This window comes from Hirundo rustica, chromosome 2 (genome assembly GCF_015227805.2).
Source record: "Hirundo rustica isolate bHirRus1 chromosome 2, bHirRus1.pri.v3, whole genome shotgun sequence".
NCBI lineage: Eukaryota > Metazoa > Chordata > Aves > Passeriformes > Hirundinidae > Hirundo > Hirundo rustica.
The window spans coordinates 53,060,293-53,188,004 of NC_053451.1; the positions used below are offsets into that span (position 1 = coordinate 53,060,293).

At 42.4% G+C, this 127,712-nt stretch overlaps 1 protein-coding gene across 1 annotated transcript; it reads right to left on the reverse strand.

The window, feature by feature from the left end:
- Nucleotides 1-57,946: 57,946 nt before the first annotated feature.
- On the reverse strand, nucleotides 57,947-119,072 carry FOXO1 (forkhead box O1). The gene is made up of 3 exons (XM_040055853.2): nucleotides 118,411-119,072; nucleotides 61,970-63,326; nucleotides 57,947-61,569 (listed from the first exon to the last, which is right to left on the reverse strand). Exons 1-2 carry the CDS (start codon nucleotides 119,008-119,010, stop codon nucleotides 61,983-61,985), a joined length of 1,944 nt encoding a protein of 647 aa, XP_039911787.1. The 5' UTR covers nucleotides 119,011-119,072; the 3' UTR covers nucleotides 57,947-61,569; nucleotides 61,970-61,982.
- Nucleotides 119,073-127,712: the final 8,640 nt, after the last annotated feature.

The following is a 127,712-nucleotide window of genomic DNA, read 5'->3' on the forward strand; positions in this document are numbered from 1 at the left end:
AGGCTCTCTAAAAGCCAGACAGGGTACTGCTTGAAGGGTCCCATTCAGAGAAAGTAGAATTTTAGCTAAGTTTGTATCTAGAATCATTAAAGCCTGTCAGGAACTTATAGAACCTTTTCAGAGGAATTTAGGGACTTTACTCAAGGTACCGAGTGCCATCTTGCTACATTGTTGGTGTAGATTCAGAAGTCAAACAGTTTGTATGAGATAACGACAATTTCTCATTAATTAAACTATGTTCTTTACATCCAAAAGTACATGAAACCTGACTCCAATCCCAGCTTTCTGCTTTCACAATCAACAAGTACAAAATTGTGGTTCTTCACTCTTCCACCAAGACTTACTGCATTTCCTTTTGGAACTTGTTAAAAATAAGAACAGCAACAGAAATATCAACCTTATTATAAGGTTGGTTTACACACATTACTTTAGCAAAAACTGGAAGGAACACAGGCAAAAATAGAGAAGATTTTCAGTGCTGTCTCTCACTTGCAATTGGATGTCTGGCTCCCAAAATTGATGCAATGTCACATGGTTTGTCCTGGAATCATTATTTTTCCCAGTTCTCCCCTCAAAATTGCCATGAGGTATAACATTACCCCACCCTAAAAGTGAAAAGGAAGAGACATAGAAGGACACTGACACTTTTGGGTGATGAGCGGACAACCAGTAGCATCAGTTCACAAGCAGCAGAGCTGCAGGGTAGACAGGAATAGAGAAGGCTGCCCAGGCAAGAGGAGATAGATGGTCCCTGCAGAGAGGAGGCTTTGGGTAGCAGTGCAGGAGGAAGAGCACTGTAATTGGCTGAGCTTTTTCATTTCATAAGTAGCAACTCCTATGCTATGTGATGCTTCACTAACCACGCAGCCCCTGCCTCTGACATGAGTGATTTCTGCAAGCAGAAAATATGCAGGTGTGCACCGCTTTGCCTGAGCTCATGTCAGGCAGCTGCTCTGCACAAACCCCACACTACACCAGGACCCTGGGCCCTTGCTTACAGCTTACCTACAGGGGTTCACATCCCAAGGAAATCAGGAAGTCTGAGTAGCATAGGAATCCAGGTGTGGTGGGAAACCTTACAGTCTCAAGTGAAGGGGAGGATGGATTATTTTTAAATTCACTTCTTGTTTTCTCCACTGTAAACAGTGCTGCCATTTCCTTTCCAAGATTCTATCAAAAGTTCCCATGTCTTGATAACTGGACAAGATCAAGAGAGAGTAATTGAAAGTGTGTAGCAAAATAAGAAGGACACCTGGGAATAAAAGAATTACAAAAAATGCATGAGTCTGGAGAAAGAGATGGGAAAAGTTCCTGATATCCCATGACTGTCTGTGAGAGAGATGGCTGAGGGAAAGGCAATGGACAACCTGACAAAGAGCTATGTTTACATGTGAACTGAGCAGATTCATACTGTACAAAATTTTGATATTAGACAAGCTGCCCCAGAAGGAGTTTGGCACATGGCATCTGGAGAGAAGACCAGTAGCACAAGAGAAGATGGGGAGTGTCAAAAGGGAAGAACTCCTCAGCAAAGAGAAATGGATGACAAAATGAAAGTGATGCAATGCCAAGTGGGAAGCCTAGAATCATAGAATAGGTTGGGTTGGAAGGGACTTTAAAAACAATCTAGTTCCAGCCCCTCTGCCAGAAATAGGGATACCTTCCACTAGACCAGGTTAGTTCCAGTCAAAACCAACAGGGGAATTTGCATAGGGACATCATTAGAGCACCTGCTGAATGAGGAAGTGGGAATTTGACACAGAAGAGCTTACAATGAGGAAAGGAAGCTGGCTGGTCATGGAGAAAAAAATTGGAACAAGCCGCCAGATTTGGCACAGGATGAGGCAGAGGGATGTGTTGATCCTATACACTGAAGTAAGCAGTGCTTCTGAGCCCTTCATCAGGAAATTGAAGACTGTGCCAGGAAATAGACATAGAAAACTATTATTAAATTTAAAATCCAGAAGGAGCCTTCACACTTGGCCTAATTTGGAAGAGCTGAATTTTGCAGCCTTGGAGTTCTTGTAACATGCTTCCTGCATGTATGTGTTTGCACTTCAGAGCACAGGAGGGGCTCAGTCAATTCCATGCCAGAAGCCAAGAGTGCAAAACCAGGACTTTCCTTCTTTTTGATTTACAGCCTCTGAGTCTTCAGCTGGAAAAGTTCATTGGTCTGTCTTGTTTGTGCTCCACATTACAGAACCTAATCTCACATCTGATCAGTTGTCAGACAAGGTTCATCAGAGCTGTCTCATCTCCATTACCTGCCCCCATCCCAGTTTTTCAAGATTACTAACCCACTGGTTTCTCATTTCTGTGGGAGGAGACCTTGCATCACCTCTACAGGACTGGCTTATTTTTACCTGCATTGAATTTCATTGTGCTGTGTTTTCCACATGTTTAAACACTGATATATCTCTTGCTTACTGTTTTTCTTCACTCAGTGGCACTCAGATAATCACTTTAACTTCCTTGGGACATGTCGCCGTCATTCATGAGTCACGGTTCAGCAGAGTCCTTAGCAGGCCACTCCTTGGGGGTGCAGCTCTGGGAGGCCACCAGACTGCCAGGTGCTGCTGAAGTGGCAGGAGAACAGACCCGACAGCAGTGCTAAGAGGAGAGCAACAGCACATACAGCTTTCAGTCCTGCTTCACAAACAAGACCAAGCTTCTTGCGCAGCAGACAGGGGTGTGAAGACACCTCCCAGCCTAAGCGGAGCACTTTCCCTGGGGCTCCAAGAAATTCTGCAAGGCTTAGTAGCAGCCAAGAAGACCTGTTGTTAACACCAAAAAGCTCATGGCATAGCAGCCTTTTCCTCTCTCTTGCCTGTTCTGGTGGAAGCCCTCTTCTTACCCTGCTTCAAAACCCAGCTCCCTAGGCCGAGTCCCCAGCCCATATGTAACAGGATTTCCGGTTCTCTTATTTCCCAATCCCATACTGCTTCACACACAGCCTCAGTGCCTAAATTTCTGCTTTCCAGCTCTTCCTACAATTACTTCACTCACAGCTGACTTCTTTCACAGCCCCTTTCTCTTACTTTCTGAGCCCATCCCTCTCCACATCTTCATCTGAAAACATTAACTCCAACATTCTCTAAATTCCTCACTGAAGTGCTCCAGGGTTGGCCATAGAAGAGATATCAGAGCCAAACTCGCTGTGTTACACAAGCCCAAGTTGCCACCTGTGAGTTGATTCCTGCTCAACCATAACAGCTCCTTTGCTCACCCACATCATTGCTGTCCAAGGTCTTCTTCTCTATCCCTACCTTAGTGTTCCTTAAGTCCATGCAGTCCTAAGAGATTAGGCAGGAGCAGCTGATATCTTCCAGCTATCTCAAAACTAAGACATATGGAGAGAATTGCTGATGAATTTTGAGATGTATTATGTGACAGGTGCTTTTGGCTCTGGTTATCTGAAATGAGGGGGAAGAGGTGGAAAGGGTCTCAGATGGAGAGTTTTCTAGTGGAGGTTTAAATGTGCCTAGCCATGAATCATTCTTGTCTATGCTGACCACAGAGCATCACATCTGTTGTTTTTATGGTCAAGAAAAATAAAATAAGAAAGTGACTAATACATCCTTATATAGACAAGCCACTTGAGTCAAGCCTAAAGCAGAGTCTGTTAATTGGACAAAACTATGGCTCATAATAGCATCTTAACATTTCTCCTGCTTACTGTTTGTCTTTTGGTTAGTTACTGAAGGGTGTTAACCTAGAAGTGGTCAGCATGAGGGTTTGAAGTTACAGTAACACCCCATTAAGCACTACATGGCAAATTTACTTCACACCTGGCTTCTCAGTGGTAGCATTTCACACTCTCAAGGCTGCCAGCCAAGCCAAACAGCAGCACAGGCATCCATGCAGTGTCTGGCAGTTTTACAGACAGGAAAGCAGGCAACATTGTTCCATCTCTTGAAAAAAGCATAGGGTGTTTCAGTCACAGACTGTGAATCAGTCAAATCCATATCTGCACCTCTGTGTCTTCTCTGCACTCATTGTACAGAAATACATACATGTGTGCTCCATGGTGGGCAAATCTACCCAGTGCATGGGATAGGAAGAGCATCTGCAGACATGGTCTGAAGCTCAGCACATAGAATCATACCCCAATGGGGATAAAAACACTTGATAAAAGCACACAGAACACTGGAGCTGTGGAAATAAATCAAGTGACCCTCACCTTCGTTTGCTGTCATGAGGCTGGAGCCTATGAGGTTTCAGTTGTGCCCTGAGTAATACTTCTGTGCACTCCAGAGCAATATTCATGGCTGGGTCTGTAGCTTTCAGTCCTCTTTGCCCTTATTCCCTACTGATACACTTAACAGATTACACCACTGTGGCCTCAAATCTCCTCTGTTACCATTAGACCAGTAAAAATACAGCAAGGGGAAAAAATATTTCTGTATTCCTGCAGATCCCCAGTCTCAGTTCCCAAACATCTTCTGAAATTATGCCAGCTGCTTTACATAGGTGTTATTCATGTTTTTATTTATGCATGAAAATGTATTTAACCTACAGGGTGGGGTTTGCTTCTTGTCCACCGAACAGTGCTGTCTTCAAACATGCAAATTTGATCTGTTTGCAGCATCCAAAATAGAAACATTGCACTAACAGTAATTAGATCAGAGTTTAAAAGGATCAGATCCTCATTAAGGTTTTTCCTCAAAGATTTTACAAGCTTAGAGCTTGAATCTAATCCTCAGTGTCAGCTGAAAGGGAGGCCAGGGGGGTTGATAGAGGGGAACAACAACCATATCTGGCATTGGTTGCTGTCAGTGAAAAGAAACAAGGGGTTAGTGCTGAAAATAGTTAAATCCATAAGATCTTTGACGGACAGCCACATCCTGGGGGCTCTCCTAACAATCCCTGCATTCAACAAGATTTTGGTGTATTGTAAAGAAAAAAGCTGAAGTGTTGAGTGCCTTGACTTTCTCACCCTTCCTCTCCCTCCAAAGCAGATGTCACTGCAGGCAGCCACATTGAGTATGTGGAACACCTTTGGAGAAAAAATTAAAAATGAGGGTGTTGAACCAGCCAGATTTACTCTGGCCTGTCTTAATTCAGTCTTCCCAGAGCTTCATTCTCTCCATTTTTTCCTCTCTGTTTAATCTTGGTTGTTTCTTCCCTTCTTCCTGCCATGCTGGTGTGCTTTCTTCTATACCTTGTTTCTAAATAGCACAAATGGGTCAAAAACAAAACAACAACAAAAAAAACCTGGTGAATTTGCAATGGTTTTATCATCTATGTTTTACAGATAGAAAAGTGAGAGACAGAAATATTATGTACCTGACTGAGTCTGTTCTAAGAACTGTGTGTGTTCCCAAGCCACAAATCCACCTTTCCTGTCTCCATCCATTCATTCGCATACAACATTTGCACAATGTGTTTCTTGTTTACTGTCCTTGCAACAAACTTTCTTTTCTTGCCTCCAGTTGAAATCTTCAGTTTTATTACCCCTCTGCTCTTTAACGTTCTTATTTACTCCTTGATATTTTGCTACCATCCTCATTTCCATAGGTCTTTATCGGTGCCCCAAAACATCCTCTTAGCAGAGTTCAGTAGATTGTGTCAAAGCTTTGCACACCCCAGAAAAGCTTTACATTTAAAACATATGAAAGGCAGCAAGAGCTTAATAGACAGTGGCAGATTTATTTCAAACTACAGGAATGGGTTTAAGGTACAACTGATTCTTAGAGCCTAGGATTTAATACAGAAGATGAGATGGGATAAATAATCCAATTGATCTAAGTCTTAGATATTGCGCAGGTCTGCTTGTAAATTAAAAGCAATAATTATGCATTACCTGATTTCATTTTAATGGCCTTTGTAAATTGCATTACTAGATCATTTGTTTACAAAAGTAACAGACTAAAAACATATATTATCCTTCTTATCATATTGATTGCATCAAGTTGTATAAGGCATAAAAGTGAGTGAAAATACATCCACATATTTGAGAATTATGAGCTTCAAATTTCCCTCACATAGGAGGAATACACTTCCTCTTCTAAAACCCAAGATCTTTCTGGTCTAAATATTACAGTTTTTAGAATTGTATTTGTATCAGATGAATGATGTAAAAATGCTGGTACACAAACGAACGGATTGTAAAGATTTGTGATGCAAACTGCAGTCTAGAGCCAGAGGAAGAAGAAGGATCAGAAGAAGCCAGGATCAGAAGAAGCCAGGATTAGAAGACTGTTCTCATGAGCCACTGAGTATGTGTGATATTACCCATTGTCTTACCTCTTGACACTCCTCAAATAAGAAGGAAGAATCTTAAATATTTTTTCAGTGTTGTGACAGTGCTTCTTCTGCATTACATTTCGTTTCTATTTATTAAGATGTATTGTACACTTCATGCTAAACCCTGACATCCTTTTTAGTCACTAATTAGCTAAATTCCCATCAGACCTGCTGCTACACAGTTCTGAGATTTGTGTAATCAGTTAGGCCTGGCCTAATCAGAGTGGTTTCATTGTACAATCAGACCTCAGAGGTATAAAAGTACATGAAAGGATAAGAAAGAGAAAACAGAGTGTTACCTCATATTGATTTCAGTGAGTCAATGGGAAGTCTGAATAAAGACTGGGTAAGAGCCAAGGGAAGAACCTGATAAAATATTTCTTTAAAGTGTTGGTGGCCCTCTTTTCATTTACTGGAGTAGCATATCTATAAGTTGACAGTGTCATCAGTATTGTGCTAATTTAAATGCCATCAACTTGAAGAGAAGCAACAAATAAAAAGATTAGGTATTCAGTGCAGAATACCAAGGATCTTAGCTGTCAAAGCAAAAGAAACCCAGTGAAGAATTCTCTCATTCAGGGGTCTTCATAATGGAAAAGGAGGGAATAAAGAGCAGACTAACAAGACTTCACCCCTCACCCTTTTTTCCCTCTCTCTAACAGCCCCTTGAGGATCAGTCATAGAACCACAGAATATCATGAGCTGGAAGGGACCCACAAGGATCACTGAAGTCCATCCCCTGGCTCCACACAGGACCATCCCCACGAGTCACACCATGTGCCTGAGAGCATTGTCCAAACACTTCTTGAGCCCTCTTAGGGCTGGTGCTGAGACCGCTTCTCTGTGGAGTCTGTTCCAGTGCCCGACAACGGTCTGGGTGAAAAATCTTTTCTTGATATCAAACTTGAGCTTCCCCTGACACAACTTCAGACCGTTGCTGAAGGTCCTGTCACTGGCCACCAGAGAGAAGAGAACAGTGCTCGTCCCTCCTCTTCCCCTCGTGAGGAAGTTGTAACTGCAATGAGCTCTCCCCTCAGTCTCCTCTCTCCAGTCTGAACAAACCAAGTGACTCAGCCACTCCTCATGTGGCTTCCCCTCAAGGCCCTTCACCATCCTCATTGCCCTTCTTTGGACACTCTCTAAGTGGTGCACAACACAGCACTGGAGGTGAGGCTGCCCCAGGTCAGAGCAGAGCAGGACAATCCCCTCCCTTGCCCGGCTGGCCGTGCTGTGCCTGGTGCACCCCAGGACAGGGTTGGCCCTCCTGGCTGCCAGGGCACTGCTGGCTCATGTTCAACTTGTCACTGACCAGGACTCCAAGGTCCGTTTCCTCAGTGTTGCTCTCTGGCCTCTCAATCCCCAGCCTGTCTGTACATGCAGGGTTGTCCCGTCCTATGTGCAGAATATGGCACTTTTCCTGTTAAAATTCATATGATTGGTGATTTCCCAGCCCTCTAAATTGTCAGGGTCTCTCTGTAGGGCCTTCCTGTCTTTGAGGGAGTCAACAGCTCTTCCCAGTTAATTGCCATTAGGATTAGCTGAGCCTTGGGGAGCTAGAAGCAAGTACAGTGTGGATGCTGCATCCAGACCATGTATAAGTCCAATCTCCCACCTTTCTGTGGGATCTGGGGCCAGGCCCACTTAGGGATTTGCTAGGATCACTGCAGCAGGAGAAGGCAGTGCGTACAGACACTACTCACCACTGTACTCAGAGAAAGGTAGAAAGTTTGGAGGAGGAGTTAGTGAGACAGAATAGAGGTTATGTCTCTGGGAAGATGGGGTCTGGAGGCGGGTGAGAGAAAGGAAGACAAATCGTTGAAATGGAAATAATTATCCAATTAAACTATTAGTGAATTTAAATAAATTTGGAGTTGTTTCTTTTTTGCAGTTGAAAGCTATGGAGAGGAGAAAGAAAAACCTGACTGAGAATTGCTGTCCTGCTTTACAGAAGTGGCATTACACCTGCTGAATGAAACGAAAAGTAAAAGGACCACCACCTTATTTAAGATTAAAAATTCACCTGCTAAGTGAAACAAATGTCTTGTTCACACAGGCCAGCCAGGGCTCTGGGCCCAGATCCAACCAATAACAGAAATATTAACTTCATTTTTTGCTTCTAATTCTTATTTAATTTTTAAATTATAAATAAAGGTTTATACCTTTAGTTTGGTCATTAATCTGAGCTCTTTAAATTAGGCCTTTTAGAAGAAAAAAAAATCTGATATTTATACAAAAAAAAAGAAAGTAATGATATGAAAAAGAATAAAGAATCTAGGCAGTGAGACACTGTAATCTCATAAATGCTAAAAGAGAGATTTCTGTCCATGCTCCTATCTGAACTAGGACCAGGTACTTTGTTCAAATATTTTCTGCTTGTCAGAAGGAAAAAAAAAAAAAAAAAGTCAACAGCAGTGAGGATAAAAGAGGTAGAGAAGCCTCATGGGCCAATATCTGCTTTCTAAAACAAGCAATGGCTCATCTGGACTTCCATCAGACTCCTAAGGAATGTCTTAGCTCAGGCTGTGGCTGCAAGTGAGAAGACACTGTACCCAACATAAGTATATCATACAGTCAGAATGAGAAAGAAATATTTCTGCATGTCAAAACATATTTAGTAACTAAACAGAAACACACAGGTATCATGGATACCTTGTATTAACCATGCAGATTGCCTCAGTGAGCACGAGAAGATATTTGAAGGCAGTCAGGTTTTGCCTTTCCTCGGTTTGCTTGGGTGCAGCCACCCTGTCACCCATACATCTGTTCAGCATTCTACTGCTGTGGTCGTTACACAAAATGAGCAACTGCACCAGCTACCTAAAACTAAAACCTGAACAAAATCTCCTTCTGAACTGTGAAGACACGTGTATTACACACACAACACAAACTGTGGTGTTTAATAAATGACTGTCCTTCACTTTGTCTTGTCTTTACATTGTTTGTACCCATATGTCCCAACCCTGATGCCAGATTACTTCAACTCCCACATAAACAATTTCTGCTCTATTACTTCAAGATCACACTTTGGTGCCCTTAAGCTGTCAGAGCCTGCTGGGATGCAATAAAATGTTTTGTTTCTCGCACATATTTTGAATAAGGAACTCCTGTATAGGAGGGTGCGAGATAAATTTCTGTCTCCATCATGCTCTGTCTTAAATTATGAGTCTAAGGCTCTGGAACACAAAGTCCTCTATTTTTGTAAGGTCTTGGTAAGAGGTGAAGGGCAGGTATCCCTGTGTAACTTAGAAATACTTCAACAGACTATCTAAAAACACCTTCTCCAATTACATATCTCTCCCTTTAGCCCTATAAATGAAATCCCTAGACAGTAATTGGACTTTCTCTAGATGTTTTTTTTGATTGCTCCTTCTGGAATGAGGATCCTCCACATTCACACCTAACTTCCTGGGTTTGTATCTTCGTAGATGTCTCTCTAATGATTCAGGTTTGTTTTTTTTAATGAAACGTCCTATACAAACTGTGCTTTTTTTTTTTTCTATTTGTCCTTTTAATCCTTACACAAAAAAATATTGGTTCCAATTCCCTGGTTGTAATTTCTTGTTGATTGATTCATTGTTCAGCTATAAGCCCAGTGATCAAAATATTTAGAGGGCTTTCAGTAGGTCATCTAGTAGTGCCCAAAGGCAGAATTGACTATACATCAACTGTTCTTGGCAGCTGCTTGTCTAACCGGTTCTTAAAAACCTCCAGTGATGGAGATTTCATCTTTTCCCTAGGCAACCTGTGCCAGAGCATAACTACCCTTATCATTAGAAGGTTTTTCTTCCCAGAAAGTAGGATCATCTACTGGAAGACATATCAGTCATTGAGAAATGCTTTGAGATAACGCTGTGCTGTCATCCAAATCCACCAGGTGCTTACTCAGGCTTAACATTTGGTAAGGAGTATGCCATCCTTGAAAGATACAGAAATGTTTTTGAACCACTCCCAAGACATTAACTGATAGCAACTGATTCAGATTCAATTAGCCATTGGCTCCTTAGTAGCAATAAATATCTCAGTGGCTGCTCCTGGATATCTTCCACATAATGAGTAAGAATGAACTGGGAACTACACTTCTCCAAAATATTTAATTCTTAAAGAATAGACATTAAGGGAGGAAAAAATTGCCTGGATCAAATACTGAAAGCATCCAGCCTGTGATGAGATCCAGATGCCTTTGTGAAAGATGAGATTAGGCTGGATTAGGCCAAATATATATTCCATGTTGTTTTGCCAATGAGCAAAAAGAAGCTTCCAAGAAGGCCTTCTGAGTTTGCAATTTAAACTGGCACTCCCTGCAACATAATCAAACCACTTTAGTGACAGGCAGCCTCATGAATGTATGCTTATTTCATGCATGGCTGTTCTAAAGCAAAAAGAGAGCAGTTGTTTAATGACACAAGAGAAAGGGCATTTTCAATGGTGTTGTGGCTAGGAGCTCTTATTTGCTCTTCACATTTCAAGAAGGAAAATGGAGGCCAGGAGAAACCAATCCATTTTGGATAGTTCAATTTTCCACGCCTGAGATTCTTGACTTTATAAAGAAAGAGTCAGATAAATCTTATTTCTTCATTAATTTTTTTAAGAAAAATATTGAAGACGTTCTCCTGCTCTATTGAAAACGCTTTCCATGGTAACCAGATAATGAGAGTTGAAAAAGAAAAAGAAATACAAAAAAAGCCAAGCAGAATTTCCAAGTCACAATCACAAACCCTCTATTAAAATTTTATTCTATTCAGTTCCTATCATTCACTTGTTCTCCATCCAAATGATGGCTGAACCACCTCCTTTTTTACTTCCATTATCCGGCAAGAATATCTGCAGCCTCTGTGCTTGTGTGGAGGCTCAAACATGCAGAGGCTATGGTGTAAAAGTAAATCCTACAAACCCTAGGAATGAACCAGATGGCACACAAAACACTACAGATGTGAGAGCAGTTGAACACTGGAGCGGTTTCCAGTGGTCTCATTCTGGACTTCCAGGGGGCTTGTACATGAATTCACTCCCTCTGACTCAGGCATGTAATTGAAGAGCCTCTTCACCCTTGGTCACCTCCTTAGTAAGTGGAAGGAGACAAATATTTCCAGTCCACTCAGGCCCTGTGTTGCTCTCAGAGAACCCATTCTTCCACCATTGCTGATGGCAAAAATTTAGAGCACCCAGATTCTTATATTAGATATTTCCTTTATGAGGCAAAAATGAAATAAAAACATAAGTGGAGCTTACAGTTTGGTGAAATGCCAACAGGGCATCTTACCTTGGCAACTTCATGCCTCGTGCAATGTGTGCAGGCATCTCAGGGACATGTGAACCTATGAAAGAGCAAGGAGGCCTGTAAGTTTTTCTAAGAAATAACCTCTGAGAAAGTTTAGACCTTGATCCTAGAGTGCAAAAAGGGGTTTTCATCCCTTTTAGATTCTCCATGACATGGACAACACGGGAATCCTGTCTCCTCTAAACTCAGCTGAAAAAAAGGCAGTGCAAGAAACCAGAGTATTCCCTGTGGACACTAGAACCCCACGGCAACCCCTTCTCTCATCTGAGGTGTTTCAGACCACTTCACCTACAGGACAGCTGTAATCACAAAGGCATGGAACATCCAGAACTCTGTCTGATTCTGGTCATATAGTTCCCATCTTGGCAGGCCAAGTAATCAGTTCATTTCTGTAGCTGTGATTAAAATATGTCAACAGGGTAGGTCCTAGAGCAAAACCGAATACACCAAGCTGAAGGACTACTTTCTACATAGGCATGTCTGCATGTGACTTTCCCTGTGGATTCCTCACAAAGAACCAAAAAAAAAAAAACAGAAGCTGAAATCAGGACTGTCCCAAAATAGTGCATCCCAGGTTTTAAATCAAGCCTCTCATTTTGTGGCAGTAGGAACTTAGTCAGTATATTGTTAGTGTTCGCACATTGCAGACATGATCATTTGAAAAGGCTTAGGGTTGTCTGCAGCCCAGACTCCCCTCTAGACCTCTTCATTCTGCAGCACTGAGGCCGTGTCCTAGAAAGGCTGTACCCCTAATCCTTTAAATGCAGCCCTTCCAGACTACCAACAACAAGCAGGGTCGATTATGGTTCCGCCTGTGGCTTTTCAGTTGCATGTTGGGCTGCCTCTTTTGCACTGTCCCCAGCCTGAGGCTGATATTTTCGGCTGCAGCGTCTCTGGTGTTTACCTCACGGAGGGGCAGCCAGAAGGGCAGCTGCCTCCTGCCCTGGGGCAGTGTGGACTGCAAGGAAGCAGGAGATCCGCTTGCTCCTACAGCCCTGAAGGATCTGCCCCTGCCTGGCTCTGGAGCAAACACCTGACTGAGCCAAGGGGCTTTCCTTGCTCAGGCTCCTAGGTCTGGGAGCACCCTACCTGTCACCTCCAGCCTTTATCCCACAACAGACACCTCTCCAAAGCATAAAAATAGTAGAAGCAAGATGTGAATATAGGGAAAGCAGAGTATCCTCACCTCTCCCAAAGTATTAAGTTTGTATTTGCCCAAATTAGGAAGTCTGTAAGAAATAAAAAATATTATAAGAATTCTTTTATCTTACTTTGGCATGACTACTAATTAATCTAAGTGTTGTATTACCAATATGTACAGTGTCATGAGACTCGGTTTCTCAGTGATGAGCAATACTAGAAATTATGCTTTGACAGACATATTTAATTTTATTGATTCAAAAATCTAGCCAAGTATAACATAACTAATATATAGCTATCAATTAGTCTGTTTTCCATGTAAAAGCAAAAATTGCCCTGGTACTACCTGGCAAAAGAAGAAGAAGAATTATTCAAGTTGTCTGTCTCTCTTTTCCCTTCCCACTGTGAGGTCATGCAGAGCCATGCATTATCCTAATACGGACTACTTAATAAATCAATTTCGAAAGAATAACACAACACTTTCATGTTGTGCCATGATTACTTGCTAATGATAAAAAATAAATCTGATCAGCCAGGAACTTTGAAGGGTTCAAAGTGACCAAAAAAAGTAATAATTTCCCAAAAGTCTATGTTGAACAATTAACATTAAGTTATTTTCCTAAATTCTTGGTGAAAACCAGCCCACCTGCAAGTCTGACACTTTGAGGTAGGTCAGAGCTCTGTGGTCCCTTATGGGTTAAGATATATCCAGATTACAAAAAGTACATCCAAAGGGAAGCCAGACAAGTGGGAACTCAAAGATTAATTCATGAGTCTGGTAACTCAGCCTCCAGAGATACCCAACCCGTACAAAGTAAAATACACTTCAGTATTCCATTCCCCCTTGTCTTCTCAATGAAAGCAGGTCAGATAAGCCTGTTCCATGTGAGAGTGCTTTGCTGTTTGATGTAAGGGGCTTATTTTGGTACCCTGGATCAGGGATTCCTATTAAGCACTCATTGCCATCGCAATCTCAACCAAAACTGCAGGGGTAGTTTTTCTTTACCATTACAATTACAAAGGGAGGTGGCTTTATCCTTCTTTTCAGAAGATCCTTTTCAGGATCTATCAGCAATGAAATACAAAAAAAATCCCAAACTTTTGGTGTCTCAGGATCTTCCACCATTCTCTGCTAAGAACTTTAAAAGGGCAGTAGGTTCCTGACAAAACGATATTCAAGCTAAGATTAGCTTTCAGGTAATATAAAAATTTTTACTCTTCAGTGATCAAACTGTTGTGATTGGCTGGAATTTGTGTGTTTCCAAAATAAATGACTGACTGCAGGGGATGGTCTAATGGGTGGAGGCTGGTATCCAGTCACAAAGGAGTATCCATTTTTAAATAAAATTATATACTTGCAATTGCATTTTAGTTCCCATTCACAATGGACCAAACCACAATAATTCTCAGCAAGACAGTCAACCATCAACTACTGAGCCCCAAACAACTCAGACTGAGTTTGTCCTGAAGGATAAAGGTCAGGAAATCACTTCTGCTAAGATGTGATGTTTTGAAAATGTTTCAAAATACAAGCACTGGGACATAAGGTCAGCTTTGGGGCAATCTGCCAAGCAGGCTTTGCTTTCAAAGCCTTGCTTCCCACTCACCAAGCCAGGAAGGTCTGATTTGGTCTAGATGTCACAGTTTATGCAATATCACCCAGCAGAAAACCAAAACGCACGTGTCCCACACTGAATCAGCAGAACAGGACCACAAGGATGTGGTCTGGTGAGGGGGGATCACGCAAAAGCTCAGGTCACTGGTTCCCCTTTCATGGCCCTTCTCCTCCTAGGCAAACAGCCCACAAGCTGGCAGCCCCTCAGGATATTCTGTAGCCCACAGACAAGGCAGCGCAGCAGATTTGGGAGCACCCAGTCACTACTGACCCAAAGTGCACCTGTGGATATGGGCTCAACAGCCCGGACACTAGAGACCTCTTTGTGAGCCCAGGGGTGCTGATGCATGGGAATCATATCATCCTCCTTCCCTCTTTCTGGGTTACTCCCTCCCTCCCGCAAATCCACTGTCCCTTTGCCTTTCCCCTGTACCCTGCTCCCACCAGACCCACATCACGAGAGGCATTTCTTAATCCTTTCATAGCCCCACTTCCTGCATCTCCCAGCTATGAGCTGTAATGTGTGAACACCAACTTCAACTTTTCTGGTTTGTCACAGATTCATGCTCCTCTCTTCTTGAACTGAAAACTCAGCTGGTGGGAACAGCTGTCCTCTCTTTTTCCTTTTCAGTTACTTCCTGAGGGGCTACCCTTCACATCTGACTCACCACCTCACAGGCAGACCCAGGAGTTAACTTCCTTGTCACCCTCCTTTGAGGTTTCCTGCTTTGATACTGCAAAGAATGAAAAAGAAAAGGCAGAAAGGGGAAAGCCCCTCTTGTTGTAACACCTGGTCACGATCTGCTTGCATGAATAAAAATTATGCTCCTCTTTCTCTTGAGCTGAGGGTGATCAGAACTATTTTCCTGCAACTGGAACTAAGTAAGCATCCAGCCAGACTGAGTGGGGAGTGAGGAGCTGCAGCAGTTCAGTGTTTGACATACAGGCTGCTATTGGCTTCAGCAGCTCTGCCTGTACACTGCAGGTGTGGGATGTACAAACCAGCACACACTCACAGTACTTTGGGATTATCCCTTGATGGCAGAGGGGCTCTATTATACAGCACATGGCCCTGGATCTGTTCCACTGCGGTCCCCTATAACATTATCAGACTCACAGGATCATAGAGTATTTTAACTCGGAAAGGACTCATAAGGGATTAACTCCTTGATGATCACAGGACTGCCTAAAAGTAAACCATATGACTAAAAGTATGTTTTGGATGGTCCTTGAACTCTTGACAGGCTTGGTGCCATGATGGCTTCCCTGGGGAGCCTGCTCCAGTGATTGAGTATTATTAATTTTCATAAATTCCTTAAATTAAAATTTCTGAAGCAATGAGGATTTGAACCATACCTAGCCCAAGGTATGGTTCTATGGCACTACAAGAGGACCCATGTTGCATACTCCTGGGGTGACAAGGGGTGTGTCTGAGGACACACAGCCCTCTGAGAGCACAGAGTGACTGTGCAGGGCAAAGGCATGCACACCTGCTGCCCTCCTGGGGGACAACAGGAGCTGTTCCCAGGACTCTGCTGGGACTCTGTGTTGGACTCAGCTCACTGACAGATTTCAAAAGAGGGCCAGGCAATGAGCCAAGCTGAAGAGTCAGTCACGGCTCCAGTGCCCACAGTACTTTCCTGGCCTTTTCTCTTTAACACTATGGACATATCCTGAGGGGCCGAGGGCATGGAGTGCCATGTGGCCACACAGCCTTTCTGGGAACATCCACAGTTGCCTGCCTGCAAGGCTCTTGTCACTGAGAAACAGGAACCAGCAAGGATGCCGGATCCATTTGAACCAAATGAGCTGATCCATGGCAGCTAGGTATGAATCTGTTTTCTGTCTGTAGCAAACACAAAGAGGGCCTGTCTAAACCACAGTAATAGGGGGCTAAGCTGTCCAGATTTCCTCCCATGTGCCAGAGGACAGGAGCATGCACTCAGTCACTGTGTTCCAGCTGATGCTCAATGTATTTATTGTGCTACAATATGCTGATCATATGTCTGAGCCTCGAGAAATGATTAACATTTCTGGTTTGATTAAGTGAAGGTCCCTTTTGAAGCTGCAAATGATGCCGCTACAATCTATCAAGCAAATATGTATTTATGAATATTTAAAAATGCTAGTTATGCAAATGTGCACTTAGGGAATTTAAAAATACATGTAATTAATCTCTTTGGGGTTGCTGTGATCTGTTGAGTGAATACATATCCAAGGAGAATAATCAAGTCAATAAGCCAGCAATGACTATTGCAGAAGGATGGTTGTGTCTCTCTTCTCCACAGATGATGGTAACACACAGTGGTTCTAGAGTAGACTGTCATCTTGTTCTTGTCATTTCTCTGTTGGGTTGCAATAGCTCAGGCTGGCTGACAAAGCAATCCCTGCCACAGTCATGCTTAATGTTAAGACTCATAACAAAATCATTGCTGAAAAAAAGAGAGTATGCCGCATCTTTTCTAGATTAAATATCTGTGTTTAGATCCTTCATTCCACTATTCACTTCAGACAAAGTCCTCAAAGACACTCGATTCTTATTTTTGTAATGTCTGACCCCACAGCACCCCACTCCATGGTGGAATCCTCATCCCCAAGTGCATGCAATTCCCAGGGAGAATGGATTAAGAAAGAGATCCTGGAAACCAGCCAGCCTGGGATTCTCTTAAGCTAGCAAAGACACAAAAGAAAGAGATGGTGCTTAAAATACATAAGGGTTGTTTTCATTATCTAATAGCTCTGCTTCCATGCTTACTCTGCATCTTGGTCCTCTTACACCCACACTGCATTTATACTTCTTCACATCTGGGATCTCTTTTGTAGAATTCAACAAGATAAAACATCAACACAGTAACAGCAGGACAGACATAGCCTAAAAGGCTGAACGGATCAGCAGCATGTGTATCCTGGCCACTTAGCATTCCCACACTCTAGCTGCCCAGTTGCTCTCTCATGACTTCCACTAAGCCTGTCTGTCCTTGTGGAGCAAACAAGCAGCTCTAGGAGCCACACATCCTCTCCAGGCTACACAGTGTAAAGGAGCATCGGAGAAATCTGACATCTTTGAGATTCCTTTCCATTTTATTAATTTGATTGAAATTAGATGAAGGATTTAAAATTTATTGGGGATTTGGGTGAGGAAAAACACAGCAAAAACATGCATGCATGCAGAATATATTCTCATCAGACTTTTGCATAATTTTTGCAGAAGACAGTATTTTAGAAACTATATTTTCACATTAATCTCTGTGGTGACTTACCTGGTGACTAAGTAAGAATCTGGAGACTGTTCTACCTGATTCATCTCCTCTTAAGCTTTCAGATATTCTGGGGGGCGCTTTTGGCTAAAGCTATTTAATTTCTTCTTCCCTTATCCATGTCAACTGGTAATTTGCTTCACAATCTGCTCAACAGGTTTTTCATCTGAAATACAAGAGACTGAGGATCAGATCCTCCTCATAACTTATTTGTGCAGCCTTCAAAAACTGAGATTAAGAAAGCCTCACACCATAATTCTCCATAGGTGACAGTTCACCCTGCTAGCAATGAGAAGGATTTGAACCTGATGGAGGAAGCTTTTGACTGTCAGGGTTCCATTCCTTCTGCAGAGGACTCAGTCTGCAGCAAGACCCCTATCTTTGGGGGTCACTGACATCTACTGCTGGCCTGTCCATGAAGCCATTAGCCTCTACTGCCCACATGCTCCAGCACCTATGCTCCAACAAAAGCACCCAAGAAACTGTACAACTATTTAGTCCTTACACTCAGGATAACACTGAGCCCCAACCATTGCACACACAGCTCTGTATAAGCAGCATAGCTAATTTTTTATTTATTTCTCATATCAACTAAGACAAGCAGTCAATTTCCATCTTCAGACTTGCCAGAGTAAAACAGAGAGCATTAAAAAAAAAAAAAAAAAAAAAAAAAAAAAAAAAAAAAAAGAAGTTAAAATTTCAGTGACAAAATGAGACTGCAGTACAGATATTTAAAAATAATTGCTTTAAAATCACGGGAGCTGGGTCCATTATTTCTGGAAGTGAAAAGTATATCAGGATTTTCAAAAAGCACTGAACACACTAGAGAGCTGGGATAGAGGGAGAGCAAGGGCAATGTTGACTCTCTGGAGATGCCTACAGTAAATTTGGGCCGTGTTGGAGCTCACAGTCCACACAGACCTGAGTACTCTCCATCACACACGTTGTAACACAATCACTCTGCACGTAGGGCAGCCACCCCACCCAGGAACAGTGCTGGTCCCACAGCAGGCTGGGGAAGTGTAAGGGCAACTGGGTACCTGTGCAGTGCAGCAGATGAGAGCGGGGATGGTTACATTCACTTAGCAATTCCTTTCCAAAAGCACGTAAATGCAGCATAGTCTTTCACAAAACTGATGGTGAAATCTAGACCCAGGGGCAGGCTTGTGCAAAGAGGTGAAGCTCAGGCTTTAGGGAACCGTGTTAGCTTCACAGATAGCTTTACTAGTTACATCTGAATCCATCACTACCACACTTGTGGCCACAGGAACAGCATGTGTACCTCTAAACCCCTCTTGGGAATCTGATCGGTGTGAACAGGACCAATGAACTGCAGCACAGTTCAGCAGAACTGAATAAAGTTTAAGAAATGGCAGCCTGTTTCTCATTTCAGACATCTGTGAGAAAAGGCAAAATCAAGAGCAACATGTTCAGCAGTGCACTGACTGATATTTTCATATGCTAAGTTTCAGTAACAAAACCACATCTCTAGTGGAAATATTGGCACAAATACAAACAGTGGCACTAAATACTTTTAGAAAAGCATTTTATTTCTGAGCTTAGGACTTACCGTTTCAAGCGGCCACAACCAGTAGCTCTCATAAGTAAATTAGGTCCAATTATCTCATGTCTAAATTAGAATCCTCTCCCTCCTTAGCTCCATTTGCAGCAATTTTTAGCACAAGAGCAATAACAGTTAAACACACTTACCTAATTATAGATAATGATCTTTATAAAGAGCTGCTAGAATATGCTAAGCATCTTAGCATAAATACACTCATTCATTCCTACAGCAAGATTATGGTAAAGCTTAGTGATCATGGCAAATAGTACCCCTGTGGAAGCAACCTGCTCAGTACAAGGCACAATGTTAGTCTAATGACCTACCTCCCCCCTTTCTTCCACCCCATCAGCTGCAGGTGTTCACTCCCAGCTCAAAGAGACCTCAGCCCATCCCTCACATCAGCACTTCTGTGGAAAGCATCCTTTATTGCCTCCAGTTCGTGATGCTGTCTCTTGCTGCTGCCATGAGGCAGGCCAGTTTGAAGACTCATTTTGTCCCAGACCCCGCAATGCTCACACTGTTAGATAAAAAATAATGACCAAATTCTTCTGCCAGGGCAGATTAAAGTCACCACTTTTCACAAAAGGGACAGATTTCCCCAGTATGATTGGGACAGTCAACATAGTAGAACTCGAGATCTGCTCAGTCCTCCTCCTTCCCTTCCTGGCATTGCATCCTAGGAGCTTAGGAGTAAATGCTGCTGGTTCCCAAAAGTGCCACACTTTCCACCCTTCCCTGCTTGACAAGACCAGTTTCATCTCACAGCAGGAAGTTACTGGAAAGACAAGCTCTCCTCCTGTGACCATGAACTCCCATTGACATGTCTCTGACAAACACCTATGCTGCTAAGAGAGAGCTATTAGGAGCTGAAGCACAGTCCTTGCACAGCAGAAGCCGCTGTCAAGGCCCTGGGGTGATCCTTTGGCCAGTTTTGGAGAACCCTGATTCTAATGTGCCATCTGGAGCACACACACACTTCTATGTCTGAGAAGCAGGTCTGCAAGCTCTGGGGAAGCAGCAGGCAGAGCATTTCCTCCCTTGCTGCCAGCAAACCTGAAAAACCACAAACTGTGGGGCTGGGAGGGACTGTGGGAGCAACCTCTGCACTGCAGACTGGTCTGGCACCTGCACTTGACACAAGAGCCTCCTGAGAGAGACTGTGCTATCCAAAAATTTCCTCCAGAGTGGTCTGTTCTCTTGCAGTTTTGATAGCACTGGGATCTTCTGAGGATTTTATCTCTGCTTTGTATCCCTGTGAAACAAGAGAGGAAACCTAGTGCAGACCCTGGACTGCAGTTCTGTGTTCCTGCCCACCAAAATGCCAGCAGCCACCTCACCATTTTAGGCAAATGGCATTGGCCTGCTGTAGCAAATTTTACTATCCTGGCCAGAGCAGAAACAGAAATTCCTTTGCAGAACATTGTGAGAAGCATCATACAGGACACTTAAAAGATGTGTTGTCATGAGTTGTTGAGGGTATGTATCTCTTGAGACTACAAATAAGCCACTTCTGTTAGGGGAAATACACAAAGGAAGCACCTTTGTTTCTGTCAGGAACAGAAGAAGATGCAGCAATAAGAGAAAATTAGAAAATGGCCCCATTAAGGCATCAGCTGTTTGGTGCTGCTAAATTACAAAGTCTAGTCAGAGAACAGCATGGTACTGAAATAAAACTGCTTTGAGAAGCCAAACCCAAGCTTGGGAAAAGCGGTAGAGATGAGCTGGTTACAAAAGAAGTGTGTCTGGTGAAGGACCTGCTTTTACATGTGGTATATTATCTGTGTATCAGCACATCTGATGCCAGCTCCTATGACAAGTTACTGTGCAAAACCTTTCGTAACCTAGAGGTTGCAAGACCGCTAAGAACACCATCACAAACCTCAATACTGCAGGCAAGCTTATCTCATGGCCGCTGCTTGCAGCCTACAGCAGACCCTCCCCATGTCTCCGCACTAAACCATCATAAAAATGGTTTTGGGAAAGTCACAGTAACAGTGTGCAGAACAGATGAGTGTATAGATGGTGTGCTGGGTTCTGAGGGCTTCCTGCCTCTTACCCAGGAAGGGCAGGGTCTGCAGGTGTCATCTGAGGTGAAAAATAAAGTGCAGCTCCCAGTGACGTATTTCTAGTTACTGCTTTGGCTTTCAAGGTCTGCGTTAGTGAGAGAAAGTGAACTGCATTTATGTGGAAAAACAAAGGTCTTTAGAACACATAGAATAGTGATAACAGAAAAAAGAAGTACCATATTATTTTGGAGAGGTAGAGTGCAACTGCAGCTGCATGCACACAAAACTCCACTCTTTGCAGTGACAGAAGAATGGACAGGCCTGTTTCCAACACCTGAAGATGTGTCTGCAGCGCCTTTGCATGACCGACCAGAAAGCAGGGACCCCAGGGTTGAGAGAGATTTTTCCACCCTAGCCATCTGCATGCCATGGAAGCTTTGTGAGAATCACCCAAGAACAGCCTCAGCTGGGTGGATTTAACTGACAAGAAAACAGGCATTTCCTGCTAGTATGAGCAACAGCACTGACTCTTTCCTGCACAAAAATTTATTCATCCCATTTTACTCTTAAGAAACAAAGAAACAGAAAAGGGCTAGTTCACCTGACCTGGAGTTTAGATGGCCTAGGACTCATCTGAACTGGTGAAGAGCTTACACCATCTGTTCCTGTGATTCAAAGCTTTCTCTTCAAGGGAACACACCAGAAGAATCAATATTAATAGCATCAGCCAGGAGCTACTCTCTTTCAGTGCCTGAAACTGCTGATTTTCTGCTAAATGAGCTCTGATAAGTGATCTGAAATACTCCATCAAATACAATCTTGAATAGATGAACTTTTCCATAAAATACTGCCTCTGCATAACTAGGAAATGTGAAGGGCATGTTCTCGTCTGCATACACAGGCCTCTTGCTGCATAGGTCCAACAGGCATTAACAATCCTAGCGCTGACAACTACTTGCCATAGACCTAATCTGGAGCAACAATTCTTGCAACTTCCTTGAATAGTATCAAATTATTCATTACAAAGGTCATTCTTGACTTTCAATTGCTAATCTTTTTTTGCCCAGCTAATCCTATACTTTGCAGAAAAGATGGTGTGGCTAATTTGTGTTACTACCGCAGGAATTTATTAAAATGGAGCTTTAATGGGATCAAGGCACAGTGGGTCAGGTTCCCACCTCCAAGGCCAGAGCTGTAGAGCACAATAATGTCTGTTTTATTATGCAAAATCTAAACTAGCAAGATGCTTTGGCAGCATTGGGAATGGGCATGAGTTGCTTTCTTTCTCTTATCCTGCTTTTTCAAAAGAAAATCAAACACAGCATGTTCTCCTAACTAGCTGAAAGAATAAGGAAGTTGTTCCATAGTGGGACACATCAATTGGCACCATATTTCACCCAGGGACAGATGAGAATTTGGCTTTTTTTACCACACTATCAGAGGAGAGGATTAAATCCTTTTACCTACTTCTAAGCACAGTTTTCCTCTAGTTTAGACAATTAGATTAAATGGATATAAAGGAGCAGAACCCACAGTGATTTGCAGACTGATGATGATATCACATGTGATTGTTCAGAGCAAGAAGACATCCCTGGCTGCGCTGTACTTTCCTGTTACAATGGCATCAGCATCCTCCAGGCCTCACTCCCTGGCAATGACCTATTTACCCAGTCTCTGGAGATTCCTCAGCCAGGGAGTAAGGAACAAAGTGACTATTTCCATTGCTACACCAAGTGGAAAAGTTTGCAAACACTGATTTCTTTTTCGGTGCTCCCTGGTCACATCTGCCCTCACACAGGCGTGTCCAAGAGAGAGGCAGAACCAAAAAAGACCACGCAGAGCTGTGCAGCATATGGCACACTGCTGCAGGAGTATCTTGTAGCCCTGGAACCCCACATCTTCAGGCCTGCGCAGAGTAACTTTTGCACAAGCAAGACAGGGATGGTGGTGGAGCTATGTGATGAATGTCGTGGCATATTTTAGCCCGGAGAGGAGAGGAGAGGAGAGGAGAGGAGAGGAGAGGAGAGGAGAGGAGAGGAGAGGAGAGGAGAGGAGAGGAGAGGAGAGGAGAGGAGAGGAGAGACCTTAATCAGGGCAGTTCATGTGTGGCCATTGTTTCTATGATTATGGCTCAAACATTTTGAGAGACTACATCTGTTCCTCAAGTTCTCAATTTATTTCCTAATCATCTTGAAGTGTAAGCCTTATGTATTACCTTAGGTGTAAGATTTACTTTTGTACCTACTTGCAAATCTTGTTTCCCTGAGATGTTGCTTCCCTCTGAGGTGCTGATCTTCATCCACTCTAATCCACTTAGGAGTTGAGCCGCAATTCACAATAAGCTGGAGGTGATGGTAACTGCATAAATATCAGGAAGAGTGTGTTTTCTTTCCAGTACAAATCACTTCACTTGGCTGGGTCTCTGTCAGCCTCATTTAGAGGTGAAAATATTTAGCCTCTTTCAAAATCTACAAACACAAAAGCATGAGATAAGTGCTAAGTATTAGCTGAGGGATTGTAACACTTCAAAGAGACATTGCCACCATGATGGAATTTCCTTAGCAATGAGGAAAAGACATTGCTTAGAGTAGAGGAAGAAAATATAATTCCTTCTTGTTCACTCACTGAAAGCATAATTGTAAATCAGGCTTTACCAGGTGAGATGAGAGCTTGAAATGCTGTTTCCAAAGTTGCTTAGAAATCAGTGTCACTAGAAGTGACTGCCCCAAACAGTTGTTTTTAAACTGGGGACAGTAAAATTACAGTTCCTGTCATGCACACCAGCAGTGACAGATAATGTAACTAAACAGCTTCTATTCTGCAAATTAAATGCAAAATTAAATTCAAGTGCTCTCAGAGGGATGGGTTTATGTTCATTCAGTGAACAGCCACCGGCAATTGATTACCGAGTGTATGCATTAGAAAAATTCCCTTTCTCTGCAAGCAGGTGGTTTCAACTATAGATGCAGTACTGCTACTAGAAGGTGCATATCCTAGGACCTGTGGTGTTCTGCCCGTTTATGCCAATGGGAAGTCTATCCAATTACATATCCAATGTGCTAAACTGGGTTCGAGTCTCTGTAGAACACACACACACACACACCACGGGCTGGAGGGAATTTACGAGCGAGCCATCACAATGATGAAGTAACCGAGTAACCTCTTGATAAGTTCCAAGTAATTTAGTTTCCCCTGGAGCCTCACTGTTGAGTCCATAGAGAGACCAGTGCCAGCAAGACAGTGTGGGTCTTGCTGGGAGGGAAGCCATCCAGCAGCTCTGCTCGTGCATGCAAACGGAGTTTCTGGAACATTCGCCTCCTTAATCGCGCGTCTACTGAGCTCACTTTTTAAAGCTACAATTATGTTACACGCTCCTGCCAAAAAAGCAGCTGACAGATGATGAAATTTTAAAGAATTCTATTTCCTCTCTGACTACAGTACTTATCCTGCCCCACATTATTTTTCTTGGTAACTTCATAGTAAATCGTTCATTTCCTGTAAATAAAGATTTAGGGAGTGAGCACCTGGATGGGAGATTCCAGGTCTGCCAACTTTCTTCTTTTAGAATGCTGATTTTCAAGAAACAGGGAACACTCTTCTGAGACAGAGATGCTGACAGACTTCTTTATATTAAAACTACTCTGTAGTCCAGTCTTGGTGATTAAGAAACCAAGTCTTAAAGATGGATCGCAATTTAGCTAGGAGCAACCCTGCAGGAAAGGAACATGAATATGAGCTTCCAGAAAAACCTGCCTTAGCATCTGGAAGTATCTACAGTGCTATGTTCCTCTGACACAAACCCATAAAGTTCCAGTGCCCAAGTAGCACTACTCCATATGCACAAAACTAACTGCACAGGACATACACTCAGACTTCTTAGGCAACTTCAAATGTCTCTCACCACACAAAGAAGTACCCAAAAAGTTGGAAGGAAGGAAATGGGTATCAAAGCACAGGAGGGGCTCCCTGCTCAGTGAAATCAGGTCCTTGGAAACATCATCTCCAGTATTCAAGTGCACCTTCAGGTACCAGATACTTTTGCAACTCTGATCCTAAACAAATTTCAGTTGCTGGGGAATGACATCTTCACAAACGTTGTCCTTATCTTCATCTGCAAAATAATCAGAATCTGGTCACCTTTTTTTGAGGGCCAGATGTTCTGCTTTTAAACTCCTCCTAACTTGCAGGAATATAGCAGCATCCCTGTAACTTCACATTATATGGAACCGCAGTAATGAGAGAGCGAAACTTTCTGGTTTTAACCACAGCCCATCAGTTAATGTTACATAGGTAAACATAGTTCAGAGGCAAATGAAGTTTTAATCAAAGGTGATGAGTGTCACTGTGTCATTTTTCTAAATGGGAGAGAAGCAAACGCCAAAATCCTAACCTAATGCAATTTTCCATGTTTTTCATGAAAGAAAAAAAATATTTGACTGTAAAAGTAGATCTATTCTTTCAAAAAAATGATGTGACTGGCATTTTTTTGTGGTGTTATGCTGGCCCATCACCACCGTCACTGAATTCGAAGGCATGGGGAGACAGCAGCTGATTTCAGTAGAGCAAGGTTAAACCCGTGCTGCCTGCCTTTAATAACCCAGACTCTGCCCCGAGGGTCCTCCACGTGCAAAGGCTTGGCAAAATCAGGGCCCAAACAGAAGAACTTCAAGCAGGAAGGAAGTAGGTGAAGAAGAGACTGCAGTGAGTTTTGATGAAAGAGGAGCTATCAGACTGTGGAGAAGTTATCAATAGAAATACTCAGGGAGCAGCCCTGGGTCTGTCTTCTTTAATGTTTTTGCAAGTGACCTTGATATGCAAAGCAATTGTGCTGCTGGTATTTGCTCATAGCATAAAGGAGACAGGCCCCATTTTTCTAGGAGAGGCTTACAAAGCCAAGAACTGGAGGAGAAGGTGACAGGAGACACTAAAATGGGATGAAATTCAAAGCTACTCAACACAAGATCATATATTTGTGGAGTAATAGTGAGAACTGCCACCATAAACCGAGAGCTCATTAACTGGAGATGACTGAGGGGAAGAACCAGAGAGCATTAGTTAATTATAGGATGACTTAAGCTACCAGGTGATGCAACTATGAGAAAAAGCAAATGCGATCCTAGGTTATGTCAGCCAAGATATTTCCAGAGAAGACAGGTAGTGGTTGTCATGACTTAAAGCAGTGGTGCAACAAGGAATGGTAATCACATAAAAATGGCTGTACTAGCTTAGGCCAAAGCTTCTCCTAGCCCATTACCATTTCTTCAACTGTGGCCAGAGTAAGAACAGGAAGAATAAGAATAGGACAAGCACATCTAAGACTTCCTTCTGACACTCTCACAGCCTTGAAACATTTTCAGCTAAGGGGATTTCCTTTGATAATTGTCACTTGACTGTTAAGCAACCCACAATGGATTTTTCTTCTAAATGATTTTCAATCTACTCATGAGCCAGTGTAAATTTCTTAAATCCACTTTGTCCTTCTGCAAGGACTTCCTTACATTTACGGCCTTTCACATGAATAATCACTCCCTTTTTTTAACGTTTTGAGCCTTCTTTCAAATAATTTCATAATGTTTCCCTTAATTCTTCTGCAGGATGGAAGACAGAGTAGCCAATCCCCATCAACCTTTTCCCAAATTTTGTAATCTTCTGTCATAAGTTCCCAAGAGATCTTTTTTTCAGACCAAACAAGTCCCACGTATTCAGTCAGTTGTACCCCCGGACATTCCTGCTGCCCTGCTTTCAGATTAAATAGACCCTTTCTAAACCAAGGAGAACAGGACAACTTTCATGGTTGGTTAAGTCACACGTTGTGTCATGAAGATGTGTCCTCTTTCTGCTCCTAATAGTTCCTGTATTTGATGTGGATAGGGATTTTTATTTTGCTTTCTGACAGGTATAAGTCTAGTGTTTGTATGTCTAATTCAGTCACCCATGCCCAAGATATATTAGCTTCCTCTTCCTTGAAGAGTACTGAAGTACAAAATCAAATTAAGACAATGAGTGACACGAAGAGTTGAATTTAAAAGAAAAGTTATGATTATTCTCTGTGCAAAGCACTGAAAGTACCAGGAAAAGAGCAGAGTTATCAAGAATGAAAGGCAGTGTTGGGACAAAGATGTAAATTTGATTTGGACGTAAATGAGGCTTGGATGTAATCAGACTGTTGATTAGGACAAAGCCTGGAGACTCTGAAACAGTCTCTCAACGCAAAAGAGGGTAAAAAATGAAATTCGTTTCAGGATGGGCCAGAGTCATTTTGTGAAATGTTGGTTACCTGCAGTACTGGGAGATTCATAGCACAGGAAGGCCCCACCTAGGTATGCATTTAATAACAAATGAGGTGCTTCACACCAGCTCCCTCTGCGGCTGTATTTAGGCCTTCCCAAGGGCTTGCTTTCCCTTTAGGACAGAGTACAGTTCTTTGCACATAGGCATCCAGAGATCTACCAAAAATATTCACAGAGGAGTAAAGGCAGAGAAAGCAAGAAAGGCTGTAAAGCTTGCTGCTGTTTAGGGTTACAAGCCACCATGAGATGGAGAATTAGCTTGAGCAGACATATGGTAGTAAGAAGCCCACATTAATCCTGCTGCAGAGCAATGTGGTGGGAAGAGCAGGCTACCATTTAAATAATTCTATACGTATGAAATAGTTGGATCATTTAAGCAATTATTTATCCCTCTCTTTTATTGTTCTAATCCCTCTCTTTTATTGTTCCTTGTATAGACAATCTTGGAGTAAACATTACTGCAAATACTGGACCTTGTAATAGGTCAGATAACAGAAGTGTGTAACTAGGCACCAGTTTTAAGATAAATAAATAAATAAATAAATAAATAAATAAATAAATAAATAAATAAATTTGGTTTGGAATAGTGGGCTTTTTGGCAGTTTTTTGGCTTTTTTTTTTTTCTTTTTTTTTTTTTTCCACCAAGCTCAGCATTTATAAAGCCTCAGACTACCACCACACTAAAGGGAGGAAAAAAGAAAAAAAACTAAGACAGAGCTGCCAGAAGTCTTCAGGAACACTGTCTTACTTATGACTGTATTTACAACTAAAACACTAGAGGATAGATGCTGGAATGCTAACTAGCCAAAGGTATAATGGTATACACTGGCATTACACAGACACATTTCAGAGAAGTGTAAAGCAACTTCAAGGCATTTCTCTTGGGAAATCAGGAAACTGGGAGGATCACTTCCATATGCTCAAAGAGGTCCAGGGAAGGTAAAAGTGTTCTTTAGTAAATTTCCAGTAGAGCTGGCATCCCTAATTCAAAAGAATAAGACTAGTGCAGAGAAACTTTCTTTATCTCAGCTCCCAAAGAGCTGCCAGGCTCTTTGACATTGGTTCTAATGCTGTGTTTTAGTGCCAAAGTCACCCAGGCAAAACCTATTATCCAGAAGATCAAAGATTAGAAGATGACTACTGGTAGATCTCAGTATATAATCTTACAACATGAAAATATAAAATATGAAAAAATATTGTCCGCTTTCTATCAGGTGTGTGGGAAAACTCACATAAAGATGGTTTACAATTATTTTTACTCTGGTGCATGTAGGTAATGTATAAATCATTCTTTTCTCAACAAACATATACTTTTCCCATCACAGAAGCACACAAATGTGGGTCTGATAATCACTCTATAAGTTTCCTTGAAGGCTAGAGGGGGGAGATGTACCCCAAAGTCAGCTGCAGAGTTGCAGAGGTAAAGTTTTACTCCACCCACTTATAAACTCCTCCCAAATGCACCAGCAGAGCACAAAGTAACTTCTCTAAAACACAGTCTCAATAAATTAAATTCTTGAAATCTCGTTTGGAAAAAAAACCAAAAAAACAAATAACAACAACAATAACAACAACAAAAACCCCCTCACGATTTCTCTTCTGTTCTCATTGGGGCTGTGCCATCTCAGCATCAAGAATAACAATAAAATCAATTCATTACATTCCATTGAAGGCAGCCTCAGGAGAGAGATCAAAGAATAAGAGGAAATGAAAGCTGATCGACTTTATCACCTTTGGAGTCAGTCCCAAAAATCTCAAATTAATTTAGATTGGTGGGGCAGTGCATAAAAGCTGGCAAGTTCTTCTGCCAGTGCACAGCCTCTATATAAACCAGTGAAGTGCTGTTGTCTCTGGGGGCTTTTCACTAAGCCAAACGTTTTTGTGAGTGCTAAGTACTTTTTCCTTTGGACATTTCAAGTTCATTATCATATACGGGAGGAATATTTTCATGTTTTCCTCTTGAATTCTGCAGGGAGCCATCTGTCTCTCCTGAAAGACCCAGCTGTGACATTTCTGCAGGAAAACTCTTCCCCCATGGGAAGCTGCCTGCCGTCAGCCCTTTCTGCTCCCAGCAGCAGCCCTGACTGGTCTGCCACCCTGGAACACCATCCCAAGCGGACAATGGTGCCTGCAGGAGCTGAGAGCTGCCCACAGCAAACCTTCCTCTCTTCTCAAGAGAATAAAGCAATTCCTCAAAGCTGCAAGTCAGAGGGAACTTGCCAAGGTTGCTGCAGTGCAGAAACTCTCTGGAAAGGGGCTGTGACCAGAGGGGGCTGCTCATGGGGAGCGTGGATCCCCCTTCCACTGATTACAGAGGGCAGCACAAAACCTCACTCTCTTCCCTCATCCACAACAGGTCACGGAGATTCCTCATCCTGCCATTTATTTTTGTCTCTTTCTTGTGAATTTGATTTCATATGTTTGAGAACAGCCTTCTAGTTTTCCCTCTGAACTTTTCTTGCCGTGCCTTATTGTATTTCATTTTCAAACCAGATCACTATTTCCTTTTCGGCCTTTGTTTTAACACCCAGGCTCTAGACAACCAGACATGTGACTGGCTATATGCAACTTCTGTCTTATCTCAGGCCAAATTTCACAGCACCTGTGGCACCACATGCCGGAGAGAGAGAAAGAGACATTCTGATAGACACCTTCCCTTCCCTTCTGTCACTTCCTTGGCCAATAGCTGCCTCTTGGAAACACCCAGTTAGTCAGTGGATCCCATTAGCCCCGGTGATTCAAAGCTGTGTAATCTGCAGCTGCAGACAGGCACTGCCTTTTTCCTTTCCACTGCGTGCAACTCTCCAAGTGGCATGAAGGTTTTTAGCATCTCTGACCTGATTTCTTAACAGCCAGCATTGTGGAGACTAAGAAAACAAGGCTGCAGCATCTCCTTTGACAGGAGGTGTGCTTGATACCTTAAAACCTCCTGCATGAGCTGTAGAATGCTTTGATCTGTGTGTTTTAGAGAGGCCCCCAGGTACCTAGGCATTCCTCACTGTGTGATCAAGCCCCACCACCAGAAGTAGGGCCCTATGAAAGGACTTTCTTTTCAGCTACTCTCCAAACATAAAAAAAAAAAAAAAAAAAAAAAAAAAAAAAAAGTAAATCCTTCATTCACTCTCAGTTCTACATTCAGTAAGAGGTAAAATCTCATTAAAAACTGTATTTTATGGAATAGTTGCTGATCTTCCAATTTTACTTCTGAGCTTATCACCTGAGAACTCCCACAAGGGAATCCCACAATATAAAGTTTACATATCCTACTATATAAGCCAATTTTGAAAGCTCAGCTATGAGAAAAGTTGTTCTAAAGAGCAAAGAACAGATGGATTTACTGCCATTGGAAATCTATACTCTTCACAACCAGTTTGAAAACCAACACTTTCTTTCTTTCTTTTGCTAAACCCCCACTGGAGAGCAGCTAATATTTTGGTGGTTCTCCTTGCCTGTTACTTAACATGGTGGGAACACATCATGAATAAGCTTCAGCACAAACTGTGTGATCCAAAAAGAGAAACTCTGTCCTGAGTCCATCTATTCATCCACAAGCATTCAAACTTGTAAACAAATGAAAAATTTAAAAAGCTGGGATTTTTTTTTTAACTGTTTGACCAGCTGTTCCTGGAATTGAATGCGAGGAGTCATTTGTCCCAGTGTAGCTCCTGATGGATAGATCCACATGATCAAAACCACTTTCAAAAGCAAAGTGTAGTGAGGCTGCTGGCAAGCTTGGAGAACAGAAGGAAAGAGACATAGAAGGACTTTTCAGCTGCTTTTCCTGGTGGTCAGTTCAGCTGAGTGTCAAAGTACAGCAATAGTTTAAAGCAGAGATGCTGTCACAGGAGCATGTCAGCCCTGCCTGTAAATAAATAAAAGGCATCATTTTCCTCTGCTATGAACCTGGCACTTTTCACCAACACTAAACTGATTTAAAACCTTCCAGAGGAAAAGCCTCAATGTTTAATTTCTCTGGCTAGCCTTAGATTCTTGGCCCTACTTTTATTTTCCATAGCATCCAGTTTACTCCTTTTGACGTTTGTTATCCTTCAAAAATGCTATTGAATTAGATCATGACACTCTACAACTATCTCCAAACTTAAATATTCCTTTTCCTTTAAGAAGCTTTATGTGTAAATTTCATGAAGTTTTGAACAATGTTTTCTTGAAAGTACACTGTGTTCAGAGCCAGAGTGAAAGGAAAATAAACCCATAGAAAATGAAAAGCAATTCAAACTTCTACACCAAAACTCAAATTAAACTCTTTTGATCCTCCAGAATATCTTACTTGATTTATTTATTTTCCCATTCTTCTTTGCTTCCTCTGTTCAGACTGGGAAGGAAGCACTGAAATACTTCATTAAAAAAAAGTGCTCCTTTTTACTGTATTTTCAGCTCAGCAAGGACTGGAAAAATAAAGAGAAAGCAACGTGTCCTGAAAGTAATCTCTGTTCATTCACCTCAGAAAAGTTGTCTGACTAAGGGCTGTTATGTAATAAATTATCTGAAATATGGATCTGTCTGTTTCAAACTGGTGTGATTCCACAGACTCAGCCTAAGGTCACTGGCACTGCCAACCTCATTGGTCCCCAAATTACTTTGAGTTCAGCCTCACATAGCTCACCATCAAGTAGTTCTCTCTTCTCTTTTTTCCAAAGTGGCTGTGGCCTAAACCAGAAGACTGTTTTCTTTTCCCAATGAAACTCATCTGCTGAGGAAACCTCTCCAAAAAGCAAGCAAACTAAATAGCAGTTGGCTTTTAAACATGAAAGGTTCATGCCCAGCCTTTGCTTATCCCCAAGCGGATGCGACTGCTTCAGAGTTTGGTTGGAACCTCTCTAACTGCTGGCTACCAGCCTTGAGGGCCCCTTTCCACAAGAGCATCCAGGGATTCATCCATACATTTCCCTCCAAGTTTATGTATGGGCCAGAAGCAGGTGCAGGCCTTGACCTGACAAGGCTTCATGAGCAAACGCATAAACACACCTTCAAGATGCTGAATTCAAGAGCAAATGATTGCCAGGGGAGGAATTTCTGAGCTGCTCTCAAGCAAGCCCAAGGAAAGAAGCAGGGAAAAAAAAAATGCAAGAAAAAATATTAGAACCAGATCCAATAATGTTCACACTGCCTTTGTATACTAATGGCACAAAATTTCTGCAAACCAGTGATCCCACCAAAACAGGGCAGTGTTATTACAGAGATCCTAAACAGCAAGACAAGTGACTGAGTCCCAGAGGTGGTTCCTTTTACCATAGTCACATCATGGGGTTCAACCACAATCACACGGACTGCCTGACCTACCTGATCCTGCTGCTACACAATACCCTGCTGTGCTGGATATGACTCAGATTTTATGTTCCTCTTATGGGAATATAATCTCCACCTAATCTGCTCAAAGTGGCATGTAAATCACACTTGCCTTGCTGGCTTGATTTCCTTGAAGTTTCTGACTACACTCAGGCTTCCAGCTCTCTCATCCCCATCTCAACCACCCCATCTAATAACAAAGCATCAAAAGTCAGCATTTCTAGATGCTAAAAGGACACCAAGCATGTTTTTTAACATGCTGAGGAGAGAAGAGACCTCTTTTTTACCACTGATGTACTCAACATTTCGGAGCCCAAACCAAGATCCTGGGACTTTTAAAACTGCAGAGAGTTCAAGGCTCTTGGTTTTATGATCAATTGCCAGACATCTTATTAATGTGGCAAATTTTTTTGTATTGACTGGTAGATTTCAAAGCAGAGGGAAATGACACATATTTTGTAAGTGAAAAGCAGCTTTCTTGGGCCTGCCTGTGAATTTGTCCCTCCCATTTGAAAGCTGACTGCCTTTAACATCCAGTCACTGGGGCTCCTTGCCCAAACCATCAGCTGTTCCTCTGAAGTTGCTTCTTCTGCTTGGTCCCAGCATTCCCCCAGTCCAGCAGACATGTTCTGGAGAGTAGCCCTGCAATGAAAAGTTTATGAAAGCCCTGGAGGACTCACAGGATCCACACAAATGCACCCAATCTCCCCACAGTGAAATACCTACATCATCCCAGCGCTCCATACTGTGATCTCCAGCAGCTCTCATGCAACAGCCTTGGTTTTAGACATGCTACTTAGTGTTTATGCTCATGTTTCTTAAACAAGTGGGAAATGTTGATTCAGCCTGTCCTTAATGTAAAATTTCTTGGAGTATTAAAAAAAGAAATCCTCAAGCAAGTCATCTAATCATTAAGAAAACGATTTCCAGCAATTTGGGTGTCCCTTTCTTTGAGATTGGGGTTTTCCCACAGGGCCAGTTGGCTTCAGAAATGAAGGATCAATTCAGGATCTTTAGGATAAAGCTGTAACTGAAATCCACAGGCATTTTTTTCTGAAGGGTCAAAAGGAGTGACCATTATAAGGCTCTTCTGAAAGTCTCCTGTTTAAAACCTTCTTTTCTTAATCCAGTCTAGTCTCTAGAAGCAAACACATGGAAATATCATTAATACCCTTTTCTGCCAAACAGATTTCCTTCCTATGCTGATATCCAGTACAACTCACAGCTTCAATTCAGCACTAGAAGGAAAGGCTGTAAATGAGCAGGAGTTCCAGAGGTTTCAGCTCCTCTCACCTTTTAGAGCACTGGACTAATCCTCAAAACACGGTTCCACACCTCTCAGTTCGAGTGTCCATTAGAGGGAATCTGGCCTCATCTTGTACTTTTCCTCTCCTGCAAAAAACCAGTTCATACTGGGAGGAAATTCATCCAGGCTTAATTACCCCAGTATAAAACATTTTGGGTGTTCTATGAACAGATCAGAGGGACTGACTGTGTGCTTTGTACAATTCAACTAAATGCAATTCAGGTTTGAAAAAAGTGTGACAACAATAGAAGTGCAAAGTTCCTGGGAATGAAACCAACCTCTTTCTTCTACTGTTGAGGGAATTAAAGGGGGTGTTCTTTCCAATTAACGGCGGTAGCACAGTCAGTATGTCCCAGGGTCAAAATGCTCCTCCAGTTTCCGCAAGTACAGGATGGAAAGAATTTCATGAGACATTATCAGAAAGAATTCACAGTGAGATAAACACTTACTTCTTCCATTTGTTTTCATTCAGGCTTGACTTGTCACTAGTAATTATGACAGAGGATGTGATAAATGTCCGTCCAACATTTGTAAGAACAATATACTTTACCTAAACATGAGAACACACAGGAAAAAAGTCTAATCATAAGCTAATTACTTCTTTCACTAATTGTTACTGCTCTGAGTCACTGTTTCTACACATTGCCTCACATTTTTTTTTCAGGAGTGAAGCAAAGGGACATTTCAACCTTGTCATGTTTCTTACCTCGCATCTTTTTCTTTCAATGTTATTTATTTTATTTCTCCTTGACAAAAGTTTGTTGACGTCCCAAAATCTACACTTGAATTTTCTCCATTCTGAATTTTCTCCATTCAGCCATTCTCCATTCTTTTCTTACTTCATAAATCTATTTAATGGCAAAGAAGAGATAAAATACCAAAATTCTGTGTTTTCTTTCAACAAAAATGTCCATCCTGGGGAGCCACACTCTTTTCATAGAACTGGAAGGAGCTTGAATGATAATTTAGACCTTTAATTTAAATGTTTTATTCCTCCTTCACCTTCTACTTTTCTAGGGGGGGAAGAGCTCTTCTGACACAGAGATAAGACCTGTTCTGTTTTGCTTTCATGCCTTAGCAATGGGTGAAACATCTTGACCAGGTCACCTTCTTACCGTTCCGGAAGGAAAAATAAATATGATAGCTCCAATGTTCCTGCCGCCAGGAGAATAACAATCACACCAACAGCCCTGGTGAGCAGGTGTCATAGGTAGGTGGTGAGGAAAATGACACAGGCTCTGTTGGAAAACTACAACTGATGAACCAGATACATTTAGAAAAGCTGACATTTCACTGAGTTGAACATTTCCATCATGAGCTCTTGTGGTTCTTTCATCAAAATGTCCGTGTAAAATAGCAAAATGGAACAAACATTTTGGAGTCTCATAATTACCAAGGGAGTTTTACAGACACAGATACTTTTGCTGCTTCCGGGTACATTCTGTAGAGCCATGTGGATTCTCAAACCCACCATCACACAGTCCAGAAATGGATCCATGCTGGACGTCTTCAGTGGTTTATGCTGCTAAGTAGGGTTTCTACTCATTATTTCATCTTAAATGACAAAGTCTAGATTCTGCAAATAACTGTGTAACTCCTGTGGTACTTAGCGCTCTCCCATTCTCTTGGCATCCTAAAAAGTGCAGGATTCTCAGTGTTTTGTGATAGATTCTCAGCAACCTGCTGGATTTACCCCTTGATAAAAATGTACTATTTCTTAAGTGGGAAGCTCAGGTCTGTCATTTACTTAACATTTGAGAAATGTGAGTAGTTCTGTATATCCCACAAACTCTGGGGAAAGAAAGAAAAACACCTACCAACTACCAACAAATGAGCAGGGATAAAATAAACAAATTGCTCTTTAGAAGCTGCACAGTCTAATAGTTACACAGCAATTTGGAGTTATTGTCACCACCCCATCACCTTGGAGACTGGCTGATGCTGCAGAGAAATATTAGATGGGAAATTAAGGTTAACAAATGGTTTCCTACTGTTGTTCCTAGTAATATAAGCACTTTACACATCAGTTCTAATTCTGCTGAAATCGGAAAAAGGAAATGGGAGAAGAAAATTTAAACAGGGACCACCCATTAAAATTAGAGGTACCTTGTTCTCAATAAACTCACTTTCCCACCAGAAAATCACTGTTCCAGCCTTACTTCACCTTGGCTGACTTGTTTGAAACAATTTTTTTATTGCAGCTGCTTTAAAGTTCCATGATCTTGCCATTAGCCCAAGTTCAGTAGCTGTTCTTCAGCAAGGTCTTGCTTCTGTTCAGGTAGAAACATGACATGGCAAGGCCCTCGAAGACAGGACAAATTGTTCATCCAAAATCTGTCTCAGGCCTGATGCCGGGAGGCAGCGTGCAAGCCTGACAAGCAGTGCCATTGATGCAGTGCTGTCTCAGCACTGCTCACCCCCATACTCACCAAATGTTCCAACTGAATATGAACACAAGACTCTGGGGAACAGCTGTGTTGTGCTTTGCTTTCCAGCAAGACTCTGACGTGAATCAAGTGAAAGACAAAAATTCCCAATTCTCTTACACAGATGCATCAGCAGTAATGAAAATATTTCAAGAGGTCTAGAAATTCATTTCCAGTCAAATACTGCCTTTTCTGCTCTTTTCCCTAAGTACTGTAATGCTGCCATCTTGCACTGAGAAACCCTCAGGCATTCAGAGATCATACTGCCAAATCCACCTTAATATGAGTGGTTATAGTTCTCCATGTTCCCACATGCTTGGGAAAAAGAAGTTGGTTACACTGAAGTAGCAACAGCCCAATATGCCTGCTTAGGGCATCTTTCATCAGGACCCGGAGAAGGACCAAACATTTCCCAGGTCAGGATCCTGTCTGAAGAGAAAAGCCTCTCACCCTTCTCATTCATGTGGAGGAGAACATACCCAGCCTTGGACACTGGACTTCGCTGATTACAGTTTTCCCTGTTCAGTCAGTCCCAGCCTCTCCTTCTCTTCAGCCACAGAGCTGACTCTAGCCGTCTTCCCACACACCTCCCTCTTTGCTAAATTCTTCATCCACTTAAACTAAACTTCCCAGCCTCCATGCCACTCCCCTCTTGTCACCTTGACCTGCTGAACCCCATATAAATCTCCCTGTATTTGATGACAGCTTTCTCCTCCATACTACTGTGGCATCAGGAAAAGATCATGCACAGGAGAGCTGTTCTCCATTCTGTTCTCACTTCCAGCAGCTGTCCAGAGCAGTTCAAGACACCATCACTGCAGATGCTTTCCAGCCCACCACCAACACAGATGCTCTGCAGGGATGGAGTCTGCACATGAGGACATTGCCAGGGCTGGAAGTGAGCCAGTCAGGAAGGTGTCTTCAGGAGATTTGAATTTTAAAAAGACCTGCAAGTTTCTACCGTGCAAATTTGTGCAACATGCATATTTCACATTACTTATAACTTGAATAAACTTGAAAAGATTTTCAGAGGGATGGAAAAGAGCCATTTTTTATGGAAAAGCAACAATTTCCTACAGTATTTTGAATCTCTCCTAAAATGCAGAGGGAAGAATGGAAATTAGAGCATTAAAAAATCACTAGAGTGATAATAAATTTTAATTTGTTTTTAATTCTACCTTGGACTCTTCTTTGGGAGGAAAAAAAAAGCCTTTCTGGCCTCATTTGCCTGTTACCTTACAGCAGCACACTGCATTGAAAATTTCAGCCTGCCTGGTTGAGCCCTGAGAACGTGAGTGATAATTAAAAACATTATATTGAGCTGCCACGTATCACATGACTTTAATGATAACCAAAACTAGCAGCTCCACCTAAAATCACATCTTTAAAAAAACAGAAATGGACCAGCCATTTCTGACCTTTTTATGTTCATTATTAGTATGCCTTTATTTTTTTCCCACCTGCTAGTCATCTCCAGCTCCTCCCATCCCAGCCTGAGTACAATGTGAAAAGACCAGTCACAGTCTGAGGGCTATGATTGTTTACTAGGACATATACACAGAAGATTTCACTACATCTGGCCATTTAGTGCTATAACACATTGCACAGTAACATCATCATATTTTCAAGCAGCTGTGTAATGCTCTATTCTTTCTGAATCAGTCAAGAGTTTCATTATCTAAATCCATGTGAGAACATAGGAAGCTGTGTTTCCCCAACTCCTGAAATATCTGCCTCAGGAAGGAAGGTATATTGTCTTTTTGATGCCCCTGTTTTGCTTGTGAGGTGGTTCTGTGTGCCTGTTTTGCAACAGCACTATGAAAGCAAACTAATTCAAATCTTCTATGGAAATGCCATGTTTGCTAGACACAGTTTGCATCCTTTTAACTCAAGGGTGACTAGATCTTGAGCATATCTCTAACGTTATCAAAATCTCTATGATCTGAGGAGCTCCAAAGTAGGATTGTTGCAGTGTGAGCTGCAGTAGGAAATTAAAAATATGAAAATGATACCCTGCATTTCAATCACCCCATGTTTTTGTTTTAAGAAAGGGAAATATACTTCCTGAAAATCTTTGGCTAAGTCCAGGACAGGAAAAAACAAAACAAAATAAAAACAACCAAAACCAAACAACCCACCATAGAACCCTAGTTCAGTCCTTCCTCTTAGTGTGTGAAAAATAATATCTGTAGTAAGGGATGATTTTTATGACCTCTAAAGGTCATGAAAGCAGAGCTGAAATAATGATGATTATCCAGACTTCAAACTTCCTTACTCTTTGGCTACACAAATCCTACTCCAGGCACCAGGATTTTGATCTAACTAATAAAAACTAAAGATTCAGTTAGGAAAGAAATACTAAGCAAGTGCAAGTTGCTGACATGATAAATCTCAATTCGCAAGTGTAAATCATCATATTTCTGTGAAGTTCAATTTCTTGGACTTAAAAGGAGGCTAGCTTTATAAAGCTTCAAAATAGTTTTTGGAAATTATGCTCTTTTTTCTACTCTCTGCTCTTCCTTCCCTACCAACAAGAGACACAGTCCAGAGAAGCACTTACACATACATGTACAAGACACCATCAAGTCCCACTATCAAGCCCCACTAGTGTCAGCTGGGAGCTGCATTTGAATTTACACCACCCCAAACAACCCCTTTGACTGGGTTTAGACATGGAAAAGCATCACCAGCCAGGCAAGGGAGGGGATTGTCCTGCTCTGCTCTCACCTGGGGTGGACTCCTCCAGTGCTGGGGGCAGTTCTGGGTGCCACAATGTAAGAAAGACATTAAACTATTAGAAGGAGTCCAAAGGAAGGCTAGAAGAATGCTTAAGGTCCTTTAGAGGAAGACATGTGAGGAGCAGCTGAGGTCACTTGGTCTGTTCAGCCTGGAGAAAAGGAGGCTGAGGGGAGAGCTCATTGCAGTCTGCAGCTTCCTCATGAGGGGAAGTGAAGGGGCAGGCACTGATCTCTTCACTCTCACAACCAGTGACAGGACCTGAGGGAGTGGCCTGAGGTTGTGTCAGGAGAGATTTAGGTTGGATATCAGGAAAAAGTTCTTCACCTAGGGAGTGGCTGGGCGCTGGAACAGCTCCCCAGGGCAGTGGTCACAGCACCCACCCGACAGAGTTGAAACAGTGTTTGAACAATAGTCTCAGGCACATAGTGTGACTCTTGGGGTGGTGCTGTGGCTGGATTTGATGATCCCTGTGGGTCCCTTCTAACTCAGAATATTCTGTGATTTGGTGATGTTATTAATTACCATGAGTGCAGGCAGAAACAAGCAAGCTTTGGGAGAGTTGTCAGCAGCTCCCCTTCTGAGAGTGGTTTTGTTCACTAGAGAGTAGCAAGGAGGATAGAAAAGTGACCAAGAAGCTGTGCAAAACAGGTAACTAAGACCACCAAGGAGACACCTCCCTTGACAAAGAGGGATGTGGTCAGAAAAAGTCAATAGTCAGGAAGAGTCTCTATACAAGGAAAAGGAGCACTGGGGATCCAGAGCCCTGCTGCAGCCTGCCACGCAGATTGGTACTTATTCCTGTGGTGAGAACACAAGACAGCTGTAAGCAACAGCTTAGCCTAGTGCTCACCAGTAATTCAGGAAATTTTATACTTACCACATCCACTGCCCTCATATTTACTGGTGTGGGAGAGCTGGCATATTCCAGCAAAGCTAGAGGAAAGGGATAATTCTTGAAAAAGGTGAAAAGGGGGATTTTCTTCTTGGGCTCATAAATAAACATTTTTTTAAAGGCAAGATTTTACTTAAGTTTATAGGATAACTTCTCCCCCTACTACTCATTAGACTGGATAAACATTTTGCAGCAACAAAATAAAGTCTAGAAATTGCCCCATGGCGCTCTGGTAGTCTATACCACTTGCCATTATTTCTCTCTCAGCTTAAAAAGACAACTTGATTATTATTAAACTTTCACATATCCATCTTTATACACAGTCAGCATTGGTCTATTGGTATAAAATAGGAAACAAAAACCCTGAAATGTTAAATATAGTGCTATTGGTCCATGTATATGACCAAGTCAGAAATCCCCAGCACAAATCTATGGTAAGCAACGAAGAAAAAAAACACACAAAAGGCTGCTGAATAAGATAGAACAGTTGTTCGGGACTCCTGAATATATTCTCCCATGGATATATTTATACTTTATAATTCAGTTTCTCCACTATCTAATTATCTACAGACAATGTAGTCTTGGGTGGATTATAATAGGTTCTGCTTCAGTTCAGCCAAGACAGAATCATAGATGGTTGATACAAGGCCAGCAGCAAAGAAGTGGAAGGTTGCTGAACTATTTTCAGGGTCTCTTCTTATTCTAACCTTCCTACAGTGTGTCCAAGCATAAAGCTATCTTACCTTTTTATGTTCAGCACATATCCAGGTCTGAGGTACAAGTTTTTACTTTCCTGCTTAATTCAAACATCTTTTTGATGTGAATAATCACCAACTCACCACTTGTGCAGGGTCCAGATACAGCCTGCCTTCCCACTCTCTGTCCTTCTTATAGCACTGGTTCTGTCGTTTTTTCAAGGTCAGATTCTACAGACAGCGCTTTCTGCTGACCAACTTATCTGATGTACACAAGCATAAGAGCTTGGTTTTCACTACTTTGTTTCAACCTCTTTACTTAGGAGGACTGGAACTTGGGGGAAAATTCTCTTTAGGTGCTTTTGAAAATGACAAGTCTACACTCCACAGTTCAACCAGTGTGATACTGCTTGTGCCTGGGAATATACTGAAAGAGGGATAAACTGAATGCTAGGAGACCTCCATTATTACAGTGCATTAATACCACAGATATTAACTTCTCTGTAATTCTTACACACAGCTTCCTGTAAAGCTATAAAGTCCCTATTGTCTTGAACAGAACAGAGTCTGGTACTTTCCTACTTTTTATAACATACTTGACATTTGTAATACCATCAAAAGCTTTGAGGTTTTCTGACAGAAGCTCTCAAAGTCTTGCTTCCTGTTCTGATCTACAGGCAGACATAAAATTCACAGCAGAGCAATATGCACACCAACAAGCTCTCAGTTTCAAAAGTGTTCCTGTGTTTTAGGGTTGTATTTTTCTCATTTTGCCTCTCCCAACATTGCACTATTGGCTGGTACTCTGTTTGAAAATCAGCATCAAGGTGGTCTTAAGCTCCTCTTTGGGCAAAGGTAAACTTTCAAAGTATTACCTGCAAGACACCAACACACACTTCAAGGAAGATTCTTGGAGGCCCTGTATGACCTTTCCATTGCCTGGTTTGCTTTTTCCATCACCTCTTCACCAGAGCTAAAATCTGCTTTAGGGTGTCGATGTGGCAACCAACATTTTACATTGTGAGCTGGAAGAGACCCAGGTGGTGCAAATTCTCACTCTAAACACAAAGTCTCTCCCTGATCCCTCAATCTTTCTGCCAAACCATGGGACGAGTCTACCTGATTCACGTATACAACGCAAGTCCAACTGCAGTGGCTTCACTCCAGACTTGGAGTCCCTGGCTGGCAAGAACATCCTGCTGTGTAGGTGTTCAGGGTGACATGAGCTTTAGCTCCTGCCAGCAGAGACACGCCTGGATCCTCCCACAGAGAGCACCCAAGCTGTTCACAAACAACTATCCTGGAGAGCAAATGTTCCATTCCCTCTACAGGTTTCTCGACATTTTTGAATTTCCTATTGTTCCCAGAGAAGTAATTCCTGGATTATAGCCCTGCTTGGTGGAGCACCTTTCCCTAGAGCTAGGAATATGTTGATTATGTGAATAATAGAAGGACCTTGGAAACGGCTTCCACCGGATAATATCCATTTCCTCCCACTAAACAACTCCATTTCCATCAAAAAATATCCTTAGGAGGATATTTTTCTCTTAGTTGTGCTGTCTCCAGAATCAACCAGTCAGACAGGTCTATAGGTTTATTCTTTTCTGTATTTTTTTTTTTAGTCAGATATATCCTTATAACCCAAAGGCACAACTAAAAAGCCAATACCCTCAACATCATTAAATCCCTCGCAAAAGATTTAAATTCTAGACAATAAACTAATGTAGTCAATGGGCTAACATAAGCTAGGCTGGCTTTCACTATCCAGCTTCTGGCAGAGACTCTGTCAAATTTATTTGGACTGTTTACATTGTAGATGCCCCCTTAATTACCTCTACAAAAATCTAGCAGCACATCTTGGTCCACACCCTTTTTCTACAGCAAACAGCAATGCCTTTCAATGCCTCTGAGTGACTGTTCTGCAATAATTAAGCCTGTTTTGCAGGACTCTCTGGGCTGCAAACAGCTAAGGACACTCAACCATTCCAGTTCATCCACAGGTCCTGAGGCAACCAAGCAAACCTAGGTCCCTGGATATCTTTTTTCCATGAACTATTTCAGAGTAATGAGGAGTGTAGCAGCAGAGTCCATCATATCTGATGGTCTGAGAAATATTTCAGAGAAGAAATTAGTATGCTGGGATCCTGTTCACAAGGGGAGATTGTGGTCAGAGGTTGAAGAAAGTGAACTACTCCCAGCTGACAGAAGTGAAGAGCTCACATTGCAAGTGGCAAACCTGATGTGCCAGTGAAATACAAAGGGTACTTACCATGGACTCAGAGATCATTAAGATCCACAAGCTGCAATTTTAGAATCACCAGTTGAGGCTTTAATAATACAGACAGTCCATATATGACTTAAAAATTTTTGTCTAAACTTCTAATTTTTATGGATCTGCAGACAAACAACAGCTTTTCCCACAATCACTTCTCACATTCTAAAGCCAGGTTTCCAAGCTTCCCACCCAGCATTTTCAGGTTAGCAAAGGAAGAAAACCTCTAACACTATGGCTCATAAGCAATAAAAATATTTTTCAAGTAGGATAATCAAGACAGTCCAAATACTTATATTCCTGATTCATTTGTACCATAACTTCTGTGTGACTCCATTCAGGACATTAGTGCTGCGCTAGGCAAGGTACTAGGCAAGCTAAAGATTGACATGCATCAGGGCTTCAAAAACCCTCAGCAGTCAAGGGTGAAAGAAAACAGGAAAAGAGGAAGAGTATGGACAAATTGTAATGTCAAATTAGTACCCCAGGAGAATGGATAAATAACTAGGTTAATCCCATTCTATCAGTCTGACACTGACCCTTGTAAAATATAAACACAATTGATAAAATAATTGAGAACTATATAGAACTATATATAGATTATGATAATTAACATATATTTATGGAAAATAACTGCTATCAAATAAATTGATATCTTATCATGACAGTTTTTCATAGCAGCAATAGGGGTGGTAGAACAGCTTAAGTACATATAAAGGATTTTGATGGGCACCAACATTTGCACTGGAAAGACAGAAGATGAAGAAATCAATAAAGAGAGTGGTAAGTTTAATCAAAACCATATTGTCAAAATGTCAATGGCAGTGGGCATCAAGCAACAGTCTTAAGGGATGCTCCATAGGAAGAGAATCCGCTCAGGCATCTATGGCTCTGACCAGTCACGGGTCATGATTTGATAACAAACTTGCAGTGCTGCACTTTGGCCAAAACACAAATGCAAACTTTGGATCTTTGAACAGATCTGTACTAAATCCTTTGTGGGAATCAGAGGACTAATGCTGCTTCAGTGCACCTACTTCTGATGTTGAGGAGAACACTGGAAATGAGACAGAACCACAAAGAATGGCCAAGGGGTTTTAAAGATGTGCCTTATGAAGATTACAACCCATCACTGAATTTTTTCCTCAAAAAGATAAAGAAAGAAAACTACCAAGGTGCAGAAATTCATCCAGTCTATCAGAAAATACGAGGACAAGATTCACAGGCTGAAGGCAGAGGCAACAAGATGCAGCACCTCCAGCAGGGTTGGTTACTTTGGACTTCCTTGATAGCCCACAGACAAAAACAGGTTCTTGTAAGATGCAGTTCATCTTCACCCACTTTAGATAGCTAACTTTGGATGAGATTAATCACAGACCATAATTGCCCATGGCTCTTTGCTTTCCACAGAGAGAATCTGGGGTGGAGGAGAACAAGCTTGAATACCCCTCACACAGACAACTGAAGCTGGGAGGGAGGTGAACCACCCAGCCTAATTGGAGGTCAGATCCACTTTTGACAGCACTAGGACAACATATCAAGAGTCAGAGTAGATTTCCTTCAGCAAAGGCATCTAAATCAGGGGCAGAGGGTGCATTGCTCTTGTGACAAGTCCCACGGCTGGCATCATCCAGGGAGTCAGGCAGTGCTGCTGCAGTACTTCCTTCTGAATTTCCATCAATCTATGCTTGCCTAAATTTCTTGCAAGGTGGCTTGAATTCTTCGCATGAGCAGTCCTGTTTGTTTAAACCATCAGTCTCGTTTCACTGACTGCTGTCATGTAAGAATGCCTACACTATGCAGGCTTAAATAAACATTGTATGTGTGCTTGTGTACACATATGTAAATGTATAACATGTGAATCTATACAGAGTTCTTACATTTATGACTGGATCTTGATCCAGAAATGAGCAAGCACTGTTCACTACACTGTACTTGGATCGAGGCTACTGGTGACTTTCTGATGCTTTCTTTGGTGACCAGCAGATCAAAGGTGGTGATTCTACCCCACTGCCCCACTCTAGTGAGAACCCATCTGGAGTGCTACATCCAGCTCTGGGGGCATCAACAAAAGAATATGGGCCTGCTGGAGTGAGTCCAGAAGAGAGCCATGAAGATGATCAGTCAGAGGGATGGAGGGAAGAACTACAAGTGTGGACTAATTAGCGTGAGAAGTGACAGACAGAGCTACAAATAGGGGAGGTGAGTAGTAATTATTAAAAAAAAAAAAAAAAATGTAAACTGTAACCAAGGAATGCTGATGCATTCGTTAAAATTTATAAATAGCATGAATTTTTGATGACTGGGGAGCCAACCCATTGCGGGTTACCACCCAGCTCCCGAATAGAAAAAACTAGAAATTGCACAAACTAGAACAGGAAATAGAAATATCTTGCCTTGGTGTGTGAATTGGTGCCATGCATCAGGTAACAAACACCCATGTTTGAGACCCTTTGGACTGCTCAGCCTGGAAAAAACTCAAGGGAGATCTTGTAGAGCGGCTAGAAGAAAGTTGGAGTGGGATTTTTGACAAAGGCATGCAATGACAGAACAAGGGAGAATGGCATTAAACTGTGAGAGGGTAGGTTTAGGTTAGATATTAGGAAGAAATTCTTGTGGGGGTGGTGAGACGCTGACACAAGTTGGCCAGGAAAGTTGTGGATGCCTCATCCCTGAAATTGTTCAAGGGCAGACTGGATGAGGCTCTGAGAAACCTGGTCTAGTGGAAGGTATCCCTGCCCATGTCAGTGGGGTTGGAACCTGATGATCTTTAAAGTCCTTTCCAACCCAAACCATTTGGTAATTTGGTGATTCTATGATTCACCAAGCAGACCCTTGCTTTAGCACAGCAGTTTACATCTAGACACTGAGAATGGTGAAGAGTCACCAGTTTGTTGACATAGTATTAAAAAAAACGGCAAAGATAGTTGATAATGTTTATTGATCCCCTGTGAAGCAGTGACACTCTTCCTCAACCCAGAGAGATGGGAGCAACTGCAGAAACATATCCAAAAAGACCATTTAAATTGTTTTGTTCAGTAACTAGTCATAAGGTCTTGCCAGCAGTTCTTGGTTTGTCCATGCCCTGGGCAAAAATGGAGATTTTTTAAGAAGATACCTACAAATGCTGGCCTAGCATCTCTAATAAAAACATTCACACCTGTTGCTTGTTTTTGTATTCTTCACGTTCCATCTTGGTGAGAAGCAGAGGCCAAATGAAAGCCAGGAGTTACCAGGGCCAGTTCACATTGTGTTGCAACTTTGTGGGAAGGAACGCTTGCATTTGCTATTGTAAATTAGGGAGAATAATTCCCTCATTTCTGTCTGGGGTGGAGCTGCCACTGAATTGCACACCTTTGGTTTCTGAAATCCAGCCAAGGGCTATTACAGTCCCATATGTGACCAAGAAGCAGACAATCAGCTTAACCTGTCCATGCTAGTTTGGTTCTGGTACTCTCACTGTCCTGACACCTCTAGGAACAAAGATAATAGAGCGATGGGTAAAGAAATAGAAAGTGACATGGGTATTTTCAGACTATCAAGTGAAATGTGTTCTTCAGTTCAGCAGAAAACCCTGATTTTTTTGGGTCATTGTTAAATTAAACCAAATAAGAACAGCTGCCTAACAAGAATCCAATCCACTGACAAATGGTCGAGTTGGCATATGGAGAGAGGATAGTGTTACGAAGAAAGGTTGCTCAGAGTAGAGGATGTCTGGTCACTTCCTGTAGTGCCAGGTGACAAAAGAAAATAAAAGAAAACAAAACCAAAACAAAACAAAATTTGCAAGATTAGGAGTTTTTTAGGCACTTTCTAAACCCTGTATTTACTCTGAGTCAAAAACTCCAAATTAGCTTAAGCACCTGTTGTGTTTACCAGCCCAGTTCCTCAAAAATATCAGGGGATGGCCAAAAGGCTTCTCCAGTTTTGCTGTGCATGGCTTTTGTACACACAGACCTCCACTTTATGGTGTGCACAAAGGTGAGAGGGAAGCTCTAGCCTAAGTAAACAGCCTCTGTAGGAACAACATTTACGTATTCCTATGTATTTTCATCTGAAGAACTGAAAATATTTATAAACTGCCATTAATTAACCTCCCAACATTTCCTACAAAGTACATGTGTAACCTCATAGGTTTGGGGATATGGTATAGAAGCTCTGGAGTAATATATATATATATATATATATATATTTTTTTTTTTTTTTTTTTTTTTTAAACCAGCCCATTTCTTTTAAATGTGAGATGGCCGGAAGCTAAACAAATGCTGAAGCTGAGATCTTAAAACTGCAACACATTTCTGGATTTAGCAGCTTAAATTTTCCAGCAAATGCAGTTTTATAGCCTGAAGTCTCCAAAGCTGAACATCTCAGACTTAAAGACATCAGGCTTAACCTATGCTTAAAGGTCCCTCAGCACCTGATAGTCCTTGCAGCTGCTGAGTTTTATTGCTAGAACCAGACAGTTCAAACTGGGGACATCAGCCAGTTTAATAAAAGCACAGTAAAATATCTCAACTGTGACCTATTTCAAGTATCATGTGTTATGGGCATGCTCATGCCTTATCACAAAGCCATGAAAGCCAAAGTTTGGACAAGATGTTGGACTGGAAACAGCAGCTTGCTACACCTGGTTGTGGAGCACTTGTCCATTACAAGGAGAAGCCCAACTCTCTGACAGTAAAATCCACAGTTACACCAACTTCGGACTCAAAAAATTCTAACAACACTGCACAAACCAAAACCAAAGAAAAATAATGGGAGAAGGAAAAAATCTCAGCCTTCTCCTCCAAACAGACTTTTTTCTTCAAAATTATTACTAGGAGCTAAGAGTAAATTTGAGCATTGGGCTATGGTACAGACAGTTTACTTTGCACAAATCCATCCATGTCTAAAAGTAAAGGGCCTCCTAGAAATCTTTCTGTAATGCAAATAAGGCATATGTTGGTTTCTGCTAGTTTTTGTAGGGGCCTAAACTGCAGAGCAGAGCTACCAGAGGGTGGGAAAGTGAGTAGAGAGGATACATCAGTTGTCATGAACTCTCTCAATTAAAAGGGAATGTGGTGCCTAGCATCATAAATGGAGCTAGACCTCTCAGACCAGAATTGAAAAAAGAAGCACTAGGGACTTTCCACATCAGGAATAAGTTTAGACCCCAAGTCAGACATCCTTACTGCCCTTGTTGGAAAATTTAGAGTGCTAAATCCACGGCCATGTTCCAGTTTTAAAATTTTTTCTTCAACATTTGCTTAGCTGCAGCCAGGTCACTCTCAAATGAAATAGGTTGGCAAACAGGATAAAGATATGAAATTATTCCACTGTTTCTAGACTGGAAGCACAGTTTGCAGTTCTGTAAATCAAATTACCTGGCTTTGCAGAGAAAAAAAATTGAACAGACATGGATGAAATTATATTTAAAGCATGATCCTTCACAACTTTCACAAAAGTGAAAGCTTTCTTGCTGGGCCAGTGCTCACTCTCACTTGTGGGTTCACAGGCACAGTCAGTGGTGTAGGTCTCTTCACCTGCCTTTTAGGCTGGATAGTAATGCCTGGGTTTCCCTATGCCCTATGAAGAAGTGCTGACCTAGCACAGCTCCATCTCTTAGCCACAGCTGCTAACTCCGTAATTTCCAAGCCCTCTTTTCTGGCATGTTATGTTTTGGCTGAATCAGCTCCCTGAGCCGGTTCCTGAGCAGCTCCCCTGCATGGTCAGCAAAAAGGTCAGGACAAGTAACCAGCGTCTCTGAGGCTCTGTAGGCACCAGAGTGTGGAGCCACAGACAATGTTGGGTTTGGCTGGAGCTGAAAGGTGTGTCCTAGGTGTTTGTTTTTGCAGGTGACTGCTGGTTAGCAGACAACTAACAGCCTCATCCCAAAACTCAGCACCTGTCTAGATGAAGCCCGTTTCCAGTTTCCCGAAAGAAAACCAGCCTTGAAAACAAGTCTCTGACGTGTACATGCACCCACCATTTTCTTGAGACTGTCTACCTACACACCACAAATTCATCTGCTTCACCTCAAGCCCATGAGCAAACAGGTGATAGATGGAGAGGCTGATACAGCAAGAAAAGATGTATTTAGCAGAAAATGAAAACAGATCTGATGTCTTGGAAACAAAGCCCAAGGCATGTCCTTGCTTGTAGCCCTAGGGATTCAGGAAACACTTTGTCTTTTGAAGACTGCTTTTGGTTCCGAAAAACCTCCATTTCCATTGCCATCTGCATTTCAATTCCACTGCCTCCAAGTTTGCACTGACTGCATCTCCACCTGATGTCAGACTCTCCCAGTGACTGAAAATGTGCTCACATTTACACTTCACATCTGATCAGCTACAAAAATTCCATTAATGACTTCTCAAGGAGCTGTTTCCCAGCAGCCTGGTGGCCAAATACTCTCCATACGTAGTCCAGACAATTCATTTTATACAAGACTTTAAATACACTCCATAATATGACAGTTATTCATTTAGATATGAATATCTCCACCAAGCTCATTGCTTTGGCTTGCTTTATGAGCTTTGGCAGAAAGACCACACGTTGTCACATTGTACAAACGGGCTGAGAAGCTGCTTTGCCTGGATGTCTGACTGAGGAGATGCTCTCACAGCAATTTTGGCTGCGTCTCTGCACTACAGCAACTCCCAGACCAGGTACATCTTGCCCAGCCACTGGTTCAAATGACTGACAACTCTCCCTGTCTCTCTGTTCTGTACTGACCAGCAACTCTGTCCTTTGCCATTTCTTTCTCCACCTGGCCTTCACCTCTCCTCTCCCAATCTCTTTCACTTACCTTCCTTCCTTTCTGCAACTCCTTTGGTTTTCCTTCCCCTTAGCGTCTTTCTTCCTAAACCCATCAAAAACAAATGTGAAAGACTTGGATCGTAACACTGATTGCCAGCATGTTATTCCATCCATTTATTTCCCGTTTTCCCAGTCTGTTTCCCTTTTCGCAATAAAGACCATAGAGACTGCAAAGCAGAAATTACTTCCTGGAGGTTTTTCCAGAACTCAGGCAAGTGGGACCCCATTTTGCCACATACAATGCTGATAAGCAGGAGTATAAAACTCTTTGAAGAGTGGAGGACCATAGGAATGTAACAAAAACAGGTACTCAGAAGCCCAGCCCTCCTTGATTTCCATCATCTTGCAAAAAGTACGTTTATAGCTATGCTCCACAACATTAGATTTCTTTTGTACTGTGTCATATTAAAAGCAAGTTGATTATTTCTCCACACAAACCTAGGAACTAAGATGTGCCTTGTTCACATGTATAGATAAAATGTATTTTCGAGTTTTCTATAAGCTAAAAGAGCATGAAGGAACAGAGATTTTTTAAAAATTTAAATTCACTGATCAGAGCTGTATTTTTGCCTTGCCTTGGAAAAAAAGTCAAAATAAGTCATTAAATACGTTCATATTGGTATATCAAAATCCTTTCTCAAGTGAAAAATAAGCAAATAATTTTCAAATATGGTTAAATATATCTTGACCTTAAAAGAAATCACTTATGAATTTTTAAAACACTACTGCTGTAAAAAACACAAGAGTCCCCTAGAGAACTGGATCATCTTTTCAACAGATAGAGAACACCCCTAGTAAACACAGATGCTGTTTAACTATGCGTTTCAGTGCCACTGAAGTTAGAGATTGCTTTTGCAGCTGGTGAGTACAATTTATTATGTCTGCTCCACTAAAGCCTCTAAGAACTTGAACATGCAGAATCAGAGATCATCTTCCCTACATCCTCCCTTTTATGAGTATTTTCCAACTGGGTAAACCAAACCCTTAAAAAACCCCATAAAACCAGTGCCACTCTGAGCTGCACATGCAGCCCTCAGCAGGGAGGGCTCATGGCTCTCCGTGGGCAGCTCACAGGTGCTTGTGGAACAGCAGTGACTTACCTAAAGCACAGCAGCCTCTGGAGCTGGGGGCAGTCACGGTTTGGCAAAGGGATAGGCAAGGCTTGGCTGGCCGGAGCTCATGTTCTCCCCTTGCACCGTGGGTAGGAGTCACATTCCAGCAATTAGCACAGAAGCCCCAGGAACGCAGAGTGTGCAGGGCTGGCTGACTGAGACCCTGTGCCAGCAGATCTGCCAGCTGGATTTCATCCCCCTGGCTGCCAGAAACAGCTTTGTATCATCACTCAGTTAACTAATGCACAAAAGGCAACTGTGATGTTGGTATGCAATTGCCTCTTAAATTATGGAATTATGAAGCCTTCCTCAGTCAAACTATGAGGATGCATAGTAAGAGTGAATAAGGGAGCGGTCACAGTCAGCTGTGTTCTGAGTTCCCTTTACCCTGCCAAAGGTGCAAAAAGTCATAACTTCTCCACAAAGCTGCAGTAACTGACTGAGTAAATACCAGCAGATCATTGCACATGAGTGAAAAAAAAGCAAATAAAAATAAAATTTAAAAATAAATAGTTAATACACATCACTTCCAAATTAACATTATTCAGAGGGAGTAGGCTCACATGTTTCACTTTGTGTTTGCAATAGCCTCAGAGTATCTGAGCAGCTTCTGGAGTGGGTGGCAGAGAACTCCCTGAAGTTCTCATACTGACCTCAACACGTCTTAACATTGCTAATGGCTAATGCAGTCAAAACAGGATTCAGGACAAACTAGAAAAATTTTAGGAGAGACATAGGAGCTTTTAGAACCGGTCATACAAAACAATTTCTTAGTACAAATTGTCAGTTGCAAGCTTCTTCAGAAACAGGAGTATTTTCATCCTGCTTGGAAAGTGCTCCACACCTTGTGAACACTGCTAATCAAAGCAGACAAAAGAAGAGCTGCTAAATAATAACAGATGCCAATACAAACAGAAGGAATTCTGGGTGCCCAGATTCAGGTGTCCCTAAATCATTGCCAAACCTATCACCAAGGAGAAGGTGGGGGAGAAAAGACAGGGAAGAGAGAATGGATCTGCTTGATCGGTAAAGTCTAACAGTACTTTACAAAATGCATGTTTCTCTGTTATTCAATTTGAAAGACACTAAAAAGTCCAGATTTCAGTCAGTCGAGGTACCAAATATTAAGTTAATTTAAACACCTTACAGTTTGCTTTAATGGAGGTTTAGGTATCTCCCTTTTCTTTTATACGTGGAAATTTAGAGAAAATAACCACTCAGTCTTGAAGAGAAACATACAGAGGTGACAGCTTTCTTAAAAATTCTTTTTGAATATTTTGAGAACAGTCAGCATTGATCAGACTTCACATTTCAAAGCTTCACAGAGGAAGCAGCTTTGGACACAGATCTAAGGAAAGAAAGCTACGTTTGCTATGCATATGGTAGTCCATTAGCATTATATTTTCAACACTTGAGTGAAGTCTGTGATTTCCTGCATGTTGACTGGTGAGCTACAGCATAAATTCACTCTCACACAGTATTTATAGCTGCTGGCATTCAAGACTCAGTTGCAATGTCTACTCAGTGTCTCTTCACGTGAAGTCCTATAATGGGCTGGTTTAGCTTCAGGCAGGGTAAGACTTTCCTTCATCTTTAGCTCAGCATTTCTTAATCACTTCCTGCGAGTTAACAAGCCCGGTGTCCTTCTGTTAACATCCAAAGGAAAGAGCTCAAACTATGGATCTGGCAAGAAAATGCTGTTCTGTCCTCCAATGGAACTCCATTCTACATCATTAAGACCTTTAAAAAGCAGTAAAAGTGCACATTTCACACACATTTCTCATTACAGCTATCAGCTCAGAGAAGTTCCTGCTACAGACACACCACTACTTCTGGACCAGTACTGCTAGGCTCGCTGTCCAGCATCACTGCTGAGTATCTTTGAAAGGCTTTCCAAATGCCCACATGAATGACTTTAACTCCTTACTGGCCAACAAAGTAGTGCTTTAGTCATGATGGATTTGTAACACGGTCTTACTGGCCAATAAAAGTAGTGCTTTAGTCATGATGGATTTGTAACACGGTCTTATCCCTGTCTTTAGCACAACCTCCACAGAGCTGCTAGGAAAGAGCTGCTTGGGATGAACAGAGATTTTGTTTCTCCCTGCTCTGTCTTCCTCTTGACAAGTATCTGTGCATTTTTTTTCCTGCCCTAAAAGTTTAAAAATCCAACGAGTATTTTGTGTTACATCACAGCTTACTACGCTGAGAGCATAATCTCTGTTGATGTCTCCCAGTATCAAGCAAGACACCCAACACCATGTCCACAATTGACAGAGAACTGCAAAGGGACTTGTGAAGGTTTGAAACCTCCTCACAGATGGGTGCCAGTCATCTGTTTATGGCAGTACTTATTCTCAGCATAATTTACACTCTGAAGACAACCCTTGCTCTTGGTAAGATCAAAAGGTCACTTATGACAATGTCCAGTCAGTGATAGTGGCCAGCAGCAGATGCAGAAGAGAAAGCAGTGTAAGGGACAGGCCACAGACTGAGTAATCCCTTCCCTGGTACATGCTCCAAGCTTCCAGCACTGGCCATTTAGAGACTTCCTGAGCTAAAGGCCGCATCCGGACCATTGTATTTAGTAGCCACTGAGGGACATATCTTCTTTTAATTTGTATAATCTTTTTTTGAATCCATTTATACTTTTGGCCTCCACCACATCCTGTGGCAATGAGATCTAAATTTTAATAATATAGTGCGTGAAGTACTTCCTCTTGTTTTAAACCTGCTGCCTGATAATTTCATTGGGTGCCTCCAATTGTGTCACAAGAAATACTAATTAATCACTTCCTATTCACCTTCTCCACTGCACCTGGTCTTTACAAACCCCTATCACCTCACTATACTCACCCTCACTCATCCTTTCTGCCATTTAATCTCTGCTATGGACTCTGCCAGTCCTACTATTATTTCTCCTGTGGGTTTGTTTGTTTGTTTGTTTGTTTGTTCTGTCTACAGTTAATTGTGAGAAAGAAATCCTTTCAATGATTCTAAGATGCTTCTCACGGTGGTAACACCTCATCCACAGTTCATAATGTAACCATATGTGCTAGACTCACTTTCCCCTTCTCCCTGTGCATTATTCCGCATTTATCAACAATCATATCTGCTGGTTAATCAGTTAGTCACAAAATAATGATGAAACCTCTTGCAAAGACCAGTATCATCACTTTTTAAACTTAACATACCTGGACCTATTTAAGCAACAGGACTCCAGCAGCTGGAGACCAGCATATTCCATATAATTAGTCACTACTAGCCCTACCTGACCGGCTTCCTTCTCAGTCACCAGCAGGCTCTTGCCTTTCTGTACCTACACCAGGACCATGGAGATGGAGACAGCTGCTCAAGGATTCTGTAGGAAAGAGTGCTCTATTCCTTATTTTATGCTGAAAATAAACTTCCAAACAGATGTGCTCATACCAGAAGGGTTTGCCCATGGCAGAACAAGATATGGAAACCCTACTCAGAAAGCCCTCTTATGAAAGCCTTGCTGTGCAGAACAACAGGGTTACAGGATGCTGAGGGTGGATGAGACAGAGAACAGTGGAACAGATAAATGGCTCCAAGACAAGCCTCCTTCCTAAGGACTGTCATCCCCAGGTTATCTTCAATTTAGAAGCCCCGCAGCAGGAGAGCCACAAGCAAACAAAACTTGCCACCTCAAAGGGGTCCTGGAGTCATCCAGGAATGGATGAAGGTTCCTGGGAATGAACTTTGGCTTTGGGGGTCATTTGGGAGTTAAATGGAGAGATCTGTTTCATGGGCTGAGAAAAGAGGAGGAAAATATCTTCCTTAGCACAGCTCGGCCACCACTGTGGGGAATGAAACAAGGACACTGAATCTTACCTAGTCCAGCTTCTCTGAGTGGTGTGAATAAAAAAAAAAACCAAACAGGAACCCCCCCGCTCAACTGCTGCAAATTGGTGGGGGAGAAAGAGGAAGAAAGGGAGGAGCAGGAAGTGGTAACTTACTTGGACTCCTGAAATGAAACTCCAGTACTCACAGGGTTTCACAGTTCACCACTTGTTTTCACCTGGTCAAAAAAACTAAAGCAACAATTCAGGCCAGGATTTTGTGCTGTCTGTGGTTGCTCCTGGACACAACTTCAAAATTCGACAAAAAGAAAGCTCTTTTACTTGCAACACTAGCCCTTTCCCGAGAGAAAATCTAGTCTTCTTTGGCCTTTAAAGAAACCACTTACCACAGTTCCTCATCCCAGAATCTCTCATCTCTCCCCCCTTTCCAATGCATATACATTTTTATAATGGGTTTTTCCATGAACTCTGCTGACTTGACTGAAGTTGATTGAATATTTCAGAAACAATTTAGACATTTCCTGCCAAACATAGTTCCCTGGAAACCCAGCAAGGCTCTTGTGGAAGGTCTGGGTTGTTGCCTGCTCAGGTGGTGTCACTCTAGGGTACTGGGAAAGAAGCAAAACCATAGAATCATAGAATCATTTAGGTTGGAAAAGAGCTTTAAGATACTCAAGCCCAGCCATTAACTCAGCACTGCCAAGTCCACCACTAAACCATGTCCCTAAGTGACTCATCTACATGGCTTTTTAAATACCTCCAGGGATGGTGATTCAACCACTTCCCTTGACAGTCTGTTCCAATGCTTTACAACCATATGGTGAAGAAGTTTTTCCTAATATCCAAACTAAATCTCCCCTGGGGCAACTTGAGGCCATTTCCTCTTTTTTCTTGTTATTTCAGAGGAGAGACCAACACTCAACTTACCTTTCTTGGAAAAGCCTCTTCATTTAAGGATGGCTTGAGCAACTGTAGATGAGCAGACAGGAAGGATATAAAATGTTGAGGTTCCAAGTTATGAATGAGTTCTTTGTCTGATTCTTACCTCCACAGCCCTATTATACCCATCAGAAGTTTCCTGCAATGCTCTTCCAGTTGTACTGCACGAAGCCCTCATTCCTTTTCCCATCATCTCAGTGATAAACACCCCCACAAGAAGTTTGCTTGCAAAAAATAGATGCAAAATTTCTGCATGCCCCAGGGTCCAACAGCAAGCAGAAGAACATAAAATGAGATGAGGCGCTGTCCCTGCCTCCTCATTTTAGCTATCATTTTGGCACATGCCAGAACATCACCCCAAGCAAAACACAATCAGGTAATGAACAGGGATTTGCATGCAATTCCTGCAGCGGGCATGACCACAGGCACTGATCACTGCAAGTTATTCCTTCCAAGGATCTTCACAAACCCAATCTTTGCAAACAAGCTGCACAATGAATGGCTGCAAGACCTAATGTCATTTGTAGTTTTAACTGGATTATCAACTGAGGTGACATAGATGACGTTTCTGCACAAAAACATGTTTATTACAATGATGTAGAACTGACTCAGAGCACAAAGATGCTTTGAGGTTTTCCTGCTTGATCAGCAGATTCAAATCCCTTGTTGCCAGATTGGCATAAATTTCTAGCCAGTCCCTTCCCAAGAGACAAGCTTTGACTATCTCTCCTGACAACAGTCATGTACCAATTAGATGTGCATCCTTTCCAAAAACAGCGTCATGAACACCCAAATAGAGTATCTTTGGATCTTACAATCCTCTCATTCCAGAAATCAGGCTTCTGAAAATGTCAGGGAAGATATCCTCAGCTTCCCCTAACATGCAAAAACCCTCCCAAAATGTACGCTGAAGAAAAGAGGGCAAAGCTAAAATAAAGATGGAACTGCAAGGTATAAGCAGGCATTATTTTTTAGCTATCTTTAAATATTTCTATTTTTACATGCAATTAGTTCTTTCATGTTCTTTAGGTCTGCCTCTGCTCACTTTAAGATCAAACTGCCTTCTTCTTGCCAGCAATTCATTTAGAGCCTGCTCTTTGCCACCCCTTCCCTCCCCACCTGCAGGCAAGCAGGGATCTGGGCCTCACAAGACAACTGTGGCGTGGGTGTTATTGGCTGTCTGTTTTGGCAGCCTCTCATCCTTTCTTCCAGTTCTGTTTTGAAACAATCTAAATTTAAAAAAAAAAAAAAAAAAAAAAAAAAAAAATTTAGACATTCCTGCTCTCCCTACTCACTCGCATCAGCAGCGCGCCCATCACCACAGCCTAAAGCATGGCTGCAAAAGGAGCAGCACCAGGAAGGCTGGCTAATGTTCCTCAAGGAAAAAACTTACTCTGAGAAAGGGTACAGACTTTGGGAGGGGCAGAGGCAAAAAACAGGGGAAAGAGGACCAAGAGGGTTTGGGCCCTCTCTCTTCCACATTTAATAGCATTAGGTTCCAACATGTAATTTGGACTAAAAGACTAATTCTTTCCTGTGGTTTTATGGATGTTAACATCCCCTTTTTTATTATTCTTTAATAATGTATTACATAACATTCTGATACACTAATTACCATCTCATGTCATAGCAATTTTATTAAGAGCTTATACTTACAAATACCCATTCTTGAAACGATTTCAGGACTTTTTGCCATTTTCTCTGAACTACGCTTGTTGAAGCACTGGCAAAATGGTCTGATGCCGCTTTGTGCATCTTCCAGTAACAACACAACTCTACACAAAAATGTCTCTTGAGCCCTGGGAGTCAGGCATGGATTCTTCTTGCGTTTAGTCTCAAAGACTTGTAAACAAGTTACTTTTAGCACACTAGGTTGTGATTAAACACTGGTAACACAGCCCTATTAGGTTCCTGTACCTGCTACGGTTCCAAATCCAGAAGCAATGCCAAGAGAGAAAAATTCATTTATACCAAGTAATGGAAAATTTGTTAAGTATTCTGCAGTTAGTGTTTGCTCATTAATATGTTATCATCTCGCCAGGCAAGACTTGGTACCATGAGGTATTTTTCTGTATAAAATTGCTAATGCCATCAGGATTGTCCAAACAGGATCATCATCATTAAAAAGATTACACGGCGAGGAAAGTGATTACGACAACATCTCAGTAGAAGGATTAATAATCACAAGTAGAATCCTGGTACAAATCTCATTCTCTGTATACAAGAAAGGACACAAAGTGTTTTTAACATAATTTATATACATTTATGGCTTTATACAACAAACTGTCAGGGATTGTTCTCATGTGTCTGTAGAAGTACATCAGGCACTTTTTCTGAAAATATCCACGTATGAATTTTAATTTTGCAATGTGACTAAGAGCAGTGAAGCATTGAAGAGCTGTCACACCACTCACAAAATAGAACTAGCAGTATGTACATGCCAATCTCTCAGATATTGCTGGTTTGTGGAACACCTTCAAAAAAGAGGCCAGTTTTCATGTTGAATAATTTGCTTTTTGCTTGCATAAACCATGCTGCATCTTACGATTACCAAAATAATAATAATAACAATAATAATAATGAGAATACCTTATTTAAAATCAGTCATAAATTAAGAATCCTAGCAATTTCATAATGAAAATAGGAATTTCAAATCAGTAAAAAAATAAAAAAGTACTAACATACATCCAGTGGTTTAACAAGTGCAAATTTTATACTGTTTTATAATTGGTCCAATTTTAACTTCTCAGGGATGCTCCGTTGACTTAAGCCAAAAAATAAGCAATATGACTTTTGCTTATAAGTGTAGGCAAACTGTCAGTTTATCAAAGCAGAGCTTTCCAATTAATGCATCTACTACCTAAACATACATCATATAGCTATATTATGGAAACAATACATCTTTATATTTAAAATATCTGAACAGCTCTATAATACAATAAACTTTTAATAACAGTACAAACCAGAGAAAAGTCAAAAACAAGGCTGCATAGGTAAGATCATCTGCACAATTCACAAACCAATCATTTACAACAATTCTGACAAACTAAGTTACTCCAGAAACTTGGTACTTTTACTGAAAAAGGATTTATAATTAGAGGTCACATAATGTTTGTTTTCAAGGCAGACAACACGTTCCTTCACCAACTTCACAGTATTCCAGAATTACAATTGCAAAACATTAGAATGACACTACAAAAAACAAAAAACAAAAAAACAAACGAACAAACAAAAAAAAACCACCGCAAGTAAATGAAAAAAACAACCCCCCCAAACTTACTAAAAAACCCAAACCCCCCAAAATTCCAAAAATCTCTGATTACCTACAACCGTTTTCTCACAATAATTAAAAGGGCGTTCTACAGACTGTTGTAATTAAGGAAAGGCTACATTTATGTTATTCATAGGTATAAAAGGAAATTAATAAAATATCTGTTTACAGGAAGTTACACAGTAGCAGTAAATAATAAACAGGAGGTATATTGTTAAATGCAGCATGTTCAGCTGCATCCCCACGGAGTATAGCATTGATTACTGCTTTCTTTGCATGCAGAGGTGGATTTTATGACTACTTTGGCCTATGTGTATCAGTGCCTATTTGGGAGCAAATTTTCTGCACGTGCAACAGACAGAATGATCTTCAGAAAACCCTTGTATGAGCCCTCCACTTGCTACACTGCCAGGATTTACTATCACGTTTCAGAGACTAGGCATTTGATGGTGAAGATGCTACTGGAGATACTCGCCTGTAAAAGCAGGTGGGTTTATTGAGACTTTGGCACTAAGAATATTTGATTTTGCTCAAAACAAGTTCAAAGACCAGTTCCATACTGGGGGAGACCCTGTATCACATCAGCCTCTGGAACTGCCTGACAACTGTAATAGCATATCTAAAAAAGTAGGACCAGCTGTAATTAGCAGTGATTTAAACCCAAGAGGAAGCTAAATGCTACCACATCAATAAATACATCGCAGAGCCTTAGGAAAGTCATAACGGGATCATTAAATATATGGCTTGTTGCTAAATTTCATTTACTCGGCACGTCCTGTTTCCTTCTCCACCATACACCATCACTACAGGGAAGATGAATTTCAATTAGGACATTTTCTAGTTGTGAGCTATTTAGACAAAAGAAAAATCGGTGTAAAAATATTTGTTTCTCCCCTTCTTCATAACAGCCAACGCTAGCAAAAAAAGCTGTTAATTCTTTCAGTGCATAAAAAAAGCTTCAAGGATTTCTGTAACACAAATGTTGTGTATCAACCAGTGAAAAGAGAGGTGAGGCCTGTTATTCACACATCCATGAAAACTGCATCATGCAATTACAAAAAAAATCAGGAATCACTTATTCCAAGGCCCACTCCTGAAAATGCTCAGGTAGTTGTCAGTGTGCTTACTCCAGCAAGACCACATTTTTCCACAGAAACAAGATCTTTGTTATTAATGCTCTCCCCCTACCCTAAAACCTCATGCATTTGTATAACTTTGCCACTTACTTTATCTTTCTTTTTGAAAAAAAGTAATGTTTTGTCCGGCAAAAAGGTCAAAGTTTTAGTCTCCCACTCGAAAATAGCATTTTTGCCTCTTGAAATCTACTGCTTTACAACAGAAACACTGATGAACCCTAAAACTAGTGCTAATTAAGACAAATGACAATTTTAATTTTACTACAATTACAATTTTTCTGCAAAAGTCCTGCTCTTGAATGCACAAACATTATGAGACCTCCATGAAATAAATATAAATGTGAAGCATTGTACAAGCATCATAACAATGAATACTTAACACTTTGTGGTAGTTAAAATGATAATAGAAGCAGATGACATTTCTAAAAATGCATATATAAAACTGATTAAATATTTCTAAACATAAAGTTGTCTATATCTATACATCACACAACAAAAAAAAAGGGACAGAAATGTTTTGTATTCAAGATCCTTATTAAGCTTTTCCTTTATTAGCACTCCCAAGTGCTAGGGAAATTTATAAAAACATGTACTTAATCCAGTTAAAATACTGTACAAAATGAAGAGGTTATGAATGCTGCCAGATGTCAGATTTATTTTTTTTAAAGTCGCCTATGTAACAAAAGTAGATTTTAATTATAAGAAAAATAGCTTGGAAAGTATTCCAAAAATTATCTTAAGCCCAACAATAAAGTGATTAATCTGACAATGAAATCCAGATATATTCTTGCATAAATTTACACAAATACAGGTAACTTATCAAATGGCATTTAACCTACTGTTTGCTTTGAATAGTCAGTGAGTTAAGTAGGATCATATTTAACAGGCTATTCTATTCCCATATGAAATGTGTGGCAATTTTGAGTAAAATAACTCAGTTCGTACTACTGCAAGGCAAGTCCACAATTATCTCAATTCATCAAAACACAGGTAACATCAACGAAGGTTAAACTTACTTAGGGCATGAGATCATCACAGTATTCTTACAAAAGTTTATAAACTTTTCTTGGACCAAAACAGATAGTCTTAAAAAACAATTCTTCTACAGATCATACTGTACAAAACCGAAAGCACAACATGATGTAAGTAAGAGTCTTTGCTGTGATTATATGGTGTAGTGAATTTGGCACTTCAGAGTAATGAAATTTCCAATGGCACAGTTCTTATCTACAGCAGCACATAACCTGCAAACCTTGGGCAAACATCCTGTACAGGAAAATATTCTCTCTGCTGCCAACTCTGACGAAAGGAAGAAAAAAGGAAAAAAAAAGACCCCAAAAGAGTTAGTGCATGCGCACAGCTTTGTCAAGAAAATTAAAAAGAAAGGTGAAGGATATCTTTGTACTGTTTTTCTCAGTTCCTGCTGTCAGACAAGTCTGAAGGATTTGACCATAGCCTAGGAAGAAAGAAAAAAAACAACAAAAAGAACAAATTAACATTAACAACAGATGAATAATTCTATTAAAATACGCTCAAGCTAGCTTTAAGATACTTTAAATGGGAGGCGGGGGGGGGGGAAGTATTAATTACTGGCTAGTAACCAACAAGTTTTTTCTTTAAAACATCAATAACAAAACATTAATGCCTCACATGAAGTAAGAGAAGTCGGTACTTGACAGTCCTTATGCACCAATGCAAACCTGATTCTCAAAAGAACAAAGGACTGGAAAGTGACTGACTGTTACCAAGGGAGTTCACATGCCGACACAGAAGAACTCCCAGATTTTAAGCATCTTGACATTTCTTTCTTTTCCCTTTAGTTGTTTTGCAGATTTATTATAAAAAGCACAGCTTACCTCCTACTACATCCTAGCCTGACACCCAACTGTGTGTGGTTGTCTTTACGCTGTGCTGAAAACTTTGGTTAGGCAATACACTGTCAAAGTTAAAATCTAATGTTTCGCCATCCATGAGGTCATTACGGATAATCGACTCCATGTCACAGTCCAACCGTTCAATTAACATGTCATCTAAGTCACTGGGAAGCTTCTCCTGGTGGAGGGAAACAATTCCCACCCTCCCATAGCCATTGCAACTGTTGACAGGGGCATACGGATTCATGGCATTCATCTGCATTGGGTGACTCATAGGCACTTGTAACGAAGTCTTCACTGTCGACAGGCGATTTAGCCCTGATGTGTGTGACATGGTGTTCACTGTGTGTGACAAGGCACGGCCATTGACTGCAGGCGCTGGTTGGTTATGTCCCTGGTGAGGGCGGGCGTTGGGGTTCATCATTTTGTTGTGGGGTGGCTGGCTGCCGTAGTTCGGCACCACCGAGTTGGCAACCATCAGCACACTTTGGCCCAGCGCCCTGCCACCAGCCTGGGAAACACCAGTGTCCACTGATGCCAAGATATCATTGTGTGGAGGAGAATCGGAAGTCAGTAACTCCTTCAGAAGTCCTGCAGGACAGTTGTATTGGCTCATCGGTCCGTAGCTTGATTTACTGTCTTGGAGAGTCTGCATAGGAATCTGGGACAAAGAGTTCATGCCAGCTTGAGCATAAGTGAATTTCCTGTAGTCAGGATTTGGTGAACCTATACTTGTGGTCGAAGACGCAAATGAGTAACCTGGTGTTTGCTGCATCAGGGTGGCAGATGAAGACTGGGTTGACACAGTCATTGATGTGTTAGGTGACAAGAGATTGAGATTATCTAAAAGATTTTCCATGTTCTCAGAATTACTCATCTCTGAAAGGCTCGGTAGAGTAGAAGTCATTTTGGTAGTTGATGGCGGATATACCATGGAGTGCACATCCCCATCTCCAAGGTCATCTTGCTCTGGCAAAATAGGAGAAAGTCTTCCACTAATTGTGCTAGCATTAGAACTCGTTCTAGGTCGAAATGTACTCCAGCTATCAAAGTCATCGTTACTGTGAGAGCTGGGACTTGCAGGCCACTTTGAGAACTGTGATCCAGGGCTGTCACCATTTCCCTCTTGACCAGACTGAAGGGCTGTTTTTTTCTTGGCAGCTCTGCCTCTACTTTTGGCAAACTTGCTGTTGTTATCCATGGACGCTGCTCGCCTCCTAGGAGATTTGCCGCTCTTCCCTCCTTCAGGATTGAGCATCCACCAGGAACTCTTCCCTGTTCCTTCATTCTGCACTCTGATGAACTTGCTGTGCAGAGACAGGTTGTGACGGATTGAATTCTGAAAAACAGAATAGCATGTAAGAAATGGAGATGACATGCATCTTTTATGGCGTACCAACACCTGCTTTTGTGAGCATACTCACATTTTGCTAAAAAACACAGGGGTAATCATTAAAAAAGAAAACACGCCAGCCTGGAAACATCTTTTATAGGCTCACTGCTCTGAACTAGCTGAAACAAACTTGCAAAGAGTTGCCATGTCAATTTGTCTGTCATCTGAATCCATGACATCTGACATTATAAAAAGTTAAATAAAACTGCAGGAACTGTTCTGAAATAAAAATTCCACATAAAGGAGACAAAAAAAAAAGCCAGAAGATCAAGAAGATGACTGATGTGAGTTGTCTAATGAATGAACCTGACTGTATTTATGGGGGGGGGGGGGTTAATTATTATTTTACACAAAGTTCAGGAATGCTAGATCCTGCTCTATGGTCCTTATAATGGATTGTCTTCCTGCACATCTCTACAGACACGTGACACACAAACTGTCACTACTGCCACTGAGCATTAGTGAGGTTTATATTGCTACATGAGATACATGAGAAAATACATATAGAAAACCAGTTGAGGATTAAGTTCTAATTTTTAAAAGTAATAAACATCATAAATTGCCTAAGAAATTACAGAAGATAAAGGAATGTAAATTACAAGCTTGTAATGAAACCCCCAGTCTTAAAACTATCTTTCTCTTTCAAAATCAACATTTTAATATGCAAAATTGACTCTTCAAATGGCTGAGGGCACCAGATACCTTGAGCCAAGAATGACCAGAGCTTTTTTTTTTACCTCCTCAGGCATGAGTAATATTTCATGTTTTGTTCTTAAATTCAGACACAGAATAAAAAAAATTTAAAAAAATCCAAAATGGAGGGCCATAGGCTGACCTGTTAACAAGAGACTAATCTTTGCATTACCAAACTCTAAATAGACCTATTTTTGCTCATATAATTTTCTGCTGAGCACATGTAAAAAAAATTGTATCCAGAGAAAAGTTTTCCTGTATCTTGACACTATTGCTAACAAAAGGCCACAAGTTCAAAGAGTGCTGAAACAGGAAGCCATTGATGTTAATAGAAGAGTGAGACAGTACCAAGGTCTGTGCTGGGACTGGAGTTCATGCAGAACAAGGAGGAGGGAACCACAAAACAACACATTAAATAAATGTGTAAAACCAGAAATTAGATCTCAATGGCAGAGAAATCAGTAATTCACTACCTGTCTTCAACTCACAGTAATTTTTAGCAACTTGCCTAAAGATCTTAAGAAGGTATGCCATGCACAAAATGTCATCTCATGTCTTAAACCAGACACAACAGGCTCAAATTCCCTGTAAGAGAAATGATGTATTTTGGACCATGGAAAGCCAAACAAAGCAGGACTGGCCATCTGCAGAGCTCAACAAAAGTGGTTACTCTGGGATCAAAGAGGAGGTGAGTAGATGAGGGCAGCAAGGAGGTATTACAGCCTTGCAATACCCTACAGGTGTTACTGACTTGAGATTATGCCCCCAGAAGTGCAGCTTCACCCCAAACAGAAGCATAAGACACTCCCTAACACCAGAGGATGGCAGAGCATGGCCTCAAGGCCAACTGTTTAACCAGCACTAAACTTAGAAGCCTTTCCAACCTCTCCTCCACAGAACCATCTTTACAAGTTATCCCAGTTAAACGGACACCCTCAAAAATTCCCCATCCCTGGCAGCATTCAAGGCCAGGCTGGATGGGGCTTGGAGCCACCTGGTCGAGTGGAAGGTATCCCTGCCCACAGCAAGAGTAATTGGAACTAGGTGATCTTTAAGGTCCCTTTCAACCCAAAGCATTCTATGACTCTATGATTTGAGTGTTTCCTTACTCAATTTCAAAAGGAAATTCTCTTAAAAACTGTAAAGTGGGACTGTATCTCTTCAGGTAACCTTACAATCAAAATACCATCTTTGATCTAGCAACAGGGTGCTAGGGAAGGCCTTGGAACTTTATTTGCACCAGGTACAGCTAACACATAGGGAGGGTAAGCCTGGAAATCCATCTTTGGACTTGCCTGCAGCCCCAGGGGCTGGCCAAGAAGACTTGTGAGGCCGGCCCTGGCGCAGCCCATTGTTTTCACTCAAGGGCCACAGACAAATCTGTGGCTGACACAAGTCCAGCTCCACAAATGTCGCAAGAAAGTTACTCTGTGTGACTGTTGATTAAAAAACCTCCTGCGCCAGTTCATTCTTTTACTGTATTTTGTAAACATACCCGGTTGGCTCAGGATCACTGTTTAGTATCAAAATAACCATATCAAACACACAAAACATTGGTCAGGGAAAACACCGTGTTGAGGCTCAGATCCCTCTTCTCTGCTACACAAGTGTTAAATATTTAAGAAATCACTGCTATTCCTTAGTCATCAAAAATGTTATAATCTGGTATTATTGTACCGAGGACATTTGAGGTCGCTCTTTGAGTAACAGAGCTGTCTCCTAACTCTGCCAGCAATGAAAAAAAAAATTTTCCTAACAGGAAAAGGTTTGTGGCCCAGAGCTTGTTACATAAATTCCTGTTTTTCACGCAGCCAGCAGGACATTAAAGAAGCTATGATTTACTAACTTGGAAAAAGTGTTGAAGAGGTAAATCTTGTGAAAATATGCACTGCTGTTAATGATGTTGTGTCTACAAATCCTTGCCAGATGCAAACATGACCTGATAAAAAAGTATAGTTTCAGCAGTGGATCTTGGCAGCTGGAGGAATGGTGCAGCTGTTAGTGGCTGGGGCATGCGGCGGCACCACCAGCCCCAGAGCGCTGCCGAGATGCCTTCAGCCATGGGGTTCACCTGGACTTCGAAGCAAAGCCTCCCAAAATCTGGCCTGAATGACTCCAAAAGTCAGCATTTTGAAGTGGGTCTTCGCACAGCAGCAGTTAATGCCAGGTTGCACTGAACGTAACTGCACTGGAATTTTATCAAAATCTGGGTCAGGATAGCAGCAGAGCTGCTGCCACCTGTGGAGTGCTTCCTGGGATTGAGTTTTTGCCTCTGAGATAAAGTAAACTTATTTCAGCATTCAGACCAGGAGCTGTGGATATGCTTATTGCTACTTTCTGATTTAAGACTCAAAATATGCAAAACCGGTATCAGCTACATGCAAAGTGAAGACCACATCCTGGCAAATAAAACTCATGAAGCCAAGATGATTATTCCTTTGAGTCTACATATTTACATCATTCAGCTGTACTTCTGACATTTCCAACAGCTCTACCAATATCCAATACTGCATTTAAACCCAAGATATAAATAGCAAAAAACGCAACTTAAGTTGAACTTGACTAATTCATGAGAAAAATTATATCGCTGTCCCAACTGAAGTTGAAATATTTAATTACTTTTTTAGTAAATTGGGTTGGTGTTTTACTAAACACCTGAAAACTCAGTTGCTCTGTTAGACTTGACAACATTGTACTTCATGAAGTGAGACCGTACAGTGACACCAGTCTTTCTTCTATCCCAGACCTTGGAGAACCAAAAGCAGAGGGAAGAAGAGCTCCTCTTTAACCCAACTGCAAACCTCTCCAAGCAGGACCTAGCTCTTGAATTGTGACTATCTGGGGAGCTGCAAGACCTGCAAGCTGCAATTTTGTAAAAGCACCTACAAGTGCTCATGGTCTCTCCCGCCCTCATACTTTCATCCATGGGCATGGGCAGCACTCATCCCACCAGCGTGCCATGACAGCCAGCAAAAGGGGGAGTGAGGAATGGATGTGACAGTCAATACACTTCACAAAAACAAGTTATTTGCTATCAAGGTGCATATGCTGACAGCATTGCAGTAAAGCATGCCATGGCATCTCAGGGCGATTGACAAGGAACTAGTAACAAAGGTAGGAAGGAGTTGGCCTCTGGAAGCAGATGCAGTCATAACAAACTGGGAGGCCAAAGGAGCAACACTGCTTCCATAACACACAGCTCAAGAATTTCCATTAAAATTAACAGTCTAATGACTGCCCATTAAGTTTTCATTCAGACGACATCCCAGGAGTCCACTGCCTTCTACACCTCTTCCAAAGGGATCGTCTACACAAGTTGCCAGGTTGTTCTACCATCAGCTGTAGTAGCACATCCTGTTACTTACAGCAGGTTTCTGATCCAGCACAATCTCCTTGTGGTGACAACACCAAAGTAAAAGTTTTGCAGCAGAGAAGTGAAGACTGCATGCCCCCAGGATTTCCATATGCTCCTACAGAAGATATTCAACCTGTCTCTCTAGGTCTTCGTATAGGAACTCTACAGCAGGTCCAGATGTTCACATCATCCTCCTCTTGGAGCCTCAGCAGCAAGCACCACTCTCAAAAAAGTCATTAACACTCCTAGGAAAGTGTGCAGAGGCCAGGAAGCTCTCCAGCACACTGGCTCACAGTTCAATCAGCATTAACAGCTGGACAGCAGCAGCACGGGCTATCCATGGCAAGTGGCACCATGTGGCATCTATCCAAGGCGAAGTAAGATCATGCCTGGCAAAACAGGCAGGTTTGCCTGCAATAGCTACATCGCCTGCACCGTTTTGCTGTGGTTTCCAACCGCGCTGCCAAGTTTACGGGACTTGGATGAAGAGGCTGAGGAGGAAAGAAAACATTGGTAACTCCAGACCTACCAGAATTTCCTTTGGTACAACAGTCTGGTGTAAGGCAATCCTGTTTGTCCTACCTAGTAACTACGAAATACAGAAAGTTCAAATGCCGATGTTGCACATGGAGCCTGGGTTTGCCTCAGGTCTAGGGCAGGACATTCACAAGCACTTGGTCTACAGACAGCATGCATTTCTCTCTCAGAAAGTTTCCTGACGTGACAATGTTCACCAATACAACCACAGTGCAGTGTCAGAGGCCGCAAACACTTAATGAAACAGCTAATTTTGCCACCCAGTTGTGGCAATTTTTTATTACAGCTCGGAAAACTCCTCTGTTGTCCAATAAGACTATGGACAAAAAGCATGTCACTTAGCCTCAGGTCAAAGACTCATATTTAGAAGGTGCTGGAAATTTGCCACCTGCAGCTGCATGAAGGTGGAAGGGCAGGATTTCCTCCCAAACAGGTCATGCTTTTTTGGGTCCTTTGTTCTTGGGGAGGTGCTTTTGTTTGACTTCATTTTTCTCCTGCACTGTTAAACAGTTAAGAAGTATCAGCTGGAAAAAGTGAATAAATACTTTTCTGAGGAGGACCTTGCACTGATTCTCTGTGCTTTCCATTACCTGTGGTAGCATGGCGAGTCTTTCCCAGACCACCACCAATGAAACACCACCTCCAAACACAGAGACACTTCCATAAGCTGTTCCATGTGGTTAAGATTTCAGCAATGCATCCCTTTTTCCATGCAAGAGTGTACAAGAACAGGATGGAGCGTGTGCGATTGCTATATGGTTTCTCTACATGCCTCCTGAACACAGAAGGGCTTCCTGTGGCAGTACGTCAGCGGCATTAATCTAAATCCTGTACATTCTGCATTCAAGCTCACAGATTTATACTATCCTGTGACTCCTCATAGCTGAAGGTGCTTGGGTGCTTGGCCATCCTCTAGGTTGCATCCTACTGCCACCAGGGACTGGGGGGGATTTCTCAAACAGGAGTTTTCTTCTCTGGATCATGGTAACATGTAGGAACAGAAAATACCCATACCCAGCTTCAGACATGGATGTTTCAGACTTGGCTATGCATGCCTACATGTCAGAGCTGGCAACTCCGTTAACATGTATTTGAGTATTCCCCAATTGCTATCCCTACAACCTCTTCCTCATCCTAGGTAGACTCCTTGAAAGCACTTTTCCATACTGGCAGTTTGGACACTTCTAACGAGATGATAACACTGCCTACTCTCCCTACACAGGCATTTAGGAAGAGCAAAAATAAAAAGCGTGAACAAGGTTCACAGTATGTCAAGTGTGCACACAGGGCAAGCACAGACCTGGACTTTGTTCCACATAAGGATGACCCCAACTGAAACTTAACCACTCTTACATTTTCTCTACCACCAAGAGAGAGACAGGGCCACAGCCAGGTTAACCATCACCTACATCAGTGTGAATAGTGTGTTTTATAACTACATTTACTACTGTGAGCACAATACAGGCATGGTGTATCATCAACACAGTGTACACCAAATATATAGACATTTCCTAGGATTTCAAAGCCAAGGAAACTACGTGACACTGGCTACGAAAAACAAGGAACAAAAATGCACATGAAAAACATGAGATTTTTAAATTAAGTTTGTTGAACGGACCTTCGTTTTACCTCTGGTAATATCATCTGGGGAATCAAGACAGTCAACAAGTTTGTCTATCCATTTTCAAAGGTGAAAGAAAGGCAACAATAAGAAGACACCACAGTGTCATTTGAAAAAAAAGCAAAGAGCCATCAGATAAATGATGGCTTAATTTATTAACTGCATTTATCACAGCATTAGAAGTTGTGAAGTGTAGAGAAAAAGGGAAGAAATAAATGTCAGATAAAAAAAATTCAAAGATAGCAGGGATAACTATTTTTTGGTGACCCAGACAAATTCTAATACTGTCTTTACAAAAATGATGCTGCAAGCTTTCTATTCCAACAGATGGAAAAGAAGTGTTTGACAAATATAAAGGTTCCACATTTGTAAATAAACATTTCTGTTTTCCACAAATATGAAACATACGTATGTGTATGCATATATACAGGTCATGATAAAGCGAGTTCACCAGTGACACAGGAGGCCAACAAGGAGACCTCACTGAAGAGGAATATTTCAAAGTCAGGATGTCCTTCAAACTAGGGCTTCTCCTCTGCTCTCCTTAAGCACTCACACCTCTGGCCTTCACAAAGAGCCCGTGCAATTACATCAGTAACACAAAACCAGCAAAGCAGGGGGGCTTGTGAAAAACCTGAGTGACCAGGTGCTATCACAGAAAAGCTGGCACAGGATTCAATTAATAAAACATCATTGTTTTATTAAAGAGGTCAGGGAAATAATCAGTCTTTCAAACCAGTTCCACAAAATATTGCCATTGCACATACAAAAGCCTGCATCTTTTGCTCAGGAAAGGTGAGGCAACACCTGCATTATGCCAACGCCAGACTGAATGAATGACATGCAGTTGAGGTAAGTACCATGCACCACTGCTAAGGTGTGACCATTAAAGGGGTTAAAAGCACTGGAATCATCTGTAGTCCATCAAGCCCTGAGGAAGGCTGCTGTGATTTGTGGTGGGCACCATTAGAGCCCTTTTACAATTATTCACTGTGGGCTCTAATGCAGTGACCAGGAATGTGACTCTGCAGGGATGCAGGCACCACACAGCCATAATGGTCTGAGGAAAAGCTGTCCTCAAATGCAGAGCAAAAGCAGGTTATTGCAAGGAAAACATGAATCACAATTATAGGCAAAGTTCAGTAAACTGGAAAAAAAAAAATAAATTAATAAAGTAGCAGTTCATCCATACTGCTACATACAATGCCAGAATGACTAATAGCTCAAAATTTTATTCTGCAGTTATAGTAAAGAGAGACTAAGCAGTGTTTATTTTTTTTTTCAGCCAGTGGGAATAATTATGATCAGTAGGACAAAAAATGTTAATCACTCGTTTCCTGTTTAACAGACAGCCTGCTTCACCTCTGCCACTCTCCACTGTTACACCCAATTCATCACAAAGACTACAACACTGTTTACAGAAATTTTTCCCCCACATCTCTCTTTCTTTCTAAAACTAAGCTGCTTTTTATTGACATTCGTTGGCTCTAATGAAGAGGTACAAATGTGTATACATGCTAAATATATCAACGCTAATTAGACAAGCAGATCATCTTAAAAGGAACACTGGAAATATGTTCTTACCAATTAGAAGCAATAAGGTCAGAAGTAGGCCAAGGTCTTAAGTGCAAATTACAGAGGTGAAAACACATTGTAGTAGAAAATAAGGTTGATTTTTTTGCATTGGCCTTTGAGCGCACACGGAGATCTTCCAAGAAAAAAACAAACTCAAAAACCCCAGATATGTTTTCTCAAGCTTTAACTGGTTAAGTGAAACAATTGTTAAGATTCCTGCCTGAGAAGCAGGCAGAAGAAGAACATAAGTTTTGCAGACTAAAATCCCTGCATAATGACCAAAGCAGACCTCTACCACTAGTCTAGGTAAAGGCGCAAGCAAACCTAGACCTGTATGTTTGGTTTCAGATGGATACTTTGCGAAAGAGCTGCACATCCTCATTTTGATGAATTCAAGCCTATTTGCTTTCACAAAACCACTGATAACCTAAAGGGTTCGAATGATTGACAGGACCTGATGGATTTACAAGCAATATGCTGCCCACAACAGTTAAAACTAAGGCAGATAAAGCAAAGCAGGATGGGCTGGAGACACGGGCTAAGTTCATGGCACTTGCCCCATCCACTGTGCTGCCCACACCTGGAGAAACTCGAGGGCTGTCCATATTTCTGACCTTGAGAAGCAACATACCGAAGGGGATGTATAGATCCAACAGTATAAAAAGTTCTCTTGACTAAGCCTTTGCGTAGAATACAAAAAAAAAAAAAAATCTCCTTATTACACTTGTATTAGCATAGCAGAGGCAGTCTTTTCATTTAGCAAGCAAAGCACTACAGGACTTAAATTCTGTGGTCATGGATGTCACTAAATACCAGTTTTTCAGAAACAAAGAGTCAATGAAAGCAGCAAGCTTCCTCTGCAGCAGGGTTAGCTGTGCCCCACAGGAAATCCCTGGCTTGAGGAAGCTGCAAGACTTGTGAAAAGAAGGGCAAAGCCTTTTATTTACAGGCTGAACAATATCTTAGGCTACATTTCACTATGTGCTTAACGTTATTTTGACTACAGCAAGTGCAAGGATATACTAGCAAAATTTTAATGTAGTCCCAAATACTACAAAAAGAAAACTAAAACAAAGTTAAGTGGAATTTTATGTTTGGTTTAGGGCATCTTTAGAAACTATTTAGTGCATCTAATGGTTAAGATGCTGTAGATTTCATATTTTTAAGGGGACAGTGTCAGCTTAAAAATAACAATCACCCCATGAATTTCACCTAGAGTTGCAAATATCTGATGTTGATGTAGTAAATAAGAGAAACTGAGGAAACTGAGGAAAGAAGAAAGGGACATTTCTCATTCCCTTAGTTTCTTTTGCATCTGAACATACTTCAGTACATAGTGACTGTTTTACTATTTATGTTTCCTCTAGCCAATTCATCCTTTATTGTCTCATACATGAAAATAAAATAAAATATAATTTTCCTGTTAACAAAGTAGGAGCAGAAAAGTATTGATTTCTTATGTTTTTATTAAAATTGCTTAAATAGGATGGTATTAAAGTTCTCTTTAAACTCTTGTATATCTGCAAATATGTAAAGGATATTGCTTTACGCAGTCATTATTTGTTCATTTCTCTTAGTGTTTTTATACCCCAAATTCACAAGAAGCAATTGTATATTTTCAATTACTCCTCTTTGTACATCCCAAAGAGGCACCACATGAACTAGGTATTATGTTTCTCCCCAGCTTCTTAGAACACAGTTTGCCTTGGTACTTATTTTCCCCCACCACAGAAGCAGGTCAGACCACCAGCACACTCTCTTCAAGAGAGCTCTTACCAATTCAAGTTTGCTCCCACAGCCTAGCAGATTTTATGTAACACAATTTACTACTCCAAAGCCAGCAAAAAACTCTCATCCAAATTTCAATACAGCCTTTGGCTATACTCCAGCATGCCGGATAGTGGAGAGGAGTAGCCTCTCCACTGTCCGGCGACTTGCAGCCACCCTCTTTCAAAAGGTGATGTTTAAACTTAGAAGGTATTTTAGTTGATTTCCTTGTGACTCTGTTGAGTGGTTGCACTGTTCATGCCAGCATCTTCCTCTTGGATGCTGCTTTCTGTGATGTTCTTCAGGCTGCAGTTCAAGAATCGCTGGCACTCATCACTGGGTTTTATGACATCTGCTCAATATTATAAAGCCAGAGTCGTCCAATCTTGCAAAACATGTAACACTAACTCTGAACAGTTACCCCCCCCCAACATGCTCACGATTTTCAGCAGGCTACAGGAGGCAGAGCACTATTTCTCAGAGCAAGACAGGCACCCAGAGGAGGGAAATCTAAAGGGCAATTTCTTCCCTCACATCCATTTTGGAAGCATTCCTAGTCCCTCACTACTGTAGGCTGTGCTCTGTACTTAAGAGACCCTTATTAAATCAAAGAACTATTTACAATCTACATACTGGCAAGTCCACATTCCCATAGAATGTCATCTGGCAACAGTGCCTTAAATACCAGCTCTGTATTTATTTGCTTTCCTCCTTCACAAACAAGAAAAGTAAAAAGGACAAGAAAAAGCCACGTTTTTAATGACAAGAATGGACTTGACAGAGTAAAGCCTAAGAGCTCTGATGCACCAGCACTCATCGCAATATCCAAACATCATCTTTTTTTTTAAGCAATAGAATATTACAATGAGAATAATGAAAAGGAAGATTAGCAGCACCTTTGTGGCTTGAGATCTTTTACATACACACCTGCTGCTGGAGCTGCAGAATCCCACTGGATACAAAACAGGACAGCTTCCAGAGCGGGACACTTGTGCAAAAACGAGCTTTGTTAGACATTTTGGGTGCTACATTTCTCCTGACAACTAGATCTAATTAATTACCCCTCATTACTATCTCTTTCCATTTGATATACACAAGGAAACTGGCCTTACCACAGCTGTTCAGAGATCAGACCTCATTCATTCTCCCATTCCCCAGGACAGAGCCCGACAAGAGGAAGCTCTGGACACAAGGTGCCTTTTACCAACTGGAATAGGAGGTATCCCAGAGAGAATACTGTATCACTCTTAACAGTTCAGAAAAGAAAACATTGTTTCTGAAAAGCCTCCCCTCCTCTACGCTAATCCCTCTAACCCAAAAAGCTCTTACCAACTTCCAGATTAGGCTACCTCCTTCTGGACGTCAGAATCTTCACGTGGTGCGAGCTTCACCATCATCACCTCAATCCCCCTCCATGACAAGCCCATGCGTCACCGGGCAGCCTGAGCCTGCCAGCCTCAGTATTCAGATTTAAGGACTGCAACAGTCAGATTCCCCATCACAAAGCCTGCCTGGGGCCGTCCCATCCTTTTGCCCAAAGATGAAGAAGGCAGTGGAGTTTCCCTCCAGCTTTCCCCAGATATGCATTAAAGCATATTAAGGCACAAGCACAGCTGACACCGGGAGCTAAGGCACCCTAAATCAATTCAGAGGGGTGCAACAAGGAAGTCTTTAAGTTATTCTACAGGGACTTGCTCAATATTTGACTCCTGAGAGCTTCTGCTTCTTTCAAGTACTGCAGTTTAGTAGACAGAGAGAAAACCAACACAGCCTCCTGTGCAGCTCCAAAGGTGTGCCAACGCGTAAACTGAGCTGGTCAGAATGGGGCACTCTTCTCAAAAAATTTTTTAAAAAAATAAATAAAATTGACAGGACATTAACTTATGTCAGATTAAAAATAGCCGGAATGTCAGCAGTAGGAGCTGTCATTTGCAATAGCTATCAAGAGACAGGAAGCTATTTATTCTGGGGGTCACATAAAGCCCTCTTTAAAAACAAGGATGAAACAAAAAAAAAGGAAGTATGTTTACTGAAGCCTGTTTTCCAATATTATCTAGCCAATTTTGTTTATGAAATATTATAATAATTTGTCATTGATATATATTTGGGGTTATGTCCACAGATCTGTTAAAACTGCTGGCCACTGCAAGAAACACTGAAGCCCTTGCTGCTCATGCTTACTTTTTGGATTCTTTTCTGTTGTGAAAATATTGTGGAGAATTTTCACACATTTTCCTTTGTTTTAAAAAAGAAATTAAAGTCTTGCCCCAGAAAGTCAGGTGTTTTCAAGTATTTTGTTTGTTGATTATTCATGTAATCGTAAATTACGCAGAATATTTGGCAGGCCATGCCTGTCTCTGTTAAAACACTCGTTTTTACTTTTTCAGTTATTGTTTAGATCCTAGTCATAACATGCTCCAGGTTGTTTTGAACAGCAAAAAGGAAATAAGCAATATTTTAACTTATATCACACTGTAACAACATTAAATGCCTACACAGCAATATGCTGCCTATTGAGTATTTTCCACTTTCTTCCTGTCCGCTGCTGGCTTACAACAGCAAGATAATTCACAATTTTACAGTTTCGCAACCTGTAAAACACAGGCTCACAAGCATGCTCAGAACAAAACACAAAAAGGAGCAAGAAATGGGATGTCAAAAAGAAAAAAAGAAAAAAAGAGGGGCAGAATATAAAGTAAACATATTTGCTGAAGGCTGGTTTTGAAATCATAGGAAAGCCAACAAAGCTCTTCTGAAGTCAGCTCACACGCACCCAGGCATTGCAGGTGACACAGCTGGACGAAGCAGAGCCCCAGCAAAGCATTGTTTGCCTACATTCACCCTGACACCACGGCAGAGAGTTAGGAAAGAGACTTTGAACTACGTGCCATCACTGCTGATCAGCAGGATCACAGTCTGCAGTGGATGTGATTACTAAACCCATCGTGACCTCTGGAAAATGCCCTATGGATTGGAAAAAAGAGAGGCATCATTCCAAACACCACATAATTCACACAAAACAGTCTCTGTGACAAAGCAGAAATTACAGAACTACATTTCAAAAATTTCTCAAGGATTTTTTTTTCTACAGGTTTAAGTTGAACATTGTATTTCAAGCACTCAGTTATCATGGAGAAGGATTTCTATCTCTCCTCTGTTAACAAAGTCTTAAGAATTTGACATTTACCTAAGAAGGAGAGGGAGCTGAAGAAAAGAACATTTCTTCCAAGACTAGCTTTGTAAAAAATACTTTGAAACTTAGCTTTGAAGCAAAGAGTGAAGGATCTGGACCTAGTACCTTGAAGATATCCATATACCAATTGCAATTTTAAGAAAGTTTAGTAGCTCTTAGACACTCCTTTAAATAAAATTCTCAAGGCAACAGAGAAGTTTAGGACCTACCACTTTAAAACACATTCCTCAAATAATGGAAACTGGCAAAGCAGCCATGGGCCTAATCCTCCTTTTTCCTCCTCTGTCAATTATTCAAGGACCCCACATTCACTCATCCACTGCTGTCTGCTTCCTTCAATGCCAAGCATTTCTGGGGCATCTGATAAGGAAGTGCAGCATTATCTTGCTCAAAGTTTTCATAACAACAGCAGCTTTCCTACGCACACACATGTATATATATTCAACACATTTGACTGATTTTCCAAGGAGAGCAGTAGCTGAGTAATTTTTACAAGAAAAAATACAAATCTCTGTGTTCCACAGCTCTTTTTAAAAATGAAGTCATATTTTAAACTTGAGAGACTAAGTTTTTTTCCAATTCTCACTTATTTCTGTCTATTTTTGTGTTATGTTTTAAAACATGAAAACATTCACGACTAAGCACAATCAACCAAAATATTAAAATACATATTCATCTCTAAGGAGAATTGAAGAGAAGCCTATGATTTGTACAAATCCCCTGGTTTCAACGATTTCTGTGCAGTGTAGTTGGCTAACAAACACCACAGAAAACTGTTTAAAACAGATTTAAAGGCCTTTTTACCTTAAGAAAGAACTTGCCAGAGAGCAGCAGTGACAAGGCACTTGCTTCCTGGAGCAGATAAAGGCACACCACAACTTTTGCATCAGCTTACTTGACTCCTCTACACTGCCACAGAGGCTACCCGCATCTCAAATAGCCCTAACCACGTGGATTTCTAATTTTTTTAAACAAGTCTATTGACAAACTCACATCTTTTCTATTGTAGCTGTTCTCAGCTTGTAGCCCACGTACTCCTCAGGGCTCCAAAATATTTCTAAAATCCCTCAGAAGGCAGCCAGGGGAGGTAGTGGCAGTCAAATGTCCTCTGTCTGTTTGGACTGGGCTTTTCCTGTAATCCTGGCTTAAACACGCGTGCACCACAGGAAGAAAACAGACAATTTTAAGTTGCTGACTCTAGAAAAAGAGCAAGAACCATCTAAGATTAAACCTGGCCCCCAGACTTTGTCAAAAGGCTGACTTAAAGGATAAGGCCAAAGAAGATTAACTCAAGTACGATGTCAAAGTACACTCAAACACTCAAACAGCAACAGCTCCTTGACAAACACTGAGGGGTTGTAAAAAGAACATTTAAGAGGAGGATTCATAACCCTTCAGTCTGTGCCTCAAGGAAAGCTCTCCCAGCCCAGGTTCTGGCACCTGATAAACTCCAACAAATGGTTCTGGTTGTAACGATGAAGCACAACTCAGTGAGCCCATAACCAGATATGCAGACAACCCAGGTAACTTTGAGTAAAAAAAAAATCCTCCAAGAGACACACTGTCCAATGGAGAAGGTGACATTGCCATTCTTCCATACACTACGGGACCGGCCAGTTTTCCTCTCATCTCACAGCAGTCAGGGAGAGACAGGGAAGCGAAGAAGTGCACAGTTCATGCATCAGCAGTGTTAGCAAGATAAAGGGAAAGAGAGAGATGCTTTGGCCGCCTCCTCTCATTCCTTCTATGAGGGGCAAAAGGCTTTTGGAATTACTTCTACGAAAAGCCTATCAGCTCCTCATACTGAAGGACTAAACAAGAACAGGTCACAGGTCAAGAAGCTCTACCAGTTTGTGGTTGTCTTCCCAAGAGAGTGAAAAGACATGATGAAAATAATCCCCACTAATTGTCAACAGAGAAGACCATAGCTTTAAAGACCGTGGCTTGAACTGTATAGCAGTTTCACCACAGCTACTTGACAAGCCACAGTAGATACCATTCACTCTTGGTGGGAAGGAGTATTGTCTGCCAAAGCAGGAAAAGCTTTCCTGGGAACTCTGGGCTGTCCAGCTCCTCTGAGGAAGTCATAGGCTTACAGGGTGTTAGGAGCACCTACCTATGGGAGGGGGTCTGTCACACTGCTTCAAATGAAATGAGGAACTTGCAACCTCAGCAGCAGCTTGAAAATAGGAAAGCTGCAGCTTCAAGCAGATGACCAGAGAGTAGCCCATGAGAGTTTCAGCTGAACACAACCCTGAATCCCAAACACCACCCACTAAGAAACTCAGCCAATGCAAGGACGGTTTCCCATACAGAAGGCTCCACACCTCAGGGGCCATCCCCTGAATCTGAACGCTACTGCACTCGAGCCCATCACTGACCAAAATTTTCCTCCTCTTTCTCCTCCTGCCCACACCATATTTAGCTTATTTCTGCTGGAATGATGACATCCCCAACACGAAGACTGAACACTGGCACCTTCCTCAGTGAAAGAACAAATTTTCCCACACCAAAAAGCTACTAGTAAACAGGTCTCAATGACTCAATATACAGACAAAATTTACCTGACTCAAGTCAACAGAAACTTAACATTTCTCTATGTTCAACACACATTTTTCTATTGATGGCATTAAAATACTAAAATTAACACTGCTAGTTCGAAAAGGCTCCAGGGAGGCCTCACTGCAGCCTTTCAGTACTGAAAGGGAGCTTTCAAAAAAGGTGGAGAGTGACATTTTACACAAGCAGATAGTGGTAAAACAAGGGGGAACAGTTTTAAACTAAGAGGAGAAATTTAGATTAGATGTTAGGAAGAAATTTTTTTACCCAGAGGGTGGTAAGGCCACAGAACAGGCTGCTCAGGAAAATTGTGGATGCCCATCCCTGACATGTTCAAGGCCAAAGTGGATGGTGCCCTGGGCAACCTGATCTAGTGAGAAGCATCTCCATTGATGGCAGGGGTGGTTGGAACTACAGGATCATTAAGGTCCCTGCTAACCCTCCTATGATAGCTCTTCCATACAAAGATCTGCTCTGCTTTGGTGCAATTTTTGCTTAGCCTACATTATGTTTAAATCTAGTAGTTTAGGTTTTTTTCCCTGAAGATTAGTTTATTATCCGTTCTACCACCCCCAAGATAAGGGAACAGGCAGTAAAGGAGTACCTGCTTGGATTAAAGACCATAATGACAATGGGAAGTCACACATACAGAGGAGGCTGACACTCTCACTGGTGTTTTGGTTTCCCTCCCAGATGCATCTCTCTCCAGGATGAGTTGAGACAAAGTAAGCTGCCCTCCCTTACCTACAGCACCATTAGAAACAGGCATTCCCCCCAGCCTGGTGCCTGCTGGAGGGTGGAAACCTGGAAGGAGAAGAGGAGGGAGACAAAGAGGTGCCTGGCACCTTTGTTCGAGGTTCGGAAAACACCGTTTTCTCTCAGACAGAGAAGGAAGCAAACAGCAAGCGCCATCCCCCAGCCATGGCAGCACGCACGCACATGCACACGCATTTCCTGCGGCTTCGCAAAAACAATGAAGCGTGGGGAGCCTGACTCTCTTATGAGGCACACACCGGCTATATATAAAATAAGGAAAGCAGCTGCTTCAAAAGCTCAGTCACACTTTTATCAACAGGGCTTTAATTAGTACCCATCTGCTTCCTGTTTTATACTACAGAGCTGACTTTCACCTGTTTCAGCAAAACACCCCCTCCCCCAAATGGAAGTGAGCGCGCGCGCACACGAACAAGCACAAAAAGTTCATAAACACCTTATACTTAAGTAATTAACATCTGAAATCCTTGCTCTGAGTGTGTGGGCTGTATAATTGCTTTTAAAAAAAAAAAAAAAATTGGGCTTTGCCAGAGCGATCAGATTTCACAGCCAACACCTTTAAATCACACACCTTATAAGTCTCACCATTTATTTTAACTCATTGGCATCTGGGGACCCAAAGAACACTGGAGCCCTGTTGTACTGGCACTGCACTACAGAGAGGCTGCCCAGAGGGTTCCTGGTGGAAGTGTGGGCTTTTCCTGAGGTCCGTCACACACATGAAAGGATTTAAATAAACAATGGCAAGGCTGATAGTTTGAAATCCATTCTTAACTCACCCCATTGTTTGAAGAGAAGAAACAACACGTAGAAGAAAAATATTACTGAGGGAGGAAATAGCTTCACCTTTGAATTTCCTGACATTTTTCCTCCCACGCTTTTCCCCTTCACACATCAATTATTTATTTATTTTGCAGGGAGAAGACAAGTGAAAGTTAAGTACACTAGCACAGCTACGTGCTGTCAGACCTGCCCACCTCTCCTGCACAATGGAGCTACAAGCACTTGAAAGCTCGCCAGGAGCAAGATATCCAGAGAGCAAAACAAGAGGAAGCAAAGCACTAGGAGAATGAATTTCTTGCCAGTGACTGAGCAAGGAGCACCACTTGCCTGCTCCTACCCACAGCTATAGGAATGGGAAGAGGGGCAAGTGCCAAAAGGAGCTGTATTCATAAGGTGTCTCTGTGAATTTTTTGGGGTATGCAAAGCCTTCTCAAACTCAAAGTTGCTCATCACAGAAAAAGAACTTTTCTTAGCACACCTTTAGCATCAGCCACCACCTACAATGCTTATTTTGCCAAAATAAACGTGGCAACCACACGACTTATGCTCCAGTTTTGGAGTGGGAGGAGATTATTCTCTCTTTCTAGTTAGGAACCTCATCTGCAACAGCTTTCCCAGAGGCACAAAGCTGCCTTAACTCAATTAGTGTTTCCTTACATAGCATCTTGGAGCTGCTTCCTGAGTTTTTGGATCTGTCTGTCTGCAGAGTTCATGAGATTCACCAAAAATGGAAAAGTAAGGAAAAAAAAATCATTCCAGTAAACAGAATTACAGCAGTTACCCCTACGATGTAGTTAGTAGTGGTGGTGGTAGCAAGAGCAACCAGCCTACAACATCCTCCTGTGCTCCCTGTATCATCACCCAAGGGGAGATCACAGTGCTGGCAATACCAGAAGGGGCAACACTAACACCAAACACTTGAATGTAAGACTCAGTATTCATGGGAGACTACAAAAAAGATGGGGAGAGATGATTTACAAGGCTATCCAGGTGACAGGACAAAAGAGAACAGCTTCAAAGTGACTGGAAGTACATTTGGATTAGAAATTACGAAGAAATTCTTTACTGTGAGGGTGGTGTGGCACTGGAGCAGGTTGCTCAAAGTAGTTGTGGATGCCTCATCCCCGGCAGTGTTCAAGGCCAGGCTGGATGGGGCTCTGAGCAACCAGGTCTTGTGGAACATGTCCCTGACTATGTCTGGGGATTTGGAACTAGACAATCTTTATGGTCCCTTCCAACCCAAACCATTCTATGATTCTGAATGGGTACCCTAAGAAATATATTTGAAGCAAACTGCCATTTGTTATTGACACAGCACACCAAAGTACCATCTTTCTCCGTACACATGAAAAAGATTTGTGCAGCATCACAGAAATCTGATAAAGAATAAGAGCTGCCATTCAAAAGTAAACATCAAACTTTGTTTTTAAATCTTCAACTTCTAATAGTTCTCAGCAACTCTTCTGCTACCTCTCTGTCTACCAAAAGCAGGATTTTGCATACACACTAAGGGAGGTATTAGTGAAGGGAATGAGCTCTGTCGATAGAGGGAAAAATACAAATGAAAACACACAGGCGTCCAAGCACAATTAATGCTCTGAGCATATGAAATAGGTGAGAAGGGATGGAGCAAAATGAGCAGCAAATGTGAAAACTCCAAATATTTCTCGGAAGAGTAAAGGTGGCTCACTTCTAACTCAATTGCTTCAAGGACAGAAAAAAACAGATGCACTAATCTCTTGGGTTGTTTTGTTGTTTAATTTATAGACTTTATTAATTGATAAACCTGAATAATCATTTTTTTCTTTAAAAAAGGAAAAAAAATCTTAACCTTGTGTTTTCACCTAGAAGATTACACCACCACTTAGATATTTTTCCATGATAGCTCAAGCAACATATTACAAAACTTCATCCAGGACTGAAACAACAGATTGTCTCAAGAGCAAATGACAAAATATTTGTACCAGAAATCCTGGCAACATTGCATGCACATGGGTTTCTGAAAAATGGGGTTCCAAGAATAAGTCACCCACGGTTCCAAAAATAAGAGTTAAATTCAAACAAAAGCTGAATGTTCATTTTGCAGGGTACTGCAGGCCCTCTCCAGGGTCCCACCTTTGCCACACACAAGACACTCGCTAACCACAAGCCTCTGAAGTCTGAGCTTCAGCTAAACACATGAGGCTGGGGAAATGCAACCAAGGTCAACGTCCTGGATGCATAACCCAGAAATTACATGCCATGGGGTGGTGGTCAGCCACCCCACTGCAGATGGAGTTTGACTTGAGCATCAGGGCAGCCCCGAAATCCACGACCACCATCTATAAGGGTCTGAGCTACGGAAGTAGAGAGATCATCCTATCATGCAGGGCCAGGAACATCTCTGCCTGCAGCTAGAATGTGGGCATGCTGGTCGGGTCCCTCAGCCTGCCAAGGCACAGCTCAGCCGGTCTCCAAAACAGTGACCCTCCCCGAAGCACCAGGGGAGCACATGTGTGCGGAGGCACAGAGACGCATCACGCTTCAGCGGGGGGCACCGGAGCATGACGGCACCACAGCAGAAACAGATGTCTGAGACTGCTCTCATCAACGGGGATGGAGAAACCTAAAACCTGCACGTTATTGCTCCACCTCGCCTTTCATAAGGGGAATCAAATGCAAAGTTCACTGGATGGTTGTGACCTTTTCTAAGTGATGCCTGGGCTTTGGGACACACTGCTTCCACACTGCCTTTTTTTGTTTGTTTTGATAAACTTAATCAGCCAGCCAACCAAATATTTTTTTGTTGTTTTTACGGTCAATACATACTGACCTGATAGGGAATCCCAGGATATTCTGCACTGAGAGGTAGAAAATAGATCCTTGATTTAAAAGACGTATTTAGTCAATATATTTCAGATCCGTGCAATCTAGGGCCTTCAACAAACTTTCCACCATAGCTTGTCTTCCTTAGCAATGGCCAACTTCATATAGATAAATACGGTTCATAAAGGCTATGGAAAACTAGCGGTGTTTGGCAGAAGACAGGCACACATTAACAGTTCTAGCCTAAAACAAAATAGCTAATATAATTTTTTTGAAATTCGGCAGCCATCCAAGACCAAACTTTTCCGTTAGGATGACTAAACGACTGGTTTGAAGTGATTTGCATAAAAGACTTAAAAAATGTAATATGGATATAGGGGAAGGAGAAGTGAAACAAGAATGGGACAATGACATTTCATGATAACAGAGAGCATTACAGTCTGGTTCACATAAGAAAACAGTGACCCTCCTTTCCTTTCTTCCCCTCCACATTTCTCTCTATGTATAAAATTAACAAAACCTTTTTTTCAAGGATAAAAATCAGCGCTTCAACTTAAAGCTCAGTCATACACAACAGTCCAAAGGAATATGGTAAGGGGAACAGAAAACAAACTCAGAACCTCATAACATCAGCAGATACAGTACACATATATATTTTTGGTTATAATAATTACAAAGCCACACACTGAAGTTTGTTCATCCTTTGACACAGCATAAACTTCCAACTTGCATTCTTGAGTGTTCAAGAAAAATCAAAGCTGTTGGTGTTACCAGAGCAGCCATGTAAGAGAATATACAATTCTCAACATACAATTAGTACAAATGGCAATTACACCAAAACTTACTTTCTGAACCCCAAAAAGCAAACAAGTCAACAAGCTGATGACTTTAGAAATCCAACCACTTTCCACCATTTAACTGGCTCTCCATTATATTCATCTTACTTCAACCAAATACATTTACTTGTTTTGGGACAGTCACGTGCTCTTTTTGTTGCCTCAACACATTTAAGACTTTTTTAAGCCATGATGCAAATGTATCTTAAAAAAAGACACACAAAAGAAGACTTGAATTAATGCTCATCCAATATATATTTGTTTTGAGCAGGGCAAATCACGGGGCATCTGGGCATTATAATAAGAATAAAAAATTAACAAGAACAAATAGAGTTCTTAGAAATTTCAGCTTTTAAAAAATACTAAACATATTAAAATTAGAATTTCAGAGCCATCAGTGTGACAGCGATCTCTGTCATGAAACACCACTAATCCTCCATTCAGTTATTTCATAATGGAGAGCACCCCTTGAAAAAGGGCTCAGATATCCAAAGCCAGCATTTAACTGTTGCTGTGTCACTACGACTGCTAATGTATCCCAAAGTTTGATTTACTGCTAGTAAAACTCTTAAGTACAGCTGTGATGAGACAACTTTCTGCATCCAATTATAAAGATAATTTTATTTTTAAATGGATTTTTTTTAACTTCAGTGTCATTTACTTCTGTGCTCTCTCAATCATGGAAAGCACATGCTTCTGCTTTAGGCCACAGACAGATGTCACATTTTAAGAATGAAAAATAATTCTCTGTATTAATGCATCAAGACCTCTCACTTTTTTTTTTTTTTTTTTTTTTTTTTTTTTTACATATAGTGATGTTACCTATATAACACCTCTCAACAGGGGGAAAAAGCATGTTCTTGAAACTTTATAACAGCAGTCACTGGACTCACAGCCACCTATTCTTGCCAGCTGGTGGCTGCTTTGTATTACAAACACAACCACAGACAGGACAGGTTAACACCAGTGGTGCCCAGATTAGGCTGGTCATGTCACCAAAGCCAACAGGACCACACCAACCCACCAACAACTAGATCACTTCTCCCTACCTCCAACCCAACCACCAGCTTCTTGCCACCACAAGCACAAGGATGATTTGGGCAGTGCATTACCCAAAAACCAGGGATGGAGTACACTGGAGTTGAGACACAGGGAGTTAAGCCAAAATTCCCAGTAACCTAACTTGTTCCAGTTTATTTTCTGTGGGCTTCATCTGGTTGATCTTTCTCGACAACCCTGCCTAAACTGATGCAGAGCAGCTTTGCAAAAAGACAAATCACCCCACAACTGTTATCCCCACACGCAAACCAAGCCCAGATTATTTAAGAGTTCAGAGATTTTCATCTAGCAAAGCTCAGTTTACAAGACTACTAAGGATTTTTCTGTTGCCTTCCTTTATAGGTTTTCACTTAAGTACTTAAAACTGATTGCACCCTTTGGACCATGGGGCTCCCTGTACAAGGGAGCTGTTCATCAAAGTTCACCTACATAACAAATCAGATCTCAACTCACAGATCCACCATAATTTTCTTGTGTTGTGGATTATCCTGTCAACCCAGGGACTGCATCCCATTCTAGAAGGCCTTCTGCACAGGAGGGAAACCAGCAGCCTCTCAGTCAAAATGACATAGAAGAATGCAGGAACAGACAACCAGTGATACGGGAGCAATACGACATTGAATCAATGAGGAAACACCTATCTGCAAGTGAGTAGCTTGAGCACACAAGTAGCCCAGCCCCTCACCAAGGTCTTTGAAAACACACTAAAAAGAGCTGAAATAGGCTTTTAAATGAGGAAGATGAAGCAGTTTTGTACAAGGCTTCTCTCTAACAGGAGACCACTGAAATAGGTTTTATACAGGTGCATCAAGTAGGCAATGAAAACAGATACTGCAGGCACACTAGAGCCTGGTGTGAACATCACAGGAGTGAGTAAAAGTGGAAAGATAAACAACAGTAGCTTTAATGCGGCCCTGAAAGTGAATATGAGCCATTCAGATCAGATGTGACAGACAGGGGAGGGTGGAGGAGGTGGTTAGGAAGGATGCGGCGTGGCCCAGTTAGGGATATGGGGTGTTAACTCTGCAACCGCACTGCGAATGGATACAAGCATGGTGCTTTTCTCATGGTTAGAGGCAGAGCTCAAACAAAAAGCAGCTTCTTACTTCTCAACAGTGTTCTCCAATTTGTTTGAAATGTGCTTCATACCCTTTAGCAAAATAGAGAGCAGTCATCTGCTTTCATAACAGCACCACACCGTGTCTCCAGCACTATCTCCACTTTTTCCTAGGGGATCACCCTACGTTTTAAGAAAAGAAACACCTTCACTGTGATCGTGGTCAAGCAGTGGCAGAAGTTGCTCAGAGAGGCTGTGGAGCCTCCACCCTTGGAGATAATCAGAACCCAGCTGGATCTGGTTCTGAGCATAGCTTCAGCAGATCCAGCTGTGGGCAGGGGCCTGAACTAGACCATCTCCCAGAGGTACCTTCCTGCCTCCATTACCCTTTAATTCTGTGGTGCCTCTCTTAGCCTCTCTCCACTGCTGGTTGTCTTATACAGTCTGGAGGACCTACACTGCCACAGGGGGGATGGCCATTTACCCTGCCTTAAACGTCACTTTGACCCACACTGCCGTTCTGCTCTTTTGACAACTTGGCCCACAGCAATTCCAAAGGAATTACACTCTCTGTATTTTATGAAAAGCATAAAACATTTTTGAATATTAAATGGAAGATTACAAGCAGCCTCATGTTCCCAAACCACCTTGGACACTGACTCATCACTGTTGGAGCTTTCCAAAACCATGTCACTGCTGCTCCAATGTACTCTATCCACCCCTTGAAACAGAGCTGGCACAGCAAAACTTTGGTTTACACTGCTCTGGAGCAGGTTTTGGTGAGACAGTGGAATCTCCCTGTAGAATACAGTATAGAAATAATGACTTCTCTCTAAGAAACATGATGGATTGAAGAACAGATGGGTTTAGGAGATAGTACTGTTTCTCTGCTTCGGAAAACAAAAGTTCAGACAGAGTCACTGCAAGCTGTATTTCAACTACTGTATGTTTAAATCACCCTTAACAGGCCCAGAGCATGCATCTGAGGAGCTGTGCTCAAAACAGCAACAAGCCTCTCCTCTCTCTCTCTGTGCCCCCAGAGACATCCATCAGCCATAAGGCTACTCTGAAAGGATCTGTGGTGTCCAACTCTTCCAGCTTCAACCTGCTAGAATGGTGTTGGGAGGCATCCAGAGGCTGGGTGGCAATGCTCGTGATACTCTGGAGCTGCAGGACAGCGTTATGGTCAGAGGCTCTCATTCTGAGAAAAAAAAAAAAAAAAAAACTGCAGAGAAATGAAAACACAGGTCAAAAAGATAATTAAGTCACTGGCAAAGCAACTAGTGCTTTGAGTAAGGGAAGGTCACCTAAAACTGTATCAAAGATTGCAAGTATTAATAATCTTGATGTTGATACTTTTAAACTTTTATTGGCCTGCGATATTCCCTCTCCTGAAGAAATTACACAGGCAGAACAAACACAATTATTACAACGTAATATCCATCAATAAAGACAGCTAGGCAGTTTCCTTGAAATTAATTTGCATTAAGCATTCTGAATTCCATTTATTTTTCTGAAGAAAATGTTCAGTATAAATTCTAATTCTTTTTCAGCTCATTACCTCCTGATGCATTCAAACGCCATTGACAAAGACAAGAAAGAAGTATCATCTCCTTTTTCTCTCATTTATCATTATGGAAGTTTGGTACAAAGTCTGTCCTTACAGGAAAAAAAAAAAAAAAAAAAAGGAGAGGGGAAGAAAAAAGGAAGGGGAATCAAACACCACAAGCTGTAGCAGTCCCCCAGAACATAGCACAATTTTTAATGAAAAGAATGCAAACAGCTGTCCTTAGTAGACAGCTTTCATAATGGACTAATTTATTAATTTATTTTTAAAACAAGAGTATAGGAGAGGAAAAAAATTCAGCAGTGAAATGAATCTATTTATCTTTTTGATGAACCACAGTTAAGACTGTGAAGTATTGCTACAGATTTCTGAAAGAAAATTCCAAGCATGTACACAAAAATCAGACTATTTTGATTTTTTGCCAAACAGGCTACCTTCCAAGAATAAAAGTGTGGGAAAAAAATGCTAGTACAGTGACAGAAGAACATCCTTACTTCTCACTCCTAAAAAAGAGACAATCTGAAGATAAAAATGAAAAGGTTGACAACTATTTTGTGGATCTTAGGCTGAAGTATTCCAAGAACCAAGGTGCGATAATAAGTGATGTCATTTGGAGAAAGGGGATGAAAAGATGATAAAGAGTGCCTAAAAAAGCACCAGGATTTTCCTGAGTGTTTATCAGTGGCAAATACTAGAGGCAGTCAAATTTACTGCTAAAGATATTTTTCTGTTAATTACTCAGAGAGAAAAAGTACTGACAAACTATAAACCATTGTTTCATTGCTATGCATTTATTTTTTCTTGTGGGGAGAGTCTGGTAAATTTACTTCTCCCATATTGTTTTTTTTCCCGTCATCAATGCAGAGACATCTTTAATACGCAAACTATGTAAGTTCCACCAACCTACACTAAACATTTTTAAGTGTAATCAAATTAACATGGGCTCAAGCATATCAAGTCCATAAATTTTGAATCAGCTATAAAGCAAGAGGCACTTAATGCAAGTTTCTGTTTGTAAGGAACCGGGCAGTACTCGATGGTGTAAACACAGCCACCTGTCTCTCTCTAGAGCCTTCACGTACTGCACGAGAGCCAGTGTGAACATTTGTTCGCCTAAAACGCTCGGCATATGGTTGAACTGACAATTTAATAATATCTTGATAAGGATGCTGCCAGATTTTTGGCGGGAGATAAGCATGTTTTATCGTTAAATATTTGTACTGCAGTAGCACCCAGAGACCTTGAGCAGAAAGGGCCTCATTGTGCCAGGAGCAGAGGGTAACCGAGTCAGTGACCCACAGAGCTGACAACCCAGGACAACCAGGCTACAAAAAAAAAAAAAGAAAGACTGAGTAGTGCATGTACTACACTGGAAACAAGTCTTTCTCCCAATTCACCTACACCTATCTGTTAAGGCTTCTCCTACAAGTAATTGATCCTCCTTGAACTGGGAAGATCTACCCTGCAGCAACTTCCTACCACGCTGGGAAACCACGGTGACATTCATGGGGGAGAAAACTTGTTTATCTCTGAAAAACAGGATTTTGAGTCAAAATCCAAGTGTGCCTTAGTTTTCTGGACATAACAGCTAAAGGCTTCATTAACAGCACCGCACATTCAAGTTTTGCTCCCCACACAGTTTCCTTTGAAGAGCTGCATGTAAACATTGCTCTCCCATTTGCAGATTATTCCATCTGCCAAATTTCTAGTTTACTCTTACCCGTGATCCAGCAAAAATCCCTCTTCCTACTTAGGATCCATGAATGCTTTTTCAGTTGTTTCCAGACTACCTTCTATCGTTAACAGCCAAGTGAAAAGTGAATAGAGGAAACGGATTACGCGCCAAATCAGGTCTTGGGGTACCTTCGCTCCATTCGCACTGCTAACACCGAGTTAGTTATGTAGACATTACCAGAAGCTGTTTCCCCAGGGTGCACATTAAACCTAGTGGCAACCCCACAAAAACAGAGAACAATCCCCTGTATGCCACAGCTGTCTAAATCTTATCCTTCAACCAATATTTTCTATTCAGTTTCTTCCTATAATAAATGGCCTTTATTAAACCATGCGCTTGGAGAATCAAAATAATTATGACCCGTGGTACAGAGAAAATGAGAGAAACAGAAGTTTCTATTTAGAAAGAAACTGTATATATAGAAACTAAGCAGTAAGACTACAACAATGGAAGACCTCATTACAAGCAGAAATGTCTCACGTCTGATTCACCTTAATCTTTGGACAATGGCACAACACATTTGCTTCAGCTTTAAAACCACATCATGAAAATAACTGCCACAGAAATAGGATTTAAGCACATAGGTGCATCTGGCTTTGCAGTAGCACCATTATTTGTGTTTTGGCCATTTTTCACGGTTCTGGTTTTTTAAACATAGACACACCATACACAAATTAGCAACAAAAACACTACTTTTTCAATATTTAATTTTATAGGTAGGTATAATATATATATCTATTTCCTTATATATGTTTGTATATTTATAATCCTTACATGTTAAGATGAGACATCCCCCATGTTAATGTAATGTAAGATGAGGCAGTCTTAAGTCGCACAACAGCTGGTAACACCTCCTTTTCCATAGCTCCACTCCCAAAGGAATAAGCAGAAGCAGGCTCGCATAACTTACTTTCATCCAAGGCTCATACCAACACACAAATTCTTGAATATTTTTGCCTGGCATGTGTTTTCAATTGCTTTTTGTGTATCACATTTGCCTCGACTTCATATTTAACCAGAGGTTTAACTTAAATAACCCCTAGTATTTTTATGTGCCTTTACAAGCCCCATTCACAGCTGACAGTGAACTCTGTCCTTTGCTATTTGCAGACATGTCTGCACATGCAAGGTAGCTTCACTCTGCCTTCTTATTTCTCGGACTTGTGATAGTATGCAAAAGACATCATTTCCAAGAAGGCTTGCAATGATTTTAGTGAAAGTCATTCTACAAGACCAGAGAGCCTTATTGCACCTTTTCAGGGTAGTCAATGGGATTCACATTTTTATTTAATAACTTTTTTTTCTGCCTCTTAGCTAGAAATATGACCAAAAACAGCTGCAGCAAGTACATTCTTGGTGACGATCCTCAGCTTGCAAAATTTAACACGTGTTTTATGCACACAAATAACAGTAATACTACATCATATTTTAGGAGCCCAATGTGACAGCAGTAGCATTATTTCTTATTAATTTAATTTAACATGACCAAAAAAAAAAAAAAAAAAAAAAAAGAAAACGTAGTATTTATGAAGATATATGCACAACTTGAAAATTCAGTGTTCCAATTATCCATCTACTTTAAGTCAAAGGTACATGCTTTCAGCAAAATAAATTCAAAACCCTTGCTTGAGTGGGATGGATGCACGCCTTCATCTTGAACTTTAATTAGAACAGATCCCAGGCAGAAAAAAGACTGGAGCAGAAGGATCTTAGGCCTTATTCCCAAAAGACCACTTCTATATTCTGAAATTCATTTCTAAAACATCATTTGACTGCGGTAGGGTAATGAAAAGAGCCTGCAAGCAGTGCAAAGTACATTCATATTAATTGGTTTTAATCCTGACATTAGGCCTGACAGGTCAAGTATTCCCTGTTCTTGCCAGCTACATCTCATGGATCCCCTGCCATGGGGTACTGCCTGCCTCCTCCCGGCACATCCTCCTTCTCAGAGGCTAAGAACGCACAGCTTTCCCTGGACAGAATGCAATACTAAGGGGGGAGAAATCCTTTTACAACTGGAGCTCCTCCCCACTCCTTCCTCCCTGCCTTCACTATCATTGTGCTGTAAAACAAACTGGAAGGGAGATGTCTGGATAACAATCACAGGAAGAGGGTTTGTGACAGCCTGGCCACAGAGTTACGGTGCCCTGAGATGGGAGGGCAAAGGTTCATGCAGGAAACGATGCTGAGACCAGGACCCTGCCTCGCTGGCAACAGGCCTCTCAGGGCTACAGGGCTTGGAAGCAGGAAATGTATTTTGCTTGTTACCATTTTAAAGAGCCACCGTACAGTACAGGCTGCAGGATGTTTGCATTTACAAAAGATCTCAAGGATTTGCACTTAGGGAAGCCCGCTGTGCATGGCTCTGCACTGCAGCACAGCTCGCAGCACACTCTGAAGCATTTGAGCGCCACACAAGGAATTCTAGCATCTCTCTCACTCGAGTTGGGAAAAATTTCAGCACCTCCTCCCAGAGAACGACTTCTCTGGATCCCAAGATGCCTTCCAACAGTGGCAACAAATTAGCCTGTTAAAGAAAAGCATCTGCCAAACCAAAACACAGACTTGTGGCTTCCAAGGGACTTGGGTGCATTTGAGAGCTGGTGCAGCTTCCAACCCCACTAAACACTGACTACAACAGAAATCACACACTAAGGAACTCAGAAGCGTCTTTGAAAAAATAAGTATGTTTATTTTAGACGATTCAGAGTACTGCGTGCTCTAAGCTAAAAAACGCCCTGTGAAAGGATTTCAGATTACACTAAACCAAGTTATACTCCCTTCTTCCTAGCGACTCCCCCCTCACCTTCTGCTGGAGGAGAAACAACAACATCACATGCTGAGCTGCAGGTCTGTGACAGGATAGATGTTCGTAAACACTCGGTCATGTGTCTATCCTGTTTTCCGTGTTTGTAAGTTCATGCCATTTATTTATATGTTTTGAAATTCCAATATAAACATAAGTTTAAGATTCCCTAAAAGCTGCCCATTCCGGCAATAGCAGATTTTAATTTGTTTACCTAGATATATATACACTGAATAAAAATACAACTTTCGCTTGTGTTTTTCTACCCCATTTCAGTCAAAATTCCCACTTGGCCATTCACAGCAGAAACACTGGGCTTTGGCTGTGCATATTCTCATACAGCTTCTCTTATATTTCACAGCCCCACTAGCGTGTTACTGCAGCCGGTGACTCCAAGGCTGTTTTTTGAACTCAGCCTCCCCACATAAATGCCTCTTTTAGAAGCTCTAGCCTGGCACCAATTTCATGCTGATGCATGTGATAGAGGCCAAAGTCTCAAAGCTATAAAACCCGGCAAGTTCAATCACCCACAGAAGCATGAGGCACAGCATTCTGCCCACACACTGCTGTGGAAAAAAGCATACCCAGACGTCCTGATCCGATTAGCAATTCTGGCACCAAATCCTCACCCAGACAAAATACGTGTGACTGATACTTGCCTAGGACCAACTCAAGGCTTTTGAACAGCGTAGGCAAAACTGAATCTGGTAGCATTACCAGGTTCATAAGTGGGAGGCTGAGAACAACCCCAAAAAGTTGTTTCCCACTCCCTGCAGCATGACCTCCATCCATCCATCTACCTCATACACACTCCCACTGCAGCACACGCATCCTCTATCTTCTCAAACCCAGACTCAACTAACCAGATCCATCCAAGCCTCCTTCCTTCTACAAAAGCTGTTAATCCTCCACCTTGTTGTGCTGCAATCCTTAATCATGGTCAGGCAAATTTCAGGCTGCTGCAAAAGGGAAGAAACCAGACAGGGGGTTTCTTCACCTTGGGGAAAGAAGGCAGTGGAATGGGGCAAAAGGACACAGACTGAGGGTCAGGCTTTCTTCTTTCACCACAATCCTACAAGGCTAGAGTGATGACTGATGCTGCTGAAGAGGGCTTCCCTCCCACAAAAATGTGGACTACTCCTCCCAGTGCAACAGAGAACCGTGTAAAGGGGAAGTAAAATAAGCTATCTAGGCACCACATCAGTTCTTGCAGCCTCTGGTCCAAGCAGCACTGGCAGTCGTCACCCTGCCAGCTTCACACATGCCATAACATTCCCTGATACCCTGACGTGACACAAAGGCTGGAGTTCAAGGATGCAGGGAGGTGTCTTTGCCCCAGCTCTGCAGAAACCATCATTAGAAGGTCCGTTCCCCAGAGGTGTAAAGAAAAAGCCACTGGATGCCATGCAGAACGTCTTTCTGGGAGCAGCTATTTTGTAACAGAGGGAAGGCAAAAGGAATACTGTAAAAAGGAAGAATAAACCATTTTAAAATTTAAAAAACAAAAGGGATGGGACCCAGTTGTACAAAGCAATGGAGAGCAAGAAAAACTACGTGTACAGGTAATGCACTTTAAAAAACAGGATTGTTTCCATCTCTCAGAAAGGAAGAACACTCAAACCCGCACCTAAATACTTCCAACAATGCAACAGCTTAAAACTTCTTTGCTGCCTTCTCTGATTTTCCATGGTTATTACTTTGGGACGCAGGGGCTTCGCTGCCAAATACTAAGTGATAGGTTCACAAAGGAAGCGATGGCTCAAAAAGACAAGAAGAGGGGAGACCCAAAGGCAGTAAGGATCACACCATGGCTTCTAGCATGCTATGGAATGGGTTTTCTCTGCGCTGTGAGCTTACTATCATCTTTTATATGAAATAGCATGCTTCCTAGAAAGACCCTTGCTGTTAAATATTTGGGATAACTACCACAAATAGGCTTTAGCAGAATACTTTTCACGGATGTTTTTTAGTGTCTGTGTATGTAGAGCAAATTTAGAAGTCGTCCAATTATAAATACTTGTTCTTCAAGCAAAAAATCGAATTTTTACTAGTGCACGTTCTCAATTTTTTCTCATAAATTCAGAATAAAATATACACATACATTCAGCTGGAGTTTTTCAACAAAAATTCTTATCGTAAAGCAAATGACAAGGGAAGCACACATACTTGAGCTTAATACAAATCCAGCTTGATAAATTGATAGAAATATGAGGTTAGTAGGATTTAATTCATTCTTAGCCTTAAACCAGTCTTTGACAATGTGTGAAGCTAATAATACTAAATAACTGTAGTAGAAAGATGCTTGCCATGTGTAGAGTTTATCACCTGTACATTCCTGGTTTATGATTACAAAGATGTTCATTATCCAGCGTTGTGCATCTGAGGGGACACGTAACCACTATATGTTTCTTTACTAACCTCAATATAAGTACCTAGAATTTAGTCCTGCAACTCTCATTTTTATTTCATCACTTTTTCTCCCATGTACAGTTACCTCTTTTCTATTTCAAAAATAATTATTTGCCTGAGTCTTTTTAAGTTTAAAGGAAAGTATGAAGCAGAAAACCCTCTCAGCTGGAGACTTGGCTTGCCTGGGAAAAGGCTTAACACTTAATGCAGCGCTATCAGCAGACCAAGTAACAACAGCAGAGAAGATACATAGTACTTTGTCAACACAAAAATCTCGCTTAAAAAAGCTACCTTGTAACTCCCAAGGAACAGATACTTATACCTTCCCCGTTCATAGACATACAAAGGTAATTTCTACTTTAAATTATCAGGCAGCTCTTCCTACTTACACAGTCACATGGTCCCAATGAAAGCACCAATTGACTACAATCCTATCTCCAAACCTGCTACCCATCTCTCCACAGGAGCTCCAGGGCCATTCACATGTTAAGTGCATTCTGGGAGAAGCTCTCTGGCTCTGCAAGCAACACAATCAAAGTCTGTTCAAAACCTAGACCTTCCAGTTTTCCTTTGAACACAAGTTCAGGCCAGATTGAAAAGAAAAACAAAAACAAAACAAAAAACAGTCATTAAAGGAATATGGTCTATACGATAAGTAAGGGATTCATAATATAAACTTACCCTTGAACTGACATTGTCTTTCAACTTCTGTATTTTTCACAGCATCTTTACTTACTGCTACTTTTCAGATTCGTCAAGTCTGTATTTTAGCCTAGAATCTTGTATTTCCTCTGCATCTTGGAAGACCTGTGCAAACCCACGAGAGCTGACAAGCCTACAGAAAACCAGGTACAATTTTGAATACTTGGATGCTTTAAGGAGAACTACACTGGTTGAATACTTTTGTTTTTTCTAAATGCGAATATGCAAAGATTTATGAAGATGCAGTTTAACATATGTTAAGAAGTTATGAAGCCTGGCATTACCATTTACTTATTAAAAAAACTGCATGTTCACCATCAGATTTTTTCTCACAGGTCATCTATGTCTTCAGCCATCATACATTCTTTACACACCCTGGAGCTTCAGCACAGCTAGTGAAATTCCTGGGCTCCTACAATGAACTGCTTGTAAGCCTGATTTTGCCATTTCCAAGGAGCCTGAAGCCATGAGACTCTCTCTACTAAGTTCTAAACTGTGTGCTTTCTTACATCCTGATTATGACGACACATTAAGTAACACACACTCCCTAAAGGTGATCTAAAAACAAAAGCAAAGTTTGCTATGCAAACGGTTTTTAGAAGCAGTTTTTGTGATCCCCTGCTCAAATCACTGCACAGTTAAGTGGCAACCTGCACTGATAAAGAAACCAATTATTCTGACTCTCATCAAGAATCAGATTTTGAATAGATACAATATTGCAAGACATAAATGCCACAACAGTGGTGTACTTTCTGAGCAACCAGGGAGGGAAAAGACAAAACAATAAAATATTTTGAACAGAGGAGCAGGCTTCCAGAAGACAATGATGAGTAGTCCCCTTAGTAAGAAGAGATGGGTATATGAATCTAAAGGGCAGTTTAAGAGTGGATCATGCAAAGCCTAACTCCTTTGGGAGAATAAATGGCAAAAAATTAGCTCTTAGATATATAGGAAGAGTCATGGAATCTTGATTTAGTACTTGTACTTAAACACGTACTCAGTATCTGGCAACAAAAAAAAGTATATATATTATACAAAAGATTAACTCAACAGCAAACTCAACAGCAAACCTTGGCATAAGCTTAACTCTGAGCTTAACTTCTCCATCTTCCTCATAAAAAAGCAACTCAGCTCTAATGCACCCCACAGAAAATCAAGAGGCCAAGATCTTCAGCTTCTGCCCGCAGTTTGTCTCTTTCAAGTAACTTTTGCTTGTGTTGAATGTTGAAGGGCACATCTGAGTCACACTCCATTTGCCACCCTGTGACAAAAATCAAGCCAACACGAGGGTCTATCAACAATGTAGCTCAGAGAACATTCAGACAGATTTCAGATTAAACCAAATCACCAGCATAAACCATCCTACAGAATCACCAGTGACCTCCACTCTCAGGAGCACAAGACCTCAAGTCTCTGCTGTTGGAGGAAAGAGCAATGAAATATTGGCAGAGCTCCTGTGTGTGGAAGGAGCTGCAGTACTCACCTGCAAGCAGGACTGGACCCTCTCACTGAGTAAGCCGGCTTTTCTCCCAGTGTGGGGAGATGAGGCTGTCTGAACACCAGTGCTCAGGGAGCAGGGCACTGGCTATGCTCTTTTTTTTGAAGACTGTCAAAGCAGACATGATTTCCTGACCTAGCTTCCTCCTTTCTCTGATTTACTCTGCCTATGGGTTTGAGGAGACTAGAGACATCCAACCATGGATTGCCTCCTGTGCTGCTTATCAAAGAGCAAGAGACCAACCATTGTGCTTAACTAGCTGCATGGAAGGAGTCTTAGCTCATCCACTAAAGAGAATCTCAATACTCCCTTACAAGTCATCTTTCAACACCTAGGTATCTTGCATGGCCCTGAATTTCACAGATGCCCTCATTTATCAGTAAATGCAATAAATAGGCTCTTACTGAAAAAGTAGAGTACAAGATGATGTCACACATCATAGTAAAAGGAGTATTTTAGGAGTTGGCTTGGCCAATCAAACCCAAATTCAGGTGATTTTTATTCCCGGGACATACACAAGCATCAAAGATGATGGAACAGATACTTTTACAAATGCAAAGAATGAAAGCCAGGACTTCCCACCCAAAAATGAACGCAAGCATTTCTCAGGCTACGCACAAGTGCAAAGTTAAAGCCAATGGCAAAATACAGTCACCCCTAAGGTGCCAAGAAGAAGCGACTTCGCTTCAACACCACAGGATTGTTTACAAGAAGGGAAATGAAGCTCAGCTTCTCCAGAAGAAGCTTCAACTTCTCTGTAGAGGAATTCAAGGCAGCCAGAAAGTAATTATTCAGCTGGAGTTAGGCCAGGTTACTGGAGTCAGCACTGCTGTTCTCAAAGACTGTGTCAGGGAACAATGCAGTGACCACCAGCACTGTCTGTTGTCATCAACGCTGCTTCCCACAGAACCCAGGTTCTCCCTGGAAAGCTCCCATTTCTGGATTGAGCAAGCCCTGCCCCAGTCAGTTTGGGAACAATGCAGGACAAGGAGGAAGGGTGAGAAGTAGAACTATTAGTGTCACTTTCAAGAGCAGTAAATTTTACATGGATTAAAGGGATGAAATCTTTATATATAGCAAAAAGGATAATTATAATGAAGGCATCTGTCTAGCTGGCACCACCTACAGCAAGACCTGCAAGCAGTAATTGTACAATAACAACGTGATGTTTAGTGTGAGGTTTAGGACATTCTGCCAGAAAACCTAAAGTATCCAGGTTGTAAAACAGTGTAATAAGTAGGTAATCCCCAGCCTGGCGTCCAAGTTACTGCCCTAACCTGTTCCTTATGATTATAAAATGTCTCGGTGTCAGCAGGTTCACTCTGAGTCAGAGCTGAAATAATAAATGGCTTATTCTCCATCCTGATGGAGGAAATACATCACGGCTCATTGTGGCTCACTTACTGAGGCTTTTTTTTCCAAACAGGAAAATGTAAAAATAACCAACTCATTCTGCCTTATTGCACCTATTTTTGATTAACAAGGCCTTTATTACAATCAAATTAGAAAAGAAAAACAGCATGTTTTCAATATGGCCTGCAAAAACAATACCTTAGGAAAAAATACCAAAGAAAAATACTGCACAAACAGCTGAAGAACACAAAATTTGACAGTCTCTTTGCCAAAGCGATTCCAAAACTCAGCTCCTGTAAACAACAGGTTGCCTGAGCTGAGGTAAAGGTCTAGGCTGTAACCTTGAGGCACTTCTGCTCCCAAAAAGCTGTCTTTAGTCAGGTCCCCGTGTTCACAACACAATGACAACTCAAGTGGTGTGTTTGCACACTCAGGACATCTAGCTGTGAACTCCAGAAGAAAGGCGCTATCTCTTACTTTGCACATTGCTGGCAAGCAAACAGTACCCTACTTCTGTCAGGTCTGCCCCAACACTCCACGTAAACCACACAAAATGTCCCCCTTGAAAGCTCTTAAAGAGACCTAATTCAAAAAAACCCTCATCCTTTACTTAGCAAAGAAATATATAACAGCGGGAGTATTGTAAGCAAGCTGCAATCAATCCTTTACACTTTTTGCACACTGAAAGAACAGTAACAAGTGGAAGAAAATATGCATCATTATTTTATGGACCTAGACAAAAAGTACAGATATATCTAAGATGATTATTTCAAGCTCAAATTTGGAGCACGCGTATTTTAACACACACACACAGAGTAGCCTACATACGTAGAATACTTAAAACAACAGAATAATATATAAAAATTAGAACAATATAGAAAAATCTATAAGCAAATTATTAAATTTTTAAGTAACACCCATTCCCAAAAAAGAAATTAAAGTACCCAAATTAGTAGAAAATACAAATAGAGAGCATTTTTCACAAACTATTAAGGAAAAAAATGGGAGTGAATATCACAAAGACAGCCCTATTTGTTTTCAGAGAAAGCGACTGACATTAGACGTACAAAGAATACAAAACTTTGAATTAAAATAACACGCACTGAGAAATATTGTTCCCAATATTTTATTGTAGGGGAAAAAAATCCTCACATTTTTCTGCATTATATGTAGAATAACAAATTATAAATTATTAATTTAGACTGGAGTAGGAAAAAAAAAAATCTTCATTCCTAGAGTACTACTGCTAATAAACTGGTAATCAATAACTAAGTTATTTATGACCAATACTATACCAAAAATGCAGATTAAAGTATAAAATGAATGTCAGAGTGACGTCTCTTGACTGAAAGTTTTTTTAAATGTACAGTTTAAATGTACAAATGAACTATTTCCATTTCTTGCATATCCTTTCTGCAGCATCTTACGCACCCTTTGGTAACTCGATTTTATGATGACCTTTAAAACATCAACATCCTGTGGGCAGCAGTGGCCAGGACTCAGAGCTACAACTGCAGCGGGGCAGGCATTTTCATCCCGCGCACGTATCGCCACGCCAGAGTTTGCCCGTGAGACACTGCGGTGCCGCTTCCCACCCCGTGCTGCTTCCGAGCTGCAAACCCCGAATGATTTGAGTTCTGTTCTGGTGCTATCCATCAGCCCTAATTCTTGGCAGCTACTTGAAAGGGCTAATGATCTTGCGATGGAGTCATGGGACTTTGACTCATGGTCCCAGCTTCAGCTCCAGGTTCCACCACCAGCCCCGCACGGCTCCAGGCCCGCGCTCCTCCTCCCACCAGTGCCCCACCACCCCCAGCGAGGACGCCGGAACCCCGCTCCTCCTGGGCCTGTCTCTAGGCTGCACATCCAAGGCTGTCCCCCTTGCACCCTCTCCTCTCCACTGCCCTCAACAGAAATGCATGCCAAAGCGAAAATATTGGCCTGTGAAAGGTGGATACACGGAAGCTACAGATACAACAAACCATGTCATGCTTTCCTGCAGATTAACCCACACCCATCACCCCCCCCCACACACACACACCACATACCCCACAGCTTCCCATGGGCATAACCTTAATCCCACCATCTGCACCACCCCTCCAACTTCCCTACTTTCACTCCTTTATCTTTAGCAGCCCCCAAATACCGCGAGCCCCAAGTGAAAGGCCTCCCAACTCCAGCATCCTTCAGCTCCTCCTAAAGAACATTCCTTGGAGCATCCACCAGAGCCCTAAAACAGCTCGGACTGGCCAGCAAGCTGCTACCCACCAGGAAGAAAACAGGCAATCCCAAGCATGGTTACTTAACTCTTGAACTGAACTTTTTTTTTTTTTTTAAGGATGTTTTTTGACATCCATAATAATGAATATTCCACTGATGAGTACAGAATCTGGATTCATTACTGCCTTGTGACTCATTAAGGGTTTTTTCCCTAAACTGAGCAAAGTTTCCATATTTTTTGGGCCACATCTCACATCAGAGCTCCACTTCAAGGAATTGTTACAAATCAAAATAATTTTGATGACAACACTACAAAGAACAAAACACTCAGCATTTGGAATGGCAAGAAATTGGGATTTATAAATATCCCCCAGATACATTTAGAATTTTTAATTCCTTTCACACTTGGACTTCAACCCTCAAAAATGCAGGGGGAAAAATGGTTCATTTTAAGCTTCTGGACTTTTTTTTTAAAATTTCATTTCCGTTTTGGCTTGTGATGTGAACAGATCTGTTCAGTGACACTACACAGCACTGCTTCTGAAAGCAAAAGCCTGCTCTTTTCTATTCTACACCAGTAAGAGAAAAAAATTTCCTCCTTCTGACCCAAAGATCACAGATATATTTGTCTAAAGACAAGATTTGCAGACAGTTGTCATACCTCGCACTGAATGACAAAGTTGGACAAAGCACACAAGCTTTGAATTAAACAAGCTTTTCCTTTAACTCTTTTTTAATTTTCAGAATGGATATATTTATTTCCTTAAATACAACTCATAGCACTTTATCTTCCTCATTAATTGCAGCTTCTTTTTGATACTCATTTAATTCTGTATCTTTTTCTTTCATTCTCATCTGCATTTACAATGTTAATGTAGAGTTTGTGCTTCCAGGTAAAGATTGTTTTTTTGAACTGATAGGAAATCCTATAAGGTCTTAAGGTAGTTTTTCTCCATAACAAACCCTTCCATTACGTTGTAGATTACATACCTTGAAAATATTCCTTTTCTTTGTGACACATATTGTCTTCTCTTTAGAAAGTAAAACTTTCCTAACTAAGCCTCAATGACAGAAAGCAGGATTTAACAGAGAAAAAAAACAGAAAAACACAACTCATGGCACTTGTGATTTAACTCACATTTCAAAGCCTCTCTCATTTCCTCTCTAGCCTTTTCTTACAAACACCACAACCAAAACACATTTGTTTGCTTTGATTTTCAAAACTCCACTACTCCTTAAGACAAGAAAACTTCTCTGCAACCGACTGAGGTCACCAGCATGTTACAGCTCTTGTTCCTATATGAAGACCATCCAGCCTTTGCAGACTTTCTAGAAAGCACATAACTCTCAGTTTAAATACGCCCTACATCTGTCCTAGGAGGGGGCAAGCCCAAGACTGATGGACATCACATTCTTTGAGCCAGAGATGGCCATATTTCATCATATGCAACTGGGACACATCACACCTGTGCACCCCTGGTCTTGCTTTCAAAAGTAAAAAGGGTGACAACCATCTCAGACTGCATATGCATGGAAGTTAGCTATTTATCTGAAAAAAAAAAAAAAGACCACCTCTGCTGTATGTAAATTGGGTGGCTGTGCTCACTGCTTAGGAGACCAGAGTTAAGACTTCCCAGCGCTGGCAAGCAGGGAGTTTGGTGTGGGTTAAACCCCACGTATGGCTGTCACCTTTCTACCTCCTTGGAGGACTGTTACTATCACAAGTGGAATCTGTGATTTCTCTACAGACTAGAAGATACTTGCTTTTTTTCACTCCTTCTTACAGAACCTTTTTTCCAGTCCTTTAGTGGCCAGTACACCTGTAGTGGGCATGAAATCAGTATGGACAAGAAGATACTCAGATCTTGGTTTCCAAATCACCTTGCCAAACTATAGCCTGTACAGAAAAAACCCCAGAAGTTCCTAAACTCTGTGTCTGGACAACATGGCAAATGGGGCCAGTCTCTTGTGGAGTCAAAATGCAGTCTTCACATGATGAGGAAACAACACGGTCCAAGATTACCATCTTAGTTCCATGCACTTGGAGCTGCAGACGTGAATTTGATGAGGTTATTTTGTCCTTAAACTAATGGTGTCTCATAATTTGAGTCTAAAAAGACCTCCATGGACGGTCCCAAGGGCTGCCTCCTTTCTCAGGAATTACTGTGCTTGATGAAGTTCTTCCTTGTGAACACTTAGAATAGAAACCTACTCCCCTACACCGACTACCAATTCCATACAGATCAGCCTTCTAAGCTAAAAGCAGACTACATAACCCTCTTCACATCTAACTATCTTCTTTCCCTTCTACAGCCACCCAAGGGCTTTCCCTGCAGTACCAACAGGTACTTTGAATCACAAAAGTCAACAAATGGATAAGAACCACTAGGCTTGAACAAAGGTTCCTCTGAACTAGGAAGGAACCTGCAAGAAACCTCACACATTGCTCAGAAGAGGACTGTGCTGTCCACACCAGCTAATCGGCCAGGGAAGCTTTGCTCCTGCAGAGGAACTTCAGAACCTTACTGGGCTCTCCCACAACTGCTTTGCATCAGCAGTTACACACATGACCTTTAGGTTACCAGTACAAGATTAAGTCAAACCTTACACAGTAAGCAAGACCTATTTTTCTTATTGGTGTTGCCTACGTGAACATTAACACATGATTTACACGGCAGAGGAAAACAGGTATTAATGAGGAGAGGGAATATTCAGTGACATTCAGAGATATTCTTTGCTCCTCTATTGTTATTCCTTATGCAATAAAATTTAGTGTAAGTGGTACTCAAGCACATAATTAGCATCAGCAATAAACCTGGTCAGAAGTTTCTGACTATAAAAGCATTTCAGCCTCTGGGTTTTTTCCTTAAATTTGGAAGGAGGTCTAGTATTTCAGTATAATTCAGTCCATGTTAAAGACATTTCTAGGAAAAGGCACATATCCTACAGCAAAGCTCATTTAACAGTCACTTACCAGCAACAAACATAAAGCCTTTATTGGCAACTTCAACTTCTGCTCTGCATGATTCATTTATCCCTGGGATAGGTCTGAGCAAGGGATTCCCCCAGCAAAAGACAGACCCATCAAATTATTTCAAGTCAGTCACGTATTCGCTCTATGCCATCCGGCCCCAATAGCAAAATCGCTTGTAATAGCAGATCTCTCAACGTTTGAGGAAAAAATATTTTCACAGGCTAAACCCTGGCTTAATCAGAGCCAAGAGACAAAGCTTCTACAGTCAGAAACACATAAATGTTACCACTGTCTCATTCTCACTCCTAACCTTTCACGCTGCACTGGGAAGTGGCTTCTATACATATACATAAAGGTCTTTTCCAGGCTGAACAATTCTGTGTTTCTATGACACGCACCCTCATTTCAGACACGCACTAGACAGAACACGAAATTACCCTCACAAACAAGGCAGCACTGCTACATTGCATCCCAGTGGCTGGCACGGAGAAGACAGATTTTTGCAAGATGCTGAAAGATCCCAGCACTAAGCAACAAACTTGAAAAGGCTTGAGGCTCTCCATCCCTCTTTCTGGAGGAGCTGTATGCCATGCATCCATCATGTGCTGGTACTTTTACACATCATGCCTAGCTACAGACGCCTAACCTGGGAAACGATTTTTGGTGTCAGTTATTTCTTACCTCTGTCTCAGCCTGGATGTTAACGTGATAATTAAGAGGTTTGGTGCACTTCCACTCCAGCCTGGTTACTAAAGGACAGGCTGCAGTACCAGTTTACTCGCTGGGCACCTGCCTGGCACAGCACAGCAGCTAGCTGGCAATGGAAGTACAGGAAATACCAGCTCTTGTCCCAGGAGTAGACAGGAAACATGGGTAAAAGATAAGCAATAATACCAGTAACTATGCAGGTTTTTCTTTTCCTCTGCTTCTACCAACCTCTCTAAATTCCAACAGCTTTCATCCCTCTCACTTAGGAGAGCTATTTATTCAGGATTCCACCTCCCCTGGTGCCCCTTCCCTACACCTGCCATTGACATTCTTGCTGTCACCATCTTTGAAAATGGAAATGTTTTGATGTTGACAGCTTTAATTTCACACAGGAAGAACTTCCTGCACACCTGAAAGTTTGCCAGCCTTTTTCCCATGGCACCCTTGACTCTAAGAAAAGGCACTGCATTTAAGTGCCTTTAAGAGCATCATCATGCCACCACCACTGCTATTCCCTGTGTTCTCAAATCCAATGCTGTCACATGCTCCTGTTCATACATCCCATAACACAAGGCTGCTATTTATCAATAAATGCCTTGAGGCACAAAGCAAAGCCCAAGCTAATAAAAATCTGCTGGGATTATCTGCTGGTGTTTTACATCAGCAACAGCAGTGGCCAGGGAAAACTGAAGGGGAATTAAGGATGTGGCAGAGAGTATACAAAGAGTAAAGAGCCAAAAAAAGGAGATGTTGCAGGTATGTGAAGAAAGGCAACAGAGGTAGAGGCCCAACTTTTTTTCTTTTCTTTTTTTATTTCAAACTTGAATCCAAGGCATTAAAGAATAACTTAGATATACACTGGCAAACAGATATCGGCTATGTTTTTCTCAATAAATAACTAACCATTGGAACCCATGCCTGCAGGATAACTGCTGGAAAAATGACTTGCAGTGATTAAAAAAGGATTAAATGGGTTTTATAAGCAACAGTATCTGTTGTTAAACATGCTAAAATAAAATTACAAGAGTTAATAATCTGTTTGCTTCAGGGCATAAACTAATCCTCATCTAAGGGTAGCAGAGATCTGCTTGCATGTCAGCTCGATATCTGGTGCAACAACAACTCTCCACTGGCAAGCCATCCTTGCTTCTGATTCCTGGCATTTAAAAATTGTCTTTCTTGCCTGAAAAAGAGAGCATGCTATTGCTCAAGCCTCCAACTGACCTCCCATAATTAAGTGGAGTTTACTAGACATATCATTCCCTTGAGGGGCGGGGGTGAAATGCTTGAAAACTGAAGAAAACAGTTTAATTGCTCCACATTTCAATATTCTGCTCTCAGTTTCTTTAAATACAGTTGTCAGGGCACTAATACCAAGCACATGAGCTGAAACTGTTGGAAAAAGCTTAAATACATGAACAAAGCACACAATCTATTCATACCTTACAGTGCAAATGGTTCATCAGCCAAATCATATTATGAAAAAATAAGATCTTTGGGACAGCCAGGGAAGATTTTTAATACATTAGAACAGAAGAAATTTACCCTGCCTAGTAAGCTAAAGCATTATCTAATATTACAGCCTCGTTCTCAAAGATGGAATAGGTTTGACTGTATATACAAACTCCTCAAGATTATGATCCCAGCCCACTCCAAACCCAAACCCAAGAACCTTATTAACAGATTGGCTACTCTCCCAAATAATTGCTTCTGGACAAAACACAACACTGAATGTGACACATGCAGTGCGGTTATGAACTTTCAGTTTCAAGCACCAGTTTGAACGTTCTCACAGGTAGGATGGCTGCATGCTTGGACACTCCTCCCCTGGCTCAGGACAGATCCTAGATGAACAAATCCTGAATATAAGCCACACAGAGCTCACTCCACAAGCAACCTTTCCTTCCAAACTCTCAGGCTAAGCCCCCCAGTTCTACTGCTCTACAAATTTTTATTATTATCTTTTAATTGTAGGGGGGTGCAAATTCTAGCTGGTCCAGTTTGACAACCCAAATGCTCAACATTTGAACAGTGGTTTGAGAAAAGGACTTTGAAATAGTTCACATTAAGTCACTAGCAATTCAGATCACGTCCAGAGTGCTTCTGCAAAGTTTGGCAGTGACCACCCAACAGATCAGTATCAATGCTGGAGCCCCATGTTAAACTCATAGCCAAAGCAAGAAATATAAAATACCCGGTAGGGAAAAAAAAAAAAAAAAAAAAAAAAATCCGAACAAATTATAATAATAAAAAAGAAACAAAACAAGAAAAACCTCTGAAACTTAAATTAGTTTTACAGAGAATACAAACATACTGTTTCAAACCACTGTATGTATATATTCCCTTTCCTCCCCTACTGCTGAAACAGCAAATCATGCATGGCAGATGGCATGATTCATCTGAAAATTACTCTAGCAGCACTCTATTAGCCTCTAAGGAGTAAACTAGGATAAAAATATTCTGAATGTTAACTAAAAGTAGGCAGTTGTCATGAAGAGTCGTCAGGTCAGTCTACTTGCTTAGTTCGCAGAATTTTCCTTTCAATCAGCAACAAGCACTAGCATCAAGGTAACATCACTTACTTTTTCTACCTAGCAGAAATTATTGCAGAAGGGAAGCAACTGGGGCACAAAAAGGTTTCTTTTCCCACACCTAAGTAAAAACATCCCAGTCACAGTCAGGCCAAGAGCTACAGGACATCACGTTAACAACGGCCTCAGCCGTTTCGGGTAAGATGGGAGAGATTCAGTTTCTACAGGCTGCACATCTGACCTAGGAGGACAACTTTCCACATGCCCAGTAGCTGAATGCAAATCTGCTCAGTAGAAAACACGGAAGACGGGACCTCAGGAAGTCTGTCCTTGCCCCAAGGTATCAGTAATTACACCCATCAGCACACATGGCACACAGAGTAACTTGCCAGGGAAGTGACAAAACTAACGCCTGCATCACATTCAGCGTTAGGGCAGCCTTACCAGGCAGCCTGACTCAAAAATGCAGTAAAAGGACCATGCCATGAGTCCCCCTGATTCATGCAAAAGACAGGAGTCAGCAGTGCTGCATGTCCTCTTCCAGAGAAACTAAAAAGTATAGGAAGCAAAGGAATTGGGCTGCCAGATGCAAGGAATGCTAAGCACTCACTCAGTGACCTATTGGAATAGCACAGGATGCCTCCAACTGAAATGCCATCACTCATTTGAAAATAAGAAACAAACCACATTCTTAGGTGGTTCAGATTATGCTGACAATAAAAAAACTCACTACAGTGCAGGCCACTGCCCCAGGACTGAGTAGTCTAATTGCCTGGGCTCTGGGCCCCGAGCTAAAAAACTCCTTCCCAAATAACCAGTCCCCAAGAACAGATTTATTTTTCTGCTCCATCAAGAATAATCCTCAGTAAACAGAAGCAGAGTATTTGGTGTGCTTTAATATGCAGGTTAACCAGGTGAAGCCAGTAATGCAGTTGCCCTCATCTTTGGGGAGAAGGTGGTGAAACTACGCTTAATGTCACCTCTTCAAAAAGGCGTTTTCTACATATGTATACGCCACCACGTCAGCCTTGTTGCATAACTGGGTTGTGCAATCATTGCAAATTCATTTTCATCTCCTGTTCCAGAGCTCCAGAAATGGAAAGGAGAGATCGCTGTCAAGGGACGTTGTGGATTTTGCAGGAGTGGTCTCCTTGGCCACAGAAGGATGGTCTGAAGAGAGATCGAAGGCAGTGGGGAGGGCACCAGGACTCCAGCCCTAATGCCTGTACTGCTCACCCAGAGCAGACGTTTGGAACAGAGTTTTAGTTAGAAACCTCAAAGCAAAGAATGACTTCATAGCATCAGGGGATGACTAGTGCTGGCTTGGGCTGCAAGCAGAGAAGATTATGGTTTCTCCTTTTAATGCTTATGACTATGTCATTGCCACAGAACTGCAAAGAAGAAATAGGCAAGAGTGCAGTATCAGGTTTTCATAGACTGTACAAACTGGATTATTCAAGAGTGACTCAAGTTCCTAACAAGCATGGAGAAGTCTGCATTAAGATAGCATCTCTGATTTTTCCCAAAATCAATTGCAACAGGCTGCACTTTAAAATGATTCTTTAAACTCCCATCCTCGTTTGTATTTCAAGGCAGCATTCAGTGGATTTACTACACGTGTGCATAAGGAGGACGCAAAACACAAACAGTGCCAGGGACCAAACCTTAGATCAGTATTAAAACCCCACCAGCTACAATATACACTCACACAATGTCAGGAGAGATGCTCTTGCCTCATTTACTCAGAGGCTGCACATATTCATCAAGGTAAAAGGAGAAAAAGGCAATAAAATTAATCCCCCAATTTAAGCCAAAAGAAAAAGCTCCTGGTTCAGTCCTCTTCACCCATCTCTGAGGTTTCCAAGCATTTAAAACACTGAACTGCCTTCCAGCTCTGCCTTACTATCATCCCAATGATGGCAGGGCCAAGATACCATAAAAACTATGAAAAATTAAAGCTGCTGTACGTTAAACATGTAGCCACACTCTGAGTTTTCACATGAAAAAAGTGGTTGTTTATTTCTTATATCTTCTTCCACTATAGATTTCTAGATAGTAATCAAAATCTAACTATATCTAGCTAGATAGAAATGTGTAGAGCATTTTTATTTATTTTTAATTTATGCAATAAAATTTGATAATATCACACATAGGGCCGCACTCTCATCCTGAATTTCAAATAGCTTCTGGTTTGAGCTGCAGACCCATCAGCTCATCTCAAAGTAGCAGAGGTGAAGCAGGACAAGCGTAGCAGCAACTGCAAACATCTAACCTTCCTTAACGGCATATCATTTTAAAAAGTTAGTAGCAGTAACAATCAGTCTAAAAAAATTATTTGTAGTAATAATGAATCTAATCAATAAACATTATTTACTTTGAAACAACATTTCATAGAATCATAAAATGCTTTGGGTTGGAAGGGACCTTAAGAATAATCTTGTTCCAACCCCATCCCTACAGGCAGGGACACTTTCCACTAGAGCAGGTTGCTCAAAGTCCCAGGCCTTGAACACTTCCAGGGATGGGACATCCACAGCTTCTCTTGGCAAACTATGCCAACGCCTCACCACCCTCACAATAAAAAATTTCTTCTCAATATCTGATCTAAATGTATTCTCTTTCAATTTACATCTTCCAAGTTACCCCAAGCATTGCTTTCCTCACCTGAATCTCCAGAGACATTGAAAGATCTTACTGAGGAGCAAAGGCAGCAGCGTGGTATCCTCTGGAGAGGCCGAGGGATGTACCTTAACTGATCTAAGTAGTGAGAAATCTGTTCAGTGAATCACTACAAACTTCGCTGGTAACTGCAAAGAGGAAATACGATTACTTTCCCTGACCTCCTCTCCACACCTGAGCAGTAAGCACAGAGTACCCACAAAGGGACCAGGCAGACGGAAGCATTTTGGCAGGACTCCGCTGGCAGGCTCTGCTCCTGCGCCAGGCAGCCGCCAGGTGATGGCTCAAACCCTCCCCAGAATCTGCCCAGCAGCACCCTGCCAGCACTGGGGCAGAAGCAGGCTCCAGGCTTCCCCACGCAGCCTTGTGCTCACATCTCCCCACACCTTCCAACGCTGGTACCCACGAGGCTGGTGGTGAGGGACACCGGGAGCAGCCCTCAGCCCCACAGCGCTTGGATGCTGGAGCCTCCCAGGGCAGTCCTGCAGGGGAATGGTGCCAAAGGGCAAGGAAAGAGAGGGTCTAACCAGTTAAGAATTACATCTGCTTACCGCACTTTCCCAGGTGTAGACAACAACAGCACATATAAGCTCTTTCGCCTCAGAGCACTACCAGCATGCCTTCAGAAAGCCAGGTTTTCCGGTAGAAGGGGTTGGGGGGGCAAATAATTACATTTAATTTGGAGGTTCAGATTTGAAGAGCTTATTTTTGGAAAGATAAATCAACACGTTTAATAGTGAGCAAGAGCACAGAGCACGTAATCCTTTCACATCCTGAACTGCGGAGGCCTGCTATGAGGCATGTCTGAATAACAGCATCTTCATTTTTTTGAATATCTAATTAGGAGTTTCTATATATTGCAAAGCATTGCTATAAGATATAACTTAGTTGGCAAACACTAAAGATCTCAGTCTCTAAGTATGCTTTTGGCAATCAAAATTCAAATCTGGATATATATCCAAGATATGTATGGCACCGGTACCTTTTTTTTTTTTATTCTAACAATTACAATCAAATTAGCAGATTAACTCGTATCAGTTTTAAGCAAATGAAAGCTACAAGCAAATAAGTCTACACCACCACTACAGTGTATTTTTGGATTGTTAGTATCCTTACTCCCATTAGCGACTTTGCATATATTTAACACATGTTAAAGGGCAGTAAAAATCTGAGAAGGCTGCGGATGCCAGAACTTAGCACCGACTTAAAACTCACATATGCAAAAAAACCATTTGCAACTGGGCTAATTCCCACTGTGGGAACTGAGAGGTAGATTCACATAACACAACGGGCAACAAATCCAGTCCTTGAATTTCAGTTGCCAAATTTTAACTAATTTCCATCCAGGCAAACACCAAGCATTTCTGCTGATCTTGCAGGATGTAAGCTCATTTGCACAATAAATGTGGTTTAACAAGTCACCACATTTATAGCAAGTTGCTTCAGTCTTATCTAACTGCACAGTTTGAAAAGTCAGTGATGGGTAAGTGAAACCCCACCCACGTCACAGTTTCTGGAGTTAAGCACAAGAAAACTGAAGAAGTTGCTACCTTGCCATTGCAAGTGACACAGCCAACAGTAAATTGACAGTTTTGAGAGTCCACATTCTGAATTATGTGTGTACCCCTTACTCAGGAAGGGAAAAAAGCACTTCACACTTTTGGGTTTCTCCTACAAAAATTAATGGCCGTATTCCAATGCTCCAGAGCTCCCCTTCCGAAAAAAGCAAAAACAAAAACAAAAGCGAAGACCCTTCTCTGCTGCATAAATTTGAGCAGGTCACATATAAACAAGTCCTGTCTCTGCTGGGGGGCACAAAGCACTGCAGCACTAAAGCAGAGACCATCAGCAGGGGGTGGTTCTGCCAGAAGAACGTCCAAGAGGGGCTGCCCAGGAGCTGCTGCCCATCCACACAGGGCTAGCTCCAGCATGGAAATTTACGACCAGCTCCAAATGACCAGGAGTGGTGTAGAGCTCTCACAGGTACAGCACTTTTGCTCATGTGCCACCCTCCTCCTCTGCAGCATCAACAGCGCAATGAGAGCGGTGCCAACACCGCTTGGCTATGGAGTTGCAGGTCAGCCTCACCAGCAAGCGGCAGCCTCTGCATCTCCTGCCTCACGCACTTTCAACTTTCCACAAAGGCTGCTCACACGTATCACTCCTGCATGTATACACACCCCTCATTTCATTAAGAAAAGGTTTTAATTTTCTGATTTCTGCGTGTGATGAAAATTTCATTCTGGTAGCAACTAAATTAAAGGAGGGGCATTTCGAACATTTCCTAAGAGAGACACCAACACGCAAGAAGCAGAGCCCAGCCAACTTCATCATTTCACATCCTGGTGCAGAAGCAACATGGAGGCCTGGCACTAAGTGGCCTCTGAGAAAGAGATACCAAAAAAAATTAAGATGCTAATAAAATGAGAATTCTTGCATATTACAGAGCACAGCTAGAAGATATAATTCAGTTTGCAAATATTATGGTTAAGGGCACCTCTGCTTGCAAGCACATTTCTGGTAATCAGTCTGTCAAATTTAAATCTGAATATGTACTATTTCAGAGACCGTGTCTCCAGTGCCAGGCCCATGGACCTACATAGCAATAGCCTCCACAAAGCCAAAAAGGAGTCCCATGCTCACACCAACATGAGCCTACATTGCACACACCAGTAAAGCACATGGAGAAACATGGGCTACTTAGAAATGCAACCACAGCCACTCCCGGCGTGCTGCCTTGAAGAAGCAACAGGACTGAATGGACTTCCAGATGCATTCCCAGAAACTAGGTTTCTAAGAGTAGAACAAGAGAAGACGTGTACCTTTAAATTTTCAAACAGAACTATAACATCATTGATACTGTGCAGTGATGCAAGATACCTTTAACAACTCAGTAAGTCACCTGAGCAAACTGAGCACTGCCCTCCACTCCTCCAGCAATTCCTAATCTCTGTCTGATGCAGCAGCTGTCCGAGTCCCAAGAGGTTCCGAGTGACTACATTTTTAGAGCTAGAACCACTTCTGGTCCCATCTACCACGAACCAAAGCATTGCTAAGCCTTTACCATTCAAAACTTAACACATGTGCCTCTTTAGGTATCATTTTAAGCAATCTAGTAAAGACCAGTGTCCATTATTGAAATCTAGAACAAGCATGAGGCTTAACGAAGATCTTAGAAGTTAATAACCAATCCAGTAAAAGCATCTTAGTTCTTTTTATTCCTTCTCCATTAGGAATGGAGACCTACCAGGAAACCTCATGATGCTGCACTGCTCTTAAAACATCTGCATATCACAAATGACAGCACAGAAATGATGTATACCTTTGTTTGATGAATACACATGATTAATGTTTACTAAGTAGATTTAAAAATAATACTTAAATGTGAACAGCACTTATCTTCATAGATGAATTCAATTCATGCTGAAGCTCTCTATGGAGCAGCGGAGATGATGATCTTCAAAATGAGACTCTTTCCAATGCACTTAATTTCTGAAGCACAACCTATCATCACCAAGAGTAGTGTTTCCCCAATATTTTAAACCCATTTCAGCAACCAGACTGACAAACAAAATGCTAAAAAAATCATTAAAATATTAGTATGCACTACCATATGCTTAACTATAACTATCTGCAGCCAGCATCAGTGAATTAGAAGTTCCTTTCTCACAGGAGTTGACAATTAAGTAAATATATCCATTATAAAAGAGGAAAACAATAAACTACACTTCAGGTTATCTTGACTATGTCTTAGTTTATTATTCATTACTAAAGGTTTTTAAATAATTTCCATCAGAAATGCTTGCTTCATATACGAACTTCTTCCCAAAACAGAAGGGGCATGAGGGTTGATATTCTGTAGCCACAGCCCTACAATATTTCACAAATCTGTGGCTGCAAAGTATATCTGCATTTTTATTCCAGAAGCAAAGCACATATTTTACAAAATGATTCACCAGTTGAGTAAACAGAGACGCACGTATTTAGGCAGCATCATGCTTTGGAAACTGAAAAGATACGAGCACACATCTCAAGACTACACAATTTCTGGCGCCTTACTGAAAAACCCAAACCACCAAAAGTATTGCCTATTTTACTGTATTAAAAAGAAAGAAGGAAAACGAGAAAAAGAAAACAACTTCACATACCTCACCTAAACATCTTTATCTCCTCGCACCACGCTGCTTCCCCTTTTCATCACAGACAGCAAAGGCTCCAGTTCCCCAAACAACCAACTTCACCAACTACTTGTAAAACCATGTGATACAAAACTAATGATAATAAGGAAGCAGCTGAGTGTGCCATAAAAAATATGGCGGCAGAGAGCAGTTACCTCACCTTTGTATTGAAGTTCTTTAAAGTCAGGCACTTCACAAAAACTTAGTTCATTATGTCAGTGTACAAAGCCACTCACACATTTCATTCTGGTGTTTAGTCTTACCTATCATCATACATGTAACTGAACAGATACCACAGCAAATAGAAAATGAGCAAAGAAGGTTAAGAGAAAATTAAAACATTATTCAAGGCCCCGATGGGAAGCTCCAAACCACTGATGAAGCTCAGCTGTGAGTTATTCAGACACAGGTGAGAAGAGCATCTTGCACTGACAAAGATTAAGCTGAACTTTACCTGAAACTAGGTAAAATGCAGGCTGGTGACTCACAGACAAAAACAGGCTGCTACAAGAGACATTTTGGTGGCAGTGAGCAGGCATGCAAGACAACAAATCATTTTCTCACAACAGGGTGGGCTAAGGCCAGGTATCATGGCAGAGCAGACTCAGCTGCCAGCTCTTTAGGCTATTTGCCACATGTGAAAAAGTATGATTGTATAGCATTGACCTTGACAGAATCCACAAACAGAAAGCCACACCTCTACCTGCATATGCATGTGTACGCTGTATAAATGTATAATACAACACATGATGCTGGGAGGTCCACAAATCACCTGGGGAAGCATCCTAAGGGACAGAGGTAAATGCCCACAGGTATGTAACCAGTACTGAGGGAATACCCAGGCTGAGTTAAAGACAATATTCAATTGTGATTTTTCCCACCTAAAAAAAAGAATTCATAATAAAAACCTCACAAAAACTATCTTTAAGGTCCCTTCCAATCCAAACTATTCCATGACTCTGTGATTCTATGTACTCATTTAAATTTAAATAAACCATCTAAATTTCCACAATTTAAACTGTTTGCTGATCTAGATTCAAAAGGTTTGAAAAAATTCAGTGAAAATTATTTCCCGGTCTTTCTCGTATTTTTTACTCCCTGTAATTTTCAAACCATATACAACAGAACCAGAACAACCCAGGATTCATTTTGCATGGAGGCCAATTCACTACAAAAGAGTGCTGACCACGGAGGCCTCTTACGACAAGGCCACCCAAAGCACCTGTCCCATGCCTGTTTTACCCTCAGGCTTTCAGGCTTACAACCATTCATCCCTCTTCTGCTAGGTATCTATTCGCATTCCTTCAGCAACGGCAGCAAATGAATTTAGGTGAACAAGCTTCCTTGGGACTAGGAGTCAAGGAGGTATATGTGCCCATGAGACCTTAACACTTGCCACTAAGAAAATCAACAACACATCCACCTCCAGATGAGTGACACCAAAACTCCATGCTTCCTGTTCAAAAAGTTTCAGGATTTTATTTGAATCCATTTCCAAAAGCAGACTGAAAGGATGAGACCGTTCAAGGAAGCTTAACTGTGACAGCTCCCTTACAATAAATCTCAACACTTGCCATAAAGCAAAGACATCATGAAATATGCACATCACAAAGATGTTTTATATTTTATATATGATGATTAGCCAAAAAGCTATCACAATTGTGTCAAAAAATAGTTATCTACAGCTGCAGTGGAATTCTTGCCTCTTCTGTTTTAAGCCTTGTGTCTCCCACTATCACAGGTAAGGCAAAATGTTGCTTTTACTTGAGTACTATGTACCAGAAAAGTCTCATTCTTCCATGCAACTTTCACAACAATTTCTTTGTTATCTCTGCAGCAGATCTTATTCTTGGTTCAGCTTTCTCTGAGCAACACAGGTCACTATCAGCATTCATTCACAACCAACAATGCAGCAAGTCTGGCAGAGCACATCCCAAGTGCTTCATTCAAGGCAGCCACCCCATACGGAGTCATGGGGACTTTGCTCCCTTAGAGCTCAACAGGGGATTTGTTCATAAAGCAGAGTTTGTGACAAGAAAATCTGGAATAAACTACTGTTTATGTATAACTGAGAACGATTTACCTACTTAAATAATTTTATGTTACTGATAATTTTATGTTAATACCTTTGGCTTATACCCTTATTTTAAAAGCCATTTTTATTTTAATGTTTTTATTCGGAAGGGCTTGGATGCTGTTTCGAGATCCTACCAGATAACGCCGACACCTCTGAACTTTCTCCAGTGAAAAATAAAAAAGAAGCTCGACATAATGTATTAAATCAGGCCAGTACATATTCACAAGCATTAGAGCAGTTAGCTCTCAACTTCTGCCGGAGAAACACCACCCTGCCACCATGCAGAGAATGCACATTCTTCTTCGGTTCTTGTGTGCTTCATATGTTTTGTGAAGAATTTGAACCGTGCCTCATTGCGCTAGTAATCATGCAAAGCCCAACAAAACAAAGTGTCTCAAAGTTTTACTCAAGGAAAAAAAAAAAAAAAAAAAATACCCCCCGTTTCCCAGCCTGCGTCAGCAGCGCACAATGTACTCCCAGCCCGAAGTCAGTGCCAGGCTCTGAGGCGAACCCGCGCTCCCTCTGTCAGCAGAAAAGTCAGTCACTAATCTGCGCTCATCTCTGCAGCGACGTTCCTCCTCTGCGGGGCCCTGGGCTGACTCAGGTTTCGCTCCCAGCCCTACGCTCGCACCTACAGCAGGTCCCCAGACCACGGGCAAACCAACGGCCCCCAAACTGGAAAAAATTAAAAGTAATCCTCGCTCAGGCTGAGCCACGGAGAATTGGTGATAACCAAGGCAAAGGGGCTGCACGCCTCAGCCAGGCCAGTTACAGCGTTGACACCCAGCGGGCTGCTGGTAACTGAACTTGAAAGTGTGCTCAAGAAACCCTGCGCTTCCTCTGCCTAAGTGGTAAAACCTGCAAGCATGCAACTTTCCGAGCAGCCTGGCAGTTATGCAGCCAAAGGGATGGGGGCAACACGTGTCCGATGCATAACACAGCAACTAATTATGGAAGGAGAGTCCAAGTGTATTTCCCCATCAGCAGTGGCAGGGTACGTACTGCACCCTAGCAGAGGGTACTGCAGCCAAAAAACACAGCAGCAGCGGCTCTCCTGTCACAGCAGAGGTATGTGGGCATAGGATGTGCTCGATCTGTTAGAGGGAGGTGCTCGAGACTTCTTGCTGAAGCACCACGGGACGAGCAGCAATAAAACAGGAAGCGCCGAGTAAGTTAACACAGCTATCAGTGTTTCTTATTGCTCGCGTGAAGTTGGGAGCTATTTAATTTTATTTTGGTTTGTTTGGCTTTTAGTTCTCTTCCCCTCGTTCTGAAAAGGCACTTAAGGAGACTAAAATACCTTTGGGGAAAAAAAAAAAAAAAGCAGCACATTCAAGTGACAAGTTACCTTATTTAAAAGCTGTCAGCTATCAATCACTTCACTCCTATTAAAGTTTTTTGTGACAGATGTCTTCAGACAATTATCCTTTAAAACTTTTAGTCAAACACATCAATAGAAACTAACAAACTACTTTCAAAAGCCCTAGAAGCTTTCACCTAGAAGTGAGTTACAGATTAATCGGCAATTCCTTAGCAGGATGTTGCTTACCTCTAAAAAAATAGAAATTTACAAAAAGCCGATGTAACAAACATTCCTAACAGTGCAATTAAAAATACATAAATGCAGGATTTGAGTTGACACTTAAAAAAAAAAAAAAAAAAAAAAAAAAAAAAAAAAAAAAAAAAAAAAAAGACAGATAATACAAATATTAGAAAGCGAAGCAAAGAGTTTGGTCCTAACTGGAACTAAGTCCCGAGCACATCGGAGCTCGCCGATGCCGCGCTAGGTGCTCGCACCTCACGCATTTATTGCCATCATTTAATCCCTCACAGGGCGGAGGAGGCTCTCTTTGCCTGTACGCAGACGGCACAAGCTCGTTCTGACAACGCTCTCGACGCAACAGTGTCACAAAACTCGGCGCTGCCTCCGTCGCGCACGGGGACACGGGCGGGTGACGCTTTCTCGACGGAGGCCTCGGGGACAGGGAACTCACTGGCAGCAGCGCTAAGCCTGTATCACCCACGGGGATGCAAAGCTGGAGGGTACCGTGGGCCTGGCGCTGCCACCGCAGCCACACAGCCCCAAGCGCAGCTTGGCCCGGCCCGGCCCGCCCCGCAGCTGTCTGGGGGACAGCCGGTGCCCGCAGGTCCCCAGGGACCCGGCCCGCGGGAGATCCCACCGCGGGGCTCCGGGCACCGCCGGCTGCGGCTCCGGCCGGCGCGGGGGGCTGAGCTCAACAGGTCGTTCAGACCGCTCCGCTCCGACGGCAGGGACCGGGCTGCGGGAGAAAGGGGCGGTGGGAGCTCCGTCCCACCGCGTAACATAAGAAACAAGCCTCCGCAACTCAAGTTTAACAAAGCCATCGGGTCAAATACTGCGGCTTACTCATTAAACACACGGTATTTCTGCAACCCTTGTTCTGCCTCCGCTCTTTCCCCATCCCTGTTTGCCTTCGTCCCCGCTCTGCCGCCCGACGGCAAAGCCCCGCAGCGCCGGGGCCACGGCGGCACGGACCGCCCCCGTGCCGGGGCCGCGGCGGAGCCCCCGCGGCACCCCCGGCACACGGGCGCTAACCCCGGGCCCCGCCGCGGAGCAGGAGGCGGCGGCGCTCTCGCCGGCTCTGCCCGGGGACGGCGCCGTGACACCGCGTGAACTTTTGCTTTCGGCGGGGCAGGGCAGGGCAGGGGAACGCGGAGAGCCGGGGGGGCGGCCCCGGTCCCTTCAGCGCCGCAGCGGCGGGAGGGCTAGAACGCTTTTTCTCCCTTGGGAGCTCTCCCTTTGGAAAGGTGAGAAAAAGTAGAAATGCGAGGTTAAGCTGCAAGCGCGGAGCCGGAGCACTGCAGGCTGCGCAGCGGGCATCACGCAGCCGGGAAGGGCGGCGTGCCCAGCCGCCCGCAGCGCCGAGGCCGCTGCCGGCGGGCGGCGGAGCCTCCCGGGACCCCCCTCCGACGGGGCGGCCCCCGCCACCCGCCTCTTACCTTCCAGCCGGCCGAGCTGTTGCTGTCGCCCTTATCCTTGAAGTAGGGGACGCTCTTGACCATCCACTCGTAGATCTGGGAGAGGGTGAGCCGCTTCTCGGGGGAGCTCTCGATGGCCTTGGTGATGAGGTCTGCGTAGGACAGGTTGCCCCACGCGTTGCGCCGCGACGAGCTGCTCTTGCGGGGCTGCCCGGCCACGGGGCCCGGTGACAGACCGGCCACGGGCGGCGGCACCGGCGGCACCGGCGGCGGTCCCGGCGGGTGGAGGCGGCAGCCGGCCTCGGGCGCCGGGAAGTCCCCGCAGCGGCAGGCGGCAGCCTCCGGGGGAGCGGCGGCGGGGGGCAGCGGCGCGAAGTCCTCGCTCTCCTCTAGCAGGCTGAGGTTGCTGATGAAGTCGGCGCTCAGCGCTCCCGAGGCGGCGGCCCCGGCCGCGGCTCCGGCCGCCCCATCGGGCTGCCCGCCGCACGACGGCGCCGGGCTGGAAGTGGCCGAGCTGGGGGGGTTGAACTCCGGCCGCGGCAGAGGCCAGGTGCAGGAGCGGGGCCGCGGCAGCGGCTCGAAGTCGGGGTCGATGTCCACCATCTGCGGCGCTTCGGCCATGGCGGGGCCGAGGCGGGAGCGCGGCGGGAGCGGGGCGGCTTGGGCTCAGCGCCGCCGCCCCATGCAGGCTCCGGGCGCGGATCGGCGCGGCCCCGACGGCGCGACCGCCAACTCTCCTGGCCCCGCCGCCCTAGACCTCCGACCTGACCTCCCGGCCCCGCCGCCCTAAACCCTGCCCGGCTCCCGAATCCCTGTCCTCCGCGGCAACTGCAACAGCACCGACCCGGCTGCCCGGCGCGCACCGACTGGAGCGACCGCCCCGCGCGGGCCCGCCTCCGGCCTCCCTCCTCCTCCTCCTCCTCCTCCTCCTCCTCCTCCTCCTCCTCCTCCTCCCGGCGGGGAGGGACGGCCCGCGCCGCGCCAATGGCAGCGCCGCGCCACCGCCCGCCTCCCGCCGCGGGGCCGGTTTGGCAGGAGGGTGCCGGTGCCCCCGTGCCGCTTCTGGGTGGTTTTTGCTTCCCGGCGGCGCAGCGGGGAGGGAAGCGGCGGGCGGGCAGCCGGCGGTGCCCCCCGCGGCCGGGGCTGCCCAAAGGCAGTGAGTGCTCGCACGGCAAGCCGCTGGGCGATGGCCACGGAAAATGCCCCCGCGAGGGTTTCTGCCTCGGTCGCTGCCCGCGGGTCCCGCCGCCGGGGATGAGCGGGGACCTGGGAGCATCCCTCGGCGGGGCGGCTCTCCCCGTTCCCACCGGCATCCCGGCAGCGCTGGCTCCGGCTGCCCGCCACGCGGGGGCTCTGGCAGCTCCGCACCCCGGACCGGGGGTGCGACAGCTGCCCTGCCTCGCTCCCCCCTCCCTCCCTCCTTTCCTGGCCGGCTTCTCTCCAAAAAGCGTCTGCACCTCCCGAAGTGATAAATCTCCCCTTCGGCTGAGCATGTTTTCATACCGTGAGCCGGTGTTTTATTCCGTGAGCAGGCACGGACCACGGGATAATTTCATCCTAAATCAACTACTGAACACACTTCATAGTTTTCCCGGCAAACCCCAGGGCTACTCAATTCGTTAAAGTTTGTATTCTTCCCTTTCAATGAGGCAGCAGCCACAGGACGCATCGCCCTTGCCTCCCCTGCCCATCAACATATAAAGATATATATATGTTCAACTTAACGCAGAAGTATTATTCTGTTTAAACTTAAAAGGAAGACATTTGCTCAAACTGGCAAAATAATTCCAAGGATGAGACACGACTCAACACTTTGTTCAAACTGGCAATCCCCACATTTTAGAAAATCTGTTTTGTTTTCAGTAGGAGGAGTGCTTTTAAAAAAACATACTTCAGACATGGCTTCGTAAGTCACAAAATTCACAACCAGCCATGGCATTTGATGTTGCCTGTCAAAGAACCACCGGAGCTGGGTAACTGTCAAAGCTGAGCCAGAAAACCTGTTACCGTTCCCTCCTCTCTGCATCAAGGCGGAAAGTGTTAATGTTATTTAAATGCAGTTCATTGTTCCTATAAAAATATTTTCTGAAAATGAGTAACAATAATGAAGGGGAGAGAACGCGAGACTGGATTTAGGCCACGGCATGTAATTTAGTGTCAGATCATACATCTAGATACTCATGCTGTCTATTATGAAAACACTCTTCAAGATATGCGGTGACACCTAACTATACAGTTTGTGCAAAATATGCATAAGTGCATAGTAACTGATCACATTTTAAAGCACTGTTTTTGTGATGTTTATTTACCAAATGCCAAAGGTGATTATACCTTATTATAAGTTGGCTGCTCATCAGATTTCAGAGATACTTTGCCTTTAAGTAATTTCTATGTTTTGTAAATCCTTTAAAGGATTCAATCCACAAATTTGTACTGTTTAGCCCATGGATTTTATTTTTTTTTCAGGGTTTTTTTTTTTTCCGTTTAAGATAAAAAAAAAGAAAGCAAAGTAGTCCTAGTTCAACCTAATAACTTTCATGCCACGTTTCAGCTTGGAACAGCTTTATGAGGCAGTGTTACACAACTCGGCTGCAGTAGTTGCCCTGCACTAGGGGAGAGCACCCTGCCTTGGAGAAGCAGAGGTTATATAATGGTGAGAAGCAGCCAGGGACGCGCAGCGAATGGATGTGTTTAAATGGGAGCCAAAACAAAAGAAGTGCTTGAGAACACAGAAACATTTTCTTTTTCTTTCCTTCGTGTCTGAAAAAAAAAAAAAAAAGGGGGTCTAAGAGCCAGACTGGCACCCATCCTGCTAAAGGAAGTGGATTTATTACCCAGGCTTTCTTCTAAGGAGTTTCTTTTTAAATCTTGCAGTCCTTGCTCTTCTATTATGTCCAAAGTAGAGATGCTATTCCCTGATCTCTATTGGTATGTGCAGAAGTTAAAAAAAAAATAAAAGCTTTCCTTTGTCAGATGCCGGCTGTGAAAACTGGGAAGAAAGCTACTGTGGGGGGATTTTAGGAAGCCCTGATGCATTTGTAGTTCAGCCCAGGTCATTCTGCAGGACAGAGGTTGTATTCCCCTTTCTTGGCCCTACATGAGGTTGCTGTCACTCCCCTCATCTTCTTGGCAGGGCTCTGCCACCTTTGTGCCCCATGTCACTGGTGTTCGTGCAGCTCAAAAGTTAGCAGTGAATACAGAGAGTGCAGACAGCAGTTTGCTATGAGATGTGAGGGACATGGAGGTGAAGAAGATAAAACCAGAACCTTCCAAATGCTGCATTTGCTCAGCAAGTGGGGCCCCATGACTCACAGTGCAACAGGCAGAGCTGAGCTGCAGAGATTTTGGCTACTGCATGCCAACATCTGGGACCAGGTCTGCTGAGGGTTGGAGGAGGGATGAAGGCCAACGAGACAATGCTGTGCACTTTCCTGGGATGAGTAATCCTGGTAGTTTGCTCTGACTTTGGCAGAACCATCCAGGTGAGAGAGTTCTTCTGTAGGGCCCCAGTCCACACGTATGTGATCTGCCACCTTTCTTTTTAGAATATCTTCTCTCCATCAAGAATTTGGGGATTGAATCAACAGATTTTAGGCTCAAAGCAACACATGCCAGGCACAATAGAAGTGTCTAACCCTGTCTGCACTGCTCTCCTAGTGTACTCCAACACTGCTGACCACCCTTAGGCAATGCTATGTGAACAAACCCACCCATTCAGCTGCTGAGGGGAGCTTCCTGCTCCTAAAACAGCTCAGCAGCACAGTGATGGCTCAGTACAAGAAATTTTACTGCATCTACAAATGACAGCATTAGGTTTATCTCATCTCCCACAATGCTGAAATGCTGATGGATGCACCACAATTCATTTTCTACTCCCACCCTCCTCCTCCTACACTCCACCTTTTCATTTCTCTACTCCTACTCCTGCTCCCATTTTCTACTCCTCTACAATACAATATCTCCTATCAACCTTAGCATCAACTTGTATTTTTTTTTTCAAATTTAAGACCTGAAGATTGCCTTTTATCATCACTGAAATAAAGCAGAGCCTTCTATTCATATTCTGGGTTTGAAGCAGCCAAAATAAAGGATCTGTGCTGTCTTTTTACTACTGTCTGTATATTTCACATTCTGAGGTTTTGATCAAATTCAGCAGGAGATTACATGAGGTTGAAAGCACTCGTACTCTACGTACAGCTCTTTTTTTTCTACACGTATGTGCATAGTGAGAGAGTACAAATGTTTTTACAGCATAAAAAGCAACAATGAAATACTGAGTTGTGTCTGGTATCATCAGAGCTGGGAGAAATCCTATTTCCTGAGGAAGTGTGAGGAAGTTCAGCACCCCCAGTTTCCTCCCCTGAACCTCAGAGGGGGCATGATTTGCAGTGCATGCTTCTGAGCAGCCGAAGCTGCCGGAAGGCTGGCACAGCACCTCAGTCCCCCTCCCAGCCCAGGGTAGCCGAGGGCTGCCCCACACAGAAGGGTTTGGACATGTCCTGGCTGAACAAGGCATTTGCACTGCCCTGCCAAGGGAGTTCAAAGGGTCTGGTGCTCTCCCAACCCGTCTGAGGCTTCTTACGGAGCCACTGGAGAGAGGCAATCCCTCTTGCACAGCATTTCAGAGCAGGAGCCTCACAGCTGTGAGTTACTTCCTGGGGCTGCACATCTTTCCCCACAAACCACAGACGGAATTTGAAGATCTGCTGATCCCTCACCACAGCTTGGTGAGCCCACTCCCTTTCTACCTGCCCTTTGCCTCCCTCCTCAGACAGCAGCATCCACAGGCAGGTCAGGGTCTGTCTGGCCCAGGGAGAGGCGGGTCTCACATTTAGGGTCACTCTAGGGTCAGTGGAGAGAAATATGTTCTTCCCATGGGTGATTCACCAGCCCAGATGGTGGAGCTGATCGGACATGGAGGTGGCAGGTTCTTACTCCAGGTGGTTCACAGTCACTTTCAGCCAGCTGACTTTAGGCCAGCAAATCCCACTCATCCCACTTGATAATGCATGGAAAATGCACAATCACTGATCCCTCTGCCATTGCATCAACAGTGAGAAAAAGGCTGTGCACACAAAGGCTTACAGGCTAACAGGGTGCTGCAGAGAGATGGCAAAACAACAGCAAAATGGCTTGTCCTGCTTTGCAGGGGGGAAAGCTGCCCACTGTGAGTTCACGTGATACGCAGAGGACCTCACAGAGGATGCACAGGCAGGGACCAACTCCGGTCCAGGTCTTTAAAATAAAAAAAGTTCACGTCACAACAGAGTTATCAGGGTACCTGCTGGGAGCCCCAATGCAGCAGCCAGGTCCTTCTGGATTTACATCCAAGTGGCTGGAACTGGGACCACGTGCTGACTGTGCTGGTTGCCCACCTCACTGGACATATTTCGGAGTTGAGAACTGACAGACCTTTGCACAATGTGGTGCAACTCCAGCCTCCAGACAGCCTTCAGGCAGCCCACCCCTTCTTTTCAGAGGAGATGGGAACTGTAGTAGGTGATGACAGAGCTGCCCAAACAGCCAAATGCCTCCCCCTTCATCTCCCCACGGACTGCTGCAGGGAGCTGGGCTGCTGTGACTGGGGTTCACACAGCTGCGGCTGCATCCTCCTGCTCTTTCTTCTCCTCACCCTCCTTCTTCTCCTCCTCCTCCTCTTCCTCTTTACCACCAGCAATTGACAGTGAGTCTTCAAACCAGACACCAACAACCCGCAGCCAACTCTCTCCTCCTCCCCCAATTTCTCTGCAGCAGCCTTGGTGGCAGAGAGTGGCCAGAGGGGTTGCCAGGCACTGCTGCCAGGAGGAAGGGTGAAAAGGACTTGTCAAGTGGGACAAAGGTGGGGTTGTGCTTCCCAGGCTAGCAGACGGAGCTGCTGGGTGTTGGGCTACCAAAATCTTGGTGCAGACCTAAAGGCTGCTGATGTTGCCCTGGCTTAAAAGAAGTGCCAAAATAAATATTTAATTACAGAAATAATTATATTTTTTTTCTAAAAATAGATAACAAAAATATTTATTATGTATTTTTGAACAGTTTCCATTGGTGTCTTTGATAGTGTTCATACCTCATTTGTTCTCAATATCTGCAAAAATGTAAACAATAAAGATTTGAGGGCAAGGTTTCATGGAACCATTTCTAAGTGGCAATTTTATAAGGAATCAGAATTTAATTTTAAATTCTCTCGTGCCATCACTTATACCAGTAGTACTTTCATGTTTTTCCAATCAAAGAAAAAAAAATAACAAGACAACTTTACTGGTTGGTGTGATTAATGCAGCTCAAATTCCTACTAAGCATGATTCTTAATATTTGGACAAAAGCATATTCACTGAATGAGCTCAAATGAGGCAGAAGTTACTGGGAACCCAAGTCTGCTGTCAAAGTTTGTAAACAGAAGCTCAACAGAAGAGAATATTTCACACAAGCTCTTCTCTCAATTTACAATCCAGGCTCAAGACTCCCCATTTAAACAGATATCCTCTGGCACCCACATACGCACACCCTTAAGTGAAGGACTGAAGTGCAGCATGATCAAGGAACGATCCTTACCAGGATCGATACAATGAATACCAAAGGTAGTGGCTGCATAGCGGCATCTGCTCCTAATGTGTCATGTGCAATCACTGGCTGTGATGTAAAAACAGAAGGCGAGAGTTTATCAGGTTTCAGATTCAGCTGAATCACCCGGCCCACCCCTATGCAAAGGCCAATGTGCCTGGAAGTAAACACAGTTCAAGTGCTCTGTGTGTTTTCCAGGGTGTTGAGTTTCTGTTTTGTCGTAAATATGATCTATTACAATATTCTCCAACATTCTACTGTCAATGTTGCACCATTTTCAGGTGCATTTCTCATTCCTTGTTTTCCTCTATATATTGCTGAAGGAAAGACCGACTGGCTCCGCATGATAGCTTTTGTGTATTAAATAATTTTATTGTGTTTGAGCAACAAACTGAAAGCAGGACATTTGACAGTTATGATATAATTCAGTGGTTTCTTTTCAGCCCATAGGAAGGAAAATTCATGGCACGGTACAATACAATGCTTGACAACTGTTTCATCTTCTTTTCCTTTGTTTCCCTGGAAAACTGATAGCTACCTGTTATCAACAAGAAAAATAATCAGCATGAAGGCATAATAAAGGTTTACAAGAAAATATTTTTCCATTGTTGAATTCATGCTTGAAAAGCGTATTTACTTATGGATATAACTGTATTTGCATACAAAGAGGTGATTATGTATATGCTCCACAAATACATATGCATGATAACATTATATGCATTTTATGCTAGATTTATATAGATGCAAACTTGCCTAGACAATTATAGTAAGACAGTATTTTGACACTTATGCGTATGTTCCTACACTGCTGGTGACCAGCACACCACAGAAGGCAAATCTTGGGCAGGACACTCAGTGGGTAAGGTCTGTAGTGAGCAAATCCTGTCCATAGGGTAAATGCCCACAGCCCACAGGCAGCAACCCCAGACAGCTTCACTCTTCCACCTCTCCGTAAAACGGGTATAAAAAATGTCTACCCATTGCAACGCCAATGGTTAACTGTCTGAGTGCTTTGAGATCTGGTGCTGCAAACGCAGCCCTTGCTGGTCCCTGGCCTGTGAGGGAGGAGAATATACTGATGAAACCGAAACCTGCGCGGTCCCAGAGGCAGGTTCTGCCTAGAGGCAGAGGCACACCACGCACCACACCAGCCTGCAAACAGATAAGAAGAGCAACCAGCAGTTTCAATTTTACAAGTGCATCTGCCAAGCCCCAAAGAGTGAACCTCAACCACGACCAGACGAGCTCCTGCCACAAGATCATTAATGGGAAGGCACACGCTGGGCAGCAGTTTGGTGGCTTCTCTTTTTGTCCCTAAAGGAGACGGGGATCTCCAATGAGATTTAGGAAGAGGATTGAGACAGAGAAAGGCGTAGGGTGCAAATGAGAAGATGGTGGGGCTCTTCAGATTCATCTACCCACACACTATAGAAATGCTGCTCCAGCTGCACAGAACTCTGCAGTGGCTCCCTGAGAGCCACCCACTTTCACTCTTCGCTCCCATTGTGGCTATGAACCTTGATGGCTGATGAAGCATCTTGCAACAAAAAGTCCATCCAAAACATTAAAAAAAAAAAAAAAAAAAAGACACAAGCAAATAAAAAGTGAGCCTAATTCAGAAACTGGACTCTATAGTATCAATTTGCTTGGGGTGGGGATCTCTTCACTGAGGCATTCACAGGGGATTACACTTCCCTCTCCAACAGGTACCGAAGCCACTGGAGAATGGGAAATCTAATGAAGGGAAAGAGTGAGAACAGAGGAAAAAAGGGAAGAAGAAAAGGGTGGAGGAAAGATAAGGAAATCACAAAAATAAGTCACAATGAGGGAAAAACCGTCAAAAAAGGAAAGAAAAAAATAGAAAGTAGGAAAATGAGCATGAAACAAGGAGAAATGCCCATTGTATGAAGAAAGAGTATGTGTATCAGAGCACCACAAATCAAAACTTTTGCAAAACAAAAAATCCACAAAAATACTTAAAAGGCACTGAAGGGCTGTCATTCCAGAGCTCCAAGAGACAATAGGCAATCTCCCCAGGTGTCCAGGGCAGGTCTGCATGGGTGTCCCCCAGAGGGCTCACACAGACCACATTCATGACCCCACCACCGTGTGCATTGTGATTTAGTGGGCATTTCCTTCCCGTTTAACCCTGGGGCATGGCTGCCATCACCCTGCAGCACTCACAAGTCTGGAGTAAGCACCCCAGGCTACGATTCCCTGTGGTGTTCCAGCAAAGTCAGGCAATGCTGTGAGAGGCAAGATCTGGAGCTGACAAAGGAGTCCTTGCCCAGAGGTGCTCCATGCTGGACACAGGGCACAGCTCATCAACCAGGGGGGCTCAGGGACTGACAGCTCTTGATGACGTGCTGTATCAGGCAGCCAGCTGCTCCCTCCTTGACCCATCTGAATAAATGCCAAGGCATCCTCAACAATTCTTGCAAGCTATTTACCCAGAAGGACCCAGCAGAGATGGCCACTGAAAGTGGATACACACTTGAAGAAGAACTCATGAGTCAAAATAAAATAGACAAGGGATGAAACTGAATTTTAAAGAATTCCTTAACATACATGGGTTTGTTAAAAACTTGAGCCTTTTGTAGTTCTGTTGTACAACTGAACTTTTACATTACAGGAAATTGAGTGCAGGAAAGCAGGACTCCTTTTTTACTTTCCAGATGTGTCAGATGTGTTTTCCTTCCAGCTGATATCTTCCTATAATTTTTTTTTAAGTAAAACCTTTTTGATTTTTTCTACTTGCACCCCTC

Excerpts from the sequence above, each read along its gene's own strand:
- FOXO1 (XM_040055853.2), bottom strand. The coding sequence starts at position 119,010 with ATGGCCGAAGCGCCGCAGATGGTGGACATCGACCCCGACTTCGAGCCG. Across the intron at positions 63,327-118,410 it reads ACAGCTCGGCCGGCTGGAAG|AATTCAATCCGTCACAACCT; the intron begins GTAAGAGGCGGG and ends TCTGTTTTTCAG.